The sequence below is a fragment of the Corythoichthys intestinalis genome, chromosome 14 (genome assembly GCF_030265065.1).
Source record: "Corythoichthys intestinalis isolate RoL2023-P3 chromosome 14, ASM3026506v1, whole genome shotgun sequence".
Taxonomy (NCBI): domain Eukaryota; kingdom Metazoa; phylum Chordata; class Actinopteri; order Syngnathiformes; family Syngnathidae; genus Corythoichthys; species Corythoichthys intestinalis.
The window spans coordinates 9,391,383-9,535,561 of NC_080408.1; the positions used below are offsets into that span (position 1 = coordinate 9,391,383).

General features: G+C 38.6%; 4 protein-coding genes across 7 annotated transcripts; 2 read left to right on the top strand and 2 right to left on the bottom strand.

The window, feature by feature from the left end:
- Positions 1 to 9,475: 9,475 nt before the first annotated feature.
- On the bottom strand, positions 9,476 to 10,441 carry LOC130930201 (olfactory receptor 49-like). The gene has a single exon (XM_057857986.1). The coding sequence runs from the start codon at positions 10,406 to 10,408 to the stop codon at positions 9,476 to 9,478; it is 933 nt and encodes a 310-aa protein (XP_057713969.1). The 5' UTR covers positions 10,409 to 10,441.
- A 7,381-nt stretch (positions 10,442 to 17,822) lies between these two features.
- LOC130930200 (olfactory receptor 49-like) lies at positions 17,823 to 18,758 on the bottom strand. The gene has a single exon (XM_057857984.1). It carries the CDS (start codon positions 18,756 to 18,758, stop codon positions 17,823 to 17,825), a length of 936 nt encoding a protein of 311 aa, XP_057713967.1.
- A 13,784-nt stretch (positions 18,759 to 32,542) lies between these two features.
- Positions 32,543 to 105,281, top strand: LOC130930198 (alanine aminotransferase 2-like). 4 transcript variants are annotated; one of them, XM_057857981.1, is made up of 12 exons: positions 32,543 to 32,783; positions 41,957 to 42,143; positions 74,334 to 74,423; positions 79,513 to 79,621; positions 81,367 to 81,500; positions 82,865 to 83,108; positions 83,515 to 83,594; positions 83,665 to 83,801; positions 87,281 to 87,455; positions 87,543 to 87,698; positions 96,141 to 96,253; positions 104,863 to 105,281. In XM_057857981.1, the coding sequence occupies exons 1-12, from the start codon at positions 32,716 to 32,718 to the stop codon at positions 104,951 to 104,953; spliced, it is 1,584 nt and encodes a 527-aa protein (XP_057713964.1). In that variant the 5' UTR covers positions 32,543 to 32,715; the 3' UTR covers positions 104,954 to 105,281. The 4 variants fall into 4 exon arrangements, 3 of the variants coding, with proteins under 3 accessions (XP_057713964.1, XP_057713965.1, XP_057713963.1); XM_057857982.1 differs by lacking the exon at positions 32,543 to 32,783 and adding an exon at positions 41,376 to 41,530; XR_009067009.1 differs by lacking the exon at positions 32,543 to 32,783 and adding an exon at positions 101,125 to 101,289 and having other exon boundaries at positions 41,577 to 42,143.
- Positions 32,792 to 37,624, top strand: fuz (fuzzy planar cell polarity protein). The gene has a single exon (XM_057857983.1). The coding sequence runs from the start codon at positions 33,087 to 33,089 to the stop codon at positions 34,380 to 34,382; it is 1,296 nt and encodes a 431-aa protein (XP_057713966.1). The 5' UTR covers positions 32,792 to 33,086; the 3' UTR covers positions 34,383 to 37,624.
- Positions 105,282 to 144,179: the final 38,898 nt, after the last annotated feature.

The window sequence follows — 144,179 nt, forward strand, 5'->3', positions numbered from 1 at the left end:
ACTTGGGGGCGGGGAGGTGGGTGTTACTTTGCGTTTTTTCCACTTATTGCGGCGGGTTATGGTCCCCACTAACCGCGAAAAATGAAGGATCACTATTAGGTGCTGTTACAGTCTTCTGCTGGGTTTTAGTTTCTAATTATCTTAATTCGTAGGGCTGTCAAACTATTAAAATTTTTAATCGAGTTAATTACAGCTTAAAAATTAATTGTAATTAATCGCAATTCAAACCATCTATAAAATATGCCATATTTTTCTGTAAATTATTGTTGGAATGGAAAGATAAGACACAAGACGGATATATACATTCAACATACAGTACATAAGTACTGTATTTGTTTATTATAACAATAAATCAACAAGATGGCATTAACATTAACATTCTGTTAAAGCGATCCATGGATAGAAAGACTTGTAGTTCTTAAAAGATAAATGTTAGTGCAAGTTATAGAAATTTTATATTAAAACCCCTCCTAATGTTTTCGTTTTATTAAAATTTGTAACACTTTCAATCAAAAAATAAACTAGTAGCTCGCCATTGTTGATGTCAATAATTACACCATGCTCACTCATTGTGCTGAAGCCCATAAAATCATTTGGGCCCAAGCGCCAGCAGAGGGCGCCAAACGCCAAAAAACAAGTAACAAGTGGACATTACACTGCTGTAGTTTTAATCTGTTTGAGCGGGGCATGTGCGTTAATTGCGTCAAATATTTTAACGTGATTAATTTAAAAAATTAATTACCGCCTGTTAACGTGCTAATTTTGACAGCCCTATTAATTAGGCTTTATTACTATAAACCGACAAGGTAAATCTATTCAATTTGAAAGAATCCAGTATTTTTTTCGTTATTTTTTTGACAAAATTTGTTTATTGTTCCCATACAGTACAGACAAGCAAGGTAATACCATTCCATTTATTTTTTTTATTTTTTGCATATTAACCCATGTGTTAGAAATCAGCCCATATTTTTGCTAGTGAATTAAATTTGTTCTGTAAACTAGAAACTGCAATTTCGGGAGAAATTACACACCTTGGTCTTTCCTCTGTGGAGATACAGATCTTAGCCCCACTCAGGTCTATCAATAGAATGGACCATAATGCCAGTCAATGGCACTAAACAAAGTAAAAGCCATGAGAAAAGATTGGGAGAATTGGACGTCCATGTCCGTCAATGGCAGCACCCTCCATAAGCGTCAATGCAATCGGGGACATTTGGGGGACACGTCCTAATGATATGTAGTCATTTTTTGTTGATTTGGGGGGGAAAAAAAATTCCCATTGAAAATGAATGGGAAAAATTTTGGACGTCCATGGACGTCAATGGTATCAACTTACATAAGTGTCAATGGAATCCAAGTACATTGGCATCAATAGAATGAACAAACATGAAGAAATGCCATTGGAAATGAATGGGAAGTTTGGACGTCCATGAACGTCAATGGCATCACCCTCCATAAGCAGCAATGCAATCGGGGACATTTGGGGGACACGTCCTATTGATATCTAGTCATTTTCTGTTGATTTGGGGAAAAAAAAAAAATTCCCATTGAAAATGAATGGGAAAAATTTTGGACGTCCATGGACGTCAATGGTATCAACTTACATAAGCGTCAATAGAATCCAAGTACATTTGCATCAATAGAATGAAAAAACATAATTAAATGGCATTAGAAATGAATGGGAAATTTGGACGTACATGGCCGTCAATGGCGGCGCCCTTCATAAGCGTCAATGGAATTGGACTAGTTTGGGGGACACGTCCTTTTGATATCAGGTCGTTTTTTTGTTGATTTGGGGGGAAAAAAAATTCCCATTGAAAATGAATGGGAAAAATTTTGGACGTCCATTGACGTCAATGGTATCAACTTACAATGGAATCCAAGTACATTGGCATCAATAGAATGAAAAAACATAATTAAAAATAAATGGGAAATTTGGACGTCCATGGACGTCAATGGCATCACCCTCCATAAGTGTAAATGGAATTGGGGAAGTTTGGGGGACACGTCCTATTGATATCTAGTCATTTTCTTTTGATTTTTGGAAAAAAAAAAAATTCCAATTGAAAATGACTTTGATGCGGGAGGTCGTAGGATCGAACCTCTGTCAATACCAAGTTAGCTTTTGTCAATGCCTGTATCACATACATGATAACTTTATATACGTATCACACAACACTGCATTTAGCAGATGGATAGCTCAGTGTTAATATCGCTGACCTTGGTACGAGAGGATGGTGGTTCGATCCCCGGTCAGTTTCCTACTTTATGCGGAAACCTCAGAGTGGATTGGACGTCGCCGACGTCAAAAGAGCGGATGACGCCAACGTCCATCGAGAGGACGGCGCCGACGATCAACGAACGGATGGTGACGACGTCCAACGAGCAAACGGCGGCGACGTCAAAAGTTAGCGCGAGAGGCTGACGTCACCGACGTCAAAAGAGCAGATGATGCCGACATCCCACGTGGGACAGTGACAACGTTCAACAAGCAAACGTCAAAAGTGCAGAATGCGATGTCCAAGACGTCAAAAGAGCAGATGACGCCGACGTCCCCGACGATCAACAAACGGATGGTGACGACGTCCAACGAGCAAACGGCGCCGACGTCAAAAGTTAGCGTGAGAGGCCGACGTCAAAAGAGCAGATGACGCCGACATCCCATGTGGGACAGTGACAACGTTCAACAAGCAAAAGTCAAAAGTGCAGAATACGATGTCCAACGAGCGGACGTCACCGACGTCCAAGACCTCAAAAGAGCAGATGACGCTGACGTCCATCGAGCGCACGGTGCCGACATCTCACGTGGAACAGTGACGACGTTCAACAAGCAAACGTCAAAAGTGCAGAATGCGCCGTCTAACGAGCGGACGTCACCGACGTCCAAAGTGCAGAATGCGCCGTCCAACGAGCGGACATCACCGACTTCCAAACTGCTGACGGCGCCGACGTCCAACGAGCGGACGTCACCGACGTCCAAAGTGCTGACGCTGCCGACGTCCAACGTGGGACAATGACGACGTTCAACAAGCAAACGTCAAAAGTGCAGAATGCGCCATCTTACGTCCAACGAGCGGATGGTGACGATGTCAAAAGAGTGGACGACGCCGACGTCCAAGACGTCAAAAGAGCAGATGACGCCGACGTCCATCGAGAGGACGGTGCCGACATCTCACGTGGAACAGTGACGACGTTCAACAAGCAAACGTCAAAAGTGCAGAATGCGCCGTCCAACGAGCGGACGTCACCGACGTCCAAAGTGCTGACGCTGCCGACGTCCATCGAGCGGACGGTGCCGACGTCCAACGTGGGACAATGACGACGTTCAACAAGCAAACGTCAAAAGTGCAGAATGCGCCGTCTTACGTCCAACGAGCGGATGGTGACGATGTCAAAAGAGTGGACGACGCCGACGTCCAAAGTTTGGCGACGTCCAACGAGCGGACGTCACCGACGTCCTAATTGCTGTCGCTGCCGACGTCCAAAGTGCTGACGCTGCCGACATCCAACATAAAGACGGCGCCGACTTCCAACGAGCGGACGGCGCCGACGTCCAATGAGCGGACGGTGATGACGTCCAACTAGCAAACGTCGCCGACGTCCAACATGCGGATGACGCCGACGTCCAGTCGACGAAGTCCAACGTGCGGATGACGCCGACGTCCCATAAATTCCCATTGAAAATGAATGGGAAAAATTTTGGACGTCCATGGACGTCAATGGTATCAACTTACATAGGCGTCAATGGAATCCAAGTACATTGGCATCAATAAAATGAAAAAACATAATTAAATGCCATTAGAAATGAATGGGAAATTTGGACGTCCATGGACGTCAATGGTATCAACTTAAATAAGCGTCAATGGATACCAAGTACATTGGCATCAATAGAATGAACAAACATGAAGAAATGCCATTGGAAATGAATGGGAAGTTTGGACGTCCGTGGACGTCAATGGCATCACCCTCCATAAGAGGCAATGCAATCGGGGACATTTGGGGGACACGTCCTATTGATATCTAGTCATTTTCTGTTGATTTGGGGAAAAAAAAAAAATTCCCATTGAAAATGAATGGGAAAAATTTTGGACGTCCATGGACGTCAATGGTATCAACTTACATAAGCGTCAATGGAATCCAAATACATTGGCATCAATAGAATGAACAAACATGAAGAAACGCCATTGGAAATTAATGGGAAGTTTGGACGTCCGTGGACGCCAATGGCATCACCCTCCATAAGCAGCAATGCAATCGGGGACATTTGGGGGACACGTCCTATTGATATCTAGTCATTTTCTGTTGATTTGGGGAAAAAAAAAATTTCCCATTGAAAATGAATGGGAAAAATTTTGGACGTCCATGGACGTCAATGGCAGCACCCTTCATAAGCGTCAATGGAGTTGGGGACGTTTGGGGTATACGTCCTATTGATATCTGGTCATTTTCTGTTGATTTGGAGAAATTTAGTTTTTTCCCCATTGAAAATGAATGGGAAAAATTTTGGACGTCCATGGAAGTCAATGGCGGCACCCTTCATAAGCGTCAATGGAATTGGGGAAGTTTGGGGGACACGTCCTATTGATATCTGGTCATTTTCTGTTGATTTGGGGAAATTTAGTTTTTTCCCCATTGAAAATGAATGGGAAAAATTTTGGACGTCCATGGCCGTCAATGGCATCGACATCCATATAGTCAATTGAATCCAAGTACATTGGCATCAGTAGATTCGACATGCATGGCCGTCAATGGCATCAATGCAATGTAAATTCCATTGGAAATCCCATTGGAAGTGAATGGGACTTTTCCCATTCGAAATGAATGGGATAGTTTTTGGCAAATTTCCGAGGAAGCGTAATTTTTTTCCAAATTCTGTATACAACTTTTATGCCCCTCACCGTCCCGGAATTTTTGATGCCCAAATTGTGTGATTTGGTCAAAAATTGTAGGACTAGATACATTTTGAAACTTTTTTTTTTTTCCGGAAAATTGCCGTTTACGGGCGAAGGGAAAATTTTTCGGGTCCGTTTGAAAAATTCGCATCGTTGCGCGAAAATTCCGGTCGTGCCGATATTTGAACGGTGCCGATCGGTCAAACGGTTCGGGCTGTGCAGCGTGCGTTTTTTTTTCATTCAAAATGAATAGGAAAGTTTTTGGCAAATTTCCGGGGAACCGTAAATTTTTGCCAAATTCTGTATACAACTTTTATGCCCCTCATCGTCCCGGAATTTTTGATACCCAAATTATGTGATTTGGTCAAAAATTGTAGGACTAGATACATTTTTTAACTTTTTTTTTTTTTCGGAAAATTGCCGTTTACGGGCGAACGGAAAATTTTTCGGGGGATTTTGAAAAAGTCCCTGCGTCGCGCGAAAAATCCGGTCGTGCCGATACTTCAACGGTGCCGATCGGTGGTATGGTTCGGGCTGCGCGGCGCGCCGAAAAAACGCGGAGAATAAGATGAAGATATAATAAATAATAACTAGAAACTGCAATTTCGGGAGAAATTACACCTGGGTCTTTCCTCAGTGGAGATACAGATCTTCGCCCCACTCAGGTATAGCAATAGAATGGACAATAATTCCAGTCAATGGCATTAAACAAAATAAATGCCATTAGAAATGAATGGGAAATTTGGACGTCCATGGCCGTCAATGGCGGCGCCCTTCATAAGCGTCAATGGAATTGGAGAAGTTTGGGGGACACGTCCTATTGATATCTGGTCTTTTTTTGTTGATTTGGGGGAAAAAAAAAAATTCCCATTGAAAATGAATGGGAAAAATTTTGGACGTCCATGGACGTCAATGGTATCAACTTACATAGACGTCAATGGAATCCAAGTACATTGGCATCAATAGAATGAAAAAACATAATTAGATGCCATTAGAAATGAATGGGAAATTTGGACGTCCATAGCCGTCAATGGCGGAGCCCTCAATAAGCGTCAATGCAGTTGGGGACATTTGGGGTAAAGGTCCTATTGATATCTGGTGATTTCCTACTGATTTGGGGACATGTTGTTTTTTCCCCATTGAAAATGAATGGGAAAAATTTTGGACGTCCATGGACGTCAATGGCATCACCCTCCATAAGCATCAATGCTATCGGGGACATTTGAGGTAAAGGTCCTATTGATATCTGTTGATTTCCTAATGATTTGGGGACATTTTGTTTTTTCCCCATAGAAAATGAATGGGAAAAATTTTGGACGTCCATGGCCGTCAATGGCATCGACATCCATATAGTCAATAGAATCCAAGTACATTGGCATCAGTAAATTCGACATGCATGGCCGTCAATGGCATCAATGCAATGTAAAGTCCATAGGAAATCCCATTGGAAGTGAATGGGAACTTTTCCCATTACAAATGAATGGGAGAGTTTTTGGCCAATTTCCGGGGAACCGTAATTTTTTGCCAAATTCTGTATACAACTTTTATGCCCCTCAACGTCCCGGAATTTTTGATGCCCAAATTATGTGATTTGGTCAAAAACTGTAGGACTAGATACATTTTAAAACTTTTTTTTTTTTCCGGAAAATTGCCGTTTACGGGCGAACGGAAACTTTTTCGGGGGATTTTGAAAAATTCCCATCGTCGCGCAAAAAATCCGGTCGTGTCAATACTTGAACGGTGCCGATCGGTGCTATGGTTTGGGCTGCGCGGCGCGCCGAAAAAACGCGGAGAATAAGATGATGATATAATAAATAATAATAATAACTAGAAACTGCAATTTCGGGAGAAATTACACACCTTGGTCTTTCCTCTGTGGAGATACAGATCTTAGCCCCACTCAGGTCTATCAATAGAATGGATCATAATGCCAGTCATTGGCAAAAAACAAAGTAAAAGCCGTTAGAAATGAATGGGAGAATTGGACGTCCATGGACGTCAATGGCGGCACCTTTCATAATTGTTAATGGAATCGGGGAAGTTTGGGGGACACGTCGTAATGATATCTAGTCATTTTCTGTTGATTTTGGGAAAAAAAAAGAAATCCCATTGAAAATGAATGGGAAAATTTTTGGACGTCCATGGACGTCAATGGTATCAACTTACATAAGCGTCAATGGAATCCAAGTACATTGGCATCAATAGAATGAACAAACATGAAGAAATGCCATTGGAAATGAATGGGAAGTTTGGACGTCCATGGACGTCAATGGCATCACCCCCCATAAGCGGCAATGCAATCGGGGACATTTGGGGGACACGTCCTAATGATATCTAGTCATTTTCTGTTGATTTGGGGAAAAAAAAAAAATTCCCATTGAAAATGAATGGGAAAAATTTTGGACGTCCATGGACGTCAATGGTATCAACTTACATAAGCGTCAATGGAATCCAAGTACATTGGCATCAAAAGAATGAACAAACATGAAGAAATGCCATTGGAAATGAATGGGAAGTTTGGACGTCCCTGGACGTCAATGGCATCACCCTCCAAAAGCAGCAATGCAATCGGGGACATTTGGGGGACAGGTCCTATTGATATGTAGTCATTTTCTGTTGATTTGGGGAAAAAAAAAAAATTCCCATTGAAAATGAATGGGTAAAATTTTGGACGTCCATGGACGTCAATGGCAGCACCCCCCATAAGCGTCAATGGAATTGGGGACGTTTGGGATATACGTCCTATTGATATCTGGTCATTTTCTGTTGATTTGGAGAAATTTAGTTTTTTCCCCATTGAAAATGAATGGGAAAAATTTTGGACGTCCATGTAAGTCAATGGCGGCACCCTTCATAAGCGTCAATGGAATTGGGGAAGTTTGGGGGACACGTCCTATTGATATCTGGTCATTTTCTGTTGATTTGGGGTAATTTTGTTTTTTCCCCATTGAAAATGAATGGGAAAAATTTTGGACGTCCATGGCAGTCAATGGCATCGACATCCATATAATCAATTGAATCCAAGTACATTGGCATCAGTAGATTCGACATGCATGGCCGTCAATGGCATCAATGCAATGTAAATTCCATTGGAAATCCCACTGGAAGTGAATGGGACTTTTCCCATTCGAAATGAATGGGATAGTTTTTGGCAAATTTCCGAGGAAGCGTAATTTTTTTCCAAATTCTGTATACAACTTTTATGCCCCTCACCGTCCCGGAATTTTTGATGCCCAAATTATGTGATTTGGTCAAAAATTGTAGGACTAGATACATTTTGAAACTTTTTTTTTTTTCACGGAAAATTGCCGTTTACGGACGAACGGAAAAATTTTCGGGGCCATTTGTAAAGTTTCCTGTGTCACGCGAAAATTCCGGTCGTGCCGATACTTGAACGGTGCCGATCGGTCTAACGGTTCGGGCTGTGAAGCGCGCGTTTTTTTTCCATTCAAAATGAATAGGAAAGTTTTTGGCAAATTTCCGGGGAACCGTAAATTTTTGCCAAATTCTGTATACAACTTTTATGCCCCTCACCGTCCCGGAATTTTTGATGCCCAAATTATGTGATTTGGTCAAAAATTGTAGGACTAGATACATTTTGAAACTTTTTTTATTTTTCGGAAAATTGCCGTTTACGGGCGAACGGAAAATTTTTCGTGGCGGTTTGAAAAATTCCCATCGTCACGCGAAAATTCCGGTCGTGCCGATACTTGAACTGTGCCGATCGGTGCTACGGTTTGGGCTGTGCGTTGGCTCAAAAAAACGCGGAGAATAAGATGAATAAAAATATAATAAGTACAATAAAGTTGCACAATAACAATACCTTGTTCTTTCTTTCAGAAAGACCAAGGTAATTAACTTGGTCTGAAAATACTAAACCTTTGCAGTATATTGTTTTTGGGTCAAGATTGACCGGTTTTCAAGTTTGGGTATTTCAAAACTACCGTTGATTTTTGCATACAAAATTTGAAAACTGGTTAATTCTGACCCCAACACAATACCAGGGTTAAACAAGGGTGGGGAAAACAGTGAGAAACTGACATTACCATATAAAAAGAAAACTTCCCCCCCTTAAAAAAAGAGGCCATTTATTGAAAAAAATGTTTTTATTAATCCACAGAAAGATGAGAATCTGTACTTCTGACATATGACAAAAATGGCCCAGAGTGTCGATCTAATTTTTTTCAATTTAACAAAGGATAGCCTTTCTTCTATCCAATTGGCATAATAAAAGACAAAATCATGGAAAATGTTTCAGCAGCTCATTTACTTTGTAAAACAAAACAAAATATTCATTTCATACATTATAACCATGTGTGTGTTTAAAAAAAAGTTTAGTCAACAAAACCATAAATCCACCATTTAAACTTAAAAAATCAAAATGAATGCAAATACTAGGAATTTCAAAAAGTACTGCATAATAAGTTTTTCTGTTTATTAGAACTACCTAAATAAATCTCTGCCATATTATTTACATGCATTAATATGCACACACATATTTCAGTATGAGATTAAAATGTCCTCCATTGACCAGCAATTAAAAAGTGACAAAAACCTTTTTCCTAATCGTCACATTTCCCCATTTAAAAATGTAGCTTCTTTTTGTTATGAAAAAAACTAAATATCTTGTTCCGTATGTGTGTCAGCTGCAGCCCGTAGACGAGCGGATTCATAATGGGAGGAATGATTAGAAACTCCATAGTCATTAAGTGGTGAAGATGTACAGACAAGCCGGCCGAACCCAGTCTCATGTACAACAAATCCACCAGCTCGGTGATGGTATAAATAAGCAAGCAGATAAAATGCGGCGTGCACGTTTGCCTGAATTTCTTCCACATCTGTGGGGAAGGAATACACATTTTGATCAGGTGCACGTAAGAATAAATAATTAACAAAAAAATGCCAAAAAAGAAACTAATGTTGACCACTGCGATGATGCTGTAGGCTTTGGCTGGAGTGCACGTCAGTTTAGAGACCATAAGGTTAACGCAGTAGAGCCTGTTGATGTGAGAGCCGCATAGCTTTTTACTCATGAGTGACATGCTGTTCATAACCATACAAAAGGTAGGCAGCAACCAAGAGACAAAGATAAAGAGGGACACTTTCTGCTTCGTCATGAAAGACTCATAAATCAAAGGTCGACACAAAGCAACATACCTGTCGTAAGCGATCAGCGCCAAGATGGAAAAATCGGCAGCGTTTGACGTATGTATGACGAAACCCTGCAGCATGCAGCCGACCACCGAAATGACATGAGACGACAAAAGATCCGCTAATAATTTGGGGTAGAAGGCCACCGAACCGTACAGGGCGTTCACGCATAAATTACATAGGAAAATATACATGGGTTTATGAAGCTTTCGGTCTGTAATGATTAAAATGATAATAATTAAATTGTTGAACAGTATGACCAGATAGCACAGCAGTACAAGCACAAAAATGATTATTCTTTGCACAAACGGAAAATTCAAACCAGAGAGAGTAATCATTGTGATGACGGAGACATTTTCCATCATTAAGAACTCGACCACAAACAAATTAACCCATGACACAAATGTTCAAGGGAGGCAAGCGTCCGCCCCTCCCAATGAGTGTTGGCGGTGGCGGCTAGATAAAGCCTTTTGCAACGAAACGGATTTACCTTTGGGAATCACGCAGACCAATCGCTGCATGTTTACACCCCAAAGAGTCAGGAGATGTTGGCCTTTCGTCTAACTTTGGCTATTGCGCCGAGGCCTTGCCAGTAGGCCTGTCGCGATAACAAATTTTAGTGTGCGATAATTTATTTCATAAATTATTGCGATATTATTGCACCCCCCCCCCCCCCCCCATTTAAAAAAAAAATAGAATAACACTGTGAGAATACAGTATATATTAATAAATCATGTACACCCATTTAAACGCAATAAATGTTTACTCTTAAACTCAAAAATACTTTTTAGGAAATCACAACTAAAAACAATAGACCGTGCCTCTTTTAATTAAAGGACAACAATATTAATACTGCACAGAAACACAGAAGAAATAAAATGTGTTTTTTAAGAAAAATAAAATTCCACTTAATAATTTAAGCATCTAGGCCAGACATGTCCAAAGTCCGGCCCGGGGGCCAAATGCGGCCCGTGGTCAAATTTCATCCGGCCCCCAGCCTCTGTCATATAATCAATAACGTCTGGCCCGCACACAGACTTAATAAATTGGTCATCAGTACTGCAGACCTGTTAAGTTTCACGATTTGGTCGGAAGACTCCCGATTTTGACCCCAATGCTCACGCCTCACAATTAGAAAGCCAAATCTCCCGATTTTCCAAAAATGTCAATTTTAAAAAAAATTTTTTTACGTTTTTGTTTGTCACCGTTTTGTAACGATACCATTCGGCCCGATTCGGAAAGTGACCAACAACGAATAGCCTGGCCGTCTCCGACTTCCCCTCCCTCCCCTTCAGAGCTGGAAAAGCCCAACCCATACATCTGACAGGGAGGGAACAGGCGAAGCACCACCGACTTCCCAAGATGCTGGCACTAATAAACCGGCTTTTAGACTGGTTCAAGTCTTTATTTTGGAAGGTAGAGATGGAGCTGACCCTGGTCGGCCTCCAGTATTCGGGAAAAACGACGTTCGTCAACGTAATTGCCGTAAGTCTTACCTGCCAGCGATAGCTAACTTGCCTAATGCTAATAGCATTAGAGCTAATGATGGGAGAACGATGACGAGGAAGAAGTCGCTGCTTTACTCTGTGTTTTCGTGGATCAAACATCATGGAATATTAAACCACTGCGGTCCTACCCCCACAATATATGAATTTAAGTGAGAAAGCATATCGTTACTTACTTGAAGTTTAATCATTTAGATTCGCTATTATGCTAAAGCTAAAGTGTATACTATACACTTTATTACATTATATCATTATTACTGTGCTGAAACAAAAAATATAAAGTTTCAATTCTAGGTTACAATTCAATTAAAAAACTGCCATGACAAAGATACTTTTAAAAACAAATATGATTAATTTTCTAAATGATGTAATTAAATGTTTTTAATCTTGCTGATTTAGTCTGACGAAACCCTAATTGGAGTGATGGTTGATGAGATGAAGAGGCTGCTGAGGAAGCTGATGTCCAAATTTGTGCAAATGGATGTGATCAGGAAAGCTGAGGATATCCTAGACGTTGATTACAGGAACAAGGAGAACTGGCATGACACAGGCATCATAGCAGTATCACATGATGCCAGACAATACATGGAGCAAGTTGAAGACTATCTCTGATGCCACCAAAAAGAGGTTCTTTGACAGTGTAGTTAATTTTTACACAAGTGTTGTGACCAAAATGAACTTGAAAAAAAATGGTTGCATTTTGTCTTAGCGATTGTCGCTCGCGCGTCATCGGGGTTGGCAAACAGAAATCTCCCTATTTGCAATTTCTACAACTTAACAGGTATGGTACTGAAACCAGCATATGAAGTAGTTTACACACAAAATGCTGCTCCTCATTTACCCACTAAAAGGCAGCAGCACTTTAACCCTTTGTTCCAAATGCCACATTTGATACACCTAAAATTTCATGATTTTGAGACTAATTTAGAATTTTGACATTTCTTTTTGAAAAAAAATAAATAAACAATTGATGCAAGTCAACACATGCATTTGCAGGTTCTATGAGAAAAAAAAAAATGATTTAGCATGAGTTATAGATATTACAGCGCTTATTACACATATTCATTTTGACTTTTCGTTTTACAAATTTTTTTAAAAAATGGTTTCATTAGGACGTTATTTTTCAAATTTTGGGATTCTCTGATAATTGCTTCATGTTGCAGGTATTGAAGGGCTACGCAACATTACCCGTGTGACCTATTACCGTATTGGCCCGAATATAAGACGACCCCGATTATAAAACGACCCCCTCTTTTTCAAGACTCAAGTTTGAAAAAAGACTTTTTGAACACCAAATTAATTTTTATACAGAAAATAATTACAATACATCTGAAACAAATGATTATAACAATATATTTGAGAGAAAAGGCATTTAATTTCGCATTCAAAACTTAATATCTGAACATTTAAACATTTAACATTTAAATATGTAAACTAAAGTGCAATCAAATTCATAAATGAATGGCTTCTGGTTTTTGAAATATAAATAAGCCGGAGTCGCGTTCAGCATTCGATTCATTGATGACTGGCGCCATCCAGCGTCGTGAATGGGTATATGTCTAGGCCGCAGTTTTTTTTTTTTTTTAGGCCGCAGTTATAAGACGTCCCCCAGGTTTTCATTCTTTAATGCAAAAAACACCGTCTTATATTCGGGCCAATACGGTACTTCCATTTTCTAAAATGGCGACAATCAACAAAAAAAAAAGAAAGTTGACTGTGACGGCCGACGCTTCAAGGATAGGTGGAAATTGGACTGTGTCTGCCTCATTTGCAAAGAGAAAGTCGCTGTTTTTAAAGATTTCAATGTTAGCCGATATTACCAAACAAGACAGGCTGACATGTACGGCGAGATTACAGGGAAGATTCGCAGCGAGAAATTGAAGCAACTTGAAGCTAGTTTAATTTCACAGCAGCCGTATTTCGCAAGAGGCCGAGAGTCGAAAGAGAACGCCAAAAAGGCTAGGAGTAAGATTGTTAAAATTATTCAATTTAAAAAAAATAATAAAGCAAATGTAACACACTGAATGGCTTGCTAAAAGTTGCTTAAATATATTGTTCTACGTAAAGGACGTCAGCCAAGGTCGGCCCCCCACATTTTTACCGCACCAAATCTGGCCCCCTTTGCAAAAAGTTTGGACACCCCTGATCTAGGCAAATGAAAACGTTTCCCCTCATAGCTTCTGCTATGGCGTTACATGTGTAATACAGTGGTACCTCTACATACGAAGTTAATTCGTTCCAGAAGCTTGTTTGTAAGTCAAATGGTCGTATGTCGAGCAGGATTTTCCCATAAGAATACATTATAATTCCAATAATTCGTTCCACAGCCCAAAAACCCAAACTACATCCTTAATAAATACTGCTGTTACTATTGCAAATAGCAATTACAAAGAGCAAAACAAATAAAATATGAATAAAAATCAGAATAACAATAATATAATAATAACAATAATACAGTACAATACCTGTAATAATGAAATAAATCGGCTTCTAATGTGGCGGACTTTTTTTGCTGTACCTGAACGCACCGCGGGGCTGACGGTGAGCAGGATAGCGCTATTTTACTTTCTGTTTCGATCCTGGCGTCAACAGCAGTGGACACTCGGCGAGTTGATGGAATAAATGATTTGAAACCTGACAATAAGAACTGTCACCTTAACTTATAAAGACTGGCGAACGGAGGGGGACCGCCGGCCGAGATCGGCATTCTACGACCCAGTTCATGGATGCACACTTATATTTTGCTATCATTAACGTCTTCATTTCAATGGTAAGCGTCACCTTTTCTTTTTTTTCTCCACCTGCACTAAACTTAAACTGCACTAAACTAAAAACAGAACTAAAATGCATTTTGCGTAGTTGGTAACAAGGAAGCCGAACTTTTAACAGCACGTCAGCCGCACGCGCGCATGCAGGTGCACGCGAGGCGGAAAAATTATCGCCTTCATTTTTATTTACCGTGCGATAAATGGAATTATTGCATATTGCGACAGGCTTAGTTATCGCCTTCATTTTTATTTACCGTGCGATAAATGGAATTATTGCATATTGCGACAGGCTTACTTGCCAGTGGCGCCTCCAGAAATTTTTCATAGGGGTGGCCAGATGGGGCCATTTAAAATCTTGGGGTGGCCAAAACTAAAAACCATAATTTGAATAAGCTCTTTTTTTACATTTAGTTGGATTCTCAATGTTATCCACAGGTGCTAAATCAACAAGTAACATCGTAAACATACATGATCCACACAAATATGGCGTAAATTAATGCTTATCTACACAGCGAAGACGTAAACAGTGAGAGAGTGGCGTGCAGTTGTTGTGTGCAGCTAACATGGCAGAATGGGTCTAAAGACTTTTCTACATGTCCGTCCATGATCAAACGTAAGTAAATATTCCTTTATTTAAAGAATGCTTGTAGGGTTTACTTTGTAACTGCTGTCTTCGCGGCCATTTTTAACACAAAGTTGCAATTTCTGATGGGGTGCAAAATTTGACAGAACACCTATTAACACCGGTGGGCGTACCATATTCAATGGATGACGATTTTGGCGAAAAGTATAGCTGTCCTAAGCAGCCTCATCTAGAATTCCCCTCAAAAATGATGAGAAACAAAAAACAGTTATTTTCAACTTATTATGATAAAGTTAATTTTATTGCTGAAACTGTGTTTCGGGTTCATCAACATGTTGTGCCACCTCCCCCAAAAGTCAAACTCCGCCTATGTGATGGTGAGAAAGTGAGATCGAAAGGTTGTCTGTGAAGGAATTTGACCTTCTAGCCAGACCGCCGGACCCGCACTGGCACAGCACCAACGACCTGGGCCGGAATGACCCCGACATTCCGGCCAGAAGGCCAAACTCCTTGCATTCAACCCTTTATACGGACTCCATTGAAAGGTTTAAAGAAGGCTCACCAAAAAAAAGTTGACAATTTATTCAGGTCAACAGCGATCAAAACAGCAAGGCGAAACAGAAACACTCAGACGGAGTGCCATTCGAAAACCTTAATTCTAGCCTGATTTAGCCATTCCATTTCCACTTTTGATGTGTGTTTGGGGTCATTGTCCTGTTGGAACACCCAAATGCGCCCAAGACCCAATCTTCGGGCTGATGACGTTAGGTTATCTTGAAGAATTTGAAGGCAATCCTCCTTCTTCATTATCCCATTTACTCTCTGTAAAGCACCAGTTCCAGTGGAAGCAAAACAGCCCCACAGCATAATACTACCACCACCGTGCTTGACGGTAGGCATGGTGTACTTGGGGTTAAAGGCCTCACCTTTTCTCCTCCAAACATATTGCTGGGCATTGTGGCCAAACAGCTTGATTTTTGTTTCTTCTGACCACAGAACTTTCCTCCAGAAGGTCTTATCTTTGTCCATGTGATCAGCAGCAAACTTCAGTCGAGCCTTAAGGTGCCGCTTTTGGAGCAAGGGCTTCCTTCTTGCACGGCAGCCTCTCAGTCCATGGAGATGCAAAACACGCTTGACTGTGGACACTGACACCTGTGTTCCAGCAGCTTCTAATTCTTGGCAGATCTGCTTTTTGGTGATTCTCGGTTGAATCTTCACCCTCCTGACCAATTTTCTCTCAGCAGCAGGTGATAGCTTGCGTTTTCGTCCTGATCATGGCAGTGACAAAACAGTGCCATGCACTTTATACTTACAAACAATTGTTTGCACTGTTGCTCTTGGGACCTGCAGCTGCTTTGAAATGGCTCCAAGTGACTTTCCTGACTTGTTCAAGTCAATGATTCGCCAAAATTGCTAATTCGTGTTGCTGCATGTATATTTTTGACCCAGCAGATTTGATCACTTTTTCTGTTAACCCATAATAAAGTCATAAAAGAACCAAACTTCATGAATGTTTTTAGTGACAAAGAAGTATCTGTTCCAATCACTCTATCGGAGAAAAATCAGAGTTGTAGAAATAACTGGAAACTCAAGAGAGCCATGACATTATGTTCTTCACAAGTGTATGTAAACTTTTGACCACAACTGTACATAGTTTTTAATTTTTTAAATTTATACACTTTTTTTGGGGGGTGGGGTGGGGTGAAAAACGCTGTCTCATATGTACAGTATCGCTTTTCAATGCTAAATCTGAATAAATACATTGAACACACACACCCTAAGAAACTTGGAGGGGGTGGGGGGCGGGGAGGTGGGTGCTACTTTGCGTTTTTTCCACTAATTGCGGCGGGTTATGGTGCCCATTAACCGCGAAAAAGGAAGGATCACTGTATTAGGTGCTGCTACAGTCTTGTGCTAGGTTTTAGGTTCTAATTTATCTTAATTAATTAGGCTTTATTACTATAAACCGACAAGGTTAATCCATTCAATTTGAAATAATCCAGTATTTTTTTGTTATTTTTTTGACAAAATGTGTTTATTGTTCCCATACAGTACAGGCAGGCAAGGTAATACCATTTGAACTTTTTTTTTTTTCTTTTTCTTTTTTGCATATTAACCCTTGTGTTAGAAATCAGCCCATATTTTTGCTAGTGAATTAAATTGGATCTGTAAATTAACTTGGTCAGAAAATACTATACCTTTGCAGTATATTGTTTTTGGGTCAAGATTGACCGGTTTTCAAGTTTGGGTATGTCAAAACTACCATTGGGTTTTTTCATACAAAATTTGAAAACTGGTTAATTCTGACCCCCAACACAATACCAGGGTTAAACAACAGGGGGAAACAGTGACAAACTGACATTACAATATAAAAAGAAAACTTCCCCCCTTAAAAAAAGAGGCCATTTATTGAAAAAATGTTTTTATTAATCCACACAGAGATGAGAATCTGTACTTCTGATATATGACAAAAATGGCTTCCAAGCAAGGATCCAGAGTGTCGATCTAATTTTTTTCAATTTAAGAAAGGATAGCCTCTCTTCTATCCAGTTGGCATAATAAAAGACAAAATCATGGAAACTGTTTCAGCAGCTCATTTACTTTGTAAAACAAAACATTCATTTCATACATTATAACCATGTGTGTTTAAAAAAAAAAAAAAGTTTACAGTTAACAAAGCCATAAATCCACCTACTAGACTTAAAAACAAATCAAAATGAATGCAAATACTAGGAATTTCAAAAAGTACTGCATAATGAGTTTTTCTGTTTATTACAACTACCTAAATACATTTTTCTGCTATATTATTTACATGCCTTAATATGCACACTTATATTTCAGTATGAGATTAAAATGATGTCCTCCATTGACCAGCAAGTAACAAGTAACAAAAACCTTATTCCTAATAGTCACATTTCCCCATTTAAAAATGTTGTAGCTTCTTTTTGGAATGAAAAAACCTAAATATCTTGTTCCGTATGTGTGTCAGCTGCAGCCCGTAGACAAGCGGATTCATAATGGGAGGAATGATTAAAAACTCCATTGTCATTAAGTTGTGAAGATGTACCGACAAGTCGCCCGAACCCAGTCTCATGTAGAACAAATCCACCAGCTCGGTGATGGTATAAATGAGCAGGCAGATGAAATGCGGCGTGCACGTTTGCCTGAATTTCTTCCACATCTGTGGGGAATGAATGCACATTTTGATCAGGTGCACGTAAGAATAAACAATTAACCAAAAGATGCCAAAAAAGAAACTGATGTTGACCAACGAGATGATGCTGTAGGCCTTGGCTGGGGTGCACGTCAGTTTAGAGATCATAAGGTTAACGCAGTAGAGCCTGTCGATGTGAGAGCGGCATAGCTTTTTACTCATGAGTGACATGCTGTTCATAACCATACAAAAGGTAGGCAGCAACCAAGAGACAAAGATAAAGAGGGACACTTTCTGCTTCGTCATGAAAGACTCATAAATCAAAGGTCGACACAAAGCAACATACCTGTCGTAAGCTATCAGCGCCAAGATGGAAAAATCGCAAGCGATTGACGTATGTATGGTGTAACCCTGCAGCATGCAGCCGACCACCGAAATGACATGAGACGACAAAAGATCCGCTAATAATTTGGGGTAGAAAGCCACCGAACCGTACAGGGCGTTCACGCATAAATTACATAGGAAAACATACATGGGTTTATGAAGCTTTCGGTCTGTAATGATTAAAACGATAATAATTAAATTGTTGAACAGTATGACCAGGTAGCACAGCAGTACAAGCACAAAAATGATTATTCTTTGCCAAAACGGAAAATTCAAACCAGAGAGAGTAATCATTGTGATGACAGAGACATTTTCCATCATTAAGAACTCGACCACAAACAAATTAACCCATGACACAAATGTTCAAGGGAGGCAAGCGTCCGCCCCTCCCGATGAGAGTTGGCGGTGGCGGCTAGATAAAGCCTTTTGCGACGAAATGGATTTACCTTTGGGAATGACGCAGACCAATCGCTGCATGTTTACACTCCAAAGAGTCAGGAGATGTTGGCCTTTCGTCTTACTTTGGCTATTGCGCCGAGGCCTTGCCTATCAAACGCAAACACACCTGTATGCTTACTCTGTTTACACTTTGGAATAAAAAATGAGGTGTTTCAAGTCAATTAAAAGAACTTTAATATTCTGTTAGTTACAGTGCCTTGCAAAAGTATTCGGCCCCCTTGAATCTTGCAACCTTTCGCCACATTTCAGGTTTCAAACATAAAGATATGAAATGTAATTTTTTTTTGTCAAGAATCAACAACAAGTGAGACACAATCGTGAAGTGGAACAACATTTATTGGATAATTTAAACTTTTTTAACAAATAAAAAACTGAAAAGTGGGGCGTGCAATATTATTCGGCCCCTTTACTTTCAGTGCAGCAAACTCACTCCAGAAGTTCAGTGAGGATCTCTGAATGATCCAATGTTGTCCTAAATGACCGATGATGATAAATAGAATCCACCTGTGGGTAATCAAGTCTCCGTATGAATGCACCTGCTCTGTGATAGTCTCAGGGTTCTGTTTAAAGTGCAGAGAGCATTATGAAAACCAAGGAACACACCAGGCAGGTCCGAGATACTGTTGTGGAGAAGTTTAAAGCCGGATTTGGATACAAAAAGATTTCCCAAGCTTTAAACATCTCAAGGAGCACTGTGCAAGCCATCATATTGCAATGGAAGGAGCATCAGACCACTGCAAATCTACCAAGACCCGGCCGTCCTTCCAAACTTTCTTCTCAAACAAGGAGAAAACTGATCAGAGATGCAGCCAAGAAGCCCATGATCACTCTGGATGAACTGCAGAGATCTACAGCTGAGGTGGGAGAGTCTGTCCATAGGACAACAATCAGTCGTACACTGCACAAATCTGGCCTTTATGGAAGAGTGGCAAGAAGAAACCCATTTCTCAAAGATATCCATAAAAAGTCTCGTTTAAAGTTTGCCACAAGCCACCTGGGAGACACACCAAACATGTGGAAGAAGGTGCTCTGGTCAGATGAAACCAAAATTGAACTTTTTGGCCACAATGCAAAACGATATGTTTGGCGTAAAAGCAACACAGCTCATCACCCTGAACACAACATCCCCACTGTCAAACATGGTGGTGGCAGCATCATGGTTGGGGCCTGCTTTTCTTCAGCAGGGACAGGGAAGATGGTTAAAATTGACGGGAAGATGGATGCAGCCAAATACAGGAACATTCTGGAAGAAAACCTGTTGGTATCTGCACAAGACCTGAGACTGGGACGGAGATTTATCTTCCAACAGGACAATGATCCAAAACATAAAGCCAAATCTACAATGGAATGGTTCAAAAATAAACGTATCCAGGTGTTAGAATGGCCAAGTCAAAGTCCAGACCTGAATCCAATCGAGAATCTGTGGAAAGAGCTGCAGACTGCTGTTCACACACTCTCCACCCAACCTCACTGAGCTCGAGCTGTTTTGCAAGGAAGAATGGGCAAGAATGTCAGTCTCTTGATGTGCAAAACTGATAGAAACATACCCCAAGCGACTTGCAGCTGTAATTGGAGCAAAAGGTGGCGCTACAAAGTATTAACGCAAGGGGGCCGAATAATATTGCACGCCCCACTTTTCAGTTTTTTATTTGTTAAAAAAGTTTAAATTATCCAATAAATTTTGTTCCACTTCACGATTGTGTCCCACTTGTTGTTGATTCTTGACAAATTTTATATCTTTATGTTTGAAGCCTGAAATGTGGTGAAAGGTTGCAAGGTTCAAGGGGGCCGAATACTTTTGCAAGGCACTGTATATATATAAAATGCAGACCCATAGAAATGTAGTCCAGTCAATACACATGCACACAGTAGGCTATGTGCCAACTAAACATTTTTAGAAATTACTATCACGACAATTGTCCTTGACAAATTGTTATTCCCTTTCAATTGATGTTCTCATTCAATGTTCTAGATTGCACACAAACAAAAACCGAAATAAACTGACAAACTATTCAATCAGCATGTTTCCAAACGTAGCAGTTCAAAACTACGTTTCCCATAATGCCTAGCGTGGTTTAGCTTACTGATAGCTAGCTGAGGCAAAAATCAAACTTTGCTATAAAAGTTTACAATCATCCGCAGCGCGCCGATGCGACACCAAACGGGATTTTACAGTCAAAGCTCCGACAGAAGTCAACAGTTGCCATTATATACGTGTTTATCATTTAAAAAAAAAACAAAAAAAACTTCAGGCTTGTGGCCAAATCGTCAACCCAGTAGAGGGCGGTAATGCCTCATGATAGGGGTAAACTGCCAACAAAAACAAGAAGAACTACTACTTCCCTCCATTCTCGTAGCAGCCATGTCAACTGCTGCCACCCAGCGGTCGGAGGGATTCTCTTCAAATTGTTCCCGTGAAAAATCATTTAAAAAATCATAAAAACCGGACATTTTTATGAATTTATAAAACCCGCCCGGACCACGAGGACACTACGTGAAAGTAGGACTTGTCCAGGCAAAAGAGGACGTTTGGTCACCCTAACATAAGATACAGTGGGGCAAATAACGTAATTTTCGGACTATAAGCCACTACTTTTCCCCCTCATTTTGAATACAGCGTCTTATAGTCCAGTGCGGTCTATTTGCTGATTTATTTGGGTCAGTAGGTAGCATTTTATTTGACAGCAGCGACATAAGACTGCCACAAGAGCAGAGGTTGCGCTAGACTTTTTCGTTGTCTGTCATTTTGACTGACAGGGTCATATAAATCCGGTCATAATCTATTTTTACCTGTCACTTAAATTTTTTAAATGATAATAATGACATATTCAATAGTATTTAGTTTTCATTCATTTTTAATTAATATTCTGTCCGAAAAAGCTTAACAGAGAATCCACACCGTGCCATCACACATCAAGCAGATGAATATGTAACTTTTTCTCCGCAGTGACAAAAACAGCTGACTGTGGCCCCAGTAGGTAGGCTACATATGGAACAATGAAATTAACAGTTCACCTGCTGTGGCCCGAACGCAGTCTCACACCTTCCTCCTGGTGCGCATGGACTTGAATTGCGTGCCCGCTTGTGCAGTCCCTCTTTTTTCACCTCTTTTATCAACACCATCGTCGTTTTGGGGCTTTTTGAAGAAACTTCGGACACTCAGTTGCCTTGACATTTTTCCGAGTAAGGCCAACGACGTCATGCATCAAGAGAAAATAGCTAATTAATATACTCACTCGCCACCCTGTGGTCTCGGGTGTGAATTTCAACCTGTCAAAATGACAGATGGACTTCAGTTTTTTCCGTCACCGTTTTAAAAAACCGGTCAACGACGGAAAATATTCGGTTAACGCGACCCCTGCACAAGACTGTCATAAATATGATATGACCAGGGGTGCACATAATTTTTTTGCCCAGGTTCTCAGAGGAGGACCTGGAGATGTGACTTGGTCCTCATTGAGCTTGAGAGCCGACCCGCCTGATGCGATAAATTTATGACAAGCTTTACTTAGAGCCAATTAACTTTAATTAATTATATTAACAATTAATGCTTGATTAACATCAACTGGCACAACAGCATTGCCATTACTTTGAAGTGAAATGTAAAGAAATAAAAAGCACCAATTCAAAATAAAGGGCATTATGCGGCTCCCACATTAACTTCAAGCCTTTTTAAAAGTGGGATGTCCTCCTCATAAGACCTCATTATACGTGCATGTTTAGCTTTGTAAAATGCGAGCAAAAACACGTTTGTCAGTGCATGTCGCTGTTCATTACCTTTATTCCGCCCTATTCCGCCGCCACTTGTCCATAGGGCGAGTGGGGTCCTGTTTGACATCGATAGTTTGCTTAATTGCCACATGCTCTCTGTTTTTTTCGTGCTTTTCAAAGTTTGGATGGCTGAAATTCTTTGACCCTACATAAAATGCGCAGCTCTTATCTGTGACATTGGGATTCTCACGGCACATTTTGTACCGCATTTCCGTGCGAGCATCATTTGCTTCTAGCCATGGTACCTCCTGTAGCCACTTTTCAGCAAAAGTCCTTTTTTTCGGTAGCTCCGGTGACGTCTCTGTCGTCTGTCTGTCTTTTGATGGGGGTGGGGGAACACGGAAGTAATTACTCAGTGTGGCCTGCCTCTTCGACATTTTGAGAAGTTATTTTCTCGTGTCCGCCGCAAATACAGTGGCCAGCCATCGGTACGCAAAAGCGTATGGAAGCCGTTGAGGGCCAGCGCGTTTGTCTACGTCCAGTACGCATGCGCGCATGCGGACCACTTATGTGCACTCCTGGATATGACACTATCATAGGCATTAATGAATGCTTATGGCAGATGTACTATTGTACTGTATTAAAACACTCAGGGGCTGTGAGATATCAATAGAACCGTTATGTGGTAAGATAACAAATATTAATAAAGTTAACAAAAAAATAAATCGCATTCATGAGCAATTATCAAAAAATAGATAAAAAATTAAGAACATTTCCGAAAGTATTCCGGAAACAGTCGAATGGGGATTTGACGTCACAGCCAGGAAACAAAAGGTCGAGGCAGGTGCCATCGTTGCTTATCGACGAGAGAGTTGCGTTCGGGTTTGATAAAAAAATCGCTAAAATGGTTCAAACCTATCATGCTATGTGGTTTACAAATAGCCATTTGTCGCAATGTAGTACCCATGAGTTCCTGAACGCGAGAAAAAGAGCTGGACTACGCAGACAATGAGTAAAGTTCGTCCGTGCTAAGAGGGCTAATTTTGAAGACCCAGCCTCTGGCACGGTTTTGTGTGGTGCGCATTTTACACCTGAAAGCTATTCGAACTATGGACAAATGAAATCAGGTTTTGCTAAGAAATTGCTGATGAAAGCAGCCACCATACACACGCAGCCACCTCATCAAGAAAAGAGAACGACTGGCTCTGATGAGACCACTCCAGGCTAACCAAAGGAGCGGAGCAGCCAAGCTCGAAATGGCCAGAGTGAGTACTCTTTTATAATAAAAACATATCACGCATTGGATATAGGACTGGACACATGTATAAATTATCGCTCGTAAAATATATACGGTAGAACAAATCCTCAAATTCCATTCATATGTGTGTCTGTTGGCAGAGTGAAAACCTATGATAGCACTATAAATGATAATTACATTACATTATTTTGCGGTCACGGTGTATCAGCTTCACAAAAAGAAATGCAAAACAAACCATTCGGTGATTCTGTTGCCGCCGGTGTTTCATCAGTGTGATTGCTCCCCTCAATGATCCTTTCATTAGGCTGCATTGGCTTTCGTTTGGGCTCAAATTGATAACCCAAAACACCAAAGAAAGGTTCATAACTCTCCTCGTCACCATTAGAAGAATGTTCGTTGCGTCGGATTCGTCGCTGCAACTAGAAACAAAATTGTCCGCTATCATCGCCGCCATTCAGTACTAAGCACCGAGCCGGTTGTTTCCCCGTAGTGACGTCACGCACGCAATATGCAACATTTCCGGGATCTCGTGGGCGGGTCCTTTTAGCTTGACAATCGATCCAAATTTCTATCATTTTCTTGGTGTTGCGATGTGTGTAATTACACGAAGTGGCATGATATGAATCCAAAAGGCATGCGTTTATGGATAAATGATGGAATATTAGCATTTCCTCAGGTGTTGTCATACCCTTTAAGTGTCCATCAGCAAATTATGTCACTAACTCCATTTAAGTCCAGCTCAGATCCTCTACTTCTATTTAAAAGTGAGATAATTTGCCGGATGACACAAAATGACAACAGTCATAAGCATTCATTAATGCTCATGGCAGTGTCATGTCATAATTCTGATTGTCTAATAACAGTCTTATGGCTCCACTGTCAAATAAAGTGTTACCAAATACCATAACTAGCAATTAATGAAACAACTGGAACAGTAATTGATGACATAATTAGCACAGAACATGGATTTTGATTGTTATTTACATCGATAGGTTTGCAATGCATGCTAGGAGGCATGTTGGACAACACAAGTGTTGACAGCAGGTGGCAGCAGAGGTTGACCGTCTCCGCCAGGGGAGCAGTGATGGCCAAATGAAGCTTCTTGAAGCAATGAACAACTTGGCTGCAAAGCTTCACGGTGGTTCATTTGGTCTTATGAAAGTCTTATGATGCCGCTATCAAATTAAGTGTTACAGGTTTATATCTTTTGGCGTAAATATCCCATAATATAATGAGAGCTGTGGCTTATAGTCCAGTGCGGCTTATCTATGTGCAAATGCCGTTTTCTTGTCAAATTTGGTAGGTTGCGTCTTTTAGTCAGGTGCGCCTTATAGTGCGAAAATTACGGTAAGTATTTAGTCAACCAATAATTGTGCAAGTTCTCCCACTTGAAAATATTAGCGAGGCCTGTAATTGTCAACATGGGTAAACCTCAACCATGAGAGACAGAATGTGGGGAAAAAAAACAGAAAATCACATTGTTTGATTTTTAAAGAATTTATTTGCAAATCATGGTGGAAAATCAGTGTTTGGTCAATACCAAAAGTTCATCTCAATACTATGTTATGTACCCTTTGTTGGCAATGATGGAGCCCAAACGTTTTCTATAACTCTTCACAAGCTTTTCACACACTGTTGCTGCTATTTTGGCCCAGTCCTCCTTGCAGATATCCTCTAGAGCAGTGATGTTTTGGGGCTGTTGTTGTCAGCAGATTTTCTATGGGGTTGAGACCTGGAGACTGGCTAGGCCACACCAGGACCTTGAAATGCTTCTTACGAAGCCACTCCTTTGTTGCCCTGGCTGTGTGTTTGGGATCATTGTCATGCTGAAAGACCCAGCCACGTCTCATCTTCAATGCCCTTGGTGATGGAAGGAGATTTTCACTCAAAATCTCTCGATATATGGCCCCATTCATTCTTTCCTTTACACAGATCAATCGTCCTGGCCCCAAAGCATGATGTTTCCACCCCCATGCTTCACAGTGGGTATAGTGTAATTCAGTATTCTTTTTCCTCCAAACAAGAGAACCTGTGTGTCTACCAAAAAGTTCTACTTTGGTTTCATCTGACCATAACACATTCTCCCAGTCCTCTTCTGGATCATCCAAATGCTTTCTAGCGAATCGCAGACGGGCCTGGACGTGTACTTTCTTCAGCAGGGGGACACGTCTGGCAGTGCAGGATTTGAGTCCCTGGCGGCGCATTGTGTTGCTGATAGTAGCCTTTGTTACTGTAGTCCCAGCTCTCTGTAGGTCATTCACTAGGTCCCCCCGTGTGGTTCTGGGATTTTTGCTCACCGTTCTTGTTATCATTTTGAAGCCACGTGGTGAGGAGGGAGTTGAAAGTCCGTGTTTCCCAACGACAGCCCCAAAACATCACTGCTCTAGAGGAGATCTGCATAGAGGAATGGGCCAAAATACCAGCAACAGTGTGTGAAAAGCTTGTGAATAGTTACAGAAAACGTTTTGCCTCCGTTATTCCCAACAAAGGGTATATAACAAAGTATTGAGATGAACTTTTGGTATGGACCAAACACTTTTTTTTTTTTTTCCGGGGATCAGAAGCAAGTGGGACAATCCACATTAAAGAGGCAATCAGCAGTAGATGTGCCCATCATCAGTTCATCAAATCCCCCTTAACTTTTATTTTAATAAATCAACCAAACAGAACAACCAACCCAAAAAGAAAATGGAAGGAAAAAAAACAAAACAAAAAAAAACACCCCCGTCCCCCAAAACCCCCGGCACATATCTCCGACCCATGTATTGTTATTATAGTTCCCCTTTAAAGGGGAATGGAACAAAGGCTACATAACAAAAGTGTACATCTATATTATGAGAGTTTTCAGGCATATTTCAAAAATTTATATCAAGATGACAATCTGTGCTCCTAACATATAACAAAAAAGGGTTCCAAGTATTTTCAAAGGACCCGGATGATCCACCGAGTGTCAGTCTAATTTTCTCCAATATGAGAAAATACAGCATCTCTTTAATCCAATAGCCTTGCGTAGGCGGTACTGAAGATTTCCATCGCAAGAGAATTAGCCTCCTGGCCAAAAAGGTTGAAAATGCAATGAGACAAATACTTATTTTCCACCATGATTTGCAAATAGATTCTTTAAAAATCAAACAATATGATTTTCTGTCTCTCATGGTTGAGTTTTACCCATGATGACAGTTACAGGCCTCTCTAATATTTTCAAGTGGGAGAACTTGCACATTTAGTGGTTGACTAAATACATATTTGCCCCAGTGTAAATCAACCAGTTTGAACAAGGCCTTAATCAGATAAGCTTGTTTTTGGGTGGGGGTGTCATTTCACAATTAAATAACCTAAAACACCTTGTTGTAGAGGTAGACCAATTATAGCCTAGGTTTGTGAGATAAATACCCACAATGACTGTGACCCTATTAAAAAATTCCTCAATCGTTTTTCAAAACCTATCATGTTCAGGGTCGCCATCTATTAAAATATGTTGTATCTATCCATAGATGCCATGTAGACTGCATGGTCAACAGGTCATTAGTGCCATTGTCCCTTGAGGGTAATTACTAGCACAACACTCATGGGGCGCACTGTACAATAACATGTTTTTCAGTCCGGCAAATTAGTGGGACAAAGGAGCAACAAAACATATAAACAAGCCAATGTCTCAGAAGGGTAGGAATAACAATTCAGTTTACTGTATTTATTTTTTAAATTGCTCTAAGGTTCAGTTTTATTCAATCACAAACTTGTATTGAATTTTAGCATGCAATTAAAATGTTCTTCCAGTATACCAAACAAGTTCGTTTTAATAAAATATTTATAGTGCCTCCTACCAGACCTTGTTAGTCATGATTCAAAAGGCATGGCTGAAGAGCAACCCAGCAGAGACCCAACTACTTTTATAGAAAATATTAAAAAGAATTTCCATATTGTATTCCACTTACAGCGGTGTCAAAAAGTATCTGAACTAGGGCTGTCAAACGATTAAAATTTTCAATCGAGTTAATTACAGCTTAAAAATTAATTAATCGTAATTAATCGCAATTCAAACCATCTCTAAAATATGCCATATTTTTCTGTAAATTATTGTTGGAATGGAAAGATAAGACAAGACGGATATATACATTCAACATACTTTACATAAGTACTGTATTTGTTTATTATAACAATAAATCCACAAGACGGCATTAACATTAACATTCTTTCTGTGAAAGGGATCCACGGATAGAAAGACTTGTGATTCTCAAAAGATAAATGTGAGTACAAGTTATAGTAATTAAAAGATAAATATGAGTACAATGCCAGTTCTCTTTGCATTGAGCGCTTTTCTTTTTGTGAACATTATTTTTTTTGAGCGATAGGAATATTATTTTTGTTGTGCTTTCACTAAATGATACTGTAGCGACCTAAATGTTCTTAACTGCCCAAATGCATGATGGGAATCTGGGCAACCATGAGTCACAATGGTGGCTACAAATGGCATATCTTCTCTGCGTTATATACATAATATGGTGTAAAGATAATGACCATCTCCAGTCATTCTTCCCCATTTCGCGCACCACAATCATCATAACTGTCGTGTTTAAAACGCTACAGCTTATATCAATAAATAGCGCGGCTCCATTGAATGTCTGTATAACCTATACACCCTTTTTGGTAATTGGCGGTACTTACAAGTCATTGCCATAGTAAGGAATGGACAGGTGTTCTGACAAAATTTGCAACCCATCAAAAATTTCTACCTTGCGGTTTTGCGCATGCGCGTAACGCTAAAAATGGCCGCGAATGCAGCGATTCCAAAGTAAACACTACAAACTTTCTATAAAGAAAGGAATATTTACTTAAGTTTGATCATGAACAAAAGTTCTCAGACACATCCTACCATGTTAGCTGCACACAGCAACTGCACCCGCGCTCTCACCGTTAACAACTTCGCCGTGTCGTTAAGTATTAATTTACGCCATTTTCGTGTTGCACATGTATGTTTATGATGTATCTAGTTTAGTTAGCACCTTTGGATAACATTGAGAATCCAACTGAATCTAAAAGAGGGCTTTTTTAGCGCCACAAAAGCTTTGGGAGCAAAATTTTATAAGGGAGCAAATTTTGACAGAACACCGGCGATCCAGGTTGGCTCTTTGACGTCGGTTGGCTCGGTTCGTCCGACTTCCTCCTTAGCAAGGTGGCGGCATGCATATAAGTACCGAAAGGCATTGGATGGCTTTTTGGGTACTTTTATTAACAAAACAAAAGCGTGTGGGGGGACAAAGCATTTTAAGCCTGCGCTAACTGCGCACTATCTCTACTGTCTACTCTCTCGCTCCCTCTCTCTGATTCGCTCGACCACTGTCTTCCTCACAGCTCAATCTGACAATGCCGGTCACATTGAAAATAACAGCGGCCCCTTGGGGGTGCCGGTAACACTTGCATCCACTCCACTTGTTTAGCTCTCAATATACTTCAAACGGCGCCATTGTAGTCTGTTCGCGGCAATGCTTGAGTGGTTCGTTCCGCGCATGCGTTAATTGCGTTAAATATTTTAACGTGATTAATTTAAAAAATTAATTACCGTCCGTTAACGCGTTAATTTTGACAGCCCTAATCTGAACCTTTTGGAAGTTCTCACATTTCTGCATAAAATCCCCATTAAATGTGAACTGGTCTTTGTCAAAATCACACAGACGAAAAAACAGTGACTGCTTTAACTAAAACCACCCAAACATCTACAGGTTTTCATATTTTATTGAGGATAGTATGCAATCAATGACAGAAGGGGGGGGGGGGGGGGGAATAAGTAAGTGAACCATCACATTTAATATTTTATGCCCCCCCCCCCCGCCCCCATTCCCTTTGGCAGCTATAACTTTAACCAGATAAAAGACCAAAACCTCCATCTGCTAATTTTTATTTTCCCTCATTTGCTCACATACTAAATGCCAAATCTGAATTTTAACTACTTAAGAACATAGGATGTATATTAAAATTGAAGTTAATGTAAACATTTACTTTTTTTTAATAATAAAGATATAAGTAACATACATTCAGAAAAATAAGTACAAATGGCATATTTTATGCAGAGTGAAATGGAATATATTTTGAAGATTGCGCAAACATTGACTTTTTTAATTCGTAAGGAAATGAACAAGTAGCCTAACATAAATAGACAAATATAAGTCCAAAGTGCACATTGACAGCTAAGATGTTCTGAACCTCCGCATCAGAGCAAATAAAACTAAATATGATGAATAAACCTCCTCAACTATTTCCCTACTCTTAAAGATTTGATCCATTTTCTGTTGCATTGCCCTTTTTTGTCACATCAATTCAACAAACTTTCTTTTTTTAAATTTTTTTTTTTGCTGTTCCAGAAAACATGCACATTTGAACCAATCAGAGCTAACTATCTCTGCTGATCAAATGTCACTATGTCAGCCAATTGAACGCAAAAATGAGTCCAGGCGTTTTGCTTTGCTGCGTGCATTCGCACATTGACGTGACTCATCGTCAGACTCAGATAACTGCAGCAGCTGGGGAAACCTCCATGCCGTCCGTGGAATAAAATAAATAAGAAATATCGGTGGAAACGGATTACGCTACACAAGCACTTTATTAAGCTTGTTGTTAACACTTGTGTATGTAAATCTGATGTTGGTAGATTGTTTTCTTATTGGAGATGAAATGCATGTGTGGCAGCTTAGCATTTATTTATTTATTTTTTACACAGCGTTTTGACAGTTGTCGTCATATTTTCGGAATCAAAGCACCATGTACCAGAACAGCATCCTAGCCCTGAATCTTATACCAGAACTGCGTTTTGGCCCTGAATCTTATACCGGAACTGCATTCCTGACCGTTCTGGCCCACTTTCACCACTGTGCTTATGCATGGAACCTCATTGAAGCTTGTGCTGTTTTTAACAGTGGCGGACTTGGCAATTTTGGGGCCTAAGGCGAACATATCCAGGGGCCCTCTTCATGAGTCAGGGGTTAAAAAGGTGAGAAGGGTGTGGAGGAAATATGTTCCGGTACACTAGGGCTGTCCTAAACGACAAATTTTCACCTGATTAGTCAACCGACTAGTTTTACGATCAGTCGACTAATCTAGTAATTTTCTTTTTTTTTTTTTACTAATTTAGCGATGAAATTGTTGTTGACGCTTATTAATTCACAAAACCATTTTGGAACTCTTAAATTCTTTATTAAAGTACAAATAATCATGTAAATAACAATAATTATTCACAAATAAACAATGAAGTTAAATGCTGATTGCATTTACTAGTGCAAAAGAATCGAAAGTCAACAGATTCAGAACACTGACATTCCACCATTATTCAAAACAATTCTTTAAAAAAATTCTAGCATTATTATTATAGTTTTCTACTACATGTAATAGTAGTATGATAATTATTCATTGCCAATCATATTTGTCATAGTGTCATTTGAAAGCTATTCTTAGATTAGAATCTGTATTCTGTAGTATTTACTCAACATATTATAATATTAATTCTGAAGTATGTGGGATTAACTCCATTTATTTATTTATTTTCGTTCGCTGTTAATGCTGTTAACCAGCTGTTGGGTATTATTGTATGACTAATTGGAACTGTACTGCATTTTTTCGCCACAGGGTGTGCTGTCGTGTATTTTATGTTCAGTGTGAAGAAGAAGAGGAAAGTTAAAAGGGGCATTAGAGGCCTGTTCACAACTTCTCCCTCACAGCACTTTGGCCCTCACGGAGAGCACGTTCGCTCATGTGTTCGACATAAACGATAATCGACGTGCAAAGTAGCAAGTGAGCTGTAAAAATAGCAAGCTTAGTGGCGTGAAAAATGCGGGAGAGCTAAGTGGAGCTAACGAACAGCTAAGCGGAGCTAAGCGATGCTAAACGGAGCTAGGCGAAGCTAAACGGCCGTAAATGAAGCTAAGCGACTGATATTCAGTCCGTCATCGTGGAACAGTCCATTGTAGTGCGTGTGTGTGGGGGAGATATGATATAAATGCAGCATTCAAATGGCTTTCTTTTTTTGTTTTGTTATTTTTTTGTTTGGTATGCTGACATAATTATACATGACGAATAGTTGGGTGTGCTCCTGGCTCCGGTGGCCCAAGCCCTTGCTCTTTGGGGCAAGGGCTGCTGGTTGGGGGCCCCCTACTGGTTGGGGGCCTAAGGCGATCGCCTACTTCGCCTGAATAGTAGATCCGCCCATGGCTGTTTATTATTATTATTATCATTTATTGTTGTGAATTTATTAGTGATTAAGTGTTGTATTAATAACATTACCCAAAACAGTAAAATCAAAGAACATAATAATAACAATAATTAACAGCCAATTGAGACAGTTTTTGAATAGCTCCTTGAAAAGAACTGATCCCAAAGAACAGGTGCGGCTGTTTCTCATGTCAAGGCAGAAGTTACGTGATTCGACATATCTCGCGAGAGTTGCAACATTCAAGCAACGTCATTTAATTTTCATAACTGTGAGTTTCATATCGCTCTAAATGAATGTATACTATGTGTTTATTCGATAAGTATATTAATAAAATAATTAAATATGTTTGAGATTTGTTTTTTGACATGTTTTGTTTGTTTCGTTTCCGTAAAGTTTAGTAAAAAAAAAAAAATAATTAAACTGTAGGTTCACGCTCTCGCCAAAAGATGGCGCAGACACGCTAACCACGTATTTTAGTAGTAGAAGAAGTATCGGTAGACGATGATGACAGATGTCGTCCTTTTGATTAAGAAAGAGAGCGCGCTGAAAACACCCGAGGGCCAAAATTACGGTCTGCCGGTTGTCGTGGGCTTCAGGGGAGCCGCGTGAGAAGGAGTGTACCGCTAAAGGCTGCTTTTGGACCGGGCAAAATGAAACGCTCCCCGCCGACGCCGGTCGAAGAAATGAATCATGGGACCACGTTGCTGTGGAAACGACGGTAACACGTTCCCCTTCACCCAGCATGTGCATTCCCCTTGGCTAAAAGCTGCTAGTGAAGAAAGAAAGTCCACCTTTGCTGCATGTTAGATGTAGTTTGATGTTTGTTACTAGTTCAATGCTAGTAGCAGGAATGCTAACGTCCCACCCATCAACGTGTACGTGACTGGTCATTAAACCCCCATCATCGCTTTACGGCATAAAAAGCTTGTCTCGTTAAAAAAAAATATTTTGTGAATTGTGAGCTGAGAATGAGCGGGATTTTGCATTAATACATAGAAACATTGAATCGCCCAGCCTTAACATGATGTCCCAGGATGCGTCCATACAGCTTGTGTGCCTTACAGCCAGCAGTGGTGTTCCCTTATTCACAAGAGGGGCTTCCAGGCAGCTTCCTTTCTCCATCATCGGCTCCCTGAATGGCGTTCATATGTTTGGAAGTGGACAAGGCGTGGTGTTGTCCAGTTGTGAGAGCAAAGGCGGTGGGAGAGTGGTATGGCGGGTTTTCCAGGACAGCATGATGCTTATTGCCGTAAGCACGGGACGGAGTGCTGACAGCAGCAGGGGGGAGCGTCTTCACCTCCAGCGCCTCCTGGAGAACATATGGAGCTGCATGGTGATGGTGCTCGGCCAAGACGAGCTGGCCAACATGAGGAACGTGGAGCGGCTTAAGAAGGACCTGCGCTCGTGCTTCGGCCTCATCGATGAGCTGTTAGAGGAGCGGCGCCCTGAGTTCCTAGGCAATCTGACGCACTGTGCTGACTGTCTGCTCCCCTCGAACCCGGCCCCGCTCCAGGAGGCTTTAGAGGGCTTCACCAAAGCTGCCGAGAGTGAGTTCGGCTGCCTTCTGATTCATGGGCGGGTCGCCGCCGCCACGGAGATGTGGTGGCGCTTAGCCCCGCAGGAAATTGTCCTGCTTTCAGCTTTGATCCGAGTTCTTTCAGACTCTGCTGCCGTCTCTTGCGACTGCCCGGTGTTTCTCCCTCAAGGCAGCCCAACCGTGGCTCACCGTCTCCTCCGATTCCAGCTGCTTCGAGGAATCGACGTGTGCGTGCTGTGCGGACCTACGCCTTCCCTGCACGACGTAGAGAGCAGCCTGGTGGGTCACTTCTGGTCCCCCCTTGTGGACACTTTGAGAGATTGCCTCGCTGTCGGAGAGCGCCGCCTTCCCCCATCCGTCTCGTTACGCCCCGACGTCCTGGCGTTCCTCCTTATCAATCGTGAGAACCATCGCTCTGTCTCCGGCGTGCTCACCCCGTCGAGCATTCGGCCTAAAGATGAGCCAACCTTGCCATCTGGCCCGCGCTGCTGGGAGCTTCTGAAACTTTTCTACATTTTCTGTGTAACACGCTACTTCAAGCAGGATGGAACTGAGGCTGCTTTGGAGGACCAGAAGGAGGGGAACACAGAGGACTTTGTTCATGGATTCTCTCACCAGCCACTTCAGTGCTATTTGGTCACAGATGAGTGTAAAAGTTTTGCACTCCAGACACCGCAACATCAACTTTTCCTACTTGCACCGCTTACGGCGCCGACATTTGCCCTCAACAGCATCGCCAAACAAACTCTCACGAGTATTACTGCTGCTACTGGTTTTTAATAGGGGTGTGACAATATATCGAAATGGTGATACAGTGCCCTCCATAATTATTGGCACCCCTGGTTAAGATGTGTTTTTTAGCTTCTAATAATTTTTTTAAAAATTCAAATAATATGGGACCTTAATGGAAGAAAAGAGAAAAATCCAACCTTCAATACAAGTGCATGTATCCAGTGGGGAAAAAATCCCACATGAAGAAATAATTATTTGACATCAAATAATATGTGTCACAATTATTAGCACCCCTGGTGTTAATACTTGGTACAACCCCCTTTTGCCAGCAAAACAAGGTCTGGGGACTGAAATGGCCATGGGAGGAGCTTGATTTTGTCTCATCCTCTGTGGGACCATGGCCCCCAACAAAATGTTTAATGCATACGAAATGTGAATGGCTTCACCTTGCTGGTGTAAAACTGGTCTTTTGGAAGTTGCGCAAGTTGACCCATTCTTCACATTTTTTTCCTCCGAGTTTTTGGTTTCAGGAAACGTATGAAGAAAACATCCTTCATATGTCGTAATGTCTAGAGTCATTTCTACAAGTTCCATAGCAGCAGGGTTTGATCGGCATGTTCTTTTTTGAAACATTACCGGAGAAAAGAAGCAGAAATAACATGGATTGTATGCGATGGCGCGTCTGTAACGACCCACAGCGACGTACGGTCTAAAAATAGCATTCGTGCGATACTCTATTTCAGTTGAAGTTCTTAATTTTCACATTTCTTTGGAAAATCTACAAGTTCCATAGCAGCAGCAGGGTTTGATCGGCGTGTTCTTTTTTTTTTTTTGAAAGATTACTGGAGAAAAGAAGCAGAAATAACATGGATTGTATGCGAGGGCGTGTCTATAACGACCCACCGCGACCTACAGTCTAAAAATAGCATTCGTGCAGTACTCTATATCAGTTGAAGTTCTTATTTTTCACATTTCTTTGGAAAACCTTGAAGTTGTTACATTTATCATCGTTATAGCATCCAGTGGAAAATCAAGTAGCCTTAATATGTGAAGTCCACGACATACCTTTTGGGATACAAAGTATCACGAATTACGATAAATCATGATTTCGATAGTTTGTCACACCCCTACAGTTTTTTACACTCCAGTTGAGGCACACAACTAATACAATTGCACATCCTGTGGATTAACACTCAAGGCTGCTAACTCATTCACTACCAAACATCATGTCACAAGACATTCGTTTTTCAAGAGCCACAGAATATTGTGTTCTATGACTACATGAACACAGAATTTACAAAAAGAAAGATTATTGTCCCATCTTACATCATATAAAAAGTTATGTTTTTACTCTTTCGTTTTTCATAAACAACATTGTTTGTGCATCTTTGGTAGTGAATGAGTAAACTGTATTGTTGATGGAACCTCTTATATTTTTCCCATTGTTTGTGTCCTTTGTTATCATTGTCTCTGTACGCTAAGATACTGTAATTTCACTATCATTTACTAGTTATTGAAGATGCACATTTCAAAAAAGGAGCGGTTTCTTTTTTTTTTTATCAGCCCCCCTTTTTTAAAAAATATATATTGACCTGTTTTTTTTGTGAGCCATAGTTATTTGTTTTCCATGCTTGCATTGTTAAATAATTAGTTTTCCATATTCATTCATTTACCGTAGACGTTGCAATTTTTTTGTCGTAATGTGTTTACCGTTTCAAATATTGACCATGAGAAATGTTGTTTGCAAGCGGCAGAGTATTGACAACTTCTAATTCTTTGTTAATATATACTTCATATTTAAATTAAATGTTTAACTCTGCTGTAGTTTCTTATGGTTTTGTTGCGCATTCTTTAAAACTACCAGTAAAAAAACACACGATTTCTTTGGGCTTGATTGCCCCACCCAATTTGTATCCCCTTTATTCGAATTTTTTTTTTTTCAAATTCATGCCATGTCCCTCATAATTTAAGTCTAAACAAACTTTTCTTTAACATATTCATTCATCTGTGTATAGTAGGGCTGCAGCTATCGATGATTTTAGTAGTCTATTAATCAACTAGTTAGTTCGAATAATCGAGTAATTGGATTAGGAACATTTTATGTGTTGCAGAATAAATTTTAGCAGATGTATAACAAAGGCATTAAATGCGAATACAAAATAATATTCCAGAGTATTTTTCAACCTATGCAGAATTGGCTTTTTAATGAAAAATAAAATACCAGAGCTTAGCCTCAAATGGTATGAAAAAAAAAATGATGATTTGGGTACAACAAGAGAACAATTGGCTAACTTGCATCGCAAAAGTCCGCTAGCTTAAATGCTATAAAATGATAACTTTTTTTTATTTTTTTTATCACAATGCTCTTAACAAATCGTTCAAACATATATTCCCACAAAAAAAAAAAAATCATAAAAAGAAACATATTTGCTCAAACAAAAAATTACCTTATGCTGCTCTTAACAGGGAGCAGCTGGATTCAGCCATGTTAAATGAGTTATGTCATATTCACTGATGCCACAAGAGGGCAGTGTATCCGCCCAAATCATTAAAAATAAATACAAACACTTTCAAAACAAACCACTCGAATTAAACGAATACTCAAAGCAGCAAATTTTGATTTGAAGCTTTTTTTCTAATCGAATTACTCAACTTAATCGATTAATCGTTGCAGCATTAGTGTATAGCATCCAAATCACTTCTTGTTTGAAGTCGCTAAAGCATGAACGACAAAGTAAAAATGCTCCCTTCCAAACGGTAACCACATATGCCACATATACTAGTCGCAATATAATGACCAGCAAGTGCTAATTTACGGATACTAAAGCTTAAATGTATTTATATTATTTTTAGTATGATCAGTATGGATAGACATAATATAGTATGCTGCTTGTATAAAATAATGTGAAGAGTGTAACGGTAAAATGCAAATGCAGGCCATTGTTTCACTCCGGTGTTTTTTAAAGACGGAATTAACCTTTGATTTGTAATTTGCTCCATTTTGAATACGACGTCAAAGAAATTATGGTTATATTAGATTGGTTTTGTCAAGATAAAACCAGCCAAAGCTCAGTCCTAAACCCAACGAAAATGTAGCATACATACATCATAGTATTAAACACCTGGAGATCTGTTGTATAGATGGGTTGGAAAAAATTAACGACTGACAAATTATCATTAAATCATAGTGACGGAGATAGACCATTGAAACAGACGGTGATGGCGGTAGCTGTCCAATCCATTTGAACTGAGAGAGGCTTCAGCACTTCATTTTTAAATTGTATTTATTTTTTATTGGAAAAAAAAAAGCTTCAGCACTTCATTTTTACATTAAATGTTCAAATTGCAGAAGTTTTTTTTTTTGGTTGGTATTTTAATATTTATGTATTCATAATATTGAGGATAGTTATCAAGAACCCTGGAAAGATGCTACATAAATGGATAAAGCTTTTACACTGGTCTTGGTAAATGTTGGAAAAGAAAACGTAAAATTAAAATTTTTTTTCTTTGAATGAATTTTTTAAATGAATAGAGTGCAACAATTAATCGACAACTAATCGATTGGCAAATTAATCGACAATTTTGATATCCGATTAATTGTTTCGGGCTTTCTTCAACTTAAACTTGTCTAAATTCTTGAAATTATAACATATATACAATTTCTCAGTTGTAAATATGAACATATTTCTTCATGATATTGTAAGTCAAAGTAGGACATGAACAAAAAATCTGCTTTTACTTTGGAAAACAACAATTCAAATTTTTGCCAATTTTCGGACATCTTACTGTCTAAACCGGCTTCTTAATAAGGCTGCAACAACTAATCAATTAAATCAATTAAAATCAATGAATGAGTTGCCAACGAATTTGATCATTTATTTTTGCCGACACCTATGAGCAGTCCCGTTTGGGTCCTTGTGTGTAATGTGAGGTTGCGCACGCGTGTCAGTGACTATACCAAGAGAGAGAGTTCACTGCTACATTCAGGTTGGGTTGCTGAATTAGTAATATTACAAAGTGTCTTTAGTGTTGTTAGATTTAGTGTGGCTCTGTCAGAGGTAAGTAAATGAAGCCAATTGTATTTTTTGTATTCTTTGTTGATGAGACGTTACTACTGAGCACAGAGCATTCAGCTAGTTAGCGATTATGCTAATCAGTGTCCTAAGTATCCGTTTGTATTATGTTTTGGAGTATATATATATATATATATATATATTTTTTTTTTTTTTGACAGCCCTATTAGGGAAGGGCAATTTTAGTTTCAAATGATTTTTTTCTTTGATTGAAAATATTTTTTTTGATTGAAGCAACTTTTTTGGGATTGAATGATTTAGACACCAATGTCCTACCCATAATACTAGTATGGCCCAAACACAAAAAGGATTACGTCAAAGAGAAATTTTTCAATGCAAATTAAGTGTTCAAATTAGGGCTGTCAAAATTATCGCGTTAGCGGGCGGTAATTAATTTTTTTAATTAATCACGTTAAAATATTTGATGCAATTAACGCACATGTCCTGCTCAGACAGATTTAAATGACAGTAGAGTGAAATGCCCATTTTTTAATTGTGTTTTATGGAATTTTGCTGCCCTCTGCTGGCGCTTGGGTGCGACTGATTTTATAGGTTTCAGCACCCATGAGCATTGTGTAAGTAATTATTGACATCAACAATGGCAGGTTACTAGTTTATTTTTTGATTGGAAGTTTTACAAATTTTATTTAAAAAAAAAAAAAACATTAAGAGGGTTTTTAACATAAAATTTCTATAACTTGTACTAACATTTATCTTTTAAGAACTACAAGTCTTTCTATCCATGGATCACTTTAACAGAATGTTAATAATGTTAATGCCATCTTATTGATTTATTGTTATAATAAACAAATACAGTCCTTATATACCGTATGTTGAATGTATATATCCATCTTGTGTCTTATCTTTCCATTCCAACAATTTATTTTACAGAATATATATATAATTAACAGAAAAATATGGCATATTTTATAGATGTGATTAATTGCGATTAATTATGATTAATTGATTTTTAAGCTGTAATTAACTCAATTAAAATTTTTAATCGTTTAACAGCCCTAGTTCAAATGCAAAATTTTCAATCTCAAATATTTTTTCGCATTCAAAAACTTTTTCTATGATTCGATTTTTTTTTTAATATTTTTTTTTTTTTTTTTTTTTTTTAAGTTTTTTGAGTTTCCAATTCATTTTTGCATTCAAAAATTGTTTTTGATTGAAGCAACTTTTTTTTGGTTGAAAATATATATTTTGATTGAAGCAATTTTTTTTTTTTTTTTTATTGAAGCAACTTTTTTTGATTGAATAATAAAGACACAAATCTACCTCCACATGGTTCCACCCAGGGGATACAATTTTTGACCGGGGTAACTACATTGGCACGACACGGGTGGGCGTACCATATTCAATGGATGACGATCTTGGCGAAAAGTATTGCCTAAGCAGCCTGATTTAGAATTCCCCTCAAGAATGATGGGAAACAAAAAGCACTCATTGTTAACTTATTCAGTGGCGCCTCCAGAAATTTTTCATAGGGGTGGCCAGATGGGGCCACTTAAAATCATGGGGTGGCCTAAACTAAAAGCTATCATTTCAGGTTTTCATTATATTATTGCAGTAAAAAGGTCAGGGGAAAACTATCAGAAAGACTTAAGGACACGGCTACTGATATACTTTGGTGTATTGTGTAATATTTGATGTTACTAATGATTTAATGTGCATAGTCCGTAACTGTCCAGTTAACATTTTGAGTTCCACAACAAATCTGTTTTATTTTGTTATGTATATATTAGGCATAAGGTGTACATTTAACTAGGGCTGTCAAACGATTAAAATTTTTAATCGAGTTAATCACAGCTTAAAAATTAATTAATCGTAATTAATCGCAATTCAAACCATCTCTAAAATATGCCATATTTTTCTGTAAATTATTGTTGGAATGGAAAGACAAGACGGATATACTGTATACATTCAACATACTGTACATAAGTACTGTATTTGTTTATTATAACAATAAATCCACAAGATGGCATGAACATTATTAACATTCTTTCTGTGAAAGGAATCCACGGATAGAAAGACAGGTAATTCTTAAAGGATGAATGTGAGTTTGTATATTGTGACTAAACATTGCCATCTAGTGTATTTGTTGAGCTTTCAGTAAATGATACAGTAGCGACTTAACTGTTCTGCCCAAATGCATGATGGGAAGTGGTGCAACCATGACTGTGTGTGGTGGCTGCAAATGCTATATCTTCTCTACGTTGGGTACACTACAGGGTGTTAAGAAAAAGACTCCTGTCATTCTTCCCCACGTCGCTTCCCACAATATTTATGGTTGCTGTGGAGAGATGACAAAGCTTTTGCCAATTAAAAGCACCAATGAACGCTTTTAGCTACTCCACTCACTTGACAGAACTGCCTCTTATCTCTGTATAGAAGTAAAACGGCGTCATTGTAGGCTGTTTGCGGCAATGCGTGAATGAGTCGTACTGCGAATGCATTGTGATAAATATTTTCACGTGATTCATTTTAAAAAATTAATTACCGCCCGATAATGCGATACATTTGACAGCCCTACATTTAACAAAACAAAATAAATGCATTCATTTGGGATGAAATGCATAACTGATGCTACAACAATCTAACGATATACTGGCAAGTGGGCGGGGTGGCCAACCAATTTATAGGGGTGGCCGTGGCCACCCCCTGGTGGCGCCACGGAACTTATTATAATAAATATTCTTGTAAATTAATTTTATTGCCGACACTGCGTTTCAGGGTCATCCACATGTTGTCCCCCCCTGCGCCAAAAGTCAAACTCCGCCTATGGTAACCAAAAGTTGTTCAACTCAAGCTTAAAACATTATCAAATACATATTGACATAGCAACGTTAAACGGAATTAATTTACCGGTAAAACTGGTTTTACGCGGGGACCTCACGAAAAATGAACATGTGACACATTTTGGACCCCCAGCAGCTTTTATTTGAATAAAAAGGGGTGAGTCCAAAAAAAGGAGGATCGTCCCTCCTTGTCTAATGTTGTATTTGGGTAAAAAATCCTTCACTGTCTCCTCAATGGTGCTTGAATCTGTCTGTCTGTGAGTCGCGCACAGCCTTGACGCCACGTCAAGCCGGATCCAAAACTTGTGCAGAACCGAGCCCGGTGCGTTGGAAGGGGAGGGATAACAGACAAAAAGTTAGGGGGAGGGATACACTTGCTTGAAAGCGATGCCATGTGTGCAGAGTCAAATACAACTCCCCCCCCCTTTTTTTTCCCAAAAAAGAAAAAAAATCCACACGGTGGATGCTTGGGAACATCTCGGAGATTCTCTTTTTAACCAGTTTGGACTTTCACCCGATTGAAGTCCATAAGGGACTTTCGGTCAAAGTGGCGGCTGCACTTGCTCTGCTTATCGTTGAAAACTTGACTAAAACTTATCAAGAACATGGCAGCAGCGACGATAGGGAGGCTGTCAACCGGCAGAGTTGTCCGCTTCAGTTTGACTGGAAGTCGGGCTGAAGCGTTAGCCGCTAGCGGTGTCGGCGTACCAACGGTGCGTTCACTGACCTCTTCCCCTCTGTCCGTCAGAGCTATGTCCGGCCTGAGTGCCACGCGCTGCGGGCTACCCAAGGAGAGCGTGGCCGAGAATGGAGCCTCGCCTCGGGGCAAGGTGCTGACCATCGACACCATGAACCCAACGGTGAAGATGGTGGAGTACGCCGTGCGGGGGCCTATCGTGCAGCGTGCTGTGGAGTTGGAGAAGGAGCTCTCCGAGGTAAGTCATCCTTATTTTTTAATCCTTACCGTGTCAATTTCGGAGGGAATGAAACTTTTTCGGACGAACGTGAATACATCGGTCATATGGTTACATACACCCGCTCAAAAGGTGAAAACATGATCATGTTCACTTTTGTTGACAGAATTTTTTTTATGAATGATACATAGGCCTACTCATAGTGTTATTGTTATATATTTGTTGACATTGAATTAGTTTTGAGTAAGACTAAGCTGGGGCGTTGTTAGTCATTTGACATTAATTAAACTCATTATTATTGTAATGTCTTTGATGTGGTTAAAAGATGCTGGCGATTGCTGGTGACAATTCAAGTTGCTTTGGTAAAATGAATGCAGGAGCTGCTGTTGGCCACAGCTCACATTCAATCACTCAGCACACTCTTATGTTGCACCGACGTTCCTGCTTAAATGTCCCTTTGTGTCTTCATGTTCAAACACAAAGCAAAGATATTACAGTATGTACTGTTTTAACTATGAAGTGTGAATTTGGGAAAAGATGGCTTTCATTTGCTAAATTCTTTCATTTCCATCTTAACATTAATATCCAGGGGTGAAAGTTGGCCAGAACAGTCAGGAACGCAGTTCCTGTATAAGATTCAGGACCTGAACGCAGTTCCGGTGTTGTGCCGAAAAATGCCCCCCCCCGTGTGAAATGTCCCCCCTGACGGGAGCGCTTATTTATGAGCCTTTTTGAGGTGAAAACGTCAAATGTTTTCATGGACGCATTACAGTAATTGATTTACGACTGTAAAATCAGTTTTAAATAAATAAATGACATAAAATACTAGTACTGTATTTTGGTAACAAATCGTGGACTGAGCCACATAACCATCTTTGAACAGAAATGTATTAGTCTACAGGTTTTCACGACCATATCCCAATGACAATCACACAGGTATGACATTAGTTCAAGCAGAGTAAAATATTACATATTCACAGTACAAGATTTATTAGTTCAAGCAGAGTAAAATAATACATATTCATAGTACAAGATGTATTAGTTCAAGCAGAGTGAAGTAATACATGTTCACAGTACAAGAAAGTCATTTCCGTGTCCATCGATTGGTAAGAAAAAGCTGTTTGTACGAGTGACGTGTGACGTGTGGGTGCTCCAATCAGGGGGGACATTTCACGCGGGGGGGACATTTTTCAGCACAACACCGGTATAAGATTCAGGGCCGGAATGCTGTTCCGGTACACGGTGCTTTGATTCCAAAATATGACGACAACAGTCAAAACGCTATGTTAAAAAAAAAAAAATGCTAAGCTGCCACACATGCATTTCATCTCCAAGAAGAAAACAATCTACCAACATCAGATTTACATACACAAGTGTTAACAACAAGCATAATAAAGTGCTTGTGTAGCGTAAACCGTTTCCACCAATACTTATTATTTATTTTATTCCACGGACGGTATGGAGGTTTCCCCAGCTGCTGCAGTTATCTGAGTCTGATGATGATGAGTCACATCAATGTGCGAATGCACGCAACAAAGCAAAACGCCTGGACTCATTCATCCGTTCAATTGGCTGACATGCTGACATGTGATCAGCAGAGATAGTTAGCTCTGATTGGTTCAAATATGCATGTTTTCTGGAACAGCTAAAAAAAAAAAAACGTTGAATTGATGCGACAAAAAAGGGCGATGCAACATAGAATGGATCAAATCTTTAAGAGCAATGAAAGAGTGGAGGAGGCTTATTTATCATTTTTTTATGTGCTCTGATGGGGAGGTTCAGAACATCTTAGCTGTCAGTGTGCACTTTGGACTTATATTTGTTCATTTATGTTAGGCTACTTCTTCATTTCCTTACGATTTAAAAAAGTCTGTTTGCGCGATCTTCAAAATATATCCCATTTCACTCTGGATAATATAAGTCATTTGTACTAATGAAGATCGATACCAAAATATCGATATTTCAATCCAGCGCGTTGAGTTTTAGGTATCGATGCCCAAGCAAAAGTATCGATATTTGGAATTAATATACAGTATTATATTTTCTTTGTCTATTTTTTTGGCTATATTTTTGTGCAAACTTTTTGTACGACTTTTCCCTTTCGTGTTCTACGCGCACGTAAGCAGTGCACGCACATAAGCAGTGCACCGGCGTCTGCTCCCGCCCCCATTTACGTCCTTATCCTGTGTATCGATCAGCATGCTTTTCCTCCGCCCCTCTCACGAGGCACCAACACAGCCACAACAATAAATTGGAAGCTGGTAGGCTGGTAGCATGGCTGCGGCATTGACAACGGAACGTAAAAGAAGTCTGGTTTAGACATATTTCAATTCAATAAATAGCAACGAGGCTAAGTGCACCGTTTGTGCCAAAACTGTCAGATATTGTGGTAATACCACAAACCTCCCGAAACACCTTAAAAACGTGCATCCCGAAGCACATGACGAATTAAATGAAAAACGTGCCGCTCAAGCTGAGGAGGACACGAGAAAAAAGACCACGCCGCCGGAGCAAAAGCAAAGCTCTTTAGAAGTAGCGTTTGCGAAAGGCAGGACTTATCCAGGTAACGTAGGTGCTATTAGATAATCAGAGACGATACAAGCATTAGTGGCTGATGTGCAATATGAAACGATAAATATGGCGTTTTTTCATCTTACATAAAAATAACTTTGCAGCACCATTGAATATGCTTTGTAATGGAAAGTTATAGCTACATCTTGTTTGTGAAAAGCAAAGTTCATTCTGCATTATATAAAAAAGGTAAAATGACCATAGTGACATATTTAACAGTGAAGTATTACTGTAACCTAAATTTGAGTCTCCATTTTATTAATTTGTGATACAATGAGGACTAATCAGCCCACATCACATTCCATAGGATAGTCAAGTGAACTCATAGCAAGCAAGTTGGGTATAAAAAAAATATATAAGTTATTACTTAACATTTTAAATAGACACATCTCCGCTTACTGAATTTCTAATATTAACTATTATTCCTTTTTTTTTTTTTTTTTTTTAATTGCAAGTGACTATTGTTTATTGGATTTGTTTTTAATGATCTACTATTAGAAGGCAGTAACATGCTACTATTAATTTGTTCTTTAATTAGATCAAAAATGTTTAACTTAGGTAGATTAAAATTTGATCAAATACAACGTGTAGCAGGGAAATGTTCTGCGTACATGAATTTAAGGGTCAGGGTTAAAGAGTGAGACTGACTAATCAGATTTTGTTGTTGATGGATTGGTTTGTGAGTTTGTAGGGGAACTGCTTTGCTAGTTATTAAAAGCAGCAGTTTTTCCATTGCAATGCATATTTGACACAAAGAGACTTTTAATAGTTTTTGAGTGCTTGCTGTAGTTGTACATTAGATATTATCAGAATGGCTGAGAACTCTGCAGGGTTGTGTATATAAATATTCGAGCTGAAACGAATACTCGAGCAACTCGAGTAACTCGAGTTTAAAAACTGATCCGAGTAATTTTATTCACCTCGAGTAATCGTTTATTTTGACAGCTCTAAGCATCACGTTTTGCTCGGACTACTTTTAATGCGGGACAGCGCGCTGATGTCACGTGCGTAGAGGAAGAAGCAAAAAAAAAAAAACTTACTGCAGCCGACAACCGCTACAAACGACGCCGACGTTGCTAAATACTAGCCCGCACATGCTACATTAGTTGCAGGTAGCGTCCAATGAGTCTCATAGAGATCACATGTATGTTGAACTAGATGCTCAATGACAGACTAGGCCGCGTTAGCAAACAGCCGCCATCTTAAAGCAGTAGAGCGCTAAGCGCTAATAAAGAGCGCTAAGCGCTGATATAGAAGATTAACGTTACTGTCACTACTAGCTCACCTTACGTTAGCCCTGCGGAGGGCTAGGTTTCAATTAATTAAGGCCACTTTCGATGCGTGGCTAACGTATCTTACATACAGGCTTTAACATAACATAGCGTTGTGGAGTGATGAGGGTGTCAAATAAAAACTCAATAATGCTAACTATCAATTTTAGCTCAGTAGTCATTGCTGGATAAAACACCAAGTAGCACTAGTCCCTAATGTGCTCCAATACAGCCTGTATCATACATTTATTTTGAACAGTGAAAAACTCAAAATCCTATCAGGACTTACAGTTTAGACTAACTTAAAACTTAACTAGAACTTAAAAATGGCTTTACACAAATAGAAGTTCAATTGAAAAAGGTGGGAAAAAATCCTAACTTTTAAGTGATGTGTGTTATCAAGCGTAAAGGCATTTTTAGGTGCTTTTATATATATATATATATAATATATATATATATGTATATACTTTTGTAAATAAGATCTAAAGGTTTTTTTGAGTGAAAGCAGTGAATTAGTCATTTTTTAAAATTCTAGTTACATCTGAGATGCAATTGTTGGCTGTTTTCAACAATATACATCAAAAATAAAGACATTGATTGACTGAAAATGATAAAATGTCTTATTTTCTCATGTATATCTATAATTGCTCTTCACCTAAAAATATATTTGTTTTATCTGATTACTCGATTAATCGATAGAATTTTCAGTCGATTACTCGATTACTAAAATATTCGATAGCTGCAGCCCTAATAAATATATATGTGTTGTATATAAAATATGAACTTCCGGTATCGATATCGGATCGGGATGGCAATATTTGGCCTTGGTATTACTTGGTATCGGATCGAATCCAAAATCACGGGTATCGCCCATCACTAATTTGTACTTATTTTTCTGAATGTATGTTACTTATATATTATTTAAAAAAAAAAAAAAAGAAAGTAAATGTTTACATTAACTTGAATTTTAATATACATCCTATGTTCTTAAGTAGTTAAAATTGAGATTTGGCATTTATAATGTGAGGAAATGAGGGAAAATAAAATTTAGGAGATGGAGGTTGGGGTGATTGCTGTTTTTGTCAGGCATGAAAATCTCTCATCTTTCGGTGAAATTCGTCGTTTTGAAGTCCTACGTGAATCGTGTAGATCCGAGGAGAAACTTTTTAAGGGGGGGGGGGGGCAGGCATGTGCCGGTTTACCATGGTATGAATACGTCGCGGTTTCAAAACCACTAAAATTATCTGTCACACCGTAGTACATGATTCGCTATTATTTTTCATGTGTCAAAAATGCAGCCAAAAGTGGCGTGGCAGTGCTCACCCCTTCCCGTTTGTTGCTTTGTGTGTCAGTGACGCTATTCCAGCGAACCCAAAAACAAAACACAAGGCGTACTTTTCTTCAATTTATTGAGCTCTCAAATCGGGATAACTGAAATATACAAAATGAATACATTTAAAACGCTGTACAATAGTATTTTTCCATGTGTGAGTAGCTTCAACTGATTAGCACCATGAAAAAGTTCGCCAAAAACAAAACACATTTTCCTTGCAAATTCAAAATACAAACTGATTAAAAACTTACAAAGACAAATGTTAGCCTAGGCTTAGCTGGAATAGCAACTTCGTCGAGGTTTTAAGTCTCACAACCGCTAAGTGGATAAAAAAATAATGTCATATATCGCTAATTGCTACAGATGATCTTGCCCTAAGCACAAATTCACGTTCGCTGAATTTTTTTTTCAGACGAATGTATTTGCCAGCATATTGGATTTGGTGAATAACTGTTTCAATCCTTTTCATATTTTGCTGTATAACAGTTACTGCCGTTTGTTGCAACTTGCGTTGAACACTGGCAGAGCTAGCCAAATCTCCAGTGAAAAAATGGCTCCCATTAAGTTAGCGTCAAGCTTGTGTATTTAACGATAATGTAAAAGAAGAAACGCGAGCTTCTTTCTAATATCGCTGTACACAATGCTCTGCTAGCTTGCGCAAACATTCGCACACATGCGCACACATGCGCACAGCAGTTAAAAGCGGCAAGTACTCCCTATTTTTGTTTTTACTGAGTTTTTTATGACCTTTTCATCCCCTCAAAAATACTTTTTGCATGTATTACCATCCCATACTTTTAACCATTGTGTTTTTTTGTGTTTGCTTTAAAGCAGTTGACCACATTCGTCACGTAGCGTATTTAAACCGTTCTTATTTGATATAACTACATTTAAGTCTTTCTTAAGGCATTTTTTAGTACGTTCTGCCTGTATGCATCTAAACAAAACAAGTTGAGAGCACACGGTAGTACTTTGGGTGTCAAATTTGCCTCATATACAGTAGGACGCTTCGCCGATGTAGACATTTTGGCAAAACGCCAGAACATGTCCTCCAGTCCGTTCTCACCTTTTTAACCCCTGACCCATTTTCAAGCCTGTTTTGTTAACTTTTATTTTGCAAATCATTGAAAAAAAATACAATTTTGAATGAAAATCAGTTTTTGTATGTGTTATAGAAATAACTGTGGTAAAAAGGTTTTCTTTGCATTTCAGTACTTTAAGAACTTTGACCCCCCCCCCCCCCCCCCAAAAAAAAAAAGAAAGCAAAAAATAAATGAATAAATAAAATTTCTGGCTCCGTAGCGACCTTCACGTCGAGGAGTTCCGGCAAGAAATTCTTGCCACTTTCACCCCTGTTAATATCCATTTGTGCTTATTGTAAGATAATTCATTAATCAACATTTAATATTAACTGCCCACTTTCACCACTGTAATACTGCGATATTTGTGTTAAGGACAGTGATAGGTTTGCATATTTGTGTTAAGTGTGAATGGTGTCACGCATCATTTCTATTGCATACTCGGCCGACACTGACAGTGATAGGTTTGCGGATGTTAGCGGTTGAAGTCCTAAAAGTTAACTCATTCACAGACATCGACAATGATAGAAATCAAATCCCTTTCAACTGGGATGGCTGGCATAGAGTAATCATTAGAGATGTCCCGATCGATTGGGATGCCGATCGATCGGGTCCGATCACGTAATTTTCAAAGTATCGGAATCGGCAAAAAAATATCGGACGTGCCTTTTTAAAATATATATATATATTTTTAAATTAAGTTGTTTTCTAATTGTATTTAACGTTACAGACATAATATGTTACACTCATCTAGAGTCTTTAGTTTAGGTTTAAGGTAGGGTTATCAAATTTATCCCGTTAACGGCAGTAATTAAAAAAAAAAAATTATGTTAAAATATTTAACGCAATTAATGCATGCGCTGCACGACCCACTCACGCATTGTCGCGTTCAATGTGTAATGGCGCCGTTTTACCTATATATCGAGCTAAAAGGCAGCATAAAATGAGTAGAGTGAATTTTGGCAGCCTTTGGAGCCTTTTTTTTTAATTGGCTAAAGCCTTACAATCCCTCTCCCTACGATTAGAAATATCGTGGGAAGCAATGTGGGGAAGAAAGGTAGTAATTGATGTTTTTCTTAACATCCTAGGTTATTTCCTAAGGCAGAGAAGATATATCAATTGGTACCACTACGCACAGTTGGTTGCACTTCCCATCATGCATTTGGGCAGAACAGTTAAATGGCTACAATATCATTTACTGAAAGCTCAACAAATACACTAGATGGCAATATTTAGTCACAATGTACAAAGTCACATTTATCCATTAAGAATTACAAGTCTTTCTATCCGTGGATCCCTCTCACAGAAAGAATGTTAATAATGTAAATGCCATCTTGAGGATTTATTGTCATAATAAACAAATACAGTACTTATGTACTCTATGTTGAATGTATATATTCGTCCGAGTTTTATTCATTTTTTTCTTAATGCATTGCCAAAATGTATATGATCGGGAAAAATTATCGGGAATGATTGGAATTGAATCGGGAGCAAAAAAAAAGCAATCGGATCGGGAAATATCGGGATCGGCAGATACTCAAACTAAAACGATCGGATCGGCAGCAAAAAAACATGATCGGAACAACCCTAGTAATCATGTTTCGCTCTTTTTGACGGCGATTGACGTTGAATCCAATTTGAGGGGGGGGCAGCCGTCCTGTCAAAATGGATCGGGTGTTTATCATCGTCATTGGCAATGATCAAGTTTAAGTATTTGTTTTGTGATTGGTTCCGGAAATCCATATCGGACTCTTTTGAGGAACTGCTATCTAGTGAACTGCACTCAACACACAGAAGCACACTTCAAGAGTGCGCTGCCCCACTCATACAAACTGTGTCATGCATATTGTTTTTCTGTGATTATAAGGTTTTTAGGATTGTCAGATACAGTGGGGAGAACAAGTATTTGATACACTCAGTGTATCAAATACTTGTTCTCCCCACTGTATATATACACAGTGGTATGAAAAAGTATCTGAACCTTTTGGAATTTCTCACATCTCTGCATAAACTCACCATCAAATGTGATCGGCTCTTTGTCAAAATCACACAGCTGAAAAAACAGTATCTGCTGTAAAAACACACCCAAACATTTATAGGTTTTCATATTTTAATGAGGATAGTATGCAAACAATGACAGAAAGGGGAAAAATAAGTAAGTGAACCATCACATTTAATATTTTGTGCCCCCCCCCCCCCCCCCCCCCCCCTTTGGCAGCAATAGCTTCAACATGACACTTCCTGTAGCTGCAGATTAGCCTGGCACATCGATCAGGACTAATCTTGGCCCATTGTTCTCGACAAAACTGCTGTAGTTCAGTCAGATTCCTGGGATGTCTGGCATGAATCGCTGTCTTTAGGTCATGCCACAGCATCTCAATAGGGTTCAAATCTGGGCTTTGACTTGGCCACTCCAGAACGTCTATGTTGTTCTTCTGAAACCCTTCTGAAGTTGATTTACTTCAGATTTTCCTGCAAAACATCCTGATAAACTTTTGATTTCATTCTGCCATTAATGATTGCTAGTTGTCCAGGCCCTAAGGTAGCAAAACAACCCCAAATCATGATGTTCCCTCCACCATGCTTCACGGTGGGGATGAGGTGTTGATGTTGATGAGCTGTTCCATTTTTCCTCCACACATGACGTTGTACGTTAGTCCCAAACAATTCAACTTTGGTTTCATTAGTCCACAACATATCTTGCCAAAACTTCTGTGGAGTGTCCATGTGCCTTTTTGCAAACATTAAACAAGCAACAATGTTTTTTACACAGCAGTGGCTTTGTCCGTGGAGTCCTCCCATGAACACCGTTCTTGGCCGTAGTTTTACATATAGTTGATGTGTGCACAAAGATATTGGACTGTACCGGTGATTTCTGTAAATCTTTAGCAGACACTCCAGGGTTCTTTTTTACCTCGCTGAGTATTCTGCGCTGAACTCTTGGCGTCATCTTTGGTGGACGGCCACTCCTTGGGTGAGAAGTACCAGTGCCAAACTCTCTCCATTTGTAGACAACTTCTCTGACTGTCGATCAATAAACATCCAGACTTTGAGATGGTTTTGTATCCTTTCCCAGCTTTATACAAATCAAAAATCCTTGATCGCAGGTCTTCAGACAGCTCTTTTGACCGAGCCGTGATGTATATCAGACAATGCTTCTCATTAAGGCAATTCTTACCAGGTGTGTGTTTTATAGTGAGCAGGGCAGCTTTAAACCACTCATCAGTGATTGGGCACTCACCTGACTTAAATTGTTTGGTAAAAATTGGTTTCAATTCCTTTTTAAGTCTCCTTTAGGCAGAGGGTTCATTTACTTATTTTTCTCCGTTCTGTCATTGTTTGCATGCTATCGTCATTAAAATATGAAAACCTATAAATGTTTGGGTGGTTTTAGTTAAAGAAGACTGTTTTTTTCATCTCTGTGATTTTGACAAATATCAGCTCACATTTGATGGTGATTTTATGCAGAAATGTGAGAAATTCCAAAACTTTTAGATACTTTTTCGTACCACCATAACAAATATACAATATATGACAAAATATTGAAATAGTGATATATCGTGATACTTCGTATCCCAAAAGGTTATCGAAATGCTCCTGTTTGGGATCATTATATCATTTTAAAAAGTTGTTACTGTTTACAAAAAAGAAAAGGAACCAACAGGTTGCCACCAAAATCTAAGTCAGTGCCTGTTGGTGGCGCTAGACGCCCAATCCATATGAACTGGGAGGGGAGAATGAACGTCCGTCATTCGAAACCAGAGCATTCGCAGCCAGTCTTTGCGATTTACGGGACATTTACAGGTAACTTTTTGTTCATTTTGGCGCATTTACAGATCACTTCCTGTTGAGTTTGAGTCACTGACTCTCCATTTGGGGAGATTATTGTGTCACGTCCTGTTCTGTAACCCAAAATCATGAAGGAGTGACCCATAAATGCCCCACAATCAACAGGAAGTGACCCAGAAATGCCCCAAAATCAACAGGAAGTGACTGAAAATTAACAGCAAATGACCTGGATTGCCCCAAAATTAAACTCATTGGTTGTCATTTACCACCATAGATGTCCAGTCCTTTTGAAGTGGGAGGGATGACAGCAAATCAATACATGTTCATTCACTGCAACCCTCGCACTTCATATAAATTGGACGTCTACTAGTGATAAGCTCAATTCAACTCACAGCAGAAGGATGAAAAGAGCTTGTTTTTCTGTTTATTACATGTAATGTAAAACACTGTAAAATTATTTCCTGATCCATGTATCGATAATGTTATATCGCCATATTGTAAGAGAATCGTTATCGTGAGATATACGGGGGTTCCCACTCCCATGTGTGTATATATACAGGGATAAAAAGGGACAAATGGTTTGATTGTCTGCTAAAAACTGGCACTCGTGATTAAGCAAAACAAAAAAAAGCAATCTTGGCTCCCCTCAATAAAATTCACATTGATATGGGATAGTTCTATAAATTTTCTAACATTGATACCACCAAATCGAAGGAGTGTATAATACATAACTTTCGAAGGGCGATGTTGTAGGGACTATTATACTATAAACGTCACGATGCGTATGAGAAATTATGGTAAACACGACAAATAAAAAGTGTTGATAAGGCAGAAGTAGACACCTACAATAAATTTGTCAAACATAAAAGATCCCTAATACTGTCATATTAATTATAAATCGGTTGTTATGAAATTGTGCAGGCGTACCCAATGAAGTTCAGAAGGATTAAGATGCTTAGATAACTCTTGCAGTAATGTGACATCCTTGTGAAAGAATAGCACCCATTTGCTCACGTGCCAGCTGAACTGTCATCTCAATGACAGTCTTTTGTTATCACTGGGGTGAAAATGGATGAGGTATATTTACCTTCTCCTGCTAAAAGCTTCGCGCGTATGTCATTGCCACTTCAAAAATACCCCTGTTGACGACTTGGTATGTTATCACTTGGATGCTTGCGTCTATATCCTCTTGGCAAAGTCCATCTCTTGGTTAATCATTGAGGTCTTATCCAAACGGGCCTCCGGTAACATTTCATCATCTGTTCGACTATTCATTTGTACGGTTTTTTACAGTTTGCCTCATGGAGAACTGAATGGCGACCGTTCGAGGCTTCACTAGCAACCACGGCAAGGTTTATACTAGGGTTGTGCCAATGTGTCATGATACTACGTAGCCCAAAAGGTTGATATGCTCCCACCAAAAATCGATCTAACTTTTTATAAAGGGATCACTGTTTAAAATCAGTGCTGCAACGATTAATCGAATAACTCGAGTAGAAAAATTATTCGAATTAAATTTTGCCGCTTCGAGTATTCGTTTAATTAAAGTGGCGTTGTAATGGTTTGTTTTGAAAGTGTTTGCAATTAGTTTTATTTATTTGGGTGGATACACTGCCCTCTAGTCGCGAAAGTGAATATGACATAATTCATTTCACATGACTGAATGCAGCTGCTCCCTGTTAAGCCCAACATAAGCTAAGTTTTTGTTTGAGCTAATGTTTTTTTTTTTTTTTTTTTTAATACATTCATAATTTAGTTTAAAGGCATATTTAGCCGTTTTTTGTGGGAAAATGTGTTTGAACCATTTGTTAAGAGCTTTGTAAGAAAAAAAAGTTTTATAGCATTTTATGGAGGTAGATTTGTCTTTATTATTCAATCAAAAAAAGTTGCTTCAATCAAATAAAAAGTTGCTTCAATCAAAAAATATATTTTCAATCGAAGAAAAGTCACTTCAATCAAAAAAAATGTGTTTGAATGCAAAAATAAATTTGAAACTCAAAAAAATATATTTGAAAACTTTTTCTTTTGATTGATTTTTTTTTTTTTTTTTTGATTTAAGTCAAGTTTTTTTTTATTGAAACAACATTTTTGATTGAAGTCATGTAATTTTGTGTTTGGACCACATTTTGGCGAGGACATTTGTGTCTTTATTATTCAGTCAAAAAATAAGTTGCTTCAAACAAAAAAATATATATTTTCAAAAGAAAAATCACTTCAATCAATCGTAGAAAAAAAGGTTTGATTGTGAAAAAATATTTGAGACGCAGAAATTCGCATTTGAACACTTTGTTTTTCATTCAAACTGTTTTCTTTGATTGAAGCAATCCTTTTTGTGTTTGAGCCATATTATGGGTAGGACATTTGTGTCTAAATCACTCAATCGCAAAAAAAGTTGCTTTAATCAAAAAACTATTTTTAATCAAAGAAAAAAATCATTTGCAAAAATATATATTTTTTGAAAATATTTTTTAAATTTGAAATATATATATTTTTTATTGAAGTGTCACTTTTTTTGAAAAGCAAAAAGTTTTAAACATTTTTTTTTTTTTTTTTTAAGTGGAAAAAGTTTTGAACGCACTTTTTTTTTGAAGTGGAAAAAGTTTTGAAGGCACTTTTTTTCAACTGAATCATTTTGACACAAAGATTCAACTTCAACACTATTTCCGGCATGTTTGAGTGGCAGGTGACTACGTCAATGGCATAAAAGTATGAAGCAAGAATAATGGCCACCAGGGCTCCATCCAGCCATCGGACTCTGCTGGAGTCCAAGCCGAATATAGGGCACCAGTACGGGGGGTGTGACATCGGCATCTTTTATCATACTTTTAGGCCATTGGCGTAGTCAGCTCAGAGCTGGCAAAATTAAACGATTCCTGAGGAAAATAAAATTACTCGGATCAGTTTTTAAACTTGAGTATTCGTTTCAGGTCTAGTATTGATGGAGTGTATACAGTGCCTTGCAAAAGTATTCGGCCCCCTTGAACCTTGCAACCTTTCGCCACATTTCAGGCTTCAAACATAAAGATATAAAATTTTAATTTTTTGTCAAGAATCAACAACAAGTGGGACACAATCGTGAAGTGGAACAAAATTTATTGGATAATTTAAACTTTTTTAACAAATAAAAAACTGAAAAGTGGGGCATGCAATATTATTCGGCCCCCTTGCGTTAATACTTTGTAGCGCCACCTTTTGCTCCAATTACAGCTGCAAGTCGCTTGGGGTATGTTTCTATCAGTTTTGCACATCGAGAGACTGACATTCTTGCCCATTCTTCCTTGCAAAACAGCTCGAGCTCAGTGAGGTTGGATGGAGAGTGTTTGTGAACAGCAGTCTTCAGCTCTTTCCACAGATTCTCGATTGGATTCAGGTCTGGACTTTGACTTGGCCATTCTAACACCTGGATACGTTTATTTTTGAACCATTCCATTGTAGATTTGGCTTTATGTTTTGAATCATTGTCCTGTTGGAAGATAAATCTCCGTCCCAGTCTCAGGTCTTGTGCAGATACCAACAGGTTTTCTTCCAGAATGTTCCTGTATTTGGCTGCATCCATCTTCCCGTCAATTTTAACCATCTTCCCTGTCCCTGCTGAAGAAAAGCAGGCCCAACCCATGATGCTGCCACCACCATGTTTGACAGTGGGGATGGTGTGTTCAGGGTGATGAGCTGTGTTGCTTTTACGCCAAACATATCGTTTTGCATTGTGGCCAAAAAGTTCAATTTTGGTTTCATCTTACCAGAGCACCTTCTTCCACATGTTTGGTGTGTCTCCCAGGTGGCTTGTGGCAAACTTTAAACGAGACTTTTTATGGATATCTTTGAGAAATGGCTTTCTTCTTGCCACTCTTCCATAAAGGCCAGCTTTGTGCAGTGTACGACTGATTGTTGTCCTATGGACAGACTCTCCCCCCTAAGCTGTAGATCTCTGCAGTTCATCCAGAGTGATCATGGGCCTCTTGGCTGCATCTCTGATCAGTTTTCTCCTTGTTTGAGCAGAAAGTTTGGAAGGACGGCCGGGTCTTGGTAGATTTGCAGTGGTCTGATGCTCCTTCCATTTCAATATGATGGCTTGCACAGTGTTCCGTGAGATGTTTAAAGCTTGGGAAATCTTTCTGTATCCAAATCCGGCTTTAAACTTCTCCACAACAGTATCTCGGACCTGCCTGGTGTGTTCCTTGGTTTTCATAATGCTCTCTGCACTTTAAACAGAACCCTGAGACTGTCACAGAGCAGGTGCATTTATACGGAGACTTGATTACACACAGGTGGATTCTATTTATCATCATCGGTCATTTAGGACAACATTGGATCATTCAGAAATCCTCACTGAACTTCTGGAGTGAGTTTGCTGCACTGAAAGTAAAGGGGCCGAATAATATTGCACGCCCCACTTTTCAGTTTTTTATTTGTTAAAAAAGTTTAAATTATCCAATAAATGTTGTTCCACTTCACGATTGTGTCCCACTTGTTGTTGATTCTTGACAAAAAAATTAAATTTCATATCTTTATGTTTGAAGCCTGAAATGTGGTGAAAGGTTGCAAGATTCAAGGGGGCCGAATACTTTTGCAAGGCACTGTACTTTGTTGCTTTAGCTGTGAGGCCAGAGACTTGCACCCCACTTTATCTGGATGTTGCAACCCTCTGCTGTCTGCTGTGAAGATACACAGTACATGTGCATCCCGCTGTTGAGTGGTCAACTGTCGTGCAGGGACAGCTGTTGAACCAGCAGGCAATGTCCTCTGGTTTACAAAAAAATATTTATTTGGCCATGTACGTAGTTTAAATAGACTCCCGAGTTACGACGTCCCTGGCTCACGTGATTTCAACTTTACGACGCCGGAGTCTCATCTGCCATTTTGTTGCCAATTGCGTAACAGTGTAGAGTGTGTGTTTGAGCTCTGTATTTTTCTCAGTGTACCTTTTTCACCATCCTTATTAGCATCATGTTCCCAAAAAAGAAACACTTCTCAGCATTGATGATAAGTACATTGTTATTTTGTACTTTAATAATTACCGTAATTTCCCGAATATAAGGCGCACCCGTGTATAATGCGCACCCCAAATTTACTTGTAAAATCTAGGGGAAATTATTGTACCCGTTTGTAACGCGCACCCTAATTTTAGCACCAATAAATAGAAGAATACAAGAAAACAGAGCTCGTGTACAGATACAGAAATGTCATTTTACTGACTGGTGAAACACAGAACAAGCATAGCATATTGGTAGTTCAAAACAGTACCATAAACCGACAATATTTACGGTAATAATATGATTTGACAACTTCTCCAACTTACCAGAATTTAGGAGAAAACAAAACAGATGTGACTTTTCTTTTAAAGGCTGCTGTATAACTTGCTCGTTTCATGATGATGAATAAATGTTTCTTCCATGGATTGATACGGTAAAATGAAAGTGAGAACGTAAGTCAGAAATCCGAGAGAGCTCATCGCAGTCGACACGACAGTAACAATAGGAACTATTGTTATTTGGGTGTGAGTTTCCCGAGGGACCGATATAGTTGACGGACCTACACAGGAAGTCTGTGTTTTTACGTTTGTTATGGTCCGAGTTGCGGAGCTGCAATAAACGTTGACTCAAATGAGTTCAAGAAACTAAATTCTGTGCTTTATGAAGAGTGGGGAAAAAAAGCACAATTTAACACAGACGAAATCATTCGGCCGATCAGAGTGAAGTATTACCGAAACAAAATGGTGGCGTCACGTACCGTAATGGTCGGCAACGGATTGCCGCATACGTTTCTTCAACACAACTGTATATAATATATATACGTATATTTCTGTCTCCATCCATGTACCCGTTTAGGATGCGCACCATGATTTTACAAGTTGATTTTGGGGAATAAAAGTGCGTTATATTCAGGAAATTACGCTAATATGATGTATAATACATGTTTTTGGGATAGTTGTTTTAGATTTAGTGGGTATTTAGGGGTACTTAAAGGATTAATTCCCATTTACGTGGAAATTCGGGTTACGTTGGTTGCTTAGGAACAGAACTCGTTCGTAACCCGGGGACTACCTGTCTTCAAAATAGTTGACGTGGGAAGTGCTTTTTTTTTTAAAGTGTAGCAATTTGGATTGTTTTAGCAGTGTTGGGTTGCTTTAGGTATTAACTAAAGAAGCTAAGGCTTTTTTTTAACCTAATTTATCGATTTAAAAAAATATAAATTTATGTAACATAAATCATATAATTCATCGGTGAAAAAAATGAGTTTTGTTCACATTCCTCTCCATATTTTCAAGCCTTTTTCATTATTGGACCAGGAAGAATAAGGCTTGCTGCTACAATTTGGCAAGTATCCTACCAAAGGCTCTGTGCACATGCACTTTGGTACATTGCTGTCTTTGTTTTTTCCTCATGGGCATGCAAGCTGATAATGAACTGGGACACACACAGAGGGTGTTCTTGCATGCCTTCCCACGCACTGACACAATAAAGGCATGCAGACCCTTTAAAAAGCCTTTTATCTCCATTTTGAATAACATTATTGAAAATACAACTCTTTGTAATTGGTGATTTTCTGCTGCTTTTGAGTGGCAGCAACCAGGCAAAGACGTACAAATTAGGGTTGGGACGATGCGGGTTATTCCCGATTCCATACTGTGACGATATGTGGACCACAGTAATAACATGATACACAATATCTACGATATTCGATATATTGTAATCACAATCACGATTATTGTGAAAAACATGTTAATCAAAAAGAAAAAAATAACCATAAAAAGGCACATTTCTGTAATAATGCATTTAGTCAATGCCAAAATGTGTACATTGTAAAAGGATCATGGATTTGCATAGTGCCTCACTGCACGTGCTATCAGGCTGATTCGGCGGATGGATACACATGAGTCTTGGCCGAGGAAACCTGGATACTTTTTTTTTTTTTTGGTCCGATCGCATATTTTTGCACCTGAGTCCGAGAGTCACCTGATTTTGAGAATCTGCCGATACCGAGTCCTGATTCGATACAATCTATATAATCTATATATAATCTACACAAATCACACTCTTTCGGTACGCCTCCGTTCCGAACCGAGCACCCCGTACCGAAACGGTTCAATACAAATACATGTACCGTTACACCCTTACTGCTTAAAATAGGAAAAGTTGCTATTTTCTTGTGCATCGATGACAAATAAATGCATTGTTATGTATAAATTAGGGCTGTCAAACGATTAAAATTTTTAATCGAGTTAATTACATCTTAAAAATTAATTAATCATAATTAATCGCAATTCAAACCATCTATAAAATATGCCATATTTTTCTGTAAATTATATATATATTCTGTAAAATAATTTGTTGGAATGGAAAGATAAGACACAAGATGGATATATACATTCAACATACGGTACATAAGGACTGTAGTGGGCATTTCACTCTACTGTCATTTAATCTGTCTATGCTGTCCTCACGCCGAAGCGTCTACTTTTTCCAAAGCTAGACAGCTAGTGAACGACGCCTTAATAATCAGACTTCTTCCTTTTTCATCTGATTTATTAATAAAATGGCCTCAAACCACTGTCCTCTTTAGAACGTAGTGAAACTACAAAAAAAAGTACACAAGCATTGCATTAGCAACAACGTTAGCTTAGCACGCTATATAGGTTCACTAAACATAAACAAAAAGCGTCTCATACAAAAAATATAACATTTCGCTTACTAACATAATATATACAATCTTTACAACAACCATACTTACGGACAAATCTTGTCCAAGGATCATATAAGCACAACATTACAACGTAGGCGTCAGCCCGAGACGTCGTGCAGCCATATTGAACTGGCAAGAAAGCAATAAACCATGTCGCAAAGCGACCACAAGAGTTCGCTGTTAGACAGCACAAAAAACCTTGCTGTAAAACTTACCAAAAGGCAGAATACTGTCTGAGCGGGACATGTGCGTTAATTGCGTCAAATATTGTAACGTGATTAATTAAAAAAATTAATTACCGCGCGTTAACGCGATAATTTTGACAGCACTAGTATAAATATATATATATTTATAGATATAGGGTGTATAGCAGGGGTGTCCAAACTTTTTGCAAAGGGGGCTAGATTTGTTGTGTAAAAATGTGGGGGGGCCGACCTTGGCTAACGTCCTTTAAGTAGAACAATAGGCAAATTTTAGCAAGCCATTCTGTGTGTCATATGCTTTATTATTATTTTTAATTCCTAATTTTAACAATCTCGCAACTAGACTTTGTGGCGTTCTCTTTCGACTTTTGGGCTCTGAAATACTGCTGCTGTAAAATTAAACTAGCTTCAAGTTGCTTCAATTTCTCGCTACGTATCTTCCCTGTAATCTTGTCGTACATGTCAGCATGTCTTGTTTGGTAATATCGCCTCAAATTGAACTCTTCTAAAACAGCCACCGTCTCTTTGCAAATGAGGCAGACACATTTGTTGCGTATTTTAGTGAAGATATAGTCCAATTTCCACCTATCCTTGAAGTGTCGGCCGTCGCAGTCAACTTTCTTTTTTTTTTTTTGTTTATTGTCGCCATTTTAGAAAATTGGGAGTAAAGGGTCACACGGGGTAATGTTGCTTAGAGTGCTGCCTCCTTTTAGTGGATAAATGAGGAGCAGCATTTAGTGTGTAAGCTGGTAGCAGTACTGCTGACCAACTTATTAAAGTCTGTGCGGGCCAGATGTTAGTGATTTTATGACAGAAGCTGGGGGCCGGATGAAATTTGGCCACGGGCTGCATTTGGCCCCTGGACCGGACTTTGGACATGTCTGGTGTATAGCCTAGGCTTGCTGGAGTCCCCTTCCTGGCAGCGTCTACGTCAGCGTATGTAAAAAAGAAAATGTAAAAAAATAAAATAAAATAAAAAAGGCAATTATAGGATTAATTATCAGGAATTGAAGAAAAATAAAGCATTTCATAATAATGTTACCTTATGTTACTCTTTTCGCCTTCCATAAGTAACAGTGTACTTAATTTGTTTTTCTGTGTTTGCATTTTCCGCCATTCTTGCATCTGTTCTTCTTCTATTATCTTCTATAGCCACCGACCGCTCACTTCACAGCTGTTTATGGGATTAGCACCCCCATAAACAGACAGGAAGATTAGGTACTGACAGTGACGATGGGGAAAACCCAATGTGTGTTGTAATAAAATATCGATACTTGCCGTCAGTGGTCGATTATTTATTGTAATAGAGAGCGCAACATTTTATTGCAATATCGATTTACCCCCCCCCAACACTTAATACAAATGCCAAACTAGTCTGTTGCCTTAACGATTTGTCTTAAAAAGAAAAAAAAAAAATAATAATAATAATAACTATGAAAAAAATAAGCACCTTAATACTGCCACAGCTGGGCTGTCTGTACTGTAGGCTGATTTTCATTTGTTTTTATGTTGTTTGGCAGCAAGCAGCCAAGGGCAAATTTAGTATTGACCAGACGAGTTTGCTGCCTGAATGGAGTTCAGGAATTGTGTTTATCCCGCTCGCTGCTTTGTACTAGTGCTGCCACAATAAATCAACTAATTAACTACAAATCCTCTTCCTTTTTTTGTCCATCTAAGAAATCGGGATGTCTTTATGGCTGACCTACCCGGCTTTGTGTTCTGTGTGCCTGTGTACGCATTTGTTGGTAATGCTCTCTAGCCAGGTTGGCAATAAAAAGCTTTTCTGATTTAGCTGATGATGCAGTTCATTGACTACTATTTTGATCTTTGATTCCTCGTTTAGGAATATACAGATATATTAAAAATATATGGATATAATGTGTGTATATAATATATGTTTTATGATTAGAGATGCCGATCGATCGGGTCCGATCACGTCATTTTCAAAGTATCGGAATCGGCAAAAAAATATCAGCCATGCCTTTTTTTAATATATATAAATATTTTTTAATTAAATAATTTTCTAATTGTATTTAACGTTACAGACTAGGGCTGCAGCTATCGAATATTTTAGTAATCGAGTAATCGACTGAAAATTCTGTCGATTAATCGAGTAATCGGATAAAACAAATATATTTTTGGGTGAAGAGCAATTATAAATATCCATGAGAAAACAAGACATTTCATCTAATCTTGAACCATTTTCAGTCAATCAATGTCTTTATTTTCGATGTATATTGTTGAAAACAGCCAAAAATTGCATCTCAGATGTAACTAAAAAAAAAAAAAAAAAGACTAATTCACTGCTTTCACTCAAAAAAACTTTAGATCTTATTTAAAAAAAAAAAAAATGTATATATATATATATATATATATATATATATATACCTAAAAATGCCGTTACGCTTGATAACACACATCACCAAAAAGTTAGGATTCTTTGCCCACGTGTTTCCATTGAATTTCTATTTGTGACAAGCTATTTTTAAGTTCTAGTTAAGTTTTAAGTTAGTCTAAGTCCTGATAGGATTTTGAGTTTTTGCAGTGTTCAAAATAAATGTATGATACAGGCTGTATTGGAGCACATTAGGGACCAGTGCTACTTGGTGTTTTATCCAGCAATGACTACTGAGCTAAAATTGATAGTTAGCATTATTGAGTTTTTATTTTACACCCTCATCACTCCACATCGCTATGTTATGTTAAAGCCTTTATGTAAGACACGTTAGCCAAGCATCGACAGTGGTCATAATTAATAAAAACCTAGCCCTCCGCAGGGCTAACGTTACATTAATCTTATTTATTAGCGCTTAGCGCTATTTATTAGCGCTTAGCACTCTACTGCTTTAAGATGGCGGCTGTTTACTAACGCTGCCCAGACGCGGCCGAGTTTGTCATTTTGCATCTAGTTCAACATATATGTGATCTCTATGAGACTCATCAGACACTACCTGCTACCAACTAGCATCGTGCGGGCTAGTATTTAGCAACGTCGGCGTCGTTTGTAGCGGCTGTCGGCTGCAGTAAGTTTTTTTTCTCTTCTTCTTCTTCTATGTACGTGACATCAGCGCGTCCCGCATTAAAAGTAGTCAGAGCAAAACGTGATGCTTAGAGCTGTCAAAATAAACAATTACTCGAGGTGAATAAAACTACTCGGATCAGTTTTTAAACTCGAGTTACTCGAGTTGCTCGAGTATTCGTTTCAGCTCTATTACAGGCATGATATGTTACACTCATCCAGAGTCTTTAGGCTTAAGGTAGGGTTATCAAATTTATCCCGATAACGGCGGCAATTAATTTTTTAAAAAATGTATCACGTTAAAATATTTAACGCAATTAATGCATGCACTGCACGATCCACTCACGCAGTGTCGTGCTCAATCTGTAATGGCGCCGTTTTACCTATATAGAGAGCTAAAAGGCAGCGTAAAATGAGTCTTTTATTGATTGGCTAAAGCCTTACAATCCCTCTCCCTACGATTAGAAATATCTGTAAGCAATGTGGGGAAGCAAGGTAGCAATTGCTCTTTTTCTTAACACCTTATGTTATTTCCCAACGCAAGAGAGAAGAGAAGATTTATCAATTGGTAGCGCTACGCACAGTCATGGTTCCACTTCCTATCATGCATTTGGGCATGGCTACAGTATCATTTACTGAAAGCTCAACAAATACACTAGATGGCAATATTTAGTCACAATATACAAAGTCACAAGTCTTTCTATCTGTGGATCCCTCTCACAGAAAGAATGTTAATAATGTAAATGCCATATTGAGGATTTATTGTCATAGTAAACAAATACAGTACTTATGTACTGTATGTTGAATGTATATATTCGTCTGAGTTTTATTCATTTTTTTCTTAGTGCATTGCCAAAATGTATATGTTCGGGAAAAATTATCGGGAATGATTGGAATTGAATCGGGAGCAAAAAAAAGCAATCGGATCGGGAAATATCGGGGTCGGCAGATACTCAAACTGAAACGATCGGGATCGGATCGGGAGTAAAAAAACATGATCGGAACAACCCTAGTTATGATGTTTATAAATTGAGTAGTGCTGCAACGATTAATCGATGAACTTGAGTAATTCGAATAGAAAAAAGCTTCAAATAATTTTTTTCTGTTTCGAGTATTTGTTTCATTACTGTGGGGTTGTCATGGTTTGTTTTGAAAGTGTATTTGTATTTAGTTTTATTGATTTGGGTGAATACACTGCCCTCTAGTGGCAACAGTTAATATGACATAACTCACTTAACATGGCTGAAACCAGCTACTCCCTATTAAGACCAACATAAGCTAAGTTTTTGTTTGAGCTAGTGGGTTTTTTGTGTGCATTTTTAATAAATAAAGGGGCCTCCGAGGGCAGCCAAAATGTAATCTACAGAAACTACAAGAATTGGCCATTTGAAATGAAACCGTGGCAACCCCTCCCTTGTGGGGGTACTTGAAACTGTCATTGAACACCGTGTATTTCATGAAATTTAAGCATGTTATTTTAAGTGTTTAAGTATATTTTATTTGACCTTATTTATATATACTATTAAATGTTTTTCTAATAAAGTATTATATATACTGCTGGCCAAAAATATAGGCACCCCTGCAATTCGGTCAGATAATGCTCAATTTCTCCCAGAAAATGATTGCAATTACGAATGCTTTGGTAGTAATGTCTTCATTTATTTTGCTTGCAATGAAAAAACACAAAAGATAATGGGGAAAAAAATTAAATCATTATCATTTTACACAAAACTCAAAAATGGGCCGGCTGGTATTGGCACTCTTTGAAAAATCGTGTGATGCTTTCCTAATTTGTGTAATTAACAGCACCTGTTCCATACTCGTGGCAATAACTAAATCACACTTACAGCCAGTTAAAATGGATTGAAGTTGACTCAACCTCTGTCCTGTGTCCTTGTGTGTACCACATTGCGCATGGAGAAAAGAAAGAAAGACGAAAGAACTGTCTGAGGACTTAAGAAGCAACATTTTGAGGAAGCATGTGCAATCTCAAGGCTACAAGTCCATCTCCAAAGAAATGAATGTTCCTGTTTCATCAATAAGTGTAAAGCCCATTGCACTGTGGCTAACCTCCCTAGATGTGGACGGAAAAGAAAAATTGACGAGAGATTTCAACTGAAGATTGTACGGATGGTGGATAAAGAAGCTCGACTAACATCCAAACAAGTTCAAGCTGTCCTGCAGTCCGAGGGTACGACAGTGTCAACCTGTAGGATTCGTCGGCGTCGGAAAGAAAAGGGACTCTATGGTAGGATACCCAGGAAGACCCCACTTCTGACCCAGAGACATAAAAAAGCCAGGTTGGAGTTTTCCAAAACTTAGCTGAGGAAGCCAAAAACGTTCTGGAAAAATGTTCTCTGGACAGATGAGACAAAAGTAGAGCTTTTTGGGAAAATGCATCAACAAAGAGTTTACAGGGGGGAAAATGAGGCCTTCAAAGAAAAGAACACGGTCCCCACAATCAACATGGCGGAGGTTACCTGATGTTTTGGGGCTGCTTTGCTGCCTCTGGGACTGGACTGCTTGACGGTGTGCATGGCATTATGAAGTCTGAAGACTACCAACAAATTTTGCAGCATAATGTAGGGCCCAGTGTGAGAAAGCTGAGTCTCCTTCAGAGGTCATGGGTCTTCCAGCAGGACAATGACCCCAAACACACTTCAAAAAGGTTTGAGAGAAAGCACTGGAGACTTCTAAAGTGGCCAGCAATGAGCCAGACCTGAAACCCATAGAACATCTCTGGAGAGATCCGAAAATGGCAGTTTGGAGAATGCACCCTTCAAATCTCAGAGACCGGGAGCAATTGGCCAAAGAAGAATAGTCTAAAATTCCAGCAGAGCATTGTAAGAAACTCATTGATAGATACTGGAAGCGGTTGTTCGCAGTTATTTTGTCTCAAATTTGTGCTACCAAGTATTAGGCTAAGGGTGCCAATACTTTTGTCCGGCCCATTTTTGGAGTTTTTGTAATATGATAATGATTTAATTTTTTATATTCTCTGTTGTGTTTTTTCATTACAAGCAAAAAAATGAAGATATTACGGTAACACTTTATAATAACTATCCGTTTTACTAGTTAATAGATCATTAGTAAACTGTTGATAAAGGATTTATTGTTGATTTGTGAAGTATTTATTGTTGATTTGTGAACGTTTTAAGCATTTACAGGGTGTTCCAATATGGTTGACCCCATTCTAAATGTCCATGCTATTTGATGGATCTTAATAAAACTATATACACTTATGTTGAAAGTTTTATTGGTTAAATATACAAAGGAAAGTACAAATATTTGTTGGTTCTATGGCAGATTTTCATAAATGTGCCACATGAGCGCTGCTTGCAAAATGCCTTATCAAAATGCCTTTTCTTTTGAAGTGAACGGCATTTCTTAACCTGAAAAGATAGAAATGCCAAACGTTACACACAAAAACTTGAAACGTTTCTACACAAACTGTTTCATGTTAAGAACACCCTGTAAATGCTTAACAAACTGTTAACAAATACTTCACAAATCAACAATAAATCATTTATCAACACTTTACTAATGATCTATTAACTAGTAAAACGGATAGTTATATAAAGTGTTACCGATATTACTACCAAAGCATTTGTAATTGTAATCTTTTTCTGGGAGAAATTGAGCATTATCTGACAGAACTGCAGGGGTGCCAATACTTTTGGCCAGATTTATTTTGTTTCTAGATGTGGCCTTATACATTTTTACTTATTTATTATGAATTTATGTGTGCAAAAATCAATATTTTTGCGGTGGAGTGGGGTGGGGGATTTTTTGCTTGGAGACCCTAGCAACGCCACTGACAACAACCTGTATGTGGAACATCTTATACATTGTCATAATTGCTGTAAATATATTGCAAAGCCGTTTAGCTTGATAAGGATGCCCCACATTGCTGTTTTTTAAATAGTTTGTATGATGGACTCGGTTGTTGAAGCACAACAAGCAAGAGTCGATTGGCTCCCACCAGGGTTTAACTTTGAGGCGTGACACACTCCGGTTTTTTGATTGGCTCATACATTTTTTTCCTCCAACCAATGAGGTAACAAGAGACCCACATGTCCTCCGTTGAGTCTGACAAACAGGCTGTTTTGATTCCAGGGGAATGTTGGTTGTGAAAGTTCCCCTCTTCTGCTTGTGTGCGCCTGTGTTTGTTTGTACACTCATGTGCTTTTAACTCCCAGCTGGTTCACAGCTGATTGAGCCTATACAAACTTTACATTCGATCCAAGAAAAGGACTGAAATAGACATCTTGTTTATGGGTGCCATAAACTGCCTAGGCATCACTTAGGAAGTCAAAGCATGTCTATCTGTTTAAAGTGTGTTTATGTGTCAGGAGGCCTCAGTGAGATAAGATGGCAACATTTGATTTATTTATTTATTTGGCTGCATTGGAGGGTATACACCAGGGGTGTCCAAACATTTTGCAAAGGAGGCCAGATTTGGTGTGGTATAAATGCGATCTTGGCTGACGTCCTTTACGTAGAACAATATATTTAAGCAAATTTTAGCAAGCCATTCTGTGTGTCACATTTGCTTTATTATTATTTTTTAATTAATAATTGCAACAATCTCGCAACTAACCTTTGTGGCGTTCTCTTTTGACTCTCGGGCTCTTGCGAAGTATGCTGTGAAATTAAACTAGCTTCAAGTTGCTTCAATTTCTCGCTGCGTATCTTCCCTATAATCTTGTCGTACATGTCAGCATGTCTTGTTTAGTATTATCGCCTCACATTGAACTTTTTAAAAACAGCTACTGTCTCTTTGCAAATGAGGCAGACCATGTTGTTGCGTATTTTAGTGGAGAAATAGTCCAATTTCCATCTGTCCTTGAAGCGTCGGCCGTCGCAGTCAACTGTCTTTTTTTTGGTTTTGATTGTCGCCATTGTAGAAAATTGGAAGTAAAGGGTCACACGGGGTAATGTTGCTTGGAGTGCTGCTGCCTTTTAGTGGGTAAATGAGGAGCAGCATTTAGTGTGTAAGCTACTTCATATGCTGGTAGCAGCACTGCTGACCAATTTACCGTATTGGCCAGAATATAAGACGGCCCTGATTATAAAACGATCCCCTTTTTTTCAAGGCTCAAGTTTGAAAAAAGACTTTTTGAACACCAAATTAATTTTTATACAGAAAATAATTACAGTACATCTAAAACAAATGATTATAGCAATATATTTGAGAGAAAAAGCATGTTATTTTGCCTAATTCAAATCTTAATATCTGAACTTTTAAATATGTAAACTAAAGTGCAATCACATTTGGAAATTAATGGCTTCTGGTTTTTGAAATGTAAATAAACCAATTTAATGTGATAATACAACAAAATTGCAATAACTGCATTAACCATCAAAGTGAAGTCTAACTGTAATTGTAGTCTTGAAACAAATCTGAATAAGGAAAAACATTGCCATAAAATAATGCAAACTGGTTAAACCTGAGAGTAGCTGAGATCTTTCATGACAGAACATCGCTTCAATGATATCTGGCGCCATCTAGCATCGTAAATGGGCATAATGTCTAGACCGCGAATATAAGACGACCCCCACTTTTTCAGTCTCATTTCAATGCAAAAAATACTGTCTTATATTCAGGCCAATACGGTATTAATCCTGTGTGCGGGCCAGACGTAATTGATTTTATGACAGAGGCTGGGGGCCGAATGAAGTTTGACCACGGGCCGCATTTGGCCCCCGGGCCGGACTTTGGACGTGTCTGGTATACACTGTTTTTCTTAGCAGAAAGGACAATGTATTAATGATACAGCTGTGTTGTCATTTGCAGTAATTTGTTGCTCTTCTACATTGTAAAGGTCCTGATAGTAAATAATGTTAAACATCCTGTTTCATTTTAGACAATTTACTCAAGTAAAATGTACTTACAGACTCTGACCCAAAGGTTCCTGGGTTGTTTACACTGACAGAATTTATGGAACAACCCACGGTGGCAGGCCACCAAATAGCACATAAATTCCACAAACGTAAACACATGGCAGTGTGAACACAGAAGTAACTAGAGTTGTCTGATATTATCGGGTAGCTATAGATAAAAGCATTTTAAAATGATATCGGATAATATCGAAATCGGTTTTTCATTATTGGTTTTGGTAGAGTATCGGAATCGGCAAAAAAATATCGGACATGCCTTTTTTTAATACAGTTGTGGTCAAAAGTTTACATACACTTGTGAAGAACATAATGTCATGGCTCTCTTGAGTTTCCAGTTATTTCTACAACTCTGATTTTTCTCCGATAGAGTGATTGGAACAGATACTTCTTTGTCATAAAAAACATTCATGAAGTTTGGTTCTTTTATGACTTTATTATGGGTGAACAGAAAAAAGTCATCAAATCTGCTGGGTCAAAAATATACATACAGCAGCGCTAATATTTGGTAACATGTCCCTTGGCCATTTTCACTTCAATTAAGCGCTTTTGGTAGCCATCCACAAGCTTCTGGCAAGCTTCTGGTTGAATCTTTGACCACTCCTCTTGACAGAATTGGTGCAGTTCAGTTAAATTTGATGGCTTTCTGACATGGACTTGTTTCTTCAGCATTGTCCACAAGTTCTCAATGGGGTTTAAGTCAGGACTTTGGGAAGGCCATTCGAAAACCTTAATTCTAGCCTGATTTAGCCATTCCATTACCACTTTGATGTGTGTTTGGGGTCATTGTCCTGTTGGAACACCCAACTGCGCACAAGACCCAATCTTCGGGCTGATGACGTTAGGTTATCTTGAAGAATTTGAAGGTAATCCTCCTTCATTATCCCATTTACTCTCTGTAAAGCACCAGTTCCATTGGTAGCAAAACAGCCCCACAGCATAATACTACCACCACCGTGCTTGACGGTAGGCATGGTGTACTTGGGGTTAAAGGCTGGGCATTGTGGCCAAACTGCTCAATTTTTGTTTCGTCTGACCACAGAACTTTCCTCCAGAAGGTCTTATCTTTGTCCATGTGATCAGCAGCAAACTTCAGTCGAGCCTTCAGGTGCCGCTTTTGGAGCAAGGGCTTCCTTCTTGCACGGCAGCCTCTCAGTCCATGGAGATGCAAAACACGCTTGACTGTGGACACTGACACCTGTGTTCCAGCAGCTTCTAATTCTTGGCAGATCTGCTTTTTGGTGATTCTCGGTTGAATCATCACCCTCCTGACCAATTTTCTCTCCGCAGCAGGTGATAGCTTGCGTTTTCTTCCTGATCGTGGCACTGACAAAACAGTGCCATGCACTTTAGAATTACAATCAATTGTTTGCACTGTTGCTCTTGGGACCTGCAGCTGCTTTGAAATGGCTGCAAGTGACTTTTCTGATTTGTTCAAGTCAATGTTTCGCTTTTTCAGATCCATGTATGTATATTTTTGACCCAGCAGATTTGATCACTTTTTCTGTTAACCCATAATAAAGTCATAAAAGAACCAAACTTCATGAATGTTTTTTGTGACAAAGAAATATCTGTTCCAATCTCTCTATCGGAGAAAAATCCGAGTTGTAGAAATAACTGGAAACTCAAGAGAGCCATGACATTATGTTCTTCACAAGTGTATGTAAACTTTTGACCACAACTGTATATATACAGTATATTTTTTAATTAAATCGTTTTCTTATTGTATTTAACGTTACAGACAAAATGTCTTACACTCATCCACTCTTTAGTTTTGGTTTAAAGATTGGTTCATAATAACAACAGACATCCTCCCCTGCCATTTATTGTCGCACTCACAAAGTGTGGTACCGAAAAAAACTGTTTATTTAACATGTTTATTGTTTACATATTTTATGGCACAGTGCTGATAAGCTTTGTGTTGATCCAAAGTAGTGGAACAATTTCATGTTGGACAATAAAAAAAGATACTTGGAGCAATTGAATTGAGTTTTATTCATTTTTTTTTTCTTAATGCAATGCCAAAATGTATATGATTGGGAAAAATTATCGGGAATGATTGGAATTGAATCGGGAGCAAAATAAAAGCAATCGGATCGGGAAATATCGAGATCGGCAGATACTCAAACCAAAATGATCGGGATCGGATCGGGAGCAAAAAAACATGATCGGAACAACCCTAGTTTTGGGCCAATGCTGCCTTAAAAGTGAATGTAGAAGCCTTATACTTTGTACAAGGGCTGGTCATAGCTTAGCACAGCTATTATGCTTATTGACTAGTAGATGTCTCCAAACTAAGATGCTTGGGATTTGTTATGTGAGCTGACCGTTTGCGTACATTGTGCAAAAATTAAATGAACAATAAATGATTGAAAAATAATAATTTAAAAACTCATGAATTAGCCATAATATGTTAGGTTCACAAACACATATATCGGTATCGGTTTGGTATCGGATTTTTGGAGTTGGAAGATATCAGGATATCAGTTATCGATTCAAAAGTCATTATCATAAAACTGTAGAAGTAATTTAATGTACTGCTGCAACGATTAATCGATTAACTCGAGTATGCGATTAGAAAAAAAGATTCGAATTAAATTTTGCTGCTTCGAGTATTCGTTTAATTAAAGAGGCGTTGTTTGTTTTGAAAGTGTTTGCATTTAGATTTATTGATTTGGGTGGATACACTGCCCTGTAGTCTGCCTGATTCCACGTGGCTGAATCCAGCTGATCCCTGTTAAGACCAACATAAGCTAAGTTTTTGTTTGAGCTAATGTTTTTTAATGCAGTCATAATTTAGTTTATAGGTATATTCAGCTGTTTTTTGTGGGAATATGTGTCTGAACCATTTGTTTAGAGCAGTGTAAAAAAACGTTTGCATTTTAAAGAATTTAAGCTTGCGAACTTTTGCTGAGTAAATTGGCCAATTGTTCTTTTGTTGTACATACATCCTCATTTATTTATTCTTTTATACCGTTTCAGGCTCAGGTCAGGTATTTAAAATTTTTATGTTCCTTATCCGATTACGCAATTATTCGTACTAACTAGTTCATCGATTAATCGAGTAGTAAAATAATCGATAGCTGCAGCCCTAATTTAATGTAAATGTATTTCTGATTGAGATAAGATTGAGCGATATCTGATCTGCACATTTCTGCAGCATTTTCTGTATTGTGAATCGGATCATAACTAGGGCTGCAGCTATCAATTAATGACGTAGTCGATTAATCGGTGAACTAGTTAGTTCGAATAATGAAGTAATCGGATAAGGAACATAAGAAATTAAAATACCTGAGTTAGTGCTGCAAAGATTAATCGATTAACTCGAATATTCGATTAGAAAAAAGGTTACGAATTAAATTTTGCTGCTTTGAGTAGTCTTTTAATTAAAGTGGCGTTTTGTCAGTGCTGCAACGATTAACTCGAGTATTCGATTAAAAAATATGATTCAAATAAAATTTTTCTGCTTCGTGTATTTGTTTAATTTAAGTGGCTTTGTAATGGTTTATTTTGAAAGTGTTTGCATTTAGTTTTATTGATTTGGGTGGATACTCTGCCTTCTTGTCTGCCTCATTTGACATGGCTGAATCCAGGTGCTCCCTGTTAAGACCAACATAGGCTACGTTTTTGTTTGAGCTAATGTTTTATGGCATTCGTTATTTATTTAATTTAAAGGTATTTTTACCATATCTTTGTGGGAGTATGTGTCTGAACCATTTGTTAAGAGCATTGTAAAAAAAGTTAGCATTTTATAACATTTAAACTAGCTGAGTTTGCTATGTAAGTTAGCCAATTGTTCTTTTGTTGTACATAGATCCTCATTTATTTATTTTTTATACTTTTTGAGGCTCAGCTCAGGTAATTTAATTTTTCATGTACCTTATCCGATTACTCGATTATTCGAACTGATGGTTCATCGATTAATAAACGAATAAAATAATTGATAGCTGCAGCCCTAAATGGTTTATTTTGAAAGTGTTTGCATTTAATTTTCATTAATTTGGGTGGATACACACTTACACAGCCCTCTAGTCTGCCTCATTCCACATGGCTGAATCCAGCTGCTCCATGTTAAGACCAGCATAAGCCAAGTTTTTGTCTGAGCTAATGTTTTTTTTTTTTATGCATTCGTAATTAGGTTTATAGGTATATTTATCTGTTTTTTTTTTGTGGGAATATGTGTCTGAACCATTTTCTAAGAGCATTGTTAAAAAAAAAAAACCCAAAAAATTAGCGTTTTATAGCATTTAAGCTAGCAGAATTTTGCTATGTAAGTTAGCCAATTGTTCTTTTGTTGTACATAGATCCTTATTTATTTATTTATTTTTTTCTATACTGTTTGAGGCTCAGCTGAGGTATTTTCATTTTTCATGTTCTTCATCCGATTACTCAATTATTCGACCTAAGTAGTTCATCAATTAATCGAAAATAATCGATAGCTGCAGCCCTAACCTGAGTTGAGGCTCAAACGGTATAAAAAGATTAATATATTTGGATCTAATTACAACAAAAGAACAACTGGCTAATTTGTCCACTAGCTTAAATGCTATCAATGCTAATATATATTTTTTTTCTTTCTTTTTTTTTTACAATGCTCTTAGCAAATGGTTCAAACACATATTCCCACAAAAAAACGGCTAAAGATACCTATAAACTAAATTACGAAGGAATTAAAAAACATTAGCTCAAACAAAAACTTATGCTTATCTTGGTCTTAACAGGGAGCAGCTGGATTCAGCCATGTGAAATGAGTTATGTCATAGTCACTGTGGCCACTAGAGGGCAGTGTATCCACCAAAATCAATGAAACTAAATGCAAACACTTTCAAAACAAACCATTACAACGCCAATTTACTTAAACGAACACTCGAAGCAGCAAAATTTCAGTTGTATCTTTTTCGAATCGAATTACTCCTGTTAATCGATTAATTGTTGCAGCACTACTCATAACACTTGAACCATGCAGAGTAATGTAACATTAGCCAAACTTCCAACCTGAGTCATCTCAATACACAAATTGCGGCATTCGAAGGTTGATAATTCTGATGTATATTTCCTTGCAATTGCAGTCTGTCATAAAACACAATGCACTGTAGGTTGAACAACATTTAAATGGTTAATGTTACTTGAAGCTTGCAAATGAACAAAAAGTCAGTTTAATGAATCCCAGCATGTTTTTCAGTGGTACGCCTTCAGCTACATTGCTCTCGGCCTCCCACATTTTATGGGCCACAATCTGTTAGCATTTAACTTTTGAGTTCTGACTGAGCGCTAGAATGTAACAGCAACTTGTGAGCCAAAATGCCAGGCACAAAAAAGCTTGAGTTGTGTGAGCTGAATGGTATTTGTGCCTTGTGTTTCATAGGGGAGGAAGAAGCCATTCCAGGAGGTCATCAAAGCCAACATTGGTGATGCGCATGCCATGGGCCAGCAGCCAATCACCTTTTTTCGGCAGGTTAGCTCCTCCCATCTTTTCACACCTATAAATTAGTGCTGTCAAATTTATCGCGTTAATTAGACCGCGCCGTTTATTGGCATATGTTTCAGCAACTCCTTCACAATAAACATAAGTCTCATTTAGTGGAAGCACAACAAAGATAATATTCCAATCTGTCAAAAAAAAAAGTAATGTTCTCAAAAAGAAAAGTGCTTCAATCTGTATTAATGAGGCCCTATTCTCACAGTTAACAGTGCAAAGAGAACTGGCATTCCTATTCAAAATGGCTATGCGAAATACACATAAAACAGACTTTGGTCAAACTCTATTCAAACATTTCATTTAGTTCAACAAATACACTGGATGGCAATATTTAGTAATAATATACAAACTATCAGAGGTCTCGTACGTTGAGAAGCCAGCACTCAAGTGAACGTAAGGTATAATGAACCTGCAGTAAAACAGGAAATTACTGCGTCAGTCGAGGGACAAAACACACTCATTGGCTTGATTTCTAAGTAATTCAAAACTCTCCATTGACACCTTGTGGTGTGTTTCAATCACTACCTTACGTACTTAAAGACACTGGAAGAACGGCAGGGTGCCGTTTAGTAGTATATTTTTTGATAGAACATTTTGCAAATTTTATCAAAACGAAAACATTAAGAGGGGTTTTAATATAAAATTAGTATAACTGGTACTAACATTTATCTTTTAAGAACTACAAGTCTTTCCATCCGTGGCTCCCTTTAACAGAAAGAATGTTAATAATGTTAATGCCATATTGTGGATTTATTGTTATAATAAAACAATACAGTACTTACAGTGGAGCAAATAAGTATTAGTCAACCACCAATTGTGCAAGTTCTCCTACTTGAAAAGATTAGAGAGGCCTGTAATTGTCAACATGGGTAAACCTCAACCATGAGAGAAAGAATGTGGGAAAAAAAAAAACAGAAAATCACATTGTTTGATTTTTAAAGAATTTATTTCCAAATTACAGTGGAAAATAATTATTTGGTCACCTACAAACCAGAAAGATTTCTGGCTGTCAAAGAGGTCTAGCTTCTAACGAGGCCTAACGAGGCTTCACTCGTTACCTTTATTAATGGCACCTGTTTTAACTCATTATCGGTATAAAAGACACCTGTCCACAACTTCAGTCAGTCACACTCCAAACTCCACTATGGCCAAGACCAAAGAGCTGTCGAAGGACACCAGAGACAAAATTGTACACCTGCCCCAGGCTGGGAAGACTGAATCTGCAGTAGGTAAAACGCTTGGTGTAAAGAAATCAACTGTGGGAGATATTATTAGAAAATGGAAGACATACAACACCACTGATAATCTCCTCCGATCTGGGGCTCCATGCAAGATCTCACCCCGTGGCGTCAAAATGATAACAAGAACAGTGGGCAAAAATCCCAGAACCACACGGGGGGGAACTAGTGAATGACCTAAAGAGAGCTGGAACCACAGTAACAAAGGCTACTATCAGTAACACAATGAGCCGCCAGGGACTCAAATCCTGCACTGCCAGATGTTTCCCCCTGCTGAAGCCAGGCCAGGCCCATCCGCGGTTCACTAGAGAGCATTTGGATGATCCAGAAGAGGACTGGGAGAATCTGTTATGGTCAGAGGAAACCACAAAAGAACTTCTTGGTAGAAACACAGGTTCTCGTGTTTGGAGAAGAAAGAATACTGAATTGCATCCGAAGAACACCATACCCACTGTGAAGCATGAGAGTGGAAACATAATGCTTTGGGGCTGTTTTTCTGCAAAGGGACTAGGCATGTGTCGGTTACCGGTTTCACGGTTTACCGTGGTGTGAAAATGTCGCGGTTTAAAAACCACTAAAACTTTCCGCCATTCCGTAGTACGGTATTTGCAATTTTTCATGTGTCAAAAATGCAGCCAGAAGTGGCTTGGCGCGGCAGCGCTCACCCCCTCCCATTTGTTGCTGCGTGTGAAAGTGACGCTATCGGCTAGACCGCCAGTGAACCCAAAAACAAATACTCCAAACATAAGTCGTACTTGTCTTCAATTTATTGAGCTCTCAAATCTTGGTAAGTGGAATATACAAAATGAACACATTTAAAACTTGTACAATTGTATTTTTCCATGTGTGAGTAGCTTCAACAGATTAGCACCATGAAAAAGTTCGCCAAAAACAAAACACACATTTTCCTTTCAAATTCAATATACAAACTAACTATAAGCTTACAAAGATGAATGTTAGCCTAGGCTTAGCTGGGAGAGCAACTTCGTCGAGTGTTACAGCCGCAGAGTGAGAAAACAAGCTTGATTCGCTTGAATGAAGGGGAAAAAGGGATAACATCAAAGATCGCTAATCGAGAAAGATGCTCTTGCCATAAGCACAAATCCACGTTCGCTGGATCAAGGAGAGGTCTCACTCCCAATGTTTTTTTGTTTGTTTGTTTGTTTAGATGAAACCTTTCCACAACAATATTTACACTTTAAACTAACTTATACATTTCTAACTAACTTATTAACTCATGAATTCTTTGTTTTTTAACACACAGGCATGACATCATGTAGACTAGAGCTGATACAGTGGCTGAAAATGGCAAAACTTCACTTGAGCTTTTCCACCCTCAAAAAAAAGTCATGCAGTAGAATTAAAAAAATATATATTCAGAAGTGTTTTTACTTTTTTATAGAAATTATTTTGTTCTTGTTCTAATCTTGAGCAACTTGAGCTGTGGCTGTGGGTATAGTCTATAAGTTATATTTATTGTAATTTTATTTAAATATACGTATATATATATTTTTTTATTGATAATTTATTTCAACAATATATTGAAGTTCCAATTTGCAACTATGTTCTGAAAATTTTTTAAAAATCCTGTTCAATGGAAAAAAAACATTTTAACCCGTACATCTCAATATAACACATTTTGGAGCTATAATTGCAATCCCGTGATACCGTGAAACTTTTTGGTAGAAACACAGGTTCTCGTGTTTGGAGGAGAAATAATACTAAATTGCTTCCGAAGAACACCATACCCACTGTGAAGCATGGTGGTGGAAACATCATGCTTTGGGGCTGTTTTTCTGCAAAGGGACCAGGACGACTGATCTGTGTAAAGGAAAGAATGGATGGGGCCATGTATCGAGAGATTTTGAGTGGAAAATCTCCTTCCATCAGCAAGGGCATTGAAGATGAGACGTGGCTGGGTCTTTCAGCATGACAATGATCCCAAACACACAGCCAGGGCAACAAAGGAGTGGCTTCGTAAGAAGCATTTCAACGTCATGGAGTGGCCTAGCCAGTCTCCAGATCTCAACCCCATAGAAAATCAGTGGAGGTAGTCGAAAGTCTGTGTTGCCCAACAACAGCCCCAAAACATCACTGCTCTAGAGGAGATCTGCATGGAGGAATGGGTCAAAATGCCAGCAACAGTGTGTAAAAAGCTTGTGAAGCCTTACAGAAAACGTTTGGCCTCCGTTATTGCCAACAAAGGGTACATAACAAAGTATTGAGATGAACTTTTGGTATTGACCAAATACTTATTTTCCACCATGATTTGAAAATAAATTCTTTAACAGTCAAACAATGTGATTTTCTGTTTTTTTTCTCTCTCTCCATATTCTGTCTCTCATGGTTGAGGTTTACCCATGTTGACAATTACAGGCCTCTCTAATATTTTCAAGTGGTTGACTAAATACTTATTTTCCCCACTGTATGTACAGTACGTTGAATGTAGGGTTGCAGCTATTGAATATTTTAGTAATCGAGTAATCGAGTGAAAATTCTATCAATTAATCGAGTAATCGGATAAAACATTTTTTTTAGGTAAAGAGCAATTATACATATTGATGCAAAAACAAGACAAGATTTCATGTAATATTGAACCATTTTCAGTCTATCAATGTCTTTATTTTCCATGTACATTGTTGAAAACAGCCAACAATTGCATCTCAAATGTGACTAAAAAAATTGACTAATTCACTGCTTTCACTCCAAAAACTTTTAGATCTTGTAAAAAAAAAAAATATATATATATATTTACCTAAAAATGTCATTACACTTGATAACACACATGACTTAAAAGTTTTTTTTCCTACGTGTTTCAATTGAATTTCTACTTGTGTCAAGCAATAAGTTCTAGTTAAGTTTAAAGTTAGTCTAAACTGTAAGTCCTGATTGGATTTAGAGTTTTTGCAGTGTTCAAAATAAATGCTGTGCTTTATTGGAGCACATTAGGCACCATTGCTAATTGGTGTTTTATCCAGCAATGACTACTGAGCTAAAATTGACAGTTAGCATTATTATGTTTTTATTTTACACCCTAATCACTCTACAGCGCTGTTTTTACAGATTAAATAAAGCCTGTATGTAAGAGTTAGCCATGCATCGACAGTGGTCATAATGAATAGAAACCTAGCCCTCCGCAGGGATAACGTTACGTGAGCGAGTGAAATTAACGTTAATCTTATTTATGAGCGCCGAGAAGTGTACTGCTTTAAGATGGCGGCTGTTTTATTAACGCCGCCGAGTCGGTCATTTCGCATCTAGTTCTACGAACATGTGATATCTATGACACGCATCAGACGCTACTTGCTAGGCTGCTACCACCGTAGCAACATGCGGCCGTAGTTTTTAGCAACGTCGGCGCAGTTTGTAACGTCTGTCGGCTGCAGTAAGGTATTTTTTTTATTGCTTATTCCTCTACGCACGTGACGTCAGCGTGTTGTCCCGCATTAAAAGTAGTCCGAGCAAAACGTGATGCTTAGAGCTGGCAAAATTAAATGATTCCTCGAGGTGAATAAAATTACTCGGATCAGTTTTTAAACTCGAGTTACTCGAGTTGCTCGAGTATTCCTTTCAGCTCTAGTTGAATGTATATATCCTTCTTGTCTTATTTTTCCATTCAAACAATAATTTACAGAAAAATATGGCTTATTTTAGAGAAGGTTTGAATTGCGATTAATTACGATTAATTCATTTTTAAGCTGTGATTAACTCGATTGAAAATTTTAATCGTTTGACAGCCTTACTATAAATCTAATGTGGAAGGAGTAAAACAATCGCTGCATTGTCTTTTCACTATAACACCTTCTCTAATCTCTGTTGTCTTAAAGGTTTTGGCACTGTGCTCATACCCTGAGCTGCTCAATGACAGTACGTTCCCAGAGGATGCCAAAAGTAGAGCACGCCGCATCCTGCAGTCCTGTGGCGGCAACAGTATGGGTGTGTAGCAGTTATTGTATTTCATTCCGTATGAACAAAACGCTTTTATATACATGACAGCCGTTTGCGACCCTTGTGCTCCGACTTCTCGGGGCAGGGGGCCAGTCTTTGACGCTTTGTGTTGCCATGGCGACTTATAGTGGTACTTATAGAGCAGAGGTGGTTGAGGTATAATTAGGGCACAGAAGAGCTTTTAAGCTAGCCTGCTCTGCAATTATAAAAGTGAATAGAATCTTCATGTAACCTTGTGAAAAGTATAAAATGCTATTAATTAAAGTGCTTTAAAAACACTTATGCGACTTTTTGAAAATTATCAACTTGCACTAAGAAGTAATGTTCACTTATGCGACTTTTTTAAAATTACCAACTGGCACTAAGAAGTAATACTCAGGCCAGAATAACGTCAGTAAGAATGATGCTTCTCTACAAGGCCCAAATTCTGCATGTTAATTGAAGTAAAGGAACATGTTATGAAATTGTGAAATAGCCCGATCGATCGGGTCCGATCACATCATTTTCAAAGTATCAGAATCGGCAAAAAAATATCGGCCATGCCTTTTTTTAATATTTACATATTTATTAATTAAATCGTTTTCTAATTGTATTTGACGTTACAGACAAAATGTCTTACACTCATCCAGAGTCTTTAGTTTTGGTTTAAAGATTGGGTAGGGTTATCAAATTTATCCCGATAATGGCGGTAATTATTTTTTTTAAAAATGTATCACGTTAAAATATGTAACGCAATTAATGCATGCGCTGTACGACCCACTCACGCATTGTCGCGCTCAATCTGCAATGGCGCCGTTTTACCTATATAGAGAGATAAATGAGTAGAGTGAATTTTGGCAGCCTTTGGAGCCTTTTTTTAATTTGCTAAAGCCGTATAATCCCTCTCCCTACGATTAGAAATATCATGGGAAGCAATGTGCGGAAGCAAGGTAACAATTGATCTTTATCTTAACACCTTATGTTATTTGCCAACGCAAAGATATATCAATTGGTAGAACTACGCACAGTCATGGTTCCACTTCCCATCATGCATTTGGGCATGACTACAGTATCATTTACTGAAAGCTCAACAAATACACTAGAAGGCAATATTTAGTCACAATATACAAAGTCACAAGTCTTTCTATCTGTGGATCCCTCTCACAGAAAGAATGTTAATAATGTAAATGCCATCTTGAGGATTTATCGTCATAATAAACAAATACAGTACTTATGTTCTGTATGTTGAATGTATATATTCGTCCGAGTTTTACTCTTTTTTTTCTTAATGCATTGCCAAAATGTATATGATCAGGAAAAATTATCGGGAATGATTGGAATTGAATCGGGAGCAAAAAAAAGCAATCGGATTGGGAAATCCGATCCGCAGATACTCAAATTAAAACGATCGGGATCGGATCGGGAGCAAAAAAACATGATTGGAACAACCCTAGTTTTAAGTGTTAAAATATCTCTGCCAGCCCCTTCGCTTTTCCAGTTGTTTGAAGGGGTCCGCAAAAAATATTTTCCACTTGCATCCCCCGCCGTCTGTCGGTTGATCCACTTTGTAGGGGGTGGTCCTGTTTATGCTTATCGCACCTGTGCCGCACCTGGGACATTTGTTCCGCCACGGGAAGTACATCATAGGGATTTACAATATTTTACACACTTATGGGCTAATTATGGGGCCCAATACACGCTAATGCTGCTCCCCTTTAACTCTAACAACGTCTGTTGTTTATTTTTCCATTCAGGGGCCTACAGTGCCAGTCAAGGCATCGACTGTGTGAGGCAGGACGTGGCTCGCTATGTTCAACAGAGGGATGGCGGTGTATACTGCGACCCGGATGATATTTACCTCACAACTGGGGCCAGCGACGGCATAGTGGTAAAGTTGTTTTTTTTTTCCTTTTCAAATTTTACATCTCATTTCATGCAGTAAAATACTTCCTGCACCGTCTTGAAGTGGCGTCTGAGTGTCATATCATTCAACGACCACCAGAGGTCACTAATGAATCATGCTTGTAGGTTTTGTTAAACTGCATTACAGGAGTTAAAAATGTTCTGCCGTAATGACGAAAATCTGTCAGCAGGGAGCGCTGGTGGATGGTAATGCGAGAGACAATAATTCCACAAGCGTTAGTGATTGTTAGAGTTGTTTAATCTTGTTTTGTCATATTTTATATATCGGGTTTGATGTGTTCAAAACAAATACATACAAGAAAAACACACAAAAAAACCCTCCATCTAAATCAGAGAAAACACATAAAACAAATATAAACAAACTACAATCTTGAGGAAAATACACAGAAATGCGAAAAACTGTATTTAAAGGTTAAAAATCAGCGAAAACAGCAAAAAAAAAAAAAAAAAAAAAAAAAAACGCAAAATAATGCCAAAATGTGAAAATTGCAGAAATGGCAAAAACTGTGGAAAAACTCCAAACTTTGTGGGCGGAACTACGACCCCCCCCCCCCCAAAAAAAAAACAACAACATACATGCACCCCGCCGCTCCCCCCCCCGCCTCTTCACCAAAACACTAAAAAAATTAATAATTTATTTGCTATTTTAGTTTTAGTGATTATAAAGCCCTCATTCACTGCCATGAATGGTATGTACTTCCAATTCCTTTTGACTGGGATTGGGGCAAATGAACAACAAAACAAACAACAAAAAAACATCAAACTGCAAAAATAAGTAAATGAGAAATGTTCAAACCTCCAAAAAAACAAAACAAAACAAAAAATAACACCTCCCCCCATCAAAATCTGAAAAATTTGTAATTTATTTGATAAAACTTGATTGAGAGAAATCCCATAGAACACCTATGAAGAGATCTGAAATGGCAGTTTGGAGAAGGCACCCTTCAAATCTCAGAGACCTGGAGCAGTTGGCCAAAGAAGAATGATCTAAAAATCCAGCAGAACATTGTAAAAATACTTTTGTCCGGGCCATTTTTGGAGTTTTGTGTAAAATGATAATGATTTTAAAAAAAATTCATTCTCCTTTTTGTTCTTTTTTTCATTGCAAGCAAAATGAATGAAGATATCACTACCAAAGCGTATGTAATTGCAATCATTTTCTGGGAGAAATTGAACATCTGACTATCTGACAGAATTGCAGGGGTGCCAATACCTTTGGCCAGGAGTGTAGTTTGCCAGATATATTTTGTTTTGTTGTTGTTGAGGTCAAATACAAGGAGAAAAACGAGATGTTTAGTTTTATGTAAACAATTTTTCCATCTTGTTTAGACAATGCTCAAGCTGCTGGTGTGTGGCGAGGGCGCCAACCGCACCGGCGTCATGATCTCCATCCCGCAGTACCCTCTGTACTCGGCGGCGTTGGCAGAACTGGGCGCCGTGCAGATCAACTACTACCTCAATGAGGAAGCGTGCTGGAGCTTGGACATCAGCGAGCTGCAGCGGGCTCTGGACGAAGCCCGAAGCCATTGCAACCCCAGAGCCTTGTGCATCATCAATCCTGGGAACCCCACAGGTGAATTTTTCAGTTTTGATTTAAAACTATTAAACTATTAAAACTAGAAAAAAAATATAACCCAAATGTTCCACTGGATTTCATGGTTTTTTTTCCCTGAGAGCTCGACGGCTAACTGTAGGCTGTCAGGGCGACAACTGAAGTATTTCCATGGCAACTGAGTAAACTCACTAGAATTTGCTGCTAATGGACACTCATATAATGCTAACGGTGGTGCCTATTTTGGTTTTAGGTCGCTAGCGGCTTTGGTTTTGAAAATATTTGAATTTTTAAAGTTTTTAAAAATTAGCCCCCTGCGGAGCGGCCCCGCGCTATATTTCCCGTCAACTAATAGTGAAGTCTATGCTTGTTGTGATTATCTGTGCAACACAACCATGCAGCCCTTTGACTCCCTGTTCCCCCACAGGCCAAGTTCAGAACAGGAAGTGCATTGAGGACGTCATCCGATTTGCCGCCAAGGAACGTTTGTTCCTCATGGCAGACGAGGTAAACTCTGAGCGTACTCCCTCGCTCACAAATACAGGTAGACATTGTTTGTCATTATTCTTTTCGGCAGGTGTACCAAGATAACGTGTACGCCGATGGGTGCCAGTTCCACTCTTTCAAGAAAGTGCTGTTTGAAATGGGGCCCGAATACTCCAACACAGTAGAGCTGGCCTCTTTCCACTCCACGTCAAAGTGCTACATGGGAGAGTAAGGATTACAATTTGGCTTACTTGTTTACACATTGTTTACAATTATAAAGTGATACCTCTACTTACGAAAAGAATTGGCTCTGGAGGTAGTTTCGTCAACTGAAAATGTCGTAAGTCGAGGAGCGTTTTCCATGTAAATGCCCTAATCCGTTCCAAGATCACACAAATTCTGACATAAATCTTTAAAAAAAAAAAAAAAAAGCATAAAAATACATCAAAACATGGAACAAATATATAGTGGCGCAAATAAGTATTTAGTCAACCACCAATTGTGCAAGTTCTACTTGAAAAGATTAGAGAGGCCTGTAATTGTCAACATGGGTAAACCCTTACCCATGAGAGACAGAATGTGAAAAAAAAAAGAAAATCACAGTTTTATTTTTAAAGAATTTATTTCCAAATTAGAGTGGAAAATAAGTATTTGGTCACCTACAAACAAGCAACATTTTTGGCTGTCAAAGAGGTCTAACTTCTTCTAACGAGGTCTAACGAGGCTCCACTCGTTACCCGTATTAATGGCACCTGTTTTAACTCATTATTAGTATAAAAGACACCTGTCCACAAGCTCAGTCAGTCATACTCCAAACTCCACTATGGCCAAGACCAAAGAGCTGTCGAAGGACACCAGAGGAAAAAAATTGTAGACCTGCACCAGGATGGAAAGACTGAATCTGCAATAAGTAAAAGGCTTGGTGTAAAGAAATCAACTGTGGGCGCAATTATTAGAAAATGGAAGACATACAAGACCACTGATAATCTTCCTCGATCTGGGGCTCCATGCAAGATCTCATCCCTTGGTGTCAAAATAATAACAAGAACAGTGAGCAAAAATCCCAAAACCACACGGGGGGACCTAGTGAGCGTCCTACAGAGAGCTGGGACCACAGTAACAAAGGCTACTATCAGTCACATAATGCGCCGCCAGGGACTCAAATCCTGCACTGCCAGACATGTCCCCCTGCTGAAGAAAGTACACGTCCAGGCCTGAAACCAAAATAGAACTTTTTGGTAGAAACACAGGTTCTCGTGTTTGGAGGAGAAAAAATACTGAATTGCATCCGAAGAACACCATACCCACTGTGAAGCATGGGGGTGGAAACATCATGCTTTGGGGCTGTTTTTCTGCAAAAGGACCAGGACGACTGATCTGTGTAAAGGAAAGAATAAATGGGGCCATGTATCGAGAGATTTTGAGTGAAAATCTCCAGCAAGGGCATTGAAGATGAGACGTGGCTGGGTCTTTCAGCATGACAATGATCCCAAACACACAGCCAGGGCAACAAAAGAGTGGCTTCGTAAGAAGCATTTCAAGTTCCTGGAGTGGCCTAGCCAGTCTCCAGATCTCAACCCCATAGAAAATCTGTGGAGGGAGTTGAAAGTCCGTGTTGCCCAAAACATCACTGCTCTAGAGGAGATCTGCATGGAGGAATGGGCCAAAATACCAGCAACAGTGTGTGAAAAGCTTGTGAACAGTTACAGAAAACGTTTGACCTCCGTTATTGCCAACAAAGGGTACATATTAAAGTATTGCGATGAACTTTTGGTATTGACCAAACACTTATTTTCCACCATGATTTGCAAATACATTCTTTAAAAATCAAACAATGTGATTTTCTGTTTTTTTCCCACATTCTGTCTCTCATGGTTGAGGTTTACCCATGTTGACAATTACAGGTTTCTGTAATATTTTCAAGTGGGAGAACTTCCACAATTAGTGGTTGACTAAATACTTATTTGCCCAACTGTATGTTACAATTAGAATATTGCACAATTAACATGAAATGAGAGTTGTACACAGTGTCGCGAGAAGTGAGGTGCTGAGGAAGTTGCAATATCCCCTGGTGTCGAGGAGGGGGGTAAAGTGTTTTGGTAGATTTTTTAAAGATAAATATATATTGTAAAAATAAATAAAAACATTGAAAAAGTAGTGTGTTTAACTTTGGGGATTAAATGTGTTTGTTGTTTTGTTTTATTTTAGTAACATGGTATTGGACCTTTCAGTTTTGAAATGTAAGCGTGTGTCATAGCGTTGTCTAGTTGCGGGGAATTGCATTATACAGGGTTCCCACGGAGTCTTAAAAAGTCTTAAAAGCAATGAATTTATGAATATGGAAACAATACCTTAAAAAGTCTTGAAAAAGTATTCCTTTAAAGTGTTGTTGTAATGGTTTGTTTTGAAAGTGTTTACATTTTGTTTTATCCATTTGAATGGATACACTGCCCTCTAGTGGCGACAGTGAATATGACATAACTCATTTCGCATGGCTGAATTCAGCTGCTCCCTGTTAAGACCAACATATGCCAAGTTTTTGTTTGAGCCTGTTTTTTTTTTTATGCATTAGTAATTTATAATGTATTAGTAATTTTGTTTATTGGTATATTTAGCCATTTTTTGTTGGAATATGTGTTGGAACCGTTTGTTAAGAGCATTGTAGAAAAATTAAATAAATAAAAAAACATTAGTATTGTATAGCATTTAAGCTAGCGGACTTTTGCTATGTTAGTTAGCCAATTGCTCTTTTGTTGTATCCTCATTTATTTATTTATTTTTTATCCAGTTTGAGGCTCAGCTCAGGTATTTAAATTTTCTATGTTCCTTATCCTATTATTCGAACTAACTAGTTCATTGATTAATCGACTTCTAAAATAATCAATAGTTGCAGCTTCTACCGTAATTAAATATAGGCCAACTGTACAGAAAGTAATTTTGGAACATTTTTGGTTTGCAGTGTGCCGCGAGATTTTCCAAAGTAAAAATGTGCTGTGATTCAGAAAAGGTTGAAAAACGCTAGCCTGGCTCTGCCAGACTATTCTCCCTGTATTTTTCAAACACTGAGAGAAATAGTCTGGGAACCATCCCATTAACGGCCTTTTTGAGCAGATACAAAATCAATCGACAAATCAGATTCGTTTATTTTTGTGACGTGTTCTTCACGAGCAACGTCACTCTTGCGCGTCGAAAGTCGTCTCTTCAACAACACAGATGGTGAACGGCAGAGCCGAGAATATGTTCCAATCCACGGTAAAATCAGTTTTAAATGACCAAAAACACATCGACATGAGTCATTGACAACAGTCTGTCATGCGCTAGCCATGTCGAATAAACTCCGCTCTCTTCGTATGTTTACTTCCGTGCGCAAGTCCCTCGTCCTGCCGTCGCCATTTTACTAACGTCACGTCTGCCCATCGCTGATTGGTCCACTCCGCTGTCTGTTTGCTGTGGCTTGCTCCGCCCTGGAAATTGTTTCCGTGGGAATGGTGGCCAGACTCAATAGCTGGAACAGCGTTGAGTCTGGTGTACCAGGCTAGAAAAACGCTGCTCTAAAAACACAACATCTTGTGTACAAAGCATTGGAAAGTCAATGCAACAACCCTTTTACACCTGATGATACCTTGATTTGTGTTTGAATTTCAAATCTTTATATTCAAAAACAAGCTTTTAGCAATATTACACCCTCTTTGCTCTCTGTCTCTCAGGTGTGGTTTCCGCGGCGGCTACATGGAGATCATCAACATGGATGATGATGTGAAGGCTCAGCTGACGAAGTTGGTGTCTGTTCGCCTATGCCCGCCCGTTCCCGGTCAGGCGTTGATGGACTTAGTGGTCAACCCCCCACAGCCCGGAGAGCCGTCGTATGACAAATTCATGAAGGTACCGCAAAAATATCTGGAATCGATGAATCAAATTTATTTTCATTGCCGTTGCTTCAAGTGCTCTCTGTTGTTGTCCTTCTTTCAGGAGCGCACAGACACTTTAAGTGCCTTAGCAGACAAGGCCAAACTGACAGAAGAGGTGCTTAACACCGTGCCTGGCATCAGTTGCAATCCTGTGCAGGGCGCCATGTACTCATTCCCTCGTATTAGCATTCCAGAAAAGGCTGTCAAGGAGGCTAGCGTAAGTATTTTGCACGCAAAAAAGTCAAAGTATTGCAATTATTGCTTTAGAATGTGTCATTTTAAGTTGTGAGGGTCATTCACAACATATGAAACTGATATTTTGAACAGATGTTTTTAATGGCGGAAAACGTTACAAAAGTAGGGTAGTGAGGAAACTAGTTAGCCGTCTTTTTAATCTCTTGTGCCTCGTTAACAAGCTTACGTTATAGTATTTGTTTTACCATTGCTATACACACTAAACACACTAGAGTGAATTCTCGTAGCAGGTGGGAAACGTTCATGACAGCGTTTACTTACCTTAAATTTTGTGTAAAGTGACGGATGATGGTCAGGTAAATGTGAAATCATGTTGGAGGTGTTGCTTCCCCTGGCAACCACCCTCCACAAGCACGTCGGCTGTCCTTCCTCCTCTAAACCGCGGTCGTCTGTTTCTTTTCAGTAGCCGAAGTAATCCCATACTAGTGACTAGAGGCGTGCGAAATTTCCGATTCTTAGATTATTCGCGATTCGGCCGTGGAAGATTCGAGAACGATTCACAAATATCCAAATTCCGATTATTGAATTATACCAGGTAAAGCGGAAGTAAAACGCAGTCAGCGCGGTCTTCGGGACGCAATGAGGAACGGACAGAGAGTAAATATCATGTTCAACTCATGCCGCTAGATAAAAAAAAAAACAATCCTACCTGACTGCGGCTGACAGCCGCTACAAACAACGCCTAGTTGCTAGTTGCTACAAACATATGGCTACAGTAGATATCATATATATGTAGAACTAGATGCAAAATGACAGACGATGTCGGTGTTAGAAGTTGTATTACTGAACAGAGATGCGAAATGACAGACTTTCCGGCGTAAGTAAACAGCCGCCATCTTAAAACAGTAGACCTCTCTAGAAGGCTCTGTTGTAGCGAACCTAATTAACTGTTTATCTAAAATACTCCTAAATCGGCAGAATCTTGTCTTGAATCTATCTTTAAATGATGAAATAGTATTAAAACTTTGACAAAAGTAGACAGAAGGGAAATTATGGAATAACGGGAGCAATTTTAACAACTGTAACAGTTGATTCACAATATTAAATTAATTGAATGTAGTTTAAAGCTGCTGATACAGAATGGGGACTGGAGTTTTTTATTTACTGTTATTTTTGTATATTTGTTTATTGTTATATGTTAACTTGATACTGAAATAGTAGTTTGGTTTAGCCTGAGAGGATTTTTTAACAATTTTGGAACTAATGTACAAAACATTAAAAAAAAAAAAAAAGGGGGGGGGGGGTGCATCAATAATCGTTTTATAATCGAATCGGAGCCTCTGAATCATAATCGTAATCGAATCGTTAGGTGCCCAAAGATTCCCAAGCCTACTAGTGACTTTGTCTTTTTTGAAGGGCATGAAAAATAGCTAATACCGTACTACGGTATGACGGAAAATTTGAGTGGTTTTGAAACAGTGACGTTTTCAAAACCATGGTAAACCTTGAAAGCGGCACATGCTAAGTACAACTGTGTAAAATTTCGTCACAATCTGCCCAGCCGTTTCGGAGTCCTTAGGGAACGAACACACATACGGACACACACACAGACCAGCTTATATTTATACACTGCTGGCCAAAAGTATTGGCACCCCTGCAATTCTGTCAGATAATGCTCAATTTCTCCCAGAAAATGCTTTGGTTGTAATATCTTCATTTTTTTGGCTTGCTTTCGTGGGCATTGAAGTCCTCATTAGTCATTCCCTTTCACACTCGCAAAACCGCAGGGTTGGATTGCTCCAATTAGCATCTCGAGTGTTTGCAGGGCAGGGTTGCCTTGGCTTTGTCGGCAGGCAATCGGGCAGACAACCTTTTTACATATATGGCGAAAAACACTCAGGTGACTTGAAGCTCCGATCTGAGACACCCAATTTTGAACTTTCAAAATTGTCCGATATACATGTGTGATACATCATTGGAAAGCTTAAAATCTCAATTTTCTGGGGGAAGAAAAATTTTGAACAGGAGGGCATTTTTTAACAAAAAAAATGTTTTTTAAACAACAAAACCCAATCTGGAGGCGAGAGCACGTGAGAGCAGAATTACAGACGTCACGACTTTAACGAGATATTATCGCGTACTTACCTTGTTTCGATCCAGAAACTCCATGTAGCATGTATCACTGAGTGTCAAGACACAGTTGTGAATGCCCACAGCTGGATTTTTTTGGGAATTTTATGGGTGAAATATGGCAATATAACAAGGATCGCAATGCAGAAAACGCAGACATTAAGGAGTGGTTGAGATCTTCTTTTTCATATATATACCCCTTTAAACGTTTTTTTTTCCCAATTTTTCTTTGTATGGATCGATTATTTATCATCTAACATATCGGAGAAAATGCGATAGTAACAGAAAAAACACAATTAAGTAAAGGTGTCGATCGGGTCTGATCACGTCATTTTCAAAGTATCGGAATCGGCAAAAAAATATCGGACATGCTTTTTTTTAATATATATATATATATTTTAATTAAATCGTTTTCTAATTGTATTTAACGTTACAGACAAAATGTTTTGGCTTAAAGTAGGGCTATCAAATTTATCGCGTTAACGGCGGTAATTTTTTTTTTTAATTAATCACGTTAAAATATTTAACACAATTAACGCATGCGCTGCACGACCCACTCACGAATTGTCGCGTTCAATCTATAATGGCGCCGTTTTACCTATATATAGAGTTAAAAGGCAGCGTAAAATGAGTAGAGTGAATTTTGGCAGTCTTTGGAGCCTTTTTTTTTAAACAGCTAAAGCCTTACAATCCCTCTCTCAACAATTAGAAATATCGTGGGAAGCAATGCGGGGAAGAAAGGTAGTAGTTGATCTTTTTCGTAACACCCTATGTTATTTCCTAACGCAGAGAAGATATATCAATTGGTGCACCTACGCACAGTCATGGTTGCATTTCCCATCATGCATTTGGGCAGAACAGTTAAATGGGTGCAGTATCATTTACTGAAAGCTCAAAAAATACACTAGATGGCAATATTTAGTCACAATATACAAAGTCACATTTATGCTTTAAGAATTACATGTCTTTCTATCCGTGGATCCCTCTCACAGAAAGAATGTTAATAATGTAAATGCCATCTTGAGGATTTATTGTCATAATAAACAAATACAGTACTTATGTACTGTATGTTGAATGTATATATTCGTCCGAGTTTTATTCATTTTTTCTTAATTCATTGCCAAAATGTATATGATCGGGGAAAATTATCAGGAATGATTGGAATTGAATCGGGAGCAAAAAAAAAGCAATCGGCTCGGGAAGTATCGGGATTGGCAGATACTCAAACGATCGGGATCGGATCGGGAGCAAAAAAACATGATCGGAACAACCCTACAATTAAGCGATACAATAGTTATGAGGTAGATATCCGTGACTTTTTTACAGACGCCATTTTTTTTCATTGTGACGTCATTTGTTTAAAAGTTTAAAAATCTATTAGTGAATAATTTTTTAAAGTCTTTTTTTTTTTTTTATTCGAAATATTAGACATCAATTAATGATTCGAAGCTAAAAATGACAGACATTTTGAATAATAAATATAATTAATTACCTTCGTTTTATGGCTGGGTTAGAACAAAATCGGTTGCGCGACGTCTGTAAACGGGGGTTTTCAGGGTAAAAAGGACAAATTGAAAATAGTTCGGGGGCTTCATGCGCCATGAATCTGCTTTGGCAGCATATAGACATATTGTTCTATCAAACACAACAGTCGTTATGGCTTAAAATAGAGCAGTTTCTTTTAAAGAGGAGTGCAAGAGCAGAAACGGCTTTTTCAGTCTTTGTTTTCCACCATATATGTTATAATTTTAAGAATTTAAACAAGTTTAACGTGAAGAAGGTCCTAACGATTAATTGGTTATCAAAATAGTTGTTGATTAATATGCTAATCAATTAGTTGTCGTTTATTTTCTTAATAGTTGCACCTCTAATCTCCACTGAGTGAAATTTCACAGAACTTTCGTTCGATACATCCCTATACTTTCCCAACACAACACCGTGTCAAATAAGCGCTTTAAGACGACACGGTTGTCCGCAAAGAGCGAGCCTGATTAGCTTCACATGTGAAAAGGTCAGCCAACCCGCTGATTGATCCCCGTTAACTTCCTCGGCGTCATCGAGGATCCGATTGGTGCGATCGTTCGCCGTCGGACCCCCGAGCGAGCAACGGCTTGTTTAGCCGCGATGCCATGGGACGTAGTTAAAGCCGGCGGCCCGCGTAATTCATTAGACGTCCTCATACATTGCCATTGGGTCCTTTCTGAGTGGAATGTATTGCTTTTGTTGCTATTGAGCGCGGGATGTCGCCTTCTGAAGTCTCTGAAGGCTTCTACTGTATTGGAGTGACCCTGGACGGGGATAGCGTGTTCAGGCCCCAACTGGAGGCTGAATAACAACTGTGTAAAGGCTCAAGAGCTTTTCAGGCTTAATTAATTTGTTCCTAGTGTATAGTTGGTTAAACACAAATCTGCTTTCATTTAGGCCCACTTCACCGCAGAATGTTTGTTCCAAACCCTTGTAAGTTTAAGAAACTAAAAGTGCACTCATGGCACGGAGGACACGAAACAATGTTTGTGTGGGTGTGCGTCAACTAAAATGGCACGAATTAGAACACAAACCTCTGCCGAAGGTCAGTTCCATTATTCATTCATTCATCTTTGGTGCCGCTTAACGTCATGAGGATTGGGTTTTGAAATTTTGCAGCAGCGCAGTAGATTATTGGTCATCTGGGTTCAAACTTTATGTTAAAACAACCTGCATTTAAATTTTGCAAAGAATGTGAATACTTCCATGTGATTGGATGACGATCTGTCCACTCTGCTATATTTCTCTTTCCAAATTTCAGCATGGACAGCTCTGTCATATTGTTCTCGAAAGATTGCTGCCAGCCATTAAAGATCAAATGGATTGGACTTCTATAGCCATCAATGAGTTAAATGTTAAATAACGAGCCCACAATACTGTAGAGCAGGGGTCCCCAAACTTTTTCCTGTGAGGGCCACATAACTTTTCCCTTCTCTGATGATTTGTAACAGAAAAAGTATGACGATTGCAGGAGGTGTTTTTACTAATGTTGCACCGATACCATTTTTTGGCCCCGATACCGATACCACCCCGTTTATATATATGTATATGTATATATATATATATATATATATATATATATATATATATATATATATATATATATATATATATATATATATAGGCTTTGTCAGGCTGTTGCTTACCTTTGCAAAGTAGGAAAAAGATAGTACAAAGTATAATACTAGCCCCACAGTAAGAAAGTAAAAATAAGTTCATAATAATAAACTCTGAATGAACTGAGTAAACTTTTTTAAACCTCTCAAAGGCCAAACAGTGCAACTTTCATGAAATTATTGTCACATTCTGCTGCTGGTTAGATTGTGTTTTGTTGCTGGGCTGTTAGTGGGGCATTCCTGACGTCACACCTGAATCCAATGCAGGCTCATCAACGCAGCATTTAAAGTGATCCTCTGATTTAAATACACGTAGGCTCTAATAAACCACAATTGTTCTCTTGTACTAAAATATGTTGTTAGAAACACATAAAATGTTAAATCAATGGCAATATTTTATAATATTTAGTCCATATTTTGACCGTTAGTTGGCGCCATGGTTTGCGGGCTCGCAGTGATGACGTAATTGGTATCTTTCCAAATGTGTAGCGTGTTCAACAATTGCTTATTGCTGCCTAAACTCGCGAAGTAAAATGCCACGATGTGCTGCTTTTGGATGCAATTTCCAGTCAAATGGAAAAAAGGAGAGTGAAGTGAGTGGTCAAGGTGGAATTATTATTTTTATTGAATAAATGTGCATAAGTGGAAGCTTCTCCCCCTTTTTGGTCCCTGTATGCATGTATCCTACCCACCACGCGTTACAAATGGCGCCCGAACATTTTTCCTGGATCCTCAGTCAAGTAAGGGTCCCATCGCGTCTGCAATAATGGTTTTGGATCTGTCCATTTATTTTTATTCGTCGGTCCCACAGCGGCTTTTCGGATCAGTCTATTTTGTGGAATCGACGGCCTAATCGCGGCTGCGATATTGCCATGGGATCGGTCTAATTCCTGGATCTTCGAGTGAGTAAAAAACGTGGATTTGGATTAGTATTGCTATCTTTTTTGTTGACTATTCTTCGTGGGAGTTTTCCCCAAATCATACTAAATAATTAAAGCACTATGGCACGCTACAGTGACGACAGTGACTCTGGCGTGGACCTTTCAACAATGTTGGAGTTCGTCAGGGAATGCGTGTTTGCGTACTGCTGAGCTCCAGAGTGAAGAGTGGTCAAGGTGGAAATATTATTTTTTGTCAATAAATGTGCATAAGTGGAAGCTTCTCCCCTTTCTGGTACTTTTATTCACGTATCCTAGCTACCACGCGTTACAATGTACAAGACCTGGATTACACAAGGTGTGCTCTATGGCCTGTACTGTATGTAAAGCACACGACAGCTCTTGATGCTAACAATCTACATAATTATATTGGGATAATTATGAAAACGCAATATGCTTACCTTGAATATCTGCTAATAAAACCGGACTTCCAAACGGCATACACTCTCGCTCCCAACCGGAGTTCAACAGCACTCTCTCGCATCACCAGTTTTGCCCAACTTTTGTCTTATCAGGTATTTGCTGCACGCATTTTTCCCTGAAGCTCGTCTTGTGAACGACCGACAGTGCTGTCCTGCTCTTCCCTTTTCAGATGTGGTTCAAATAGGAAGGGTAGAACTGATGACATGTTGGGAAAGCTAACGAGTGAGAAGCTGGAATTTCGGCATTCGGGGCCAGTGACGTCACGCACTGCGACGTAACAAGAATGGCGACCTATCACTTAAAATAATTTTACAAACTTTATTAAAACAAAAACATTAAGAGGGGTTTTAACATCAAACTATTATAACTCATACTAACATTTATGTTTGAAGAATTACTTGTCTTAAAAATAGAGGATCCCTTTAAGCATGGGTGAGCTCAGAGAAGGCTGCCGACATATTTGCCTTGCTGATTGCCATTTGACATCTCGCACTGTAGTCTCGCTATATTTGCTTGTTACGCCCCTGCATTGGGTTTTTTCTGTTAGTGTGCTGCACTCGTTTGTAACCCTTTACCCTGTGCAGGTATTTGAGTGTTTTTATTTTGGCTTTTTGGCTCACTGCCTATCGTCTTAGTTAACCTTCGAGTTTGTAGTATTGAGCTTCGTCGACCTGCTGTCACGGACTCCTTTTGTTATTTCTACTATCCCGCGATCGCGTGTTATTTTTTGTTTGCAATCATTAAACCCTTGTACGTATCCCCCGCTTGTTGTCCGCTTCGAGGTCCAACCTTGTTCCCGCATTTGCGGACGCTAACAATTATAAGTAATAATAATTGACCGCAGCATCCAGTCTCTCTACTAGCCTCCTTTTTTTGGGATGTGGGAGTCCCTTATTTCTATTTCTGAAAGGTGGCAACCCTACTTTGGAAGCAGTTCCCAAATTACTGCAGCATTTCTTTAAGTAAAAGACAAAGTAAAGTTGACGTAGTGAACTTACCAGAGATTGTTGCACCGGTCCAGCGCCCTTCCTCTGGATAGCAGTCCTGCTCTTGCAGGCTCAAATTCGTCGTGTTCGTTCACGTTCCGTTTTCAAACGTTTTATCAGGTTCGAGGGATTGAAACTGGCCGATTTACCTCCACATCTCGAAACTTTCAGGCCGCAAATCTTGCATGCAGCCATTGATTTTAGTCGACGGGATTTGTATTTTGAAATATTTCCCGACCAAGCCATTTCTCCTGGTTTATTTTTCCTTCATATGAAAAAGCGCCCTTGTCATTGGTCGGGAGTGGCTGTTGGCCCGTTCTCATTGGTCTGGAGCAGGCCAATAGCGATAGCAGCTTGGTGTTCACGTGTCATCACACAACACAGAGACAGAGTGTAGTGAGCGCCAGGAGAAAAAAAAGGCTGCGGTCAAATGTTATAATAATGGACCGGTAAATGGTATCGGCGCCGTCTTTGTTGGTACTCGCCGATGGCGATACCACCATTTCGGGCCGGATCGGCGCCCCCTGCCAATACTAGTATCGGCATCGGTGCATCTTTAGTTTTTATGAAGGATATTGCAACACATGATTGTATGACATTAGTAGGGGTGTGACACTACATTGAAAAATAATTTGTAGCCCAAAAGGTTATCGATATGCTACCACCAAGAATCAATATATCGTTTTTAAAAGGTGTCACGGTTTAAAAAAAAAAAAAAAAAAAAAAAAGCCAACAGGTTGCTACCAAAAACTTCCATTAGAATAGTGTCTAGGTTAGCTCACTGGCTTTATAATAAGAAATATACACTATAATAATAATAATAATAATAATTTTGTTTTGTTTTTAGGAAAAAGGACAACAGCCCGACATGTTCTACTGCATGAAGCTGCTGGAGGAGACAGGGATTTGCCTGGTTCCTGGTAGTGGTTTTGGGCAGAAGGACAGAACCTACCACTTCAGGTAGACAAAGAGCAGTCTTACTAAAACCGGCTACTTACATACATTTATTTTATTCACATCCAATTCATTTTGACTTGGAGAGAGCTGCTAGCTTTCCCAGTCAAAATGGTTTGGTCATCTATCAATGCCAAATGTCAGATAATGCTCAATTTCTCGCAGAAAATGATTGCAATTAAAAATGCTTTGCTAGTAAGATATTCATTGATTTTGCTTGCAATGAAAAAACACAAAACAGAATGGAAATAAAAATTAAATCATTATCATTTTACACAAAACTCAACAAAAAGTATTGGCACCCTTTGAAAAATCATGTGATGCTTCTCTAATTTGTGTATTTACAGTGGGGCAAATAAGTATTTAGTCAACCACTAATTGTGCAAGTTCTCCCACTTGAAAATATTAGAGAGGCCTGTAATTGTCAACATGGTTAAACCTCAACCATGAGAGACAGAATGTGGGGGGGGGACAGAAAATCACATTGTTTGATTTTTGAAGAATTTACTTGCAAATCATGGTGGAAAATAAGTATTTGGTCAATACCAAAAGTTCATCTCAATACTTTGTTATGTACCCTTTGTTGGCAATAACGGAGGCCAAACGTTTTCTGTAACTCTTCACAAGCTTTTCACACACTGTTGCTGGTATTTTAGCCCATTCCTCCATGCAGATCTCCTCTAGAACAGTGATGTTTAGGGGCTGTCGTTGGGCAACACGGACTTTCAACTCCCTCCACAGATTTTCTATGGTGTTGAGACCTGGAGACTGGCTAGGCCACTCCAGGACCTTGAAAGGCTTCTTACGAAGCCACTCCTTTGTTTCCCTGGCTATGTGTTTGGGATCATTGTCATGCTGAAAGACTCAGCCACGTCTCATCTTCAATGCCCTTGCTGATGGAAGGAGATTTTCACTCAAAATCTCTCAATACATTGCCCCATTCATTCTTTCCTTTACACAGATCAGTCATCCTGGTCCCTTTGCAGAAAAACAGCCACAAAGCATGATGTTTCCACCCCCATGCTTCACAGTGGGTATGGTGCAATTCAGTATTATTTTTCCTCCAAACAAGGGAACCTGTGTTTCTACCAAAGAGTTCTATTTTGGTTTTAATCTGACCATAACACATTCTCCCAGTCCTCTTCTGGATCATCCAAATGCTCTCTAGCGAACCACAGATGGGCCTGGATGTGTACTTTCTTCAGCAGGGGGAAACGTCTGGCAGTGCAGGATTTGAGTCCCTGGCGGCGCATTGTGTTACTGATAGTAGCCTTTGTTACTGTGGTCCCAGCTCTCTGTAGGTCATTCACTAGGTCCCCCCGTGTGGTTCTGGGATTTTTGCTCCCCGTTCATTAGGCCAGAACGATATTGGAAAAAACTATTGCTGCGATTTTTTGGGGGGTTTGCGATATTATTGTTGCGATATTTAAAAAAAAAAAATAAAAAATTAAAGAAATTTTCACCAGATGATTTGAATAGCTGTTTGGAAAGACTTTGGATGACTCACAATAACCAGTGTACAGTGATCCTTCGTTTTTCGCGGTTAATGGGGACCAGAACCCGCTGCGATAAGTGAAAAAACGCAAATTTTTATTTTTTTTGTGTGTGTACTCAATGTATGTCTTCAGATTTAGCATTGGAAAGAGATACATAGAAGGCATGTTTTTTCTCACTCCTATTTATTTATATATGTATATGTATGTATATATATATATATATATATATATATATATATATATATAAATGGTTGTAAGCACTTCAAATGTAATAATTATGATCCGTTTTAAACATAACTGTCCAACCAAATCATTTTTGAACAAGAATAAAGTACTGTAGTAGACAAATGCTCAATGTCTCAAAGGTCTCAACACACACACATTCATTCCAAAGCGGCTTTCTTGCAGAAACTGTTTGACAAGTTCAACGATGATTGACAGCTGCTGCACTGTGATGTCGCTTCTTTCGCAAGATCAAAGATACCAGCATCGTTAACTTTAATAAGCAAGTGCTGCAGTGACTGTGAGGTTCATAGAGCTGGGAGAGGGAGGGTGTGAGGCTCTGCGCAGAGCAGAAAGCAGGGCGTGTGTGGATAAAATAAAAAAAAAAAACTATCGCACGTTCTTGCGATGGGACTATTGCGCACGCAGACATCGCAATGGCGATGTTTAAACGATATATCGTTCAGGCTTACCGTTCTTGTTATCATTTTGACGCCACGGGGTGAGGAGGGAGTTGAAAGTCCGTGTTGCCCAACCACAGCCCCAAAACATCACTGCTCTAGAGGAGATCTGCATGGAAGAATGGGCCAAAATACCAGCAACAGTTTGTGAAAAGCTTGTGAAGAGTTACAGAAAACGTTTGGCCTCCGTTATTGCCAACAAAGGGTACATAACAAAGTATTGAGATGAACTTTTGGTATTGAACAAATACTTGTTTTCCACCATGATTTGCAAATAAATTCTTTAAAAATCAAACAATGTGATTTTCTGTTTTTTTTTTTCCCAGATTCTGTCTCTCATGGTTGAGGTTTACCCATGTTGACAATTACAGGCCTCTCTAATATTTTCAAGTGGGAGAACTTGCACAATTAGTGGTTGACTAAATACGTATTTGCCCCACTGTAACTGCACCTGTTACATACCTGTGGCACATAACAGTTGGCGGCAATAACTAAATCACACTAGCAGCTAGTTAAAATGGATTCAAGTTGACTCAACCTCTGTCCTCGTGTGTACCGCATTAAGCATGTAAAGCTGTCGGACAAATCAAGAGGATGTTAGGATCGACACATGCACATACAGTTGAGGTCCTTCTTAGCCAATTGAATGCCAGGAATGTTAGGCAATAGTCAATGGCTGAGCAGCTATAACTGTTACGATCAGTAAACTGGTAGCGGCGAGTACCAAAAAGCTACCTTCTGTTATATTCAGGTTTTTCTTTTCAATAGTGTTTCTTTGGTGTGCCGCTCGGCCCACACCTTCTGACCCTCCGACATAGTTCAAACACGGAAATGACCGGAATTCTTGCGCAGGAATGCAGGCTCTTTCGTTTGAAACCCCAAAAATGACCGTTTGCCCAAAATGCCATGTTTTTAAAAATAAATAAATAAATAAATAAATAAGGTAAAGTGTCAACATTTATCTGTTCCTGCAATTTATCCAAATTACAAAATGTATTCCGTATTTTTCGGCTTATAAGTCGCGTTTTTTTTTTTCATATTTTGGCTGGGGGTGCGACTTATACTCAGGAGCGACTTATGTGTGAAATTATTAACACATTATGATATCATTTCACATGTTATTTTGGTTTTTTGGAGTAACACTGATGGTTTGGTAAACTTGTTAGCATGTTCTTAATGCTATAGTCATCTGAATAAGTCTTAATAGCTATGGCCACGTTCGCGTTCTGCCTTTGGCAATATGTGTTCAATTGTATTATTGACTTTTTTATATTGAAATGCATGCTTTTAGTTTGTTAGCTTGTTTACGTGAAGAAGAGCGCTCACACGCCAGAAGAAGAAGACAGACAGCTACTTAAGTCTGAGTGAGTGGGCGAGTTAGCCAGAGAGAAACACGGCTGCGAACCGACGTTCATTGTTTATGCTTTTAAAATATCTCTACAGAGGCAACGCCTGTGTGTATCATCTTTTCTGTTGTTGTGGTTGTGTGTTTTCCACCCGCGATCGGACACTTAGAGCCAGTTGTGTGGTTGTTTGAACAATGTGCTAATGCTAGCGAACGCATGCTAACCGTTTATGTCATTGCAGTAATAGCACCTAATTATCATTTATTTACGTTGATGCGAACCTGTATGGTATCGAGGACCAAATTGATTCAGCAAATTATACGGAGGTCCAGCATCGTCATTTGGGAGTTCGCTGTATAGCCAGGACTGAGCCGTAGCGTCCCGGTGAGGACAGTATATTCGCATTTCGTTGTTCATGCACTGTACACTGTACATATATTCAGCATGTTGTTTTTATTAGGGCTGTCAAAATTATCGCGTTAACAGGCGGTAATTAATTTTTTAAATTAATCACGTTAAAATATTTGACGCGATTAACGCACATGCCCCCCTCAAACAGATTAAAATTACAGCACAGTGCAATGTCCAAGTGTCCATGTGTAATGTTTTTAGAGTTTTGTCGCCCTCTGCTGGCGCTTGCGTGCGACTGCTTTTATGGGCTTAAGCACCAATGAGCATTGAGTAATTATTGACATCAACAATGGCGGGCTACTAGTTTATTTTTTGATTGAAAATTTTACTAATTTTATTAAAACAGAAACATTAAGAGGGGTTTTAATATAAAATTTCTATAACTTGTCCTAACATTTATCTTTTAAGAACTACAAGTCTTTCTATCCATGAATCGCTTTAACAGAATGTTAATAATGTTAATGCCATCTTGTTGATTTATTGTTATAATAAACAAATACAGTACTTATGTACCGTACGTTGAATGTATATATCGATCTTGTGTCTTTCCATTCCAACAATAATTTACAGAAAAATATGGCATATTTTATAGATGGTTTGAATTGCGATTAATTACGATTATTTTTAAGCTGTAGTTAACTCGATTAAAAATTATAATCATTTGACAGCCCTAATTTTTATATTAAATTGCCTTTCAAGATGACATATCTGTTCTATGTGTTGGATTTTATCAAGTAAATTTCCCCAAAAAATGCGACCTATACTCCAGTGCGACTTAAATACGTTTTTTTTCTCTTCGTTGGGCATTTTATGGCTGGTGCGATTTAAACTCAGGTGCGACTTGTAGTCCGAAAAATACGGTACTTGTTAACACTTGTGTATGTAAATCTGACATCAGTCATGTGTGGCAGCCTGACAGTTGTTTTTTTTTTCACATGAAGGTTTGACAGTTGCCGTCAGAGTTTCAGGATCAAAGCGCCAACCCACCCGTAATCTTTTTTGTCGGAACGGCGTTCCGGCCCACTTTCACCCCTGGCTATATGAGAAGCAAGCACAGGCAACACAGATTTTGTCCTCAACGTGGGGTTTCTGCCATTTAAAAAACGGTTAAGATGTTGAAAATCACTATGTTGTCCGTATAAATGATGTTTTTAGAGAGGCCTCTTAATTAATTCCTCTATGTATTTGAGGCCAGAGTTGCTAATTGACTCTGTGGCAGATGGATCGATTGTATTTGTATCCGCCGCCACAAAATAAGGAGGAGAAGCTTTTTGCTTTATCGTCGCTATTGAACCACTTCTCTTAACGGTGATCCTTCAAAGTCCGGGGAAATCTTTAAACGCTCCGCTGCTTAAGACGCATGGCTCGGCTTAACAACTTGGTCCTTTGGCTTTCTGACTGTTTTTGTAAAAATTTTAAAAGGCAGGGGAAAAAACGCATTTGATGTTGCGAAACTGTGCTTTATTTGAAAAGTACTTCAAATCTGATTAAAGTACTTTTTAATGTCTTGAAAATTCTAATTACAAAAATCGAGAAATGAACAGAAACTTGTGCAATTATGTTGAGCGATTTAGCTGGTTCTTTTCTGGCATTTTGTTTCAATTTTAACAAAGTTTGTACAAGGGCTGCAGCCAGGGCCGGCCCAGGCCATTTGGGGGCTCTAAGCAAAATAATGCAAAGGGGCCCATATTTTTGGCCCACCATTTCGTCACAGTGTACTGTGAAATCCATACATGCAATCCAACCCATGTTTCTATATTTTGTATATTAATTAGATTTTCTTGCACTGCATACTTCAAACTTCTCACCCCAAATGATTGTCAGTACTTACTGTAGATAGCGCCAAACCTTTTTCTAAAAAAGAACGTTAAGGAAGAACTTTCATTTTTCTTAAGCTTATAATCAAGTATCAAAACTCACAAAAGTCAAATAAAGCAAACTGTAGTAAACAAAATAGAATATAAATTAAACAATTGACAGGTTTGGGGACCCCGTAGTGGTCAGGGGCCCTACACAGCTGCATAGTCTGCGTATAGGCTGGGCCGGCCCTGGCTGCAGCTATTAAATGTTTTAGTAATCGAGTATTCTACTGAAATTTTGAGACTAATCGGATAAAACGTTTTTCTTTTTTTCGAGGTAAATAGCAATTACAAATATACATGAGAAAACAAGACATTTCACCTAATATTGGACCATTTTCAGATGATCAATGTCATTATTTTCGATGTACATTGATGAAAACAGCCATCAATTGCATCGCAGATCTGACAAGGAAAACAACAAATTTACTGCTTTCACTCAAAAAACTTAAGATCATCTAAAAAAAAAAGTTCTTCTTTCTTACCTAAAAATGTCATTACGCTTGATACCACACATCACTTAAAAGTATTTCCATTTGTGTCAAGCTAATTTTCAGTTCTAGTTGAGTTTTAAGTTGGTCTAAATTGTAAGTTCTGATAAAATTTTGAATATTTGCAGTGTTCAAAACATACAGTGGGGCAAATAAGTATTTAGTCAACCACCAATTGTGCAAGTTCTCCTACTTGAAAAGATTAGAGGCCTGTAATTGTCAACATGGGTAAACCTCAACCATGAGAGACAGAATGTGGGAGAAAAAAACCCCAGAAAATCACATTGTTTGATTTTTAAAGAATTTATTTCCAAATTGGAGTGAAAAATAAGTATTTGGTCACCTACAAACAAGCAAGATTTCTGGCTGACAAAGAGGCTCCACTCGTTACCTGTATTAATGGCACCTGTTTTAACTCATTATCGGTATAAAAGACACCTATCCACAACCCTCAGTCAGTCACACACCAAACTCCACTATGGCCAAGATCAAAGAACTGTCGAAGGACACTAGAGACAAAATTGAAGACCTGCAACAGGCTGGGAAGACTGAATCTGCAATAGGTAAAACACTTGGTGTAAAGAAATCAACTGTGGGAGAAATTGTTAGAAAATGGAAGACATACAAGACCACTGATAATCTCCCTCGATCTGGGGCTCCATGCAAAATCTCACCCCGTGGCGTCAAAATGATAACAAGAACGGTGAGGAAAAATCCCAGAACCACACAGGGGTATCTAGTGAATGACCTACAGAGAGCTGGGACCACAGTAACAAAGGCTACTGTCAGTAACACAATGCGCCGCCAGGGACTCAAATCCTGCACTGCCAGACGTGTCCCCCTGCTGAAGCCAGTTCACGTCCAGTCCCCTCGGCGGTTCGCCAGAGAGTGTTTGGATCAGGGGTCCCCAAACTTTTTCCTGTGAGGGCCACATAACTTTTCCCTTCTCTGATGAGGGGCCGGGGTCAGTTTGTAACATAAAAGGTGTGATGATAACAGGAGTGCCTAAATGTAAAAATGTATTGTTTTTCAGAAAGCCACACTAAAATAACCCTTTCTGGATTCTTCACAGAACAAAAGTAAATAAAATAAAAATAATAACATAATATGATAACACTATTAATTAAATACATAATAACCAAATAACCCTCTCTGGGTTCTTCACAGAAAAAAGCTAGGAAATAAATAACACTATTGAAAAAAATAAAAATATAAATAAATCAAAATGCTCTCTAATATTGTTCAGGGGGCCAGACCAAATGAGGAGGCGGGCCGTAGTTTGGGGACCCCTGATTTCGATGATCCAGAAGAAGACTGGGAGAATGTGTTATGGTCAGATTAAACCAAAATAGAACTTTTTTGGTAGAAACGCAGGTTCTCGTGTTTGGAGGAGAAAGAATACTAAATTGCATCCAAAGAACACCATACCCACTGTGAAGCATGGGAGTGGAAACATCATGCTTTGGGGCCGTTTTTCTGCAAAGGGACCAGGAAGACTGATCTGTGTATAGGAAAGAATGAACGGGGCCATGTATCGAGAGATATTTGAGTGAAAATCTCCTTCCATCAGCAAGGGCATTGAAGATGAGACGTGGCTGGGTCTTTCAGCATGACAATATCCCAAACACACAGCCAGGGAGTGGCTTCGTAAGAAGCATTTCAAGGTCCTGGAGTGGCCAAGGCAGTCTCCAGATCTCAACCCCATTGAAAATCTGTGGACGAAGTTGAAAGTCCATGTTGCCCAACGACAGTCCCAAAACATCACTGCTCTAGAGGAGATCTGCATGGAGGAATGGGCCAAAATACCAGCAACAGTGTGTGAAAAGCTTGTGAAGAGTTACAGAAAACGTTTGGCCTCCGTTATAGCCAACAAAGGGTACATAACAAAGTATTGAGATGAACTTTTGGTATTGACCAAATACTTATTTTCCACCATGTTTTGCAAATCAATACTTTAAAAATCAAACAATGCGTTTTTCTGGGGTTCTTTTCCACATTCTGTCTCCCACGGTTGAGGATTACCCATGTGGACAATGACAGGCCTCTCTAATATTTTCAAGTGGGAGAACTTGCACAATTAGTGGTTGACTAAATACTTATTTGCCCCACTGTATGTATGATACCTGCTGTATTGGAACATATTGGGCCCATTACGTCATCGTTGATGGAAACATCGATGACCGTTCAGTTGTCAAACATTGACAGGACTTTCTTTTTTTTTATGTGCTGGGGATTCTTTTGTGTACCAATGACTTTGAGAATTTGCATACCATTTGAACATGTTCTTTTTTATTTTATATATATGTTCTTTTTTATTTTATATATATAGGATGACCATCCTGCCTCCCGCCGATAAACTGAAGATCCTCCTAAGCAAAGTGAAGGAATTCCACCAGAGGTTCACCAAGCAGTACTCCTAAACCCCCTCAGTTACTGTCACAAGCGCTCAGTGAAGAATTTATGCCAAAATCACAAACCTGGTGTTTTTTTTAAAGTGCCTTCACGTCAACACTTCTTTCTATCACCTTGTGGACGTTCGCACACGTTTAAACAAAGGCACTCAAAATGAAGTTGCATTGAAATTTGTTGTACAGTGTGGATGGTGAGTATGGAAGACTTTGTGCCAAGTTTTTTTTTTTAATTAAAACAATAATTAATGCTGCTTAAAGAAACAAAACATGAAGGGATGGCCGTACTTGACTTGAAGTTGTATTTGCATGACCAAAATAAATGTCATTCTCCAGCGTATGCCTGCCTTATTTTTAATTCTTGGAAGAGATGTTATTATATGAAGAATGAGTAATTTTCCTCAAGTTTGGAACAGTCATGAAAACCTGCTGACGTGTGAAAGACAACCAACTCTGAATAGAACAATAATTAAAATTAATTCAGAATGTGAAATGTGATTTTTAAAAATATATATGGCGGAAAACACTCAGGTTACTTGCAGTTCCGCTCTAAGACCCCCAATTTAGCCAACTTTCAAAATTGTCCGATATGCATGTGTGATACATCATTGGAAAGCTTAAAATCTCAATTTTCTGGGGGAAGAAAAATTTTGAACAGGTGGGCGTTTTCTTAAAAAACAAAATGGTTTTTAAACAGCAAAACCCTATTTGGAGGTGAGAGCACGCGAGAGCGGAATTACAGACGCCATGACTTTAAGGAGATATTATCACGTACTTACCTTGTTTCTATCCAAAAAATCCATTTAGCATGTATCATCGAGTGTCAAGGCACAGCTGTGAATGGCCACAGCTGGATTTTTTGGGGGATTTTATGGGTTAAACATGGTCATATAACAAGGGTCGCGACGCAGAAATCACAGACATCGAGGAGTGGTTGAGATGTTCTTTTTCATATATTTACCCTTTTAAAAGTTTTTTTTTTTTCTTTGGATCGATTATTTATCATCTAACATATCGGAGAAAATGCGACAGTCACAAAAAAAAAATACATTTAAACGATAGTTTAAATAGTTTAGATAGCCAAGATCTGGCGATACATAGCCCCATCCATCCTCCCCTCAATACGGTGCAGTCGTCCTGTACCCTTGGCAGAGAAGCAGCCCCAAAAAATGATGTTTCCTCCTCCATGTTTCACGGTTGGGATGGTGTTCTTGGGGTTGTACTCATCCTTCTTTTTCCTCAAAACACGATGAGCCGAGTTTAGACCAAAAAGTTGAATTTTGTTCTCATCCGACCACATGACCTTCTCCCATTGCTCCTCTGGATCATCCAGATGGTCAGTGGCAAACTTCAGACGTGTCCGGACATGCACTGGCTTCAGCAGCGGGACCTTGCGTGCGCTGTAGGATTTTAATCCATGACGGCGTGATGTGTTTCCGATGGTTTTCTTCGAGACTGTGGTTCCAGCTCTCTTCAGGTCATTGACCAGGTCCTGCCGTGTAGTTCTGGGCTGATCCCTCACCTTCCTCATGATCACTGATGCCCCACGAGGTGAGATCTTGGAGCCCCAGAACGAGGCAGATTGACCGTCAACTTGAACTTCTTCCATTTTCTAATAATCGCTCCAACAGTTGTTACCTTCTCACCAAGCTGCTTGCTTATTTTCCTGTAGCCCATCCCACCCTTGTGCAGGTCTGTTATTTTATCCCTGATGTCCTTACACAGCTCTTTGGTCTTGGCCATTGTGGAGAGGTTGGAGTTTGTTTGTTTGAGCATGTGAACAGGTGTATATTATACAGTACAGTACAGTGTACTGTATATATGTATATTAAAAGTCAATTTTTATGACTAATAGAAGTTTTTTTCAGTTTTTTTTTTTTTTTGTTCTTAAGTGTTTTGTGCAGTAGTGTAGTTATTCTGAGCAAGGCCAAGGTTTGAAAGTGTTGCGTTCCCCACCGGACATGAGTGGTAGTTAAGTGACAGCTAATCACTAAGCCCTCCTCTGGCGTCATTTCATCCATTGTTCATATTGATTGCAGCGTCCGCTCCACCTGATGGCTTCGTGAATGTGACTTATTGAAAGAAATTCAATAAAATGAGTAAAATAATACAGGCAGTATCAGCAGTATAGAAAGCTTTTTTTGTTGTTTTTGAGAAACTGAATGGCTTTAATTCCATGAAGCCCATAACGTGTGGGTCCAATTGTTCATGTGGTGTGTAAGAACACCATTTTATAACAACCGCTTTTATTCAGCAATGGTACATGCAAGTGGATTTTTTTCATATAAAATATGTTTTATCTTTGAAAACATAAACAAAATGTTTAATTAAAAACATAATCCAAGATCATTTTAAGCTATTTTTTTCCCATAATTATTATAAAAATTAATAATAATTATTAGTGCTGTCAAATTTATCGCGTTAACGGGCGGTAATTAATTATTTACAGGAATCACGTTAAAATATTTGACGCATTTAACTTGTGTGCGGAATGACCCGCTCATGCATTGCCTCAAATAGAATACAATGACGCCGTTTTTTTTAGCACATAGCTAAGAGGCGGAAAAAGGTGTCTTGTTTTGCGCTTTTTCTTAACAAAGGTATACAACACGCGACGTGCTGGCACTTAGTTTCTTTATTAGCACATTCAGCTTTAACATTAACACAGCTTACGGTTCTCGGCAGGCCGTAACTCAAACTCAGTCTTGCAGCATGGGAGTAAACACATTGGCGCCGCGTGCACTTCAGGGTACCTCGGATAATTCTATATCAGAATATTACAAAAGGCGAGTGGACACAGGCGCTCATTGAAATGCTCCGTTCATTGGCATAAGCTTCGGCAACTCCTTCACAGCAAATATAAGTATCATTTAGTGAAAGCAAAACAAAAATAATATCTCTCCAAAAAAAATATTGTTCACAAAAAGAAAAGCGCTTCAATCCGTACTAACTCATTTGCTCCCAAAAACATATCGATACGTTCTATTTTTAATTGTTTCAGTGTCCCAACGACGTATTTATAAGTCTTTTACTTTTATTTTCACAAGATACATCTCTAGGTTCTGATTCCACCTAGCTCCGAAGCACAATGCTGAAAATCCATTTTAAAGGAAGCATAATTGCTATCACAGAAACGTGGTTTAATATTGATAAAGGTATTGATTTTCTTATGGATGATTATGAATTAAAATACATAAATAGAGAGAAGAAAACTGGTGGTGGAGTTGCCCTATATATACATAAATCAATTAAATGTATGGTATTAACAGATATGTCAAGAACACTGGATGGGTGCATGGAATGTTTGACAATAGAGATCTACAATGAAAAAAAGAAAAATATAATTGTCAGCTGTATCTATCGATCACCAGGTTCATGTATTGAATCCTTCACTGAATGGATGGGCCAATTGTTTTCCACTATTAAGCAAAAAACATTATTCATCTGTGGAGATTTTAATATTGATTTATTAAATCCAAGTAAACTGGCAGCAATAGACGATTTTTTGGATACAATGTATAGTATGTCTCTTTACCCAACAATAACAAAACCAAGTAGGATTACATCACACAGTGCTACAATTATCGACAATATCTTTACTAACAACTTGGGAAATCAGATAGTCAGTGGCTTGCTCATATGTGATATTACAGATCATTTACCGGTTTTTATCTTATTTGATTGTGATATCTGGAAAAGTGAGGATAGTGAAGTGGTATATCAACGGAAAAGAACCGAAGAAAATATTAACGCATTCAATAACAGTTTGATGGTCCAGGATTGGACTACTGTATTTAGGGAATCAAATGTGGACAGTGCATATGATAAGTTCCTAGAGAAATTTATTTCTCTTTATAATACGCACCGTCCTGTTGAAGGAAGCAGTACAAAGAAAAGGGAATTCAAATGCCCTTGGTTGACAAAAGGAATAATCAACGCCTGCAAAAAGAAAAATTATTTATACAAGTTGTTTATCAAGTTAAAAACCAAAGAAGCTGAACTGAAATATAAGATTTACAAGAACAAATTAACAGCTATAATAAGAACTAGCAAAAAGCTATACTACAACAAGCAATTATATGAAAATAAAAATAATATAAAAGGCACATGGAACATATTGAACAAATTAATCAAACAAGGATCTAGCAAGGCAACATATCATGACCACTTCATTGAAAAGAATGGTATAAATTATGATATGAAAAAAGTTGTTAACAGCTTTAATAGTTTCTTTGTAAAAATCGGTTCAGGTATTCCGGACCAGGACCCCCGACCACTATTATAAAAGAATTAAACGGAATCAGAATTCAATCTTTCTCTATGCAACCAGTGAGCAGGAGGTGATAAATACTGCATTGAAGTGCAAGAGCAAGCTGTCCACCGACTGTCACGATATTGACATGTTTATTGTTAAAAAAGTTATACATAGTATAGCAACGCCCCTCACTTATATTTGTAATTTATCATTTCAATCGGGTCAATTTCCAAACAAAATGAAAATTGCTAAAGTAATTCCAATACACAAAAATGACAGTAAACACAGTTACACAAATTATAGACCAATATCACTATTACCACAATTTTCTAAAATCTTGGAAAAACTATTTACCTGCCGATTTAATAATTTCCTTGATAAACACAACATAATTAACCAGGGCCAGTATGGGTTTAGAACAAAAACAACCACCTCAATGGCAATTACAGATGCAGTAGAAGAAATCACAAATGCATTGGATGAAAAAAAACATGCTGTTGGAATTTTTATTGATCTAAAGAAAGCTTTTGACACAATTGATCACACAATTTTACTCAAGAAACTACATCTGTATGGTATCAGGGGGGTTGCTGGGGAGTGGTTGAGAAGTTATTTAACAGGAAGGGTACAATATGTGAAAATGGGGAAATGGTCATCAGAACATCTCAGTATCTCTCATGGGGTCCCTCAGGGGTCTGTTTTGGGACCAAAATTATTTAATATTTATATCAACGATATATACACTGTATCTCAGTTATTGAAATTTATACTTTTTGCAGATGACACAAACATATTCTATAGTAGTGAAAACCAAAATGAATTGGTAACTACCGTTAATGAGGAATTAAGTAAATTAAAGAGGTGGATGGATATAAATAAATTATCACTTAACTTAAATAAGACAAAGGTAATGATATTTAGTAACCTAAAATATAACGCAGAACTACAAATAAAGATTGATGGGGTCCCAATCGGGAATGTAAATGAATTCAAATTTCTAGGAGTTATTGTAGATAGTAAATTATCATGGAAACCCCACATCAGACACATCAAAACCAAGATCTCCAAAAGCCTGTCACTAATAAACAAAGTGAAATCATACCTTTATGACAGTGCACTCCGCATTTTGTACTGTTCTCTAGTGCTCCCATATTTCACATATTGTATTGAAGTGTGGGGAAACACTTACAAATCTACCATCAATTCATTAGTCACATTGCAGAAACGTGCGGTACGAATCATACATAAGGTTGGATTTCTCGATCACACCCACCGTTTATTTGCGCTCTCAAAACTATTAAAAATCAAAGATCTTGTAAACTATCATACAGCTATAATGCTATTTAAAGCAAAAAATGAATTACTGCCCCCAAATTTACAAAACCTATTTAAGGTTCGTGAGAATATCCATAGTCTGCGAGGCTCTGGAGATTTTATGTTGCCAAGATTTCGAACCACTTGTAAACGTTTTCGTGTGTCTGTATGTGGAGTGAAACTCTGGAACAATTTAGACAATCATTTCAAGCAGTGTCAGAATATCCCAAAATTTAAATCGCTGTATAAAAATATGGTCTGGTCACAATATAATGACATTTGCTGACAATGTGTGTTGCTGTTTATGTCAGTTGGTGTAAATATTGAAATTTTTGGGAATGAGCCAACATTAGTTGGTTGTCTGTTGGTTTAGTTGTTTTTGTCTGTTTTTCCTTTTTTCTTCTTTTCATTGTGTGGACATGAGTATCCCACGAGTAAGGATGCTGGACAATGAGATCAGGGGTGGGACAAAATAAGTTTTTCTTCTTCCCACTCCCTTTCGAGTACAATTATTTTTGTTGAATTATATTGTATGTTTTTTGTTTCTTTTGTGTGTGCATGCTCGAAATAAAAAAGTTTCATCATCATCATCATCATCAAAGGAATAAAACTGGCCACTGGAGGGCAGTAGCGCATTTGGTAAGACCCCTAACCCGATTCAACGGAACGAACGGCTGGGGCGCCGGCGGAAGACGACCGAATGGACGTCCAGAATGCCAAGCAGCGGACGACCTAGCAGAACAACCAGGAGGACGCCCGGGATGCCAGGCGTTGGATGACCGAGCAGAACAACTGAGACCACCAGTGCAGCGGGCAATGCCATTGAGTTCGTGCTGCTCGCCGAGCAGAGCCCGCGCCGCCGTGCTTGCAGCTCGTGTCCCTCGCACCCTCCAGTGTCCCGCACGGAAACGCGCACGGCCAAACCAGTTCCCCCCCAGGAACACAAGTTCCCCAGGCGAACGAGGCAGTGGTCACCACAAAAGAAAGACTAAAAAAAATCTTGTTGAAAAAGTTGTTGTTTATGTTATTTTGTAAAAGCAATACATTCAGATATTTGGGATGTAACTAAAGCAAAAAATACAGTAGTTGTGTTAAAGTCAAAGTTATGTTTGAAATGTATGCGTTTACAAAAAGCTCAATTTCTCTGTTTTTTCATCAGAAATTGGAAATTGCTCAAACTAAGCTATTTTCTAATGCTGATTTTTAAAGAATGGAAAAAGATGTGAACTTTTTTTCCTGCTGAATGAAGACAGTCTAATCTTTCTTTGAGTGGGTTCCATGTTTATATAGCAATAGAACGGAATTTTCTGTGGGCCTTGCAAAATCAGTCAAAATCCAGTAAAACGGCCGAGAGCGAAAGGGTTTGCACCGATGAAAATGGCTGGGAGTGAATGAGTTAATGAGGACCTATTCTCACACAGTCAAACAACAGTGCAAAGAGAACTGGCATTCCCAATCAAAATAGCTGTGCAAAATACACATAAAACTTACTCAGACTTTGGTCAAACTCTATTCAAACATTTTGTTTAGTTCAACAAATACACTGGATGCCAATATTTAGTCACAATACACAAACTATCAGAGGTCTCGTACATTGTGAAGCCAGCACTCAAATGACCGCGATGGACTAGTAAACAGGGAACTACGGCGTCAGTCAAGGGGCAAAACGCACTCATTGGCTCGAATTAGATCTCTAATTAATTTAAAACTCGGCATTGACACCTTGTGGTGTATTTCAATCACTACCTTACGTAGTTAAAGACACTGTGGAAGAACAGCATGGAGCCCATGTGACGTCCCGCTTGGTAACGTCAATAATGGCGAGCTACTAGTTTATTTTTTTGATTGAAAATTTTACAAATTTAATTAAAACGAAAGCATTAAGAGGGGTTTTAATATAACATTAGTGTAACTTGTACTAACATTTGTCTTTTAAGAACTACGTCTTTCTATCCGTTGATCCCTTTAACAGAAAGAATGTTAATAATGTGAATGCCATCTTGCTGATTATTGTTATAATAAACAAATACAGTACTTATGTACAGTATGTTGAATGTATACAGTGGGGCAAATAAGTATTTAGTCAACCACCAATTGTGCAAGTTCTCCTACTTGCAAAGATTAGAGAGGCCTGTAATTGTCAACATGGGTAAACCTCAACCATGAGAGAAAGAATGTGGAAAAAAAAAACAGAAAATCACATTGTTTGATTTTTAAAGAATTTATTTCCAAATTAGAGTGGAAAATAAGTATTTGGTCACCTACACACAAGCAAGATTTCTGGCTGTCAAAGAGCTCTAACTTCTTCTAACGAGGTCGAACAAGGTCTAATGAGGCTCTACTCGATACTTGTGTTAATGGCACCTGTTTTAACTCATTATCGGTATCAAAGACACCTGTCCACAACCTCAGTCAGTCACACTCCAAACTCTACTCTCTATGGCCAAGACCAAAGAGCGGTCAAATGACACCAGAGACAAAATTGTAGACCTGCACCAGGCTGGGAAGACTGAATCTGCTATAGGTAAAACGCTTGGTATGAAGAAATAAACTGTGGGAGCAATTATTAAAAAATGGAAGACATACAAGACCACTGATAATCTCCCTCGATCTGGGGCTCCATGCAAGATCTCACCCCGTGGCGTCAAAATGATAATAAGACCGGTGAGTAAAAATCCCCAAACCACACGGGGGGGACCTAGTGAATGACCTACAGAGAGCTGAGACCACAGTAACAAAGGCTACTATCAGTAACACAATGCGCCGCCAGGTACTCAAATCCTGCACTGCCAGACGTGTCCCCTTGCTGAAGCCAGTGCACGTCCAGGCCCATCTGCGGTTCGCTAGAGAGCATTTGGATGATCCAGGAGAGGACTGGGAGAATGCGTTATGGTCAGATGAAACCAAGATAGAACTTTTTGGTAGAAACAGGCTCTCGTGTTAGGAGGAGAAAGAATACTGAATTGCGTCCGAAGAACACCATACCCACTGTGAAGCATGGGGGTTGGAAACATCATGCTTTGGGGCTTTTTCGGCAAAGGGACCAAAACGACTGATCTGTGTAATGGAAATAATGATTGGGGCCATGTATCGAGAGATTTTGAGTGAAAATCTCCTTCCATCAGCAAGGGCATTGAAGATGAGACGTGGCTGGGTCTTTCAGTATGACAATGATCCCAAACACACAGCCAGGGCAACAAAGGAGTGGCTTTGTAAGAAGCATTTCAAGGTCCTGGAGTGCCCTAGCCAGTCTCCAGATCTCAACCCCATAGAAAATCTGTGGACGGAGTTGAAAGTCCGTGTTGTCCAACGACAACCTCACACAAACATCACTGCTCTAGAGGAGATCTGCATGGCGGAATGGGCCAAAATACCAGCAACAGTTTGTGAAAAGCTTGTGAAGAGTTACAGAAAACGTTTGGCTTCCGTTATTGCCAACAAAGGCTACATAACAAAGTATTGAGATGAACTTTTGGTATTAACCAAATACTTATGATTTGCAAATAAATTCTTTAAAAATCAAACAATGTGATTTTCTGTTTTTTTATTTTTTCCACATTCTGTCTCTCATGGTTGAGGTTTACCCATGTTGACAATTACAGGCCTCTCTAATATTTTCAAGTGGGGAGAACTTGCACAATTAGTGGTTGACTAAATACTTATTTGCCCCCACTGAATCAAAGTATCGTGTACCGGAACAGCATTCCGGCCCTGAATCTTATACCGGAACTACGTTCAGGCCCTGAATCTTATACCGGAATTGCATTCCTGACCATTCTGGCCCACTTTCACCCCAGCATTTATCTTTTAAGAACTACAAGTCTTTCTATCCGCGGAGTGTGGATCCCATTAACAGAAAGAATGTTAATAATGTTAATGCAATATTGTTGATTTATTGTTATAATAAACAAATACAGTACTTATGTACAGTTTGTTGAATGTATATATCCGTCTTATGTCTTATCTTTCCATTCCAACAATAATTTACAGAAAAATATGGCATATTTTAGAGATGGTTTGAATTGCGATTGATTACGATTAATTACTTTTTTAAGCTGTGATTAACTCGATGAAAAATTGTAATCGTTTGACAGCCTTAATAAATATTTATCGCCCTTCCATCCTTTTTTTTTTTTTTTCATTAAAAAATATAAATATTTGTATTTTTCAATATAGATTGTCCATTTTTCTCTTTTCCTTTCATCCATTCTTCTTGTTTCTGTCCTTCCTCATTTAAGTGACTATAAAAGGATTTGGCCACTCCTGGTCTGCCGTGTACAATACTGTATATTGATTATATTAGTTCATTACAGAAGTCCACAGAAACAGTCCAAAGATTTCTAGTTGGAGTTTGAAACAGTATCTGGTGTCTGGAGACCAAACTAAAAGTTATGTTTCAGTATGTTTATGCAGATATCACAACTTCTGCCATCTTAATGAATCCGTCATCTTTATTATTGCGCGAGATGCACTTTGCCTCAGACGGATGGCACTGCAGCTTACCCTGTGAGTGTGTGTGTGTGTATTGATGGACTGTACAGGGGAGGAGGAGGTGGAGTGAATCATGTAGTTTGAAGGGGTTTTGGACTGTCTTGTTCTTCCTCCTCCACAGTGGCTGTCAGCTTCAATTAAAGTTGACAAAGGGCTCCCAGAATCCTAATTGTGGCCAGTCTTCCTTCTTTCTCGACCTGAAGGCCCTCAGAGCGTCGGTCCAGAAGCGATTCCCCCCCCTACCCACACCCCACTTCTATGATTTAAGTGGGGTGGCTTGCCCACTGACACCAAAGGTCATCATTAGCGGGCCTGCCGATGTAAGGGGACACGTGGGGAGAGAGCGCTGTCATGTGGCTGTCTCCATTATGACAATGACCACTCTTCTTTTGCTGCATCACTCCTTCTTTTGTATGCGTGAGAAAGAGACAATTCAAGCAGTGGCGATTGCTCTAAGACTGCAAGGGAAGCTAAGCTTCCCCCAAAATGTCAAAAAAATAAGTGATCAAATGTATGCTGTTTTGTGTACATGTCATTGACTCAATATAAGCTACATACAACGCGGTTGTGGTGACCCTTCATTTTGGGTTCATATTCACCCATGGAACTAATGTGGGGTATGTTGTGTTCCGGGGGGGAACTCTTTCAGGGTACCCGCGTGTTATTAAAAGTATTTTAAAAAGTATTGAATTTAGTTTTCCATTATTAAAGGTATTAAAAGTATTAAATTAGCTGTCGTAAGTCTGGAATTTTTTCACTGTGGTTTTAATTTTCAAGAACATCTCAGTGCAACCTAAATTATATCCGTGACGAAGTTTTGTTTTGTTTTTTTTAATCCAAGATGACGCGTAGAATTTTTACGATGCACTGCACCTCGTGCGTGCGCGCCGTTAGCATCATTAGCATCAACAGCAGGCAATCGCACAGTACTGTGTGCTAACGCAAGGAACTGCTCAGATGCTTTAGTTGTTATGTTTGACGAAAGCCTCAACAAAACAACCAAGTCCAAACAGTTGGACCAGCATGTGAGGTATTGGATCAGCGACCAAGTCGCATCCAGATACTTTGGGTCGCAGTTTATGGGTCATGCGAAGGCAGTGGACCTGCTTAACATTTCAAAGTAAGTTGCCAATTTGTCCAATTAAAATGTGTTAGATGCAATAATGTATTTCTGCACGGTTTGCCTTTCGAATGAATGTGAATTTCCCAGTTTTAACTCAAGAGTTAGCCATGTTCAATGGGGTATTGGCAGGTGCACTAGCCTTAGCATGGATAAACCGGAGTCGTAGATTCACCATCACTCTCAGATACACAACACGGTTGACACTGTCTATTATTGGAACGAGTGCGGGGTAACATACTAACGTTGATCTGAATAACATCGCATGGTGATAGGCAAATTATAATGTAGGTGATAGTAAAACACCTCCTGGTATATTTTAATGTTTTTCTTGATTAAATAAGAGTATGGATTTTCTCTATCTGATTAAAAGAAATGTCTTCAATAGCTAACAAACGTGTTTTTTATACTTCTTGTAATGTGATTAGAAAAAAACAATTACCCAGGGAAATGGTCACGTGTAGCTTTTTATTTTGTGGTAATTAATGGTAAACTACTGCCATTTAGTGGCTGTTTTTTAAACTTTCACTTCCAATTGCATGCACTTTACAGTTAAGGTGGCCAACTTGACAATCACCTACCTACCACCAATAATAGTGTAAAATCCATTTTATCCTGGGAAAAAAAATTCTTAAAGACTTTATATTTAAATGTGTTTTAATTGTATCTTCAATAAATGTGCATTCTTTTGTCAAACACACTTAGTAATTGAGGTTAAATTTGATGTTCAGTGCTTTATTTTTTAAATATAATTCAATAGTATCTAAATAATGGGTGCGAGAAAAGTATTAATTTTCAGTTGAAATGGCATTAAAAAAGGTCTTAAAAGTCTTGAATTTAGATTTATCAATCCTGGGCGGACCCTGTCTTTGTCGCGCACGTTCCCGGTGGAGAGACACTAGAGCAGGGGTATCCAAACTTTTTGCAAAGGGGGCCAGATTTGGTGCGGTAAAAATGTGGGGGGCTGACCTTGGCTGACATTCTTTATGTAGAACAATGTGTTTAAGCAAATTTTAGCAAGCCATTCAGTGTGTCACATTTGCTTTATTATTTTTTTTTAATGAATAATTTCAACAATCTCACAGCTAGCCTTTGTGGCGTTCTCTTTCGACTCTCGGGCTCTTGCGAAATACTGCTACTGTGAAATTAAACTCGTTTCAAGTTGCTTCAATTTCTCGCTGTGTTTCTTCCCTGTAATCTTGTCGTACATGTCAGCGTGTCTTGTTTGGTAATATCGCCTCACATTGAAATCTTTAAAAACAGCGACTGTCTCTTTGCAAATGAGGCAGACACAGTTGTTGTGTATTTTAGTGAAGAAATAGTCCAATTTCCACCTATCCTTGAAGCGTCGGCCGTCACAGTCAACTTACTTTTTTTTGTTGATTGTCGCCATTTTAGTAAATGGAAGTAATGGGTCACACGGGTAATGTTACTTAGCCCTTAAATACCTGCAACATGAAGCAATTATCAGAGAATCCCAAAGTTGGAAAAATAAGGTCCTAATGAAACCTTTTTTTCAAATTTGTAAAAAGAAAAGTCAAAATGAATATGTGTAATAAGCGCTCTAATATCTATAACCGTTGCTAAATCATGTTTTGTTTTCTCATGGAACCTGCAGATGCATGTGTTGAATTGAATCCATCATTTTTTTTTTTCAAGAAGAAATGTCAAAATTCTAAATTGACAGAGGCTGGGGGCCGGATGAAATTTGACCGCGGGCCACATTTGGCCTCCGGGCCGGACTTTGGACATGTCTGCTCTAAATCATCCAGAGACCTGAGTCCTCTCGTCTTCAGTTCACCCCACAGGTTTTCAATGGGGTTGAAGTCTGGGGACTGAGATGGCCATGGGAGGAGCTTGATTTTGTGTCTGGTGAACCATTTCTGTGTAGATTTGGCCATATGTTTAGGGTCATTGTCTTGCTGAAAGACCCAGTGATGACCCATCTTCAGCTTTCGGGCAGAGGGCAACAGATTTTGATTTAAAATGTCCTGGTATTTCAAAGCATTCATAATGCCATGCACCCTAACAAGGTTCCCAGGGCCTTTGGAAGCAAAACAGCCCCACAGCATCACTGACCCACCCCCATACTTCACAGTGGGTATGAGGTGCTTTTCAGCATGCGCATCTTTCGTGGCACGCCAGACCCACTTAGAGTGTTTGTTGCCAAAAAGCTCAATCTTGGTATCATCTGACCAAAGCACACGGTCCCAGATGAAGCCCCAATACCGCTTGGCGATCTCCAGACGTTTGCGTTTATGATTGTGAGTGAGGAAAGGTTTTCTCTGTGCATGCCTCCCAAACAGCTTGTTGGCGTATAGACACCAACTCATACCCACTGTTAAAATTTTCAATCAAAAAATAATCTAGTAGCTCGTCATTGTTGATGTCAATAATTACACAATGCTCATGTGATGCTGAAACCCATAAAATCAGTCGCACCCCAGCGCCAGCAGAGGGCGACAAAACGCCAAAAAACACAAGTAACAAGTGGACGTTACACTGTGCTGTCATTTTAATCCGTATGAGCGGGGCATGTGCGTCAACGCGATAATTTTGACAGCCCTAGTTATTAGCAATTGTTTCTACCGAATGGTTAAGCGACAAGACTTTTGTCAGGGACTGTACAGGGGTACCTCTACTTGCGAACATCTCTACATACAGAATTTTCAGGTTAAGACACGCTTTAACGGGAAAATATTGCCGCTGTCTTCACCCTCTCTGCCTGACATCTGCTACCCTGATATCTACAACTATCTTGTCCACACAAAAGCAGCCTATTCTCACGAAAGTTTGAAAAACTTTAAGAGCAGCACTCAAAGCAACATTACCCCGTGTGACCCTTTACTTCCATATTTCTAAAATGGTGACAATCAATAAAAAAAAAGTTGACTGCGATGGCCGACGCTTCAAGGATAGGTGGATATTGGACTATTTCTTCAATAAAACACGCAACAACTGTGTCTGCCTCATTTGCAAAGAGACAGTCGCTGTTTTCAAAGAGTTCGATTTGACGCGATAATAACAAGACACGCTGACATGTACGACAACATTACAGGGAAGATACGCAGCGAGAAACTACAGCAACTTGAAGCTAGTTTAATTTCACAGCAGCAGTATTTCGCAAGAGCCCGAGTGTCGAAAGAGAACGCCACAAAGACGAGACTGTTGAAATTATGAAATAAAAAAAATAATCAAGCAAATGTGACACACAGAAGGGCTTGCTAAAATTTCTTTAAATATATAGTTCTATGTAAATCAGCCAAGGTAGCCCCCCGCATTTTTACCACACCAAACCTGGCCCCCTTTGCAAAAGGTTTGGACACACCTGTTTAACTGATGATCCGTAGACGAGGCCAGCTTCTTTCACTTGGTACCAGCTAAATATTATTCAAAATGTAATGATGGTGGAAGAAATAAGCATCTTGAATTTCAAACTGTATGTTGTCGGCGATTAGCCTCGCAATGATCTTAAATGTGGTTGTCAGCCCAAAACCCTCTAAATATATATTAAATGCATCTTAGCAGATATAAAATGACTACTACATAATCTGTGGTAATCGTTTGGAGCCCAGTTTTCTCGTCGAATTGCAGCCGTCCATCTCGCTCTCCTCTCCGGGTCTCTCGGAATACGATAGAACTTCAAGTCTCTCCGTCTATCTTCTCTGTTATTGCAACCAACCGCCACACACGCCTTCACCATTTTGATTATTAATGTTAACGAGCAGAAAAACACGCCATAATTGGAGGAATTTACGTAGCGGTAATGCGTCAACACGACGAGTAGACGGACAATATGGCGCGGAGGCGTGGTTGTGACGTCATGTGAGTAGGGTCTATATCAGTATCTGCCATTTCTGCTATTTGAAATAAATAGAAAATTTGGACGTTCATAGCCTTCAATGGCATAGCCTGACTTGGGTGCCAGTTGAATGTCAATGCGCTGCGTATGTTTAAGTGGTGAAAATGGTCAAAAATCACAGCCACACCTGTTGTTCTACCATTTAAAATTAATGGAAAATTTGGACGTGCATGGCCTGCAAAAATGCCATGTACAAAAAAAAAAAAAAAATTCAAATTCCAAAAAAGAAAAATTCCATATACCCAAACCTATTTTGCCACATACCAAAAAAAAAAAAAAGCCACATTCCCTAGGCATAAAAAATGCCACATTGCAAAATCAATTTTGCCAAATACCCCAAAAATGCCACATGTCCAAAAAGATGCCTCATGTCAAAATCCCATTTTGCCACATACCAAAAAAAAAAAAAAAAAAAAAAAAACCTATAAAAATACCATGACAATAAAAAAAGTTAAAATGGCTAAAATGCTGATTGTATTTACCGTAATTTTCAGACTATAAGCCGCTACTTTTTTCCTTCATTTTGATACCTGTAGTTTATAGTCCAGTGCGGCTTATTTGTTGATATTTTTTAGGTAACACTTTATATGACAGCGGTGTCATACGACTGTCATAAGATCATCAAAATTATGACATGACACTACATTACTGAATGCTTATGTCATTAAGTGTCATTTGGCAAATTATGTCACTAACTCAATTTTTGTCCATCTTGGATCTTTTGCATCCATTCAAAAGTGAGATAATTTGCCGGATAACACTTAATGACATCTGTTATAAGCATTCATGAATGCTCAGGACAGAGACATGTCATAATTATGATTGTGTAATGACAGTCTTGGCACCACTGTCAAATAAAGTGTTAGTAAATACCATAACGAGCAATTGATGAAACAATTGGAACAGTAACTGAAGAAATATTTAGCACAGAACATGATTTTTTATTGTTATTTACATCTGTAGCGCTGCAATGCATGCTAAGAGGCTTGTTGGATGTAAACAGCAAGTGGCAGCAGAGGTTGACTGTCTCCCCAAGGGAGCAGTGATGGCCAAATGAAGCTTCTTGAAGCAATAAAGCTTTGCACTAATTGGTTCAAAGTTTAATGACGGTTCATTTGGTCTTATGACAGTCGGTCTTATGATGCTGCTGTCAAATAAGGTTGTACCGGTTAATATCTTTTGGTGTAAATATCCCATGATACAGTGAGGACAGCTGCAGCTTATAGTCCAGTGCGGCTTATCTACGAACAAATGCCGTTTTCGTGCCAAATTTGGTGGGCTGCGGCTTAAAGTCAGGTGCGCCTTATAGTGCGAAAATTAGGGTAGTTAATAATAAATACAAATCTGACAAATAAAACATGTTACTAAAGAGATTTTTTTTTTTTTTTAAATTCTAAACATTAAAAAAAAAAAAAAAATATCCAGAGAACATCCACCCAAAAAAAAGAATTGGTAAAGCAGGATTTTGTCAATCATTGGGATTTAATCTAAGAAAACAATTGAGCGCCGGTCCAATGAGATGCTTGTGTGGGCTCATTTTATTTTGAAGGGGCGGGTAGGGGGTCGGTCTGGGGCGAGAGTGTTTGTACAATTTAAGGGGAGAAGGGCAGGGACGAAAAAGAAGCGGAATGTTGAAGAGAAAAGGGAGGGATGCTCCGAAGATTGGGTGATAAATCTTGTTCTGATCAGGTTTCTCTGGTGCCCTCACCCCTCACTCTCTTTCCAGGGGTAATTAATCAATCCCAGACTGCGGCCATTGATCGCCCCCTACACCAGCCCCTTTTCTCCCTTCAGTATGTTTACACTCCTCGATTGTGTTTGCCACTAAGCCCCTCGACGCTGCTCAATCTCAGCGGCGCCGGATTGTGACACCGCGCCCTCGGACGCCGTCAAACTAAACAACGCATCGATTGACATCTCCATGAAAATCAATCGACTTATTCTGTCTCTTTCTTTTTCTCGGCTTTGTCATAATCCTTTGTGTCTGTGTTGTGTGGTAAGGCTACTGACGCAATGTTGTATTTTTTTCTATTTGGTCGCCGGGCAATCCCCGATAGGTTTTGTCGACCTTTGACTTCTCTTCATTTACTCCATAAATATTGACAGAGAGGCTTTTATGTCCAAGTGCTTTAATGCGGACTCTTTGGATTTCACCTTGACGTTTGACAAAATTCAACTGGAATGGTTCCTTTTTTTTGAGAGAAGAAATCAACACAACAATCGAGTACTAATCGTTGCACATCAAAAAATGATCTTTTGTTCTGGCTTTTTTGCAACCTTGTTGCACTCATACATCAGCCCATCAGTGCAGGGGTGTCCAACATTCGTTGCACTACGGACCGGTGTGAAGTGCGCCTTTTTTTCATAGACCAACAATGTAGCAAAAAAATAGAGTAGATATAAAATAACGCGACAGGGCTAAAAACGAATGTTAAGTGCTGGGAAAATGTAACTTACTACAGGTAGTCCCCAGTGAAGGAATCTGAACTTTCAGCCAAATATCCGGAATCACGTCAGCTGAACTGCCGGAACCACGCTAGTACAATTCCAGCTGGCCGGTGGAACTCTCAAAACCTGGCCAAAAGGCCAAACTCCGCGTGTTCACCTTAGTCTTAACTAGAGATGTCCCGATCAATCGGGTCCGATCACGTCATTTTCAAAGTATCGGAATAGGCAAAAAAAAAAAAAACGGACGTGCCTTTTTTTAATATATATACATTTTTTAAATAAAGCGTTTTATAATTCTATTTAAAGTTACAGACATAATATGTTACACTCATCCAGAGTCTTTAGTTTAGGCTTAAGGTAGGGTTATCAAATTTATCCCGTTAACGGCGGTAATTAATTTTTTTTTTTAATTATCACGTGAAAATATTTAACGCAATTAATGCATGTGCTGCACGCCCCACTCACGCATTGTCGCATTCAATCTGTAATGGCGCCGTTTTACCTATATATAGAGCTAAAAGGCAGCGTAAAATGAGTAGAGTGAATTTTGGCAGCCTTTGAGGCCTTTTTTTAATTGGCTAAAGCCTTACAATCCCTCTCCCTACGATTAGAAACATCGTGGGAAGCAATGTGGGGAAGAAAGGTAGTAATTGATCTTTTTCAAAACACCCTATGTTATTTCCCAACGCAGAGAAGATATATCAATTGGTACCACTACGCACAGTCATGGGTGCACTTCCCATCATGCATCTGGGCAGAATAGATGGCTACGGTATCATTTACTGAAAGCTCAACAAATACACTAGCTGGCAATATTTAGTCGCAATATACAAAGTCACATTTATCCTTTAAGAATTATAAGTCTTTCTATCCGTGGCTCCCTCTCACAGAAAGAATGTTAATAATGTGAATGCCATGTTGAGGATTTATTGTCATAATAAACAAATACAGTACATATGTACTGTATGTTGAATGTATATATTCGTCCGAGTTTTATTCATTTTTTTCTTAATGCATTGCCAAAATGTATATGATCGGGAAAAATTATCGGGAATGATTGGAATTGAATCGGGAGCAACAAAAAAAAAAAAAGCAATCGGATCGGGAAATATCGGGATCGGCAGATACTCAAACTAAAACGATTGGATCGGGAGCAAAAAAACATGATTGGAACAACCCTAGTCTTAACCTCTTGCACTGGCTCCATTTTGAAAGCCGGAAAAAGGCTTCGAAACACAAGTTAGCAATTTATTCAGGTCGACAGCACAGAGAGAACCAGGCAAGGAGGCAAAGTGGATCCAGGGTCACCATATAGTCAACAAAAGATTCTCGAAAAAATGACAACGATAAGTTAAACATTTAGTCTTTTAAAGCCTCTGGTGAGGCAGGCTGTGGTCCGCAAGAAGGGTGTGTTGTTTAGGATTATTGTCCGTTTTGTGGATTTGACAGGAGGATTCGGGCGTTACTGTTGTCAGAGCAACGAGAGTTAAAGATTTTGCCATCCTCAGCGCCACGTGAGTGCTGAATGTTCACTTCTCGGTTGCGGGTTCCTCGGTATCAGATGTTCCTTGTGGCAAGACAAGATGTCCCGCCATTTGTTCTGGACTGTTCGCAAGAGCGAGTTGCGGGATTTGGTGGTGCAGACGTGGGCTTATAGATATTGCCTATCACCTGCATGTCAGCGTCAATCTTGCTTTGTCAGCTGCATGAAGCGCGCGTTGGGCTTCCGTGGTCAGAAGGTGTCCTGAATCTGTTCTGCCATTATCCGCCCGTTGTCTTGGCGCTGCAAGTTCTAATCATTCAAAGTCCAACTGTTCATAATATAGAACAAATCAGTGATTTCAACCAGTGTGCCGTGAGAGATCGTCAGGTGTGCCGAGAGAAATTATCCAATGTTGTATTCTTTTTAAAGATGTCCCGATCGATCGGCATCCCGATTCTAAAGCAATAAAACTACAACCTAAATGAATGAAAGGAACAAAAAAACATATTTTTATAATGGGTCGAAATTATTTTTCGAGCACCTTAGTCATTTGCTTTGCATATATTAGAGAAAAATATATTTTTAAAAAAGATTTTTTTCTTTGATTGAAAATATATATAAAATTATCGCGTTAATGGGGGGTAATTAATTTTTTAAATTAATCACGTTAAAATATTTGACGCAATTAACGCGCATGCCCCGCTCAAACAGATTAAAATGACAGTACAGTGTAATCTCCACTTGTTACTTGTGTTTTTTGGAGTTTTGTCGCCCTCTGCTGGTGCTTGGGTGTGACCCATGAGCATTGTGTAATTATTGACATCAACAATGGCGAGGTTACTCGTTTATTTTTTGATTGAAAATTTTACAAATTTTATTAAAACGAATACATTGAGAGGGTTTTAATAAAACATTTCTATAACTTGTACTAACATTTATCTTTTAAGAACTCTAAGAAGTCTTTAAGAAGTCTTTCTATCCATGGATCGCTTTAACAGAATGTTAATAGTGTTAATGCCATCTTGTTGATTTATTGTTATTATAAACAAATACAGTACTTATGTACCATATGTTGAATGTATATATCCGTCTTGTGTCTTATCTTTCCATTCAAACAATAATTTACAGAAAAATATGGCATCTTTTAGATTGTTTGAATTGCGATTAAGTACGATTAATTAATTTTTAAGCTGTATGTATATATATATATATATATATATATATATATGTATATATATATATATATATATATATATATATATATATATATATATATATATATATATATATATATATATTAGGTCTGTCAAAATTATCGCGTTAACGCGCGGTAATTAATTTTTTTTATTTAATCACGTTAAAATATTTGACTCAATTAACGCACATGTCCCACTCAGACAGTATTCTGCATTTTGGTAAGTTTTACAGCAAGGCTATTTGTGCTGTCTAACAGCGAACTCTTGTGGTCGCTTTGCGACATGGTTTGTTGTTTTCTTGCCAGTTCAATATGGCTGCACAACGTCTCGGCTGACGCCTACGTTGTAATGTTGTGCTTATATGATCCTTGGACAAGATTTGTCCGTAAGTATGGTTGTTGTAAAGAATGTACATATTATGTTAGTAAGCGAAATGTTCTATTTTTTGTATGAGACGCTTTTTGTTTATGTTTAGTGAACCTGTATAGCGTGCTAAGCTAACGTTGTTGCTAATGCAATGCTTGTGTATTTTTTTTTTTTGTAGTTTTACGACGGTCTAAAGAGGACAATGGTTTGAGGCCATTTTATTAATAAATCAGATGAAAAAGGAAGAAGTCTGATTATTAAGGCGTCGTTCACTAGCTTTGGAAAAAGAAGACGCTTCGGATTGAGGACGGCATAGACAGATTTAAATGACAGCAGAGTGAAATGCCCACTACAGTCCTTATGTACCGTATGTTGAATGTATATATCCATCTTGTGTCTTATCTTTCCATTCCAACAATTTATTTTACAGAATATATGTATCATTTACAGAAAAATATGGCATATTTTATAGATGGTTTGAATTGCGATTAATTACGATTAATTAATTTTTAAGCTGTAATTAACTCGATTAAAAATTTTAATCGTTTGACAGCCCTAATATATATATATATTTTTTTGGATTGAAGCAACATTTGGGGGATTGAATACTTTAGACACAAATGTCCTAATCATAATATGGCCCAAACACAAAAAAGGATTGCGTCAATCAAAGAAAACGTTTTCAATGAAAAATTAAGTGTTCAAATGCAAATTTTTCAATCTCAAATATTTTTTCGCATTCAAAAACTTTTTTCTATGATTGAAATTTTTCTTTTTTTTGATTGAAGCAATGTTTCTTTTTGAGAATCTATATATTTTTTAAGCAACTTATTTTTTGATTGAATAATAAAGACAAAAAGAATGTGCCACCCAAAATGTGGCCCAAACACTAATCAACATTACTTCAATCAAAAAAAACTTGACTTCAAAAAAAAAAAAAAAAGCTTTCACATGCAAATTTTTTTATTTTTTTTTTGAGTTTCAAATTTATTTTTGCATTCAAACACGTTTTTTTTTTTTTTTTTTTTTTATTGAAGTGACTTTTTTTGGTTGAAAAAAATATATTTTGATTGAAACAACATTTTTTTGTTTGTTTTAATTGAAGCAGCTTTTTTTTGATTGAATAATAAAGACACAAATCTACTTCCCTATGGCTCCGCCCAGGGAATAAAAATTTTGACTTGGGTAACTACATTGGCACGACACCGGCGGGCGTACCAAATTCAATGGATGACGATCTTGGAGAAAAGTACAGTGGTACCTCTACATACGATCACTTCGACACACGATCTTTTCGACATCCGACGTAAAATTTGAGCCGCCATTTGTTTCTACATCCGACGAGTTGCTCGAAATACGACGACATGACAGCACTGCAAACGAACGCACGGTGGATTTTCTTGTGTGAGAAATCAACACAGTTTTCAAAAAAAGTTGATACAGTTGGAGAAACAAGGAAAAAAGTGATGCTTACCTTTGAAATGAAGATGCAAGTTATAGAAAAATATGAGCTTGGGGTGCGCGTCCCTGAACTGGCTCAACAATACAGCTCCATGGTCCTCTTCCGACCACCGTTCGCCACTATTTATAAGTTAAGGTGACAATTATTATTGTGGTAACATTGCCAAGGAAATCGCCAGCTTCGTCACGTTTTTATCATTTATTTAAGAACTTATCCAACACAAAACGCCCATTGTCTTAAGCAGTTGACTGCTCTCAAGAAAACGAAAGTATTATCTCTACCGCACCGACCTATCTCACCGTGACGTCAGCTTCGCGGTGCGTTCAGGGACAGTAAAAAGTGTCCGCCATATTAGAATCCAATTCGTTACATTATTTACAGGAATAATTATTAATTATTCTTCTTATTATTATATTATTCTGACTTATTTATTTATAACTTATTTGTTTTTCTATGTTTAATTGCCATTTGTAACAGTGCCAGCAGTATTTATTAAGAATTTAGTGTATGTTTTTAGGCTTTGGAACGAATTAATGGAATTATAATGTATTCCTATGGGAAAATCCTGCTCGACATACGACCATTTCGACTTACAAACAAGGTCCTGGAACGAATTAAATTCGTATGTAGAGGTACCACTGTATTGCCTAAGCAGCCTGATTTAGAACTCCCCTCAAGAATGATGGGAAACAAAAAACACTTATTGTCAACGTATTATTTTTAAAATATTCTTGTAAGTTAATTTTAATTGCTGACACTGCGTTTTGGGGTCATCAACAAGTTTTGCCCCCCCAGCCCCAAAAGTCAAACTCCGCATATGACTGCACACAACTAAAAAAAATGAACCCCTACTAATTCTGATTAAAGCTAATTTTATTTGTGCATGAAGTCACACTTAACAATTCCAAGAAAATGTGATTTCTAGGCCTCACAAGTGCAATTCCAAAGGCTCTTCGATCACAGCGGTGCTGCCGGGTCGGCACGGCTGGAACGAGCACGTCGCATGATTCACCTTCTATTGGAGAATGAAGCATGCGGCTAGCTGAAAGCAAAAAACCTGATCTTTTAATTGGGTTAGTAACTAGAAGCACTTGGTCTGCCTCGCTTCTAAAATAAGAAAGCATGTCCAGTAGCTGCCAATCAGTGCTACTGATGGCGAGTAAAACGCAAGGATAAGAGAACGTTTTTCGGTGTGTAATGTTTAATATTTTATATCATGCCCATTGTTTGGTTTTTTGCTTTTAACTCAATATTTGTTTTAAACTAAAAAACCCTAAAATTCATAATTATTAGGAGCAGTCTATGTTAAAAATATTGAAAAGTAATTGACCCATGAAAAAAAGGTTAGTAATTGATAGAGATGTCCGATCGATCGGGTCCGATCACGTCATTTTCAAAGTATCGAAATCGGCAAAAAAATATCGGCTATGCCTTTTTTTAATATACATATATTTTTTAATTAAATCGTTTTCTAATTGTATTTAACGTTACAGACATAATATGTGACACTCATCCAGAGTCTTTAGTTTGGGTTATCAAATTTATCCCGATAACGGCGGTAATTGATTTTTAAAAAATGTATCACGTTAAAATATTTAACGCAATTAATACATGCGTTGCACGACCCACTCACGCATTGTCGCGCTCAATCTGTAATGGCGCCGTTTTACCTATATAGAGAGATAAAAGGCAGCGTAAAATGAGTAGAGTGAATTTTGACAGTCTTTGGAGCCTTTTTTTAATTGGCTAAAGCCTTACAATCCCTCTCCCTGCAATTAGAAATATCATGGGAAGCAATGTGGGGAAAGAAGATAGCAATTGATGTTTTTCTTAACACCTGATGTTATTTCCCAACACAGAGAAGATATATCAATTGGTAGCACTACGCACAGTCATGGTTCCACTTCCCATCATGCATTTGGGCATGGCTACAGTATCATTTACTGAAAGCTCAATAAATACACTAGATGGCAATATTTAGTCACAATATATAAAGTCACAAGTCTTTCTATCGTGGATCCCTCTCACAGAAAGAATGTTAATAATGTAAATGCCATCTTGAGTATTTATTGTCATAATAAACAAATACAGTACTTATGTACTGTATGTTGAATGTATATATTCCTCCGAGTTTTATTCATTTTTTTCTTAATGCATTATATATATGATCAGGAAAAATTATCGGGAATGATTGGAATTGAATCTGGAGCAAAAAAAAGCAATCGGATCGGAAAATATCGGGATCGGCAGATACTCAAACTAATACGATCGGGATCGGATCGGGAACAAAAAAACATGATCGGAACAACCCTAATTTAAATATTACATGACAATGACAATAAAGACGAACATAAATTATGTACAGTATATTCATGTGTGTAAGATACATAGATATGCAAATTTTGTATTTGATAAGTACTGATAAGTATTTTCGTCCAAAAAGACTGACCAGACACTGCTTGACACTAGGGGTATAACAGTTATTCGATGTGGATAAATTTCTATTTAAGCACAATTGAATGTAATAATGAATTACAGTGGGGCAAATAAGTATTTGGTCAACCACTCATTGTGCAAGTTCTCCCATTTGAAAATATTAGAGAGGCCTGTAATTGTCGACATGGCTAAACCTCAACCATTAGAGACAGAATATGGAGAAAAAAAAAAAAAAAAAAAGAAAATCACATTGTTTGATTTTTAAAGAATTTATTTGCAAATCATGGTGGAGAATAAGTATTTGGTCAATACCAAAATTTAATCTCAATACTTTGTTATGTACCTTTTGTTGGCGATAAGTTAGGCCAAACGTTTTCTGTAACTCTTCATATGCTTTTCACACACTGTTGCTGGTATTTTGGCCCATTCCTCCATGCAGATCTCCTCTAGAGCGGGAATGTTTTGGGGCTGTCGTTGGGCAACAAGGACTTTCAACTACCTCTACAGATTTTCTATGGGGTTGAGATCTGGAGACTGGCTAGGCCACCCCAGGACCTTGAAATGCTTCTTACGAAGCCACTCCTTTGTTGCCCTGGCTGTGTGTTTGGGATCATGGTCATGCTGAAAGACCCAGCCACGTCTCATCTTCAATGCCCTTGCTGATGGAAGGAGATTTTCACTCAAAATCTCTCGATACATGGCCCTATTCATGCTTTCCTTTCCACAGATCAGTCGTCCTGGTCCCTTTGCAGAAAAACAGCCACGAAGCATGATGTTTCCACAGCCTTGCTTCACAGTGGGTATGGTGTTCGTCGGATGCAATTCAGTATTCTTTCTCCTCCAAACACGAGAACCTGTGTTTCTACCAAAAAGTTCTATTTTGGTTTCATCTGACCATAACACATTCTCCCAGTCCTCTTCTGGATCATCCAAATGCTCTCTAGCGAACCGCACACGGGCCTGTAGGTGTACTGGCTTCAGCAGGGGGACACGTCTGGGAGTGCAGGATTTGAGTCCCTGGCAACGCATTGTGTTACTGATAGTAACCTTTGTTACTGTGGTCCCAGCTCTCTGTAGGTCATTCACTAGGTCCCCCTGTGTGGTTTTGGGATTTTTGCTCCCCGTTCTTGTTATCATTTTGACGCCACGGGGTGAGATCTTGCATGGAGCCCCAGATCGAGGGAGATTATCAGTGGCCTTGTATGTCTTCCATTTTCTAATAATTGCTCCCACAGTTGATTTCTTTACACCAAGCGTTTTACCTATTGCAGATTCAGTCTTCCCAGTCTGGGGCAGGTCTACAATTTTGTCTCTGGTGTCCTTCGACAGCTCTTTGGTCTTGGCCATAGTGGAGTTTGGAGTGTGACTGACTGAGATTGTGGACAGGTGTCTTTTATACAGATGAGTTAAAACAGGTGCCAGTAATACAGGTAACGAGTGGAGCCTCGTTAGACCTCGTTAGAAGAAGTTAGACGTCTTTGACAGCCAGAAATCTTGCTTGTTTGCAGGTGACCAAATACTTATTTTCCACTCTAATTTGGAAATAAATTCTTTAAAAATCAAACAATTTGATTTTCAGTTTTTGTCTCTCATGGTTGAGATTTACCCATGTTGACAATTACAGGCCTTTCTAATCTTTTCAAGTGGGAGAACTTGCACAATTGGTGGTTGACTAAATACTTATTTGCCCCACTGTACAAACTATGATGCTGGGAGCCATTATCAGGTGTCTTAGCGTTTCAACATACAATTGAAAATAAGGCATAAAGGACCCGTACTAGGGAATGAAAGGAAAACTACGGCGTCATTCAAGGGACGAAACACACTAATTGGCACAATGTAATTAATTTAAAACTTGCCATTGACACCTTGTGCCGTATTGAAACCACTACCTTACATAGTTAAAGTGTGACACTGTGGAAGGCGTGGCAGCGATGCCATGTGATTAGAAATGTCCCGCCGATCGATCGGGTCCGATCACGTCATTTTCAAAGTATCGGAATCCGCAAAGAAATATCGGCCATGCCTTTTTAAAATATATAGATATATATATATTTTTAATTAAATCGTTTTCTAATTGTATTTAACGTTACAGACATAATATGTTACACTCATCCAGTGCCTTGCCTTTAGTTTAAGCTTAAGGTAGGGTTATCAAATTTATCCCAAAAACGTCAGTAATTAATTTTTTAAAAAATGTATCACATTAAAATATTTAAGGCAATTAATGCATGCGCTGCACGACCCACTCACGCATTGTCGCGCTCAATCTGTAATGGCACCGATTTACCTATAAAGAGAGATGAAAGGCAGCGTAAAATGAGTAGAGTGAAATTTGGCAGCCTTTGGAGCCTTTTTTAATTGGCTTAAGCCTTACAGTCCCTCTCCCTACGATATGAAATATCATGGGAAGCAATGTGGGGAAGCAAGGAAGCACTTGATCTTTTTCTTAACACCTTATGTTATTTACTAACGCATAGAAGATATATCAATTGGTAGCACTACGCACAGTCATGGTTCCACTTCCCATCATGCATTTGGCCATGGCTACAGTATCATTTACTGAAAGCTCAACAAATACACTACATGGCAATATTTAGTCACAATATACAAAGTCACAAGTCTTTCTATCTGTGTATCCCTCTCACAGAAAGAATGTTAATAATGTAAATGCCATCTTGAAGATTTATTGTCATAATAAACAAATACAGTACCTATGTACTGTATGTTGAATGTATATATTCGTCCGAGTTTTTTCTTAATGCATTGCCAAAATGTATATAATCGGGAAAAATTATCGGGAATGATTGGAATCGGGAGCAAAAAAAAAAAGCAATCGGATCGGGAAATATCGGGATCGGCAGATACTCAAACTAAATCGATCGGGATCGGATCGGGAGCAAAAAAACATGATCGGAACAATGCTACATGTGATGTCACCGCCCTGCGATGTCAACAACAATGGCGAGCTACTAGTTAATTTTTTGGTTTAAAATTTTACAAATTTTATTAAAACGAAAACATTAAGAGGGTTTTTCATATCAAATTATTATAACTTGTACTAACATTTATCTTTTAAAAACTACATGTCTTCCTATCCAAGGTACCCTTTAAAAAGATCATTCATTTGACTATTTTGTTCGAGCAAAATACCAAAATAGGTGTAAACAAATGGGGCATTTTATTTTTTCATTTAATTGTTTAAATCACAAATCCAATGTGCCCATAAAAACTTAATAATCTTCAGGTTAAGAGGGTCATTGCTATATCAAGACCCTATTGTCTCTTCATAACATCACCAGCTGGGAGCAAAGCAGCATGTGGAATAAACATAATCACTCTGACTTGTTTCTTGAATGAAGGAAAAAAAAAAAAAAGCATAAATAAAAAGCTCCATCATGATTACGCCTCTGCGGAGGACGCAGGAGCAGCTTTGAGTGGGCGGCGTGATATCGCAATCTGTTCTCCCCCCTGTGGAGCGGCGCTGTCGAGTCCAGCCTTTCGCTTTGGCCTTTTTGTGCACAGCCGAACAAGAGGAGAGAGCGAAAAAAGAAGGGGAAAGTGGAGGAATAAAAGGACAAAGAATAATAAAAGTGCGGCATGTAACAAAATAACTCACACAGTGGCAGAGTAGCAGAGTAGCCCATGTGTGTGTTTTCTTACTAAACTGTCTGTTTTTACATTTTCCCACACTGCAAAAACCAAACTATAGAATTTACGCAATAAAATTGAGGTAATAATTTACAACCAGTTTGATCGTGTAAAGTTTAACCAATTTTGCTTAGTAAATATTAACTAAATGCGTCAACAATAATATACTCAAATAATTTGGGTAAGGTTTATTTAACCTTTTGAGCATAGGCGGAGTTTGACTTTTGGGCCAGGGGGGGCACAACATGTTGATGACCCTAAAACACAGTGTCAGGAATAAAATTAACTTACAAGAATATTTATAATAATAAATATTTATAATAATAAGTGGAAAATGAGCGTTTTTTTTTTTTTGGGTTTCCCATCATTCTTGAGGGGAATTCTAAATCAGACTGCTTAGGACAGCTATACTTTTTGCCAAGATCGTCATTAGGGTTGTTCCGATCATGTTTTTTTTGCTCCCGATCTGATCCTGATCGTTTTAGTTTGAGTATCTGCCGATCCCAATATTTCCCGATTCCGATTGCTTTTTTTTTGCTCCCGATTCAATTCCAATCATTCCCGATAATTTTTCCTGATCATATACATTTTGGCAATGCATTAAGAAAAAAATGAATAAAACTCGACGAATATATACATTCAACATACAGTACATAAGTACTGTATTTGTTTATTATGACAATAAATCCTTAAGATGGCATTTACATTATTGACATTCTTTCTGTGAGAGGGATCCACAGATAGAAAGACTTGTAATTCTTAAAGGACAAATGTGACTTTGTATATTGTGACTAAATATTGCCATCTAGTGTATTTGTTGAGCTTTCAGTAAATGATACTGTAGCCATGCCCAAATGCATAATGGGAAGTGGAACCATGACTGTGCGTAGTGCCACCAATTGATATATCTTCTCTGCGTCGGGAAATAACATAAGGTGTTAAAAAAAGATCAATTACTACCTTGCTTCCCCACATTGCTTCCCTCGATAGCTCTAATCATAGGGAGGGGGATTGTAAGGCTTTAGCCAATTAAAAAAAGGCTCCAAAGGCTTCCAAAATTCACTCTACTCATTTTATGTTGCCTTTTAGCTCTCTATATACGTAAAACGGTGTCATTACAGATTGAGCGCGACAATGCGTGAGTGGGACGTGCAGCTTATGCATTAATTGCGTTAAATATTTTAACGTGATACAATTTTAAAACAATTAATTACCGCCATTATCGGGATAAATTTGATAACCCTACCTTAAGCCAAAACTAAAGACTCTGGATGAGTGTAACATATTATGTCTGTAACGTTAAATACAATTAGAAAACGATTTATTTAAAAAATATATATATCAAAAAAAGGCATGTCCGATATTTTTTTGCCGATTCCGATACTTTGAAAATTAAGTGATCGCCGATCGATCGGGACATCTCTAATAGTAACCTTTGCTATGTTTGGAAGTCATTTTATGTTGTGAATCAACTGTTAAAGTTGTTAAAATTGCTCCTGTTTTTATATTAGTTCCCTTCTGTCTACTTTCGAAATGTGAAAGTTTTAAAACTGTTTCATCATTTAAAGATAGATTCATGTCAAGATTTTGCCAATTTAGGAGTATTTTAGAGAAAAAGTTACTTAGGTTCGCTAGGAAGGTTCACTACAACAGAACCTTTCTGAGAAGTCTACAGCTGTTTACTAACGCCGCCGTGTCTGTCATTTCCCATCTAGTTCTATATTAATATGATATCTAGACGTAGATTGTAGGCTGTTGGCTACAGTCAGGAAATATTGGAGCCATCTAGCCTAGCACTGTCTCGTTGCCGAAACGGTGACAAAATCCGAACGGAGAAAAAAAAAAGGTAATGCACGAAAAACGTACAGATTTTGAACGTATGGCATACACATTTAAAATTCAGTGCTCACTTGTACAAATTGCGCCGAAACCGTATCACTGATAGGTATGATATTCATTTTGTCAAGTTATATTACAATATGTAAAATATCGTAACTGTTAATAGTGTTAGTAAAAATAAAATATTGAGCATATTAATTCTAAAACATTTTTAAAGAAAATGATGTTAACATTATAACAGATGAAAACAAAAAATATATATTTAGAAATAATAGTGTCAATAATAATGATAAAAGAAAAAAATCTGATCATTTAAATTAGAAATGTACCGATCACGTCATTTTCAAAGTATCGGAATCGGCAAAAAAATATCGGACATGCCTTTTTTTAATAATGGCGGTAATGAATTTTTAAAAAAATTTATCACGTTAAAATATTTAACGCAATCAACACATGCGCTGCACGACCCACTCACGCATTGTCACGTTCAATCTGTAATGGCGCTGTTTTATCCATATATAGAGCTAAAAGGCAGCGTAAAATGAGTAGCGTGGATTTGGCAGCCTTTGGAGCCTTTTTTTAATTGCCTAAAGCCTTACAATCCCTCTCCCTACGATTAGAAATATCGTGGGAAGCAATGTGGGGAAGAAAAAGGTAGTAATTGATCTTTTTCTTAACACCCTATGTTTTTTCCCAACGCAGAGAGGATATATCAATTGGTACCACTACGCACAGTCATGGTTGCACTTCCCATCATGCATTTGGGCACAACAGTTAAATGGCTACAGTATCATTTACTGAAAGCTCAACAACTACACTAGATGGCAATATTTAGTCACAATATACAAAGTCACATTTATCCTTTGAGAATTATAAGTCTTTCTATCCGTGGATCCCTCTCACAGAAAGAATGTTAATAATGTAAATGCCATCTTGAGGATTTATTGTCATAATTAACAAATACAGTACTTATACATATGTATGTTGAATGTATATATTTGTTCGAGTTTTATTCATTTTTTTCTTAATGCATTGCCAAAATGTATATGATCGGGAAAAATTATCCGGAATGACTGGAATTGAATCGGGACCAAAAAAAAAAGCAATCGGATCGGGAAATATCGGGATCGGCAGATACTCAAACTAAAACGATCGGGATCGGATCGGGAGCAAAAAAAACATGATCGGAACAACCCTAATTTAAATATTACATGACAATGACAATAAAGACAAACATAAATTATGTACAGTATATTCATGTGTGTAAGATACATAGATATGCAAATTTTGTATTTAAGCTAGGTATAATGATGCAACAAATGATATTTGTTTTTAAATAATTATCAAGTTTCAGGAAATATTCAACAAAATTTGACTCAAACATTTCCAATAACTCATAAGTTCAATTCGTACCCTGATCGATATTATACTTTGTAAAACATACAAAGACATAACTACATAAAATGTATTCAAACAGTTTATGAATAATGTTTTTAGATATACAGTACAGTACTGTAAATTGTTTACGTACTCCTTCAGGTGTGTGCGCCTTGGCCACCAGGGGGCAGTGCAACTCAGATTTACATTATACACAAAGGAGAGTTTCACAACTTGAGGTTTTCTGCTTAAACTTCAAGTAGAAATGTCAAACAAACATTTTGAAGTAAGCATTTGACCTCTTATTAAAGACTAGTACATTGATGATTATTTGATGTTCGCTGCCAGTGTTTGGCACTTTGGTGCACAAACCAGAAAAATAATTGTCTAAACAATGGCTCCTATATCGAAAAAAGTTGGGTCCCTTGTCAAGGCAGTAAGTTTTATGGTGACAGCTACAGTATTTCTGCTCTCGTGCTGAAGGTGCCACTGTAATAGAGTGCGTGCCTGCAGATCTATATCGTAGGTTTAACAGAATTTACACAGTAAACAAGGACCAACCCCTCTTATCAAAAAGCTTAATCTACACCACACTCAAGTTTTTCATTTGTTCATTTCTATACAATATCTTTGAAGCTTTTTAGGGAGCAACAGTGTCACCTTCTGTTGTCTCCCACCTTCTCCAACACCTTCTGTCAACGTGTCTGCAGGTGTATTCCATAATAACTGTAGCTCACCTTGACTCTCCCCAAGCCACTTTATTAGGTACACTTACAAATTTCATTACGTGAGGAATATAAATATGTGAGAAGTGTTTCATATATGGTTCTTTATGCTGTGGGAGCCTCTGGATACCTCACGATAGGCCTGTCGCGATAAAAAATTTTAGTGTGCGATAATTTATCTCATAAATTATTGCGATATGAGATATTATTGCCCCCCCCTTTTTTTTTAATAACCAATTTACAATAACAGTGAGAATACAGTATATATTATTAGATCAAGTACACCCATTTAAACGCTATAAATATTTACTCTTAAATTCAAAAATTCTTGAATACTATCAGGAATCACAACACAAAAACAATAGACCGTGCCTCTTAAGTAAAAGACAACAATATTAATACCGCATAGAAACAGAATATATGAAATGTGTTTTTCAATTAAAAAAATCATAAAATTGCACTTAATAACTTAAGCATTTAGGCAAATGAAAACTTTCCCCCTCATAGCTTCTGCAATGGTGTTACATAGGGATGCAATGATACAGTTAAGTCACAGTACGATTTTTGATACGGGGAACACAATTTTCGATCTGATTCAATACATTCAATGCTCTGAAAAAAAAAACAATTGTATTTTTTTTTTGGTAGTTTTTTGTATTTTTTTTTTTTTGTTAACGAGCAAAAATTAAATTGCCATAATATAAACATGCATTTTAGTGCAAAATATTGATGTGCTTACTTCTTACTAGCCAATGGTATGGGACGTAGCACATCTAGTTTGCTATTTCATGATATCTAGTGTGTGCGCATTAAAAAAGTTGCGTCTGCTCATTACTGCACAACACCAGCATATGACAATCGACTTTCATAAACAGGACGAGTTTGAAGCACATCGCTTTTAATTTGCCACTCAATATTCATTATTCAGCTGTCCGTTGTCAAAGCGAGGTTGTTCGTAGCAGCCAAGGCGGTAACAATGTTTTGGGGGAGTTCGTTGTAAATATCCGGTGTTGTGCCGAAAAATAGCCGCCCCACGTGGAATGCCCTGACGGGAGCGCCCACACATCAACAACACCGGCAACATCAAAACAAAACATCACTGCTCTAGAGGAGATCTGCATGGAGGAATGGGTCAAAATACCAGCAACAGTGTGTGAAAAGCTTGTGAAGAGTTACAGAAAACGTTTGGGCTCCGTTATTGCCAACAAAGGGTACATAACAAAGTATTGAGATGAACTTTTGGTATTGACCAAATACTTATTTTCCACCATGATTTGCAAACAAATTCTTTAAAGTGTATTAAAACACTAAGGGGCTGTGAGATATCAATAGAACGTGGCAATGTGGCAAGATAACAAATATTAATAAAGTTAACAAAAAATAAAAAATAAATCGCATTCATGAGCAATTATCGAAAATAGATCGAAAATTACGAATATTTCCGAAACTATTCCGGAAACAGACGAATGGGGCGGAGACGTCATAACAAGGAAACGAAAGGTCGAGGCAGGTGCCATCGTTGTTTATCGACGAGAGAGTTGCGTTCTTGTTTTATCAAAAAATCGCTAAAATGGTTCAAACCTGTCATGCTATGTGGTCTACAAATAGCCATTTGTCGCAATGTAGTACCCATGAGTTCCCGAACGCGAGAAAAAGAGCTGGACTACGCAGACAATGAGTAAAGTTCGTCCGTGCTAAGAGGGCTATTTTTGCAGACCCAGCCTCTGGCACGGTTTTGTGTGGTGCGCATTTTTCACCTGAAAGCTATTCGAACTATGGACAAATGAAATCAGGTTTTGCTAAGAAATTGCTGATGAAAGCAGTAGGGATGTCCCGATCCAGGTTTTTACACTTCCGATCAGATACCGATTTTGTTTTGCACTTCCAATCCGATACTGGCTGATACCAATACCGACCTATCTGAGCATGTGTTAAAGTTTAAAGTTATTTAGCCTCCTTACTAAGTTGTCATACTCATGTTGAAAAAGGTTTTAGTACCCTTGATAACAACTAGCCAGCTGAATTAGGTGAGTTTGAATAACACACAACGGTTGGTAACAAGAAACTGACCTGTTTATTCAGTGACAAACACAAAACATTATAAATAACAAACAGAAATGGCATAGTCAGTCAGTAAAATGTCCAAATAATATTGTAAACTGTCAGTGGAAAATCCCACAAACTTCCCAAGCTATTAGATGCTTTTAATGTTTCGTGCATTAGTTACAAAAATTGTATAAAAAGCCTCTCAGGTTTAAATAAACGACTATTTCAGTATCAAGTTAACATTTTAAAACAGTAAATAAAATACTCAAGTCCCCATTCTGTATCAGCAGCTTTAAACTACATTCAATTCATTTAATTTTGCGAATCAACTGTTAAAGTTGCTAAAATTGCTCCCGTTATTCCATAATTTCCCTTCTGTCTACTTTCGACATGTGAAAGTTTTAAAACTGTTTTGAAGATAGATTCAAGTCAAGATTTTGCCGATTTAGGAGTATTTTAGATAAAAAGTTAATTAGGTTCGCTTGGAAGGTTCACAACAGCCTACTAGGGAAGTCTTCTGCTTTAAGATGGCGGCTGTTTACTAACGCATCTGGTTTTCAATACTTGAATGTTGCTAACGCAGTCGAGTCTGTCTTGTAGCATCTGGTTCTATATACATATGATATCTATTATCTCCAGTAAAACGATGTTGACGTAGTTTGTTGCGGCTGTCAGCAGCAGTCAGGTATTCTTGTGTTTTTTATCCAGCGGCATGAGTTGAGCTAAAGCCGTGAGTTGAGCATTGGCATTACCCGGGTCTAAGACAAGTTATGTTTACTTTCGGGACGCCATGCGGTCAGTTTCCTGAAGACCGCTCTGTGTATTAGTTCCGCTTTAGTTGACATATTTCAATAATCGGAATTTGGATGTTTGTGAATTGTTCTCGAATCTTCAGCAAATAGCGTGTTGGATGGTGCGTCTTTACTCACGTGAGATAATGGCTCATCATACAGAATGAATTCTTCGGCAATGACTCTTGTTATTCCCTGGGCTTTGGGACTGTCGAGTGCCAGTCTGTCACACATAGCAAAAGTTTCTGCCAGTGTTAGTTGCGTAGGACCTTTCTTTTTGTCTTCGGTTTTCTTAACATACTCCTCATATTGTTTGTGGTGGTATTTCGCTAAATGCTTGATTAGGTTGGTGGCATTAAAACTTCTTACAGCTTTACCACTACGCTTGACTTTATTGTGGCATATGTTGCTATCTGCTTTTTCGTCTTTGTCGTCCTTTAAGGTGAAATGATCCCACACAGCTGACATTTTTACCGATAAAGTCTCTCGGTAAATTGGGAGACGGTAATGTAAATGTAGTGTGTTGAAGGTGTGCCGTAAAATGCGGACCGGATTTTAGGGAAACCGAAGCAAAAACGGGAATGGATTATGTAAATCGGTGCGCTGGAAAACCCGGACCGGAGTTTTTAAAAAAAACTGGATTTTTTTGGCTTTTGTTTGGGCTCAAATTGATAACCCAAAACACCAAAGAAAGGTTCATAACTCTCCTCGTCACCATTAGAAAAATGTTCGTTACGTCGGATTCGTTGCTGCAACTAGAAACAAAATTGTCCGCTATCACCGCTGCCATTCATTACTAAGCACTGAGCCGGTTGTTTCCTTGTAGTGATGTCACGCACACAATATGCTAGATTTCTCGTGGGCGGGTCCTTTTAGCTTGACAATCGATCCAAATTTCTATCATTTTCTTGGTGTTGCGATGTGTGTAATTACACGAAGTGGCATGATATGAATCCAAAAGGCATGCGTTTATGGATAAATGATGGAATATTAGCGTTTCCCCAGGTGTTGTCATACCCTTTAAAAATCCAACAATGTGATCTTCTGTTTTTTTTTTTTCCACATTCTGTCTCATGGTTGAGGTTTACCCATGTTGACAATTACAGGCCTCTCTAATATTTTCAAGTGGGAGAACTTTTACAATTAGTGGTTGACTAAATACTTATTTGCCCCACTGTATGTGCGCTACAGCTTTACTTTTGTCAAAAGTGAAGGAAGAAAAAAGCTTCAAAAACCTTGTTTGCTGTCTGTCAAGCTGAACAACTCCACGTTTAGTGAGGACAGAACACGTCAAGTTAATAAAGTTAAAAATAAGATACTGTGTGGTACAATAAGGTACTGTTTCAGTTTTGACAGAGATAGACGTCCAATCCATTTTAACGTGGACGGCTCACTGCCAGCAAGTGGGAGCCAATGAGTTAGTGATCCGCCAAACTTTGCCCCCCACAAACCAGACTCACCACCCCAGCCTTCATACACGTCATCCATATTTCATGCAGCATCTCTCTCTCATCTCCGTCTTGTGGACTCCTCACACCCTCACACATTCTATTAGACAATCCGTGCTGCATGTTTTATTCATGTCCTCTGAACATCTGCTTGTCCAGATGTCAGGAATCATCAGACACTGCCCCCCCTTCTTCCCCCCTCCATCCTCCAGGGACCCCCGCCTTGACTGGCTGTAAATGAACGTCAAAAGCGGCTGTCAGACCGGCCGGAAGAATCTTTCATGACTTTTGGGCCCGAGGTGAGTACACTTTGCTGCACAAGAAAGTCAACAATGGACACCCCTTTAAATCAGCTGCTGTTTAAAATGATTTTGTGTGTGCGTGTGTGGCGGTGGCTGGCGGGCTTTGACACCGTCGTCTTCCTCGAGGCCTGCCTGACTCACTGGAAGCGTGGAGAGAAAAAAATACTAAAGAAAAGAGGCTAACAAGTGCCCGCTGACTGACTCACAGCCACCGCAGTATGTCACACTGCGCCTTTATGTACTATATTCTCCCTCACGCCCGACACTCTCACCCACTAAAAACGTGTTCTTTCCTCCAAGGTGATTAACACTGCCAATTTATATGATAACAACATAAAACAACACTAAAATGTCAACAAAAATTGTTATGAAAGCAGCTCGGCATGAGCTGGAGTACTTCACACGTATTGAAGATGAGATTTATATTTAATACAGAGCATAACCATATAAACTAATATAAACTATATAAAATGATACCTCCAAGTTTGACCTTTCAAGCGAACAAGTGGGTGGCCACAGTCACGGCAATTACAGGGGTTGGACAAAATAATGGAAACACCTTATATTTTGGCATGATAATCATTGAACATAATTGTTAAAGGGAACCACGGCTAGTAAGACTTAGTGGTGTCAACAATAATCGATGCGGCAATGCATCCCGATGCGGGCATGGACGATTCGATTCGATGCGGGAAACAAGCCAAATCGATTCATTTTAAAGTGATCCTCTAACTTAAATACATGTAGGCTCTAATAAACCACAATTGTTCTCTTGTACTAAAATATGTTGTTAGAAACACATAAAATGTTAAATCAATGGCAATATTTGATAATATTTAGTCCATATTTTGACCGTTAGTTGGCGCCATGGTTTGCGGGCTTGCAGTGATGACGTCATTGGTACCTTTCTAAATGTGTAGCGTGTTCAACAATTGCTTATTGCTGCCTAAACTCGCCAAGTAAAATGCCACGATGTGCTGCTTTTGGATGCAATTTCCAGTCAAATGGAAACAAGGGGAGTGACGTGAGTGGTCAAGGTGGAAATATTATTTTTAGTGAATAAATGTGCATAAGTGGAAGCTTCTCCCCCTTTTTGGTCCCTGTATGCACGTATCCTACCCACCACGCGTTACAACTGGCACCCGAACATTTTTCCTGGATCCTCAGTCAAGTAAAGGATCCGTCTAGTTTCTGGATTCGACGGTCCCACCGCGTCTGCAATATTGGTTTTGGATCTGTCCTTTTTTTTTTTTTCGTCGGTCCCACAGCGGCTTTTCGGATCAGTCTATTTTGTGGAATCGACGGCCTGATCGCAGCTGCGATATTGCCATGGGATCGGTCTAATTCCAGGATCTTCGAGTGAGTAAAAAACGCTGATTTGGATTAGTATTGCTATCTTATTTGCTGACTATTCTTCGTGGGAGTTTTCCCCAAATCATACTAAATAATTAAAGCACTATGGCACGCTACAAATACGACAGTGACTTTGACGTGGACCTTACAACAATGTTGGAGTTCGTCAGGGAATGCGTGTTTGCGTACTGCTGAGCTCTCGAGTGAAGAGTGGTCAAGGTGGAAATATTCTTTGTGAATAAATGTGCATAAGTGGAAGCTTCTCCCCTTTTTGGTACTTTTATACACGTATCCTAGCTACCACGCGTTACAATGTCCAAGACATGGATTACACAAGGTGTGCTCTTTGGCCTGTATTGTATGTAAAGCACACGACAGCTCTGGATGCTAACAAACTACATAATTATATTGGGATAAGTTTGAAAACGCAATATGCTTACCTTGAATATCTGCTAATAAAACCGGAGTTCCCGAATCCCAATAGCATGCACTCTCGCTCCCAACGGGAGTTCCCAACAGGACTCTCTCGCATCACCAGTTTTGCCCAACTTTTGTCTTATCAGGTATTTGCTGCACGCATTTTTCCCTGAAGCTCGTCTTGTGAACAACCGATAGTGCTGTCCTGCTCTTCACTTTTCAGATCTGGTTAAAATAGGAAGGGTAGAACTGACGACATATTGGGAAAGCTAATGAGTGACGTGCTGGAATTTCGGCAATGGGACCAGTGACGTCACGCACTGCGACGTAACAAGAATGGCGACCTATCACTTAAAATAATTTTACAAACTTTATTAAAACAAAAACATTACGAGGGGTTTTGATATCAAATTATTATAAATCTTACTAACATGTATCTTTTAAGAATTACTTGTCTGAAAAATAGAGGATCCCTTTAAAATATATAAGTATGTTCAAAAATCTTCTCTGCGCAATTCCGGTGATGCAACGGATTTGGCTTCCCCAGTTGTATTATTATTCTCATGTTTCATTTTTTACATACCGCATAACTCTGGTCAGGTTTCCCACCAACCTCGTAGAAGCCAAAATGTCTCCAGATGTCTGCTTTCAATGTCTTAGGTGCATCAATAATCTTTCTCGCTCCCTCTTTCTCCGCTTCAGCCATTGTTATGGTATGTCCTATCTCTTAGAGGTTAGATGTGATTGTGCCCGAACCCGATTAACATTTTGGGTTCGGGTCGGGTCGGGCCGCCGCGCCGGACTAATAAATTATTTTAAAAAATAAATAAATAAAAAAATGGGATAAAACCGAGAG

What these genes read in the sequence shown, in the direction of transcription:
- LOC130930200 (XM_057857984.1), bottom strand. Translation starts at nt 18,758, where the DNA reads ATGATGGAAAATGTCTCTGTCATCACAATGATTACTCTCTCTGGTTTG.
- LOC130930201 (XM_057857986.1), bottom strand. Translation starts at nt 10,408, where the DNA reads ATGATGGAAAATGTCTCCGTCATCACAATGATTACTCTCTCTGGTTTG.
- LOC130930198 (XM_057857980.1), top strand. Translation starts at nt 41,814, where the DNA reads ATGGCAGCAGCGACGATAGGGAGGCTGTCAACCGGCAGAGTTGTCCGC. An exon ending in AGGCTGTCAAGGAGGCTAGC is followed by an intron (nt 87,699 to 96,140) that starts GTAAGTATTTTG and finishes TTTTGTTTTTAG; the next exon opens with GAAAAAGGACAACAGCCCGA. An exon ending in GACAGAACCTACCACTTCAG is followed by an intron (nt 96,254 to 104,862) that starts GTAGACAAAGAG and finishes TTATATATATAG; the next exon opens with GATGACCATCCTGCCTCCCG.
- fuz (XM_057857983.1), top strand. Translation starts at nt 33,087, where the DNA reads ATGATGTCCCAGGATGCGTCCATACAGCTTGTGTGCCTTACAGCCAGC.